The sequence below is a fragment of the Lynx canadensis genome, chromosome E1, assembly GCF_007474595.2.
Source record: "Lynx canadensis isolate LIC74 chromosome E1, mLynCan4.pri.v2, whole genome shotgun sequence".
NCBI lineage: Eukaryota > Metazoa > Chordata > Mammalia > Carnivora > Felidae > Lynx > Lynx canadensis.
Genome location: NC_044316.2, coordinates 29,224,662 through 29,344,257, shown reverse-complemented (window position 1 = coordinate 29,344,257; position 119,596 = coordinate 29,224,662). Strand labels below are relative to the sequence as shown.

Here is a 119,596-nt window from a genome sequence, read left to right as displayed (position 1 = left end):
TTAAAAATAAGTAAATAAAGGCAGCAAAAAGAATTAGCCAACGGTGCAAGCTCCCTGGGATTTTCGGCTCACTGAAAACCACCACAGCAGAGCAAGAGGGGCCAGGTGACTGCAGGGTGAGTCGTGGAGCACACGGTGCTGAAGAGCTGGCTCGAGACCGCGGGGAGGCAGTGTGAAAGTCTGAAACCCACGCCTCACCGGAACCCCGGAGAAATGCGAAACTTTCTCCTGACAGCTTCCCAGGAGAGATAGGAGGCAAACAAAAGATGGCCTTGCACCAGCTCCTTCCGCTCACGTCTGCGAGGATCGCGAGGCGCTCTGCCAAGATTCAGTGAAGGAGTGGTTCGAGCCTTGGCCTAAGTGGATGACATGTGCAAGGACACCGTGATACCGTGGCTGAGCTGTTCCTCCACACAAGGGACAGCTGGTTCCGAGCAACAGAAGATGAGCTTGGTTCTAAATAGCTGCACAGACCGTGAAGTTACACTGGGACCTTCGTGTAGACCTGATCGGGGCCGGCCGCAACTACAGGTGCAGATCTGTGTGTCATTTGCGGAGAAGCAGAGGTGTGACCGAGTGCATTTCAGCTCCAGGGTTCAGGTTCCGACTGTCATTCACTACGTGTGTGTTCTAGTCACCATGGCCGTGTGACCAATTACCTGAAAACTTAGTGGCTTCGAGTAAGAATATTTATTTTGCTCCTGACTCTGCGACTTGGGCGGGACTCTGCATTTCTCACATGAGTCTATGTCTCCACCCGGTGTCTGCTGGGGGCTGAGCTGGCAGAAAGCTCACTCATTCGCACACCCTGTGGGTCGGGACTCCAGCTGGGGCTGGGGCTCCCTCACATGCGATGTCTGAGTTCCCAGAAAAGCGTTCCAAAAAGGAGAGCCAAGCAGAAGCCCTATCTCTTTAAAAAAAATTTTTTTTAGTTTATTTTTTTTGAGAGAGAAACAGAGCATGAGTAGGGGAGGGGCAGAGAGAGAGAGGGAGACACAGTCCGAAGCAAGCTCCAGGCTCCGAGCTGTCAGCACAGAACCTGATGCAGGGCTTGAACTCAAGAAGCATGAGATCATGACCTGAGCTGAAGTCAGCCACTTAACTGACTGAGCGACCCAGGCGCCCTGATGTTTGTTTATCTTTGAGAAAGAGAGAAACAGAGCATGAGTAGGGGAGGGGCAGAGAGAGAGGGAGACCCAGGGACCGAAGCAGGCTCCAGGCTCTGAGCTGTCAGCACAGAGCCCGAGGCAGGGCTCAAAACCACAAACTGCGAGACAATGACCTGAGCTGAAGTCAGACGCTTAACCAACCGAGCCACCCAGGCGCCCCAGGAGCCCTATCTCCTCTTGTGACCTAGCCTCAGAAGTCACACAGTGTCGCTTCTATCACCAAGGTGGTGACAAAACTGCTGAGTTTCAACAAAATGAGAAATAGGCTTGGACTCTTAGCGAGGGTGTGGGAAGGTTCTGGAAGAGCATGAGGAAATGAAAAGAGGGCTGTGGCCATTTTGGGACTCTCTCTCTCTCACGCTGAAGGTAAAATATACGTAACATAAAATTGATCATTTTAACCATTTTTAAGTGTACAATCCGGTGGCATTACGTACATTCACAATGTTGTGCAACCATCACCCCTATCTCCAGAGCTTTTTCATCTTCCCCAACTGAGCCTGGAAACTGGAACACTGACTCCCTATTCCCTGCCCCCTCCAGCCCCTGGGAACCACGGTTCTGCTTTCTATCTTCATGAATGTGTCTAGTCTACGTACCTCAGATAAGTAGCATCATACATGATCTGTCCTTTTGCGTGTGGCTTATTTTACATAGCATAATGCTTTCAGATTCTAACATCTCTTGAGCCTGTTTTCCTCATCTACCAAAAAAAAAAAAAAAAAAAAATGGAGAATAGAACCTGCTTCCCAGGGTTGCTTAGAAGATCTAATAACATAACACGTTATGGTCTACAATGTCATGACCATGTGGAATGCCTACAACCACTGCAGCCATTTTCTGACCATGAGGTAAGCAAGCCTGAAGACAAGGCCAACTGGCCAAGAATGGTAGTATGGAAAGAAGGAAAGACCCATTGAGGGCAATGTTGAGGCACTGAGTCAGTCGACCCTGGAACGGCCCTGCCTCAGGCCTACTTGGTATGTGAGATGAAAATCTTCCCAATCTGTTTAAGTTGGGTTTTCTGTTCATTGCCATCAAAAGCAGCATCCTAACCAATATGTTCGTGTAAAGTCTGATATGTTACCGGGAACCCAGTAAGTGGAAATGAATGTCAGCGATGATGGTGGTGATGATGGTGATGGTAGGTGGGTTCTTGGAGGGCAGAATGTTGAGGTAAGGATAGCAGGGACTCTGGACAATCAATCACCTTTAGGGGAGGGAGTGGACAAGCAGAATCAGCAGAGGATGAAATGACAAATAACCAGGAAAGGAAAGGGGAAGGGAAGTGTGATGCAAGCCAGGGAGGTGAGGGTATCAGTACGCGAGGGATGGCCCCACCACGTAGAATGCGGCAAAGTTCTCTTCCACTCACAGTGGTGGACCTCAATGGGGCCCGAACTTGACACACAAAAGCCCAGATGGATGTATTTGCTGATGCCCCCTGAGGTGTTCTTCTAGACCAGTAAGTGATTCCCAGAGTGAGTCCCCAGCTCAGCAGCATTGGCAACACCTGAGAACCTGCTAGAAATGTAAAGTCTCAAGCACCACCCTAGACCTTCTGAATCCAAAACTCTGGGGATGGAGCCCCGGAATTTGTTGTAATTAGTCTTCCAGGTGACTCAAATGCCTCAGAAGTCTGAGAATCATTCAGACTAAATACCTAGGTGCTAGGGAAAATGCTCCTATAAATTGCCTTGTAGGGAGACATGGAGAGAAGTAAAACCCAGGACAAAATCAATCCCTGTGAAGGGTTGATGAGTTTCCCACTGGGGTAGGGAGGTTTTCGCTGTTCCAGGTTGAGGAAAGGACTCTCTCTCTCTGCCCACTAAAATCAGATGGACCCAAGGGGCGCCTGGGTGGCGCAGTCGGTTAAGCGTCCGACTTCAGCCAGGTCACGATCTCGCGGTCCGTGATTTCGAGCCCCGCGTCAGGCTCTGGGCTGATGGCTCGGAGCCTGGAGCCTGTTTCCGATTCTGTGTCTCCCTCTCTCTCTGACCCTCCCCCGTTCATGCTCTGTCTCTCTCTGTCCCAAAAATAAATAAACGTTGAAAAAAAAAAATTAAAAAAAAAAATAAAATAAAATCAGATGGACCCAGCACAGAAAAGATAGGCTAAGCTCCAGAGAGCCTTAAGGGAACGCCTGCAAAGGATTTAACTTTGGCTTTTTCTTTTTTCTCAGGACTCTGGGAATAGTCATGTCTAGCATCAGATGTTCAATATTCCTTTTTTCCTCTGTTATAAACTCCTCTGGCTGATCCCAAACATAACAGCAGAGTCTTTTAGGCATACTGGAGCTTGTATTTGTGACGCTCATTCACATATTCGACAAACATTTCTTGTGTGTCTACTAAGTCCCGGGCATTTTTCTGCGTGTTTATGAAATAGCAGTGAACAAAAAAGACAGAACTCCTGCCCTCATGGAGCCTACTTTCTGGAGGGAAACGAGAGAGAATTAAAGGGAAGTGTGGCCTTCCTCTCATTACATCACACTTGGAATAAAAGCCAAAACTATGCCACAGTGTTCTCCAGAGACCAGACACATGCCTGCCACAGGGCCTTTGCTCTTCTCCCCGAGCTTCATGTGGTCTGACCCTCTACTTCACTTCATTCTGGATGCTGATCATGTCACCCCATCAGTGGGATCTTCCCTGAACCCCTTATCTAGACCAGCACATCCACACATAAATCTATCATACTATGTCCTTGCCTTACTTTCTTTATAGCACTTTTTCCCTAACATTTATCGGTGTTGTCTGTTCCATTAGAATGTAGACTCCAGGAAGGCAGGGATTTGGATTTGCTTTTTTTCACTGCTGTATCCCCAGCATGAAAACAATACCTGCTCTATAATAAGAATTCCAAAAGTATTCACTGAATGAATAAGTCAGCCCTCTACGAGAGCAACAGTAGCGTTGTATGGAGGGACGCGTCTCAGAGTTCCACTCAAGGAACCACTAATGACCCCAGAGGCATATCTGGGAACATGTAGGACAGGTGTCCTAAACAGAGCAACAGAAGATGACCTATGACCTGGGGAGGCATGCCCTTGGGCTACACCTGATTTGACACATCGGTGGGGTTTTCACTAACTACTGTAGCTTTGTTAAGGAACACAGGACGGGGCAGCACGGGGGGAAAGGACCTGCCCAGTGGAAAGAGAACGATCAAAAGTACCAAAGAGAAGGGAAGCCCGGGGGGCTCAGTCAAGTAAGCGTCTGACTTCGGCTCAGGTCATGATCTCCGCTTCATGGGTTCGAGCCCCGCATCGGGCTCTGTGCTGACCGCTCAAAGCCTACAGCCTGCTTCAGATTCTGCATCTCTGTCTCTCTCTGCCCCTTCCCTGCTCGCAGTCTCTCTCAAAAGTAAATAAACATTAAAATTTTTTTTTAAAAATACAAAAGAGAAGGGGCGCCTGGGTGGTTCAGTCGGTTGAGCATCTGACTCTTGATTCCAGCTCAGGTCATGATCTTGCTGTTCGTGGGTTCGAGCCCCGCGTCAGGCTCTATGCTAACCGCTCAGAGCCTGGAGCCTGCTTCTATGCTGTGTCTCCCTCTCTCTCTGCCCCTCCCTCACCCCTGTTTGCACTCTCTCTGTCCCAAAAAAAAAAAAAAACATTAAAAAAATTAAAAATAAAAAAACAGAATCAGGGCAGTTTTTTCAATGATGACCACAGCATTATTTCCCATTCTGTAAACAGTCTAAACGTATCAATTAAAAACAGAAATTGTCAGATTCCAAAAAGAAGCAAGAATCAAACGTATGCTGCCTATAAGAAAGACAGGTTATATAAGGTTGTATAACACCCTTCTCCCAAGAATTGATACAAGTAGATACAAATCATCAGTAAGGATATAAATTAAAGACTCAAACAATACTGTCAACCAGCTTGACCAACTGGTCAGTTTATAACTCCACTCAACAACAGCAACATACACAATCTTTTCAAGTGCACATGAACATTTTCCAAGCTAGATCATATTCCGAATCATAAATCAAAACTTGATACATTTCAAACAATTCAAACAATGCAAAGTACATTCTCAGACCACAATGGAATGAAGTTAAAAACCAGTAACAGAGGGGCGCCTGGGTGGCTCAGTCGGTTGGGTGTCCGACTTCGGCTCAGGTCATGATCTCGTGATTCGTGGGTTTGAGCCCCGCATTGGGCTCTGTGCTGATAACTTGGAGCCTGGAGCCTGCTTCAAATTCTGTGTCTCCCTCTCTCTCTGCCCCTCCCCCACTCACGCTCTGTCTCTCTCTCCTTCAAAGATAAAGATTAACATTAAAAACAATTTAAATAAAAAAAAAATTTAAGAAACTGAAAAGCAGAGAACAGACTGAAAAAAAAAAAACCAACAAAACCCTAGAACAGAGCATCCAAGGGTATACACACAATAGGAATACCAGAAGAAAAAGGAACAAAACTATTTGAGAGAATAATGACCGAGGATTAACGCCAGATGCTAAACCACAGACCCAGGAGGCTCACAGAACACCAAGCACAATAAATACCCCCAAAACTACAAATGTGGGAGCTGAACCTCCTAGAAGCACCATGGCATGCCGCCTCAGCCTAGCCCCCATGCTTCAGTGTTTCCTCAGCAAACTCCCGAGGGAGGCCGCCCAGCAGGACCCCCTGTGGACATTCAACCAGGAACTTTTCAAAATCCAGCTGGGAGGGGATGTGCCCCCATCTACACGTTTTCAATCGAGAAAATCCAGGAGCACATGGGGAAACGTGAAAAACCTCAAGTGTCTGGACTTCTGAGAGAAAACACCCGGTCAGCACAGAAAATCTTGTCACAAAAGATAGGCTAGGGAAATCATAAGTCATGAGACGTTTTCACTCAAATTACCCCTTTCAACTTGCTTTCCTTCTTATATCAGTGTCTCTTCTCATCCCCTCACTCAGACCTGTTTTTCTAGAGCCTTCCTACAGTTTATGTATTGAGACTCTTGTAAAGCACAGGGAGACCGCCCCTACAGGGTCAGCAAAGGCTGGGGTCCGTCCATCATTCGAGATGCAGGGGTGTTTCGAGACCACCTGGAATGAGGTGAGAAAACAGAGGGAAGACCCAGGACAGAGCCCACAATCAGTGAATGCGGCACTCCCGCAACCACAGAGAGCTCAGAACCAGCCCTCAAACACACACGCGTGCTCACGGCTTTGCTCTACTACTAAGGAGTCAGGAGGTCCTGTCCTGGAACAGAACCGTGTCCCGCGGAAGCCGAAGTGGCATCTCTAAAGGGACGGGCAAGTCTGTAACGGACATATTGAGTATATTTGTGGGTACAGGGACAGGAAGAAAAAGACTGCGAGAGGGGTGGGGTGTGAGAGAACAAAACCAGACTTTAAACCCTGGAGGCTGGACACCGGAGAGAAGCTCCGTGGGAAGCTCCTTTCAAGGACAGGGTGTTTCATTCAGAGACTGGTCGGGAAGGGCTTATTCCAAGCTTGCAAGTCCCACCACCTCTATGCTGACAGCACCTGGTGCACTGAGGCAATTCTGCCACTGACAGGCCGGCATCTGGGCTCTACAGGCTGAAGGACACGGCCTGGACAGGACTGTCTTTGCTTCAGACAGCAACCACAATTCAGGGTCCCCAGGCCACCGACACTTCTGGCTGACTGGCAAATCCAGAAGGTAATGCTAACCTTGAAAATTAAAAGTCATTGGGGCGCCTGGGTGGCACAGTCGGTTAAGCGTCCGACTTCAGCCAGGTCACGATCTCGCGGTCCGTGAGTTCGAGCCCCACATCAGGCTCTGGGCTGATGGCTCGGAGCCTGGAGCCTGTTTCCGATTCTGTGTCTCCCTCTCTCTCTGCCCCTCCCCCGTTCATGCTCTGTCTCTCTCTGTCCCAAAAATAAATAAAAACGTTGAAAAAAAAATTAAAAAAAAAAAAAAGAAAATTAAAAGTCATTTACCAGCAAAAAATAGATTTACTCAGGAATAACAGAGAATTGCAATTCGGGACATGCAATCACAAAACGAACTACAGGCATGGCCTGAGAACAAAAGAGAAGAATATTCTTTTAGAGAGGAAAGTGGGGGAGTTGGAAGGAGCTGTTATAAGCAAAAGGTCCACTGATGTGAACTGGGAGTTCCAAGTGTAGGGCCCTTTCATTGGCTGACTCGGGACGGTCTCATTGGCTGGGCTGTTGCCAGGGATGGAGAAAAATCTCCCTTCCTCCTGCTGGGTAGCATAGGCTTCTTCCTGTGGGCAACGCAGGGTCCGCTCTTCCCATCGGGTCTGGTCTGCAAAAGGCTGCAAGGAGTTGTACAGCCCGAGGGCTCCCCCTTCCGGCCTCCTAACTCCATTTTAAACACGGTTTCCTTTAGTCCGTTTTGCACTCCCGGGGCATCTTAGTCTGGGCTGCTATAACAAAAACACCAGAAACTGGGTGGCTTAAATCAACACATATTTATGTCTCAACAGTTCTGAAGGCTGGAAGATCCAGCCAAGAGCCAGTGCTGATAGGTTCAATTTCTGGGGAGGAACCACTTCCTGGTTCACAGCCAGCCGTCTTCTTGCTGTGTGCCCACATGGCAGAAGGGGCAAGGGTGCTCTATGGGGTGGTCTCTTTTATACAGGTACTGACCCCATTCATGAGAGCTCCGCTTTCATGACCTAATCTCCCCACCCCATACCATCACACTGGAGGTTACGGCTCAACATGTGAGTTTTGAGGCAACGTGAACATCTAGTCCATAGCACATGACCTCCCTCGGGTTCAATAATTCACAAGAACTCACAGAGCTCAGAAAAGTGCTTTACTTTTCAGTGTGTATAGACACCATATGCACGGTCTACACAGACTTGCATGCAAGAAAGACTACCAGACACCGCTTTTTACATTCACAGCTTCTAAGGCATGTCGACCAGCCTTAGCCCTAGTATTTCTCATGGGTTTCAAAAGATCTGTGTCTACAGCCCCAGTGATGTCCTGAAGAATCAACTGTTAAAAAAAATTAGCTCGTGAAATAATAGCACAAATACTCCTACTAATTAACTAAAATCAATAGTGGGGAGAGGCGGAATAAAGGAGATAACATACCAGTATTAGTTACAGATCGCAGATCCATTTCTGAGTAATTAAAACAGGGGAAGCGGCCAGTCTTGAATAATACAAAAACTTGGCCCTGCTCTGATCATGCCAGAGTGACTGAGTCAGTCCCTGACACCTGGAGTCCGGGATAGTATTTTTATGTCTGTTTCTGGGTTTTCTGACTCTTCCCCAGGGTACCAGGGGGCCATCTAGGAGGAATCTCCTCCATGATGGGATGGCCAGAGTCGTGAGTGGAGTCATCCGGTACCTCATCTGACTTATTCGCAAACGAGAAGTCAGATGAATACGATGTTGCCCCAAACCTGAGGACTCTAGGCTGGGCAGCAGCCCGGCAAGGCGAGAGGAGTGTGAGGTCTCCCCACCACAAACAGAATGGCTCGAGACAGCGAGGACACACACACCTCGATCCACATCTCCAGAGCACCTGGCAGAGTCCACCTTGGGCTACCTCCTCGCCTCTTAGAAACAGAGAGAACAGCATTTCCCCATCGGGACCTGTACGGTCGCCAGGGAAGAGCTCCCTCCGTTGCCCTCGGGTCTGCAGGGAGAGCCACAGCAGGACCCCGAGGATTAACCCTCAGCATTCTCCTCTTCTAAGCCTAGCTGTTTCCCAAGTAGGAACTGGCTTCAGACAAGGCTTTTGTTTCAGAAGATCGACGAAGATCTTTTTGACCTCTGCCAAAAGCAGAGAAGAATCACCGAAGAACACTCCTTCCCAGTGTCAAAGGAAGGAAACTTAAAAACTGCATCTGAGCCATTGCAGGGATGTCTCCCCAACAAAGATGATCTCTCTCCCAAGGAAGTGAAGGTCCTTACCGGGAGGGGATGCAGATCAACACACCTGTCAAGGGTTCGCAGAGCTCTGGGCCTGGTTCGAGAGCCCCGGGACTCCAGCACAAGGCCAGAGATGCGTTAAACTCTCAAACATTCACAGAAAAGGTCCGGGGTCCCCACGTCCCCAGTGCTTGGCCTCTTTTTTATACTACAAAGAGCCTGACCTGAGCTCCCCTCTTAGGAAAGCCCAGGATTCGTTTCACCAAAATGAGGTTAAATTTCTCCCACTTTTGGACTGGGACTTTACATCCTGACAACATCAGGATAGAAGGAGCTCGGGAAATTCTGGCAATCCATTCCCTCCTGCCCCTTAGCGGACTGGGGTTATTTTCACTGCACAGAAAACACTGCAGGAAAAGATACCCCTTGTGCTTCAGTCCCGTAGCTTGTTCTCTCACTGGCCCTGAAAGTCTCTGGGCCCCCTAGCCTGGTCAGTCCCCACATCTGGAATTAGCTCAAATGAGGAAAAGAGAAAGGGTTAGTGCAGTGCCAGTGACAGGCATGCGACTCGCAAGAGGGTCACACTGGGCCTGCATCCTGTGGCCAGGGATGAATAGGAATGTTGCTGCTTCCCACGGGACCTGCTAGAAGACTCCCTTGGCCACAGGTGGTCACCCCAGCAAGAGAACTGGCATGGTCCCGGAGGTAGCCCCACATGACTCGTCTGTATGATCATGGACCAGGGATATCAAGCTCAGCAGTCCAGTCGACAGTACTGGCCACAGTGGTGTCTACACCAGCCAGTCAAGTACCTCACAGCCCTTCGGATGAGAGGCTCTCACTGAGCACAGTTGTCAGTAAGAAGCCACGACACTCGTAAGAGCAAAACCACCACAATGTCAACCCAGGTCAGGGTCACCCTTGCCCAGTGGGGTTCCTGGCTCCAAAGCCTAAGCTATGGGAAGAAGGCCTCCCGCAAGGCTCTTGTGGGTGCAGCCAAAGAGTGTCCACCAACAGGGGGAGTGGGAAGGGTTCCCAACATGGGACCTGGGTCACCTTGACCTTGAATCACAAATTCAACACATTCAGATCATGGTTTGAAACCTTAGTCTGAAAAGTTTCCTGCTGGATTAAATATTTTAAAACCGTTGACGGGGTATGAGGTACGAGGAAAGGAAGGGAAGCAGGGTCATTCTCCAGTGGAGGGAGAGAACACATTTCTTTTAGAAACTCTGATCTGGGTGGAGACCTGCGATGGGCAGTTTCCCTTAAGGATAGAAAATAACCAGGAATCTGAGCATACACCCGAACCCCACATACAGGAGGTGAATAATACTGAAATTCAATGATATGGGATTTTTTTTTAAATCAATATATTAAGCTGAAGAGCCCTATCGAGAGTAATCAAAACATTAAGATCCAAAGGCTGCCCCAGATGGCCAGGACCTTACACCCCCCCCCCCCCCCCCCCCGAGAAAGGGCCCACAGTGGCTACAGATTCCCTCCAAGAGGAAAGGGCGCTAATGACTTTACCTCCCAAAACCCCATCCAGCTGCCAGCAGCTGGGGACCTACGGGAACAAGAGGGAGGAGGTCACCCTGCCCTGATGGGCACCAGGAGGCAGAAGTGCTTCCTGGTCCACAGCGCGATCACCTCCCCCTCCCTCCTCCTCCCCCTCCCCCCTCCCATACTCTCAACCCTGAAGAGTCGCAGGAAGCTCTGGGACAGTTCCACCTGCAGGCCTTCCACCACTGTCTTGGGCACCCAGAGGTCAGTGTCCGTGGCCGGCCTACTTGCAGGAGCAGATGGAGAGCGTGGCACCCGCAGAGAACACCCAGAAGGCCGGGTACACAGCTTCGGTAAAGTCCACCTTGAACTTACACATCAGGTGGACGTTGTCGGTGACGGCAAAGAAGATGACGAAGCCATGGTCACAGTTGAGAAGCACGCCGACCCGCGTGGCCTTGGTGGAGGGCAGCGTTTTCTCCACATTGTTGTGCCAGGCAGAGACCTTGGTATTGAACCACTCCACGCACCAGGAGGCGCTGTTGCGGCCGAGCCGGCTGTCGGGGCCCTGCCGGGGCATGCTGCCGTAGCAGATGCCCACCCCGCAGAAGTTGTTCTTCTGCAGCTCCACCTCCCAGTAGTGGATCCCCTTCCTGTAGTAGTGCAGGCCCAGCACCTGAGAGCAGTATGTGAACCTCTTGGGGTGTGGCTGGTAGTTCAGGGGCAAGTCGGCCACAGAAGCTACAGTGTAGTTCTCCAACAGAGCCACCTTGTTGTGGGCGGTGTTGTAGTCCAGGCTGAACTTAGTGGCATCTAAGAAAGCATGACCCAAGGAACCGATTACAGGGAGCCCAAAGCGTTCTCATTTTTAAACCTTGCCCCAACTGGTCGTATTTGCTCATTTCTGTTACCCACCTGTCCATCTATCCTTCCGTCTACCCATCCGCACATCCATCTACCCACATAGCCGAATATCCATCCACTCATCATCCATACACATAGCCATCTATCCACCCATTTTGTCCAGCCAGCCAGCCATTTGTCCATCTGGCTAGCCATCAATCCAGCCATCCGTCCATCTATCAGCCACCCATCTATCTATTCATCCACCCAAAGCCATTTACTGAGCACCCGATTCTGCGCAAGACGCAAGATTCTGAGCAGACTTGGCACCTGACTTCATGGAGTTCACGCCACAGCAAGCGAGGCGAGCCCCTCCACACAACACTGTGAGAACACGCGCCGCTAAGTGGTGGGCACGCCGCTACAGGGCAAACAGCTTACGTGAAGGGTGGGGAGAGCACGAGGGAACATTGCCCACGTAGGCTGGAATCTGAGCCGAGCAACAGGAAGATGAGAATTAAACAGAATCAAGCGGAGCGGGGCAGAGGGCACAGCGAGAGCAGAGCTTGGGGTCACGAGGATGGTGGGCACATGCTGGGACCAACAAAGGCTGGGCAACTGAGAGAGAGAGGCCCTGGCAGGAGAAGGGGGACATATTGGGGCCACATAGCAGAGAGTTAAGGGGTCTAGATTTTATTTGGTGGGCAGCGGGGAGCTGAACAATGTGAGCACGGAAATTACCGGACTATATTCCCCTGGTTGGGACACTCACATGGCCTCCCCGCCCTTCCTGCCACACTTCCAACCAGTTCCAGGGGAGCTGAAGACTGAGCTCAGCCCTGTGTGGTCCCCACCCTCCACCTCCTTCCTAGGACACACCCATCTCTACCCCTTCCCTCCTAGGAGACCCTGGACCCTGGGAGAAAGGTTCCAGGCAGCACTGCACAGGGACAATCCCTAGCTTGGGAACCTGAAAACCAAGAGCCCTGGGGTTTCACCACCTCCTGCCACTCCTGTGCTAGGTGGCTTAGGGCGGGATGCTTTTCAGAGCCCTGAGTCTCCCCATGGGCAAAATGAATGGGCTGGGGAACATGTTCTCTAAGGTCCTGAGCTGCTAGAACTCACTTTCCCTGCCCCCGGAGCATGGAGATCCAGAAACACTTGGCTCAGCACACCAGCAGCAGCTCAGCAGCAGTTAGTTCTGGCCCAGAGCCAGGCCTGGGTCTAGCATGGGGGAGGGGACGGCAGGAAGCTCCAGGGAGGCCGGTCCTGAAAAACCCAGGTACCCACCCATCCCCCCAGGCCTGCTACAGCTCTGGAGAAAGGGAGCCAGGGCCGCAATTTGCAAGACAGATCTTGGCCGCTGCACGGAAGTGGGTACACATGGAAGGTGCTGCTGTGTGAGGCTGCGGGTACAAAAGGGAAACCGAGGGAGCGATGGTGGGAGGAGCCTAGACCTGGCCGTGAGGCAGAAACTCCAATCACTTCCAGTCAGACAAGGGAGGGCAAGCTTGCAAAGGAGCTTAATGAGTGACCAGTGACCAGAGGGGCAGGTGGAGCCCAGGGGAGCCCAGGGACTCAGCAGCCTTAGGAAGAGAGCATTCCTGGAAGGAGGGATACAGTTGAGAGGTCCAGCCAACTGAAGGCTGAAAGGTGCCCTTGACATTTAGCTGCACGGGGGCTGCCGCTACCCTCAGCCAGAGCTGAGCGTGGGGACAGAGGCCAGACTGCCCTGAGAGAATGAGACTCTTGGTTCTGGCCCCCCACAACCCTCCCCGCCGGCCCAGAAACTTTCAGAAACACAGAGACATGCAGGGAGATTGTGTCAAGCTCCCCGGGGCATCTGACACGCAGCCACAGCTGAGGACCAGCACTGGGGGACGACATTGCAGCTTCATTTTTCCATCTTCCCTCAAAAAGATCACCAAGGAAATGAGTTTCACAACAGCTTTCCAGGCTGGTCCCCTGCCGTCCGATCTTGCAGCACTGGCCTGGGGCCCAGGAATTTGTATTTTTAACCAGTATTCAGGTGAAAGGGAGGTGGACACAGCGCAGGAGCCAAGAAAAGCTGGCTACACTGGCCGCTGTTTTCGTTTTCATTTGTTTGTTTTGCTTCGCTTTTGTGATGAGGGAGACTTAAACACGCTGCGGAGGGGCAGGGCCCAGGAGAGCAGGTGAGGACGAAGAGGTGAGTGCCAGAGCAAGAGCGTGAGTCCAGACAGAGCAGGGGCCTGGCTGGCCTTGGGGAGGGGCCAGGGAGGGCAGGAGGGAGCAGGTGTAGATGCAAGAGAAATGGCAATAACAAGAGCACGAGGGGCCCCTCTTCTCTGTGAAGCGGGGTGGGAAGGGCATGCAGAAGACTGAGGCCGTGACAAGTGGGAAGGCTCCAGAATGGCAGAGGAGCCGGCGGGAAACCTAGAGCAGGACTGAGGCACAGCCGTGGGCAGCAGGTGCCAGCCCAGAGAAAGGGACGAGCCGGGCTCACGAGGGCTGGGGGTTCAGGGCACCTCTGCAAGGTCTGTGCTGGCTAGGAAGGGAGGTGAAGAAGGGCAGGTGCTGACGGAGGACGGGCGAGTTGCCAACCGGGGTAGGGGGAGCCAAGCGGGACCTCCCAACAGCGGCGAGGGCAAAGGCCTGTGCAGAGACCTACACAGGAGAGCCCGAGGGCCAGCGGGACCGCTCGTCAGGGCCAATGCTACTCACACTCTAGGAGCTCGGGCCTGGACTTGGCTAAGAAGGTATCCAGCACCTTGGTTGTGAGGGACACCGGGTTCGGCTGCACAGCGGAGGCTTTGGCTACAGCTGGATGAGGACACAGAGAGCCGTTTTCAGAGCCAACTCAGGGTGGACACCCCACTGCCCCTTGCCCGCAATAATTCAGTCTCCAGGCCTGCTTGCTTTAAACCCAGTAACTGTTCTGGGGCTCCAAAGGTGGGCATATTGACGGGTGAGGCAGAGGCAGTGGCTGGGGAGGAGGAGGGGAAACATGAATTGGACACCTGACACAGAGTGACCAGATGGCCAGTCCTCCCTGAGGAAACTGATTTTGAAGAGCTACTTCCACAAACACACACCTGGACAGCCGGGAGGATACAGGTACGTCCAGACAGGGCTACACTCATTATTTGTCTCACTCACGTACACTTGTCCTCACCTTCAACCTCAGGCCCGCCTGCCACTAGAGGACAGAATCCCAGAACTCGGGCCCCATCGCAGAACCTAATGAGAGAGGGGGCAGCCTTCCCTGCATTTAATGCCACACCTGGGCAACCTCAAGAAACAGAAAGATGTACAAATGCGTAACTTACGAGGTTTCTTGTGTTTCTTTTCTTCTTCTGAAAAAGAAAATTTTTAGAATTAAGCTACGTTCAAGCACTGCACAGTGACACTTTCAAAATACTGTAATAACAATCATTTGCTTGAATGTGACCCATGCAAATAAAGCTAGGATGTTTTAGCTGGAAACAAGCAAATGAATCTATGGGGACAGAAACCTGCCACAGTGGTTTGAGGGATTGGGACTAATCATAAGCAGCATGAAGGAATTTTCTGGGGTAATGGAAGTTTTTTAACTTGATTTGAGTAATGGTAACACACATATGCATTTGTCAAAATTAATCTAACTGCACATGTAAGATCTGTACATTTTACTGTAGGTAAATTACATCTCTATAACAGGAAAAATGCAAGAGAAAACATACCAAAAAATAAAGGGAACCAGCAAAGAAATGGCTTGCCGAGTATCACAATAGTCTTTATTTTTTTAATGTTTATTTACTTTTGATAGAGAGACAGACAGAGACAGAGAGAATGCATGTGCATGAGTAGGGGAGGAGCAGAGAGAGGAGACAGAGAATCCGAAGCAGGTTCCACGGTATCAGCATAGAGTCTGATGCGGGGCTCAAACCCATGAACTGTGAGATCATAACCTGAGCTGAAATCAAGAGTCACACTGAGCCACCCGGGCTCCCCTATCACAACAGTCTTTAAAAACTATCTTGGAGTGTGCACCTATGAAGACTAAGTTTAGCTAAAGCAATGACTCTCAGAGCGTGGTCCCCAGAAGCAGCAGCATCACCGGAGAATCTGTAGGAAATGCAAACTCAGATCTCATCCAAACACCCGCTGAATCTGAAAGCCTGGGGGTGGGGCCCAGCAATCTGTGTTTTACAAGCCCCTGGGTGACTGCGATGCATACTCAAGTCTACTTGAGCTAGAAGATTTTGGGTTCCCTCCACCACTTTCCTCGCCACTGGAATGACAAGGGGTGTTTTGGATCTTATCCCTGCCCTCCTGCAGGGTGCTTTACGCTCCAGATAAGCCCCCCTCTCTCCTATTATCCTCTCCCTCCCCCCACACCAGCCCCCACTCAGCTCTCCTTCCTCCCACTTCTGAGTCCTTTTTCCAGGTGTTGTCTTCCCTCTGCCCCCATCTCCTCCTCACCTGCCCACTCCCACTGGACCAGCATCTTGGGAGGACCCCAGGCTGTACCACCGGCCTAGGGCACGGCACTGGCCCCCTCCCCAGTCATCACAGCGGTTCAGAGTGTCATCTACACTGTGACCGATCCACTCCTTCCCTGCCAACTTCCCCATCTCAGCCCCCGGCCGGCACCACAGCTCACTCCTGCTAAGAGCGGTGCTTGTGATCTGGGGCAGGGGCGAGGAAGCTTCTGGGGGAGCGTGACCTGAGAAGGACACAGGTGCACAGCATTTGTCCCCCTATCTTTCCCTTCCCCAGTCACACCAGGTGCCCTTCTACATTTTCCCGGTGAGCTGAGGGCTCCCTGCTCCCTCCACACCAGGCACCCTGGCCCCTGGCTCCACTCCATTTGGAAATGCCAAAGACAAACTAAACTCTAAAAGTAAACAACACAGACCAAGAGCTCCCTCATCCCCCAGGGGCAGCACTCCTCCATTCACGCTCACTTTTCAGGGAAGCAGTAACAGCCACAGTTCAGTAGCATATTTATGGCCTTTAAAAGAGCTTCACAGGGCGCCTGGGCGGTTCAGTCCATTGAGTGACCAACTCTTGATTTCGGCTCAGGTCATGATCCCAGGGTCGAGGGATCGTGCCCCGCATCAGACTCTGGGCTGAGCATAGAGCCTGCTTGAGATTCTCATTCTCTCTCTCTCTCTCCCTCTGTCCCTCTCCCCGACTCCCTCACTCTCTCTAAAATAAAAATAAAATAAGAGCTTCACAACCAACATCTCAAGTGACCCTGAGGTTCACTAATAAGAATCCCATGAGGTTGGTATCATTATGGTCCAAGTTGGACAGATGAGGAAACTGAGGACCTTTCTTCTCCCCAGCCCCCACCTCAACAGCATGTGCCTTCTCAATGCGTGGCTGATATGGCCCCAAAGGGGGCAAAAATTCATTCTTGGTGGAAGAGGGTGAAAGAAGTCTTACTCTTTATACGTATAAAAGCATAACATATAGGGGCGCCTGGGTGGCTCAGTCAGTTAAATGACTCTTGATTTTGGCTCAGGTCATGATCTTGTGGTTTGTGAGATTGAGCCCCTCATCAGGCTCTGCACGGACAGCAAAGAGCTTGCTTGCGATTCTTCCTCTTCCCCTCTGCCTGTTTCTCCACTCACTCCCTTTCAAAATAAATACACATATTTTTTTAAAAAAGCATAATATATAGGGGCACCTGGGTGGCTCAGTCGGTTGAGTATCTGACTTCAGCTCAGGTCATAATCTCACAGTTGGTGGGTTCAAGCCCCGTGTCAGGCTCTGTGCTGACAGCTTGGAGCTTGGAGCCTGCTTCACATTCTGTGTCTCCCTCTCTCTTTCTCTGCCCCTCTCCCTCTCATGCTCTCTCTCTCTCTCAAAAATGAATAAATACATTTAAAAAAATTTTTTTTAAAGCATAACATATAAACAGGCATACTGCGGGGCACCTGGGTGGCCCAGTCGGTTAAGCATCCAACTTCAGCTCAGGTCATGATCTCACGGTTGGTGGGTTCGAGCCCCGTGTCAGGCTCTGTGCTGACAGCTTGGAGCCTGGAGCCTGCTTTGGATTCTGTGTCTCCCTCTCTCTCTCTGCCCTCCCTAGCTCATGCTCTGTCTCTGTTTCTCAAAAATGAATAAATATTAAAAAAAAAAAAAAAAAGTTAAACAGGCATACCACATATGTGTGGTATTAAAATTTCACCAGTGTGGGCCATTAGGAAAAAAATGTCTTCAATGGCTGGGAGCAGGGCGGGTAAGAGAAGGGCAATAATGACAAAAGGTTAGGAAGTGCTATGATGGTACAAGCACATGACAACTCAAGACAGAACAGCGCTGAACTACCGGCGAGGGTTGGCCTCTGCTCCTCCAGGACCATGGCCAGGCCCCTCCAGGGGGCTCTGCCCGAGTGCCAAAACTTGGGTATCGCTAAGTATTTCTCAAGACAAGCCACCTTTGGTAACCTTGCAGGCCCAGGCAGCCCGCACAGCCAGTGCCGATGGGCCAGTCCTGCTAAGCACCCCAGGGGAGCTCCTGAGACAGCCCCTCCAACTTCCACTCGCTGTGGCCGTAGCCATGCCGGTCTCCAGATACACTTGGGCCCCTGGCAACCTGGGACGGGCTGAGCCCACCCAGAAGGAGCGGCAACACCTGTGAGTGTGTCGGCCAGAGCTCCGGCCAGCCACGGCCAGGCCACAGCCACAGGGACAGCAGCAGGGTTACTTACTCAGGACCTTCTTCACAAAGTGTGCGGGTTTGTGCGTGGACGCTGGGCCATGCTCTCCAAGGTTCCCTGGGCCAAAGAAGAAGGGATTAGTTTATGTAGCTCTTCCAAAGCAACCCCAGGAACCAGCTTTGCCACGGGCCGGCAGAGAAAGTGATTTACAAGGCAACTTCCACGGACTTTCCCCATCTAGTCATTTACAGGAGCTAGAAACAAGGGGACAGAAAGACAAGTTTGGTGTGTCCCTCTTTTCTCTGGCTTAAAACGTAGCCGGGATCAAGTCTTTTCTCTGCCAGCGCCCAGCTTCATGACCTCTGAACCCTCTCTACGCTTCCATTTCTCCCGGTGTAGCCGGGGATGAGCACCTTGCTTGTGGTGGGGTGGCCAAGACGCCTGGTGTGCAGTGCTGGTTCCTCTCCCTCCAGTTTTTCCACCACCCTCGTCCCCAGACCAGCGATCACTGCTGTAGCAGGAAAACAAATATGCGTGTCCAATGCATCAACAGCTTTACCCGCTACGGAGTGCACCACACCTGTCCCAGAGGCTCCTCTGCAAGGACACGTGGCTCGACAAGCTGGAATTCAAGCTCCCCCCACCCTGGGTTACACGGTAAAATCTACTATGTGCCAGACTCTGTGCTAAGCACTGGGGAGAGAATGCTGGATGAAAAACAGACCCAGCCCCTGCCCTCACAGAAATGACAATCTACTGGGGGAAGAATAAAATGACAGATGTGCAAAGGTTCCCAAGGGATGGCAAGGATCCTGGGACCTAGTCTGAGCAGTGAGAGTGGCGATAGGGAGGTCTGCTGAGAAACATATTGTTTCAACTGCTCTCTGAAGGGTGACAGGAGTTAACTGGTGAAGATGGTGGAGTCTGAGTCTTATAAGCAGTGAGAAGAGCACGTACAAAGGCCCTGTGGCAGGAAGCTTAGCATATGCAAGCAACTGAATGCAGTGAGATGTATGGGAGGAGGGGACACTTCAGGGCTGGAGAAATAGACAGGACCTGACCAGGCAGGGGCTTGTAGGGCCAGGGTCAAGAGCGTGGTCTGAAACCTACAAGCAAGGGATATTTTCTAAACAGGGTGAGAGGGAGAAATCAGATCTGCATCTTAAAAAGCTCTCTCTGGCTGTAGCAGGAGTGGATGCAGGACTATTTAGAAAGCTGCCACAGGTGATAGCTGGCAGGGGAACCACTGGACTGAGTCAGGAGATATTTAAGAAGTAAAACCTGGTGATGGACTGGATATGGCAGCATGAGGAAAAAAAGGGGGTGCCGGGGGGGAATTCCAGGTTTCTCTGACCCTAAAACCAGCCATTCTTCCACCAAACACACTGATAACCCAGGGTCCATTCAAAAGCCATCTGAGGGCCGCCTGGGTGGCTCAGTTCGTTAAGCACCCAACTGTTGATTTCGGCTCAGGTCATGATCTCATGGTTTGTGAGGTCAAGCCCCACATCGGGCTCTGCGCTGACAGTGCAGAACCTGCTTGGGATTCTCTCTCCCTCTGTTCCTCCCCCGCTTGTGCTCTCTCCCTCAAAATAAATAAACTTAAAAAAAAAAGAAAAGAAAAGAAAGAGCCACCTGAGCCAGCCTCAAGATCACATGCAGAAAGAGCCTGTCCAAAAGTCCCATCATTGACATCAAGGCCCCCAGAAATGTTTCAGAAAGGATGGCTACAATGTCAGGATGTTTCCCCACTACCTCCCAGATGGAGGGCGGATGTTTCAGGATCCCAAAACTGAAGCCCCAGTGCTCTGGGTCAAGACCCTCTCCCCGATTCCAAAATGCTGATTCCATTTCAGGGGTCCCAGAAGGGGAGCATGGGGGCTGCTAATAGTTACCTAAGCCAGTGGGTCCCTCGGGCTTCTTGTCCTGGGGCAGCCTGATATACCGCTTCAGCTCGTTTTTGAGGTCTGAGGTGCCCTGGCAGACACCCTTTATCAGCTCCTGATTCAGCTCCATCTTGGGGACGTAGACCGGCTTTGTCGAGATTCCCTGCAGTTTGATCGCTTTCTGAAACAAGCCAGGGTATTAGTTCAGGCAGCTGCGAGGAAGCCAGGGTCTGAGCTCAGCCCTCATGAACTCCAGGAGGAGATTCCCCGTGTCCACGGGCGCTCAGTCCAATCAGCCTTCTCAAATTACAGGCCAGAGGTTGCTGGGGGCTAATGTGCCACTTTTGGTCACAGCGCTGTGGATCAGGGCCCTCAGAGGCCACTCACCTACCAAGGAGGAAACTGAAGTCAAGAAATAACCAACGTGGGGGCCCCTGGGTGGCTCAGTCAGTTAAGCATCTAACTCTTGCTGGTTTCAAGTCACGATCTCACAGTTCATGAGTTCAAGCCCACGTCAAGCTCTCTGCTGTCAGCACAGAGCCTGCTTCAGATCCTCTGTCCCCTTCTCTCTCTGCCCCCCACCCCCGCTTGCACGCTCTCTCTCAAAATACATAAACTGGAAATAAATAAATAACGTGGAAGGAAAGGAGGAAAAGAAAGAGAGACAGAGAGAGAGAGGAAGAAAGGAATAGGGGGAGACAGAAAGAGAAAAAGTGTCCTGCTAGGAACACTGCCAATTGGTGGCAGGGACAAAGCTGGGACATAAATCTCCTGACCCCCGTGGATAATGCTCTTCCACTCCTCCAGCTGTGGCTGGAAAAGTACAGGAGACTCAGGACCATCTCCAACCCTCAAAAGACCAGCTCCAAACACCCATTCTAAAACTGGACAGGGCTGCCTCAGCGGGCAGAGGGTTCGGCCAGGGCACATCCAGGGAAAAGGGAGGATCTTACAAAAGTCCCCAGACTTGAGCTAAAATCGGGTCACACAACATCAAGAGGTCCCCAGACAGGGACTTAGAATTCTTCTCCGAGAGCTCTAGGCAGCTACTCCAATACACAAGAAGGACCACAGAGATGAAACTCGATGGCACTGAGCCTAGGCCTGGAAATCCGTGCAGGGGGAAGAGAAGACTCCCAGCCACTCCTCTACTCTCCCCAGGACCTGAACAAGGAACCTGGGCCTCTGAGGTGTCGTCACCCCATCGATGGGGCTCACCGGGACACCCGCTGCACGCTGCAGGCCAGGAGAAGGGGGCAGTTAAGAAGGGAAGGGCTGGCCCAAAGGAGCGGACAGCAGACACATCGACAAGCACACCTAAAACAACGCCACCACCGAGTGCTACAGCAGAGGCAGACCGACCCACTCGATCGCCAGGAAGAGCAGAAGAGCAGGATCCAATGAAGACGGGGGTGGGGGAGTCTGGAGCGGCCTTGGGAAAAGGACAGCCACGGCATTCCCATCCAATGCCGGGTCTGTCTGGGCAATGGTGATGCTCTGCTGTGGTTACAGCACGGGGCAAGAGAGGAGTGTGATGCCAAAGACAGGGGTGCTAAGGGACATGAGGTCAGATAGGGCGGGGGGGGGGTCTGTGCTTTAGAAAGACACTTCCAGGGTCCATGGGGAGGGGGGAGGGGGGAAGGGGCGTAGGCAACATTCTAACATGGCCCCCAAAATGCCCATCTGATCCAGGGGTACACACCCTATATAATCCCCTCCCTCTGAGTATAGGCAGGACAGTGACTATGGTAGGACGTCACTCCTGGAATCAGGTTACCTTAGATGGAAAAACTGAAGGAATATTGCAGATGTAATGAAGATCCCAAATCTGTTGGTTCTGAGTTCATCAGAAAGGTGAGTATCCCGGGTGGGCCTGACTTAACCAGGTAGGAGCCACTAAAAGGGACCGAGCTTGTAAGAAAGAATGAAATCTTGCCATTTGCAATAGCATGAATGGAGCTAGAGAGCATTATGCTAACTGAAATTAAGTCCGAGAAAGACAACTACCATATGATTTCACTCATTTGTGGCAATTTAAGAAACAAAACAAACAAGCAAAGAGAAAAGAGAGAGAGAGAGAGACAAAGCCAGGAAACAGACTCTTAACTGTAGAGAACTGACGGTTACCAAGAGGTGAGTGGTGAAATAGGTGAAATAGGTGAAGGGGATTAAGAGCACACACATCATGGGGCACCTGGATGGCTCAGCCAGTTGAGTGTCTGACTCTTGATTTCCACTCAGGTCATGACCCCAAAGTCATGGGATCAAGCCCCACGACTGAGTGTGGAAGTCTGCTTAGAATTCTCTCTCTCTCTCTCTCTCTCTCTCTGCCCCTCTCCCCTGTCTGCACTCTCTCCAAAATAAAAAAAAGAAGAAGAAGAAATAAATAATTTTGGAAAAAAGCACACTCATCACGATGAACACTGAGTAACGTATAGAATTGCTGAATCACTTAAGGAAAAAAAAAGAATTGTTAAATCACTATATTGTACACCTAAAACTAATGTAAAACTGTATGTGTTACACTGGAATATTAAAAAAAAAAAAAACCACAAAAACAAAGAGGGGCGCCTAGGTGGCTCAGTCGGTTAAGCATCCGGCTCTTGATTTCAGCTCAGGTCATGATTTCAGTTCGTAAGACCGAGCCCCACGTCAGTCTCTGCACTGACAACACAGGGCTTGGGACTCTAATTGTCCCTCCCCCACTAGTGCTCTCTCTCTTCTCAAAATAAATAAATAAACTTAAAAAAAAAAGAAGAATATTCTTTCTAAAAAGGAAAAAAGAAAAGATTAATAATCTAAGCAGGAAAAAAGGGAACAGACTTTCCTGGAGGGAGAAATTCTCTGCTGGCTTTGAAGAGGTAACTGCCAAGTGGAGAGAGGACCACGTACGTGGCAAGGAAAGGCAGCAGCCTGTGGGAACGGAGAGCAGACCTCAGCCACCAGCCGGCAAGAAAGCGGGGACCTCAGGCCTGCACCACGGGAAGTGAATTTGCCAGCAAGCTTGGAGATGACCCCAAGCTCAGCAGCCCAGCCGAGCTCAGCCCGTCCCAGCTCCTAAGCCATGGAGAGTGAGATAACACACATATGCTCTCCCCAGCCACTGAGTTTGTGGTAAGTTGTCACACGGCATAGAAAGTAGATACAGTGTGTCTGGGGGATGCTTCAAATGACCTCTTACAGCCCCACCTCGAGGGCCCCACTGCACCTATAATCAACATCGTAACAGCAGGCAGAAAGAGTGTTCATCAAGACCTACCTCCAGAAACTCGAACTCATCCTCCTTGGTCAGGGCAAGTTCAATCTCCTCCTTCAGAGTCTGGATCTCACTCTTGTTCTTGAGGAGGATCTGGTAAATGTTGTCGAACTTGGTACTGACTCTCTTCTGCTCCTCCTTTATCTTTCGTGTGCAGATGGCCTCTGCGGCATCAATGAGTATCTTGATTTCCACATATTCTTGTCTGAGCTGCTCCATCTTCCTGCGGGCAGTCTCCTAGCAGAGTAAGACACAGGGGCGTCCATCAGACAAAAAAGCTAAGCCTGTGTACGGAGCAGTAGTGAAGTGTGGAGCACTGGAGACTCTTCCCTGTACTTCGTGGGAGTACAGACGGGCACAACCGCTTTGGGTGGGAATTCGGCAACATCTAGTAAATCTGAAGGTGCTCAGACCAAATCAAGGAATATACTCAGATGCCCGCCCCAGAAACAGACACAAGAACGCTCACAAGCAGCATTGTTTGAATTGGCAAAACCCCGGAAAGAACCGAATGTCTAACAATACGAGACTCGAGGGGTGCCTGGGTGGCTCAGTCGGTTGAGCGTCCGACTCTTGATTTCGGCTCAGGTCACGATCTCACAGTTCGTGGGATTGAGCCCCACATCAGGCTCTGCAGTAAGTGTGCAGCCTACTTAAGATTCTCTCTCTCTCTCTCTCTCTCTCTCTCTCTCTCTTTCCCTCTCTCTCTAAAATAAATTTGAAAGTTAAAAAAATTAAAAATAAGTAAGAGACTTGATACAAATCTACAAATTATTCACAGGACAGAATATTGGATAGTAATGAAAACTAATGAGCTGGGGCAATGCATGGACAAATGAGGGAAAAACCACCTGTAGAAGAAGACGTCCAGCATGATGCTCTTCATATAAAGCTTAGAAACAGACAGAACGGCTTCCTTTCAGTAAGAGAACACCCCTGGAGTTTCTGAGGGCACGTGGCTGCCCTGCCAGACTACATTTCCGGGGATTCCCTGCAGCTAGAGTTGGCCATGTGACTAAGCTACTCCCAATGCAGTGTGAGCAAAAGTGGTATGTGTGACACTCTTCTTCCCTGTCCCTTTTACTCCCGGCTAGAACAGAGATCTGATGGTGACCCAGCTTCAACCAAAGAAATGAGGAAAACCCCCCCCATGCAGTACTAGAGTAATAAGAAAAGACTCTGGGGGTGCCTGGCTGACTGGGTCAGAAGAGCATGCGACTCTTGACCTCAAGGTCATGAGTTCAAGGCCCTCGCTGGGTATAGAGATTACTTAAAAACTTTCCATATATATATATGTATGTATGTATGTATGTGTATGTGTACATATATGTGTATGTGTATATATACATATGTATTCTTCTATACATGTGTATTCTTCTATATATGTGTATTCTTCTATATACACGTATTCTTCTATATACATTACATATATATAAAATAAATATATTCTACGTATATAAATATAATATATATAATATATAAATACATACATTCTATATATATGTATTCTTTTTATATATAATATTAAAAACTTACAAGATTTGTGAAAACTAGACAAAAAAAATCTCTAATTCTACCACTCCAATACTGGTACTACTATTCTTTTCCTATACTTCCTTCCAGTCTTTTCTCCCATACTTCCTGTAACGGGTTGAATGGTGGCCCCCAAGAGATCTGTCCAGAACCTGCGAAGCTGACGTTACTCAGCAAAAGTCTCTGCAGGTGTAATTAAGGTAGGCATCTTGAGATGACATTATCCTGGATTACCCAGGTGGGCCCTAAATCCAATGACAAGTGTCCTTATTAGAGACAGAAGAAAAGACACAGAGGGAGGAGGAGGCCATGAGAAGACATGAGGTGGGGGCTGAAGTAACACAGCCACAAGCCTAGGAACACCTGAGCCACCAGAAGCTGGAAGAGGCAAAGAAGGATTCTTCTCTAGAATGAGGAAGTGTGGCCCTGTCTTTGATTTCAGGATTCTGACCTCCAGAACTTTATGAGAATACATTTCTCCTTGTGAGCTGTGAGCGGAGGTTGTGGTAATTTGTTATGACAGCCCTAGAACTGATACATTTTATTTTTATAAAAAGATGTAACTCTAGTGAGTATACACTTTTGCTTCCTGTTTTTTTTCCCATTTAAACCATGACCACTTGGGGCTTCCAACTCGTGATTTCCATTCAGGTCATGATCTCGCGGTTGTGGGATCGAGGTCCGAAGCACAGAGCCTGCCTGGGACTCTCTCTCTCTTTCCCTCTCTCTCTGCCCTTCCCCAGCTCGTGCTTGTGCGTGCTCTCTCTCAAAATAAATAAACATTCAAAAAAGAAAAGAAGAAAAGAAAGAAAGAAAGAAAGAAAGAAGAAAGAAAGAAACATAATCACTTTTTATATTAATACTTTTTTCTTCATGATTTTTTTTTAATGTTTATTCATTTTTTACTGACAGAGAGAGACAGAGTGCAAACAGGGTAGGGGTTGAGAAAGGGAGAGAGAAAGAATCCAAAGCAGGCTCCAGGCTCTGAGCTGTCAGCAAAGAGCCCAAAGTGGGGCTCCAACTCCCCAACTGCGAGATCACGACCTGAGGCGAAGTTGGACGCTTAACCAACTGAACCACCTAGGTGCTCCTTCATGACTTTTTTTTAAGTCAGCTCTACGCCAGCACGGGGCTCGAACTCACAATCCCGAGATCGAGAGTCCCATGCTCTACTGACTGAGTCAGCCAGGCACGTCTATATTACTACTTTTTAACCCTAATTTTTAGTGATTGACCCCGTCCTCCTCACACCAAGGTCAGGGCTCGTAGACAGTATTCAGTCTGGGTCTATGAAGGATCTCCCCTGGGGACATGGCTTTCTGGATGTCCTGCATGGGTGATGTCTAATTCCAACGCCATGTGTGACACCATGTGTGTAGCCCTGTGGAAATCAGAGCTGAGCCTGTCCTGCCTGGAGGCTGAGGGAGGGTCTGGGGCCGGGGCTGGCAGTGGACAGCCCTGTCACTCACCCGTATGTCCTGCTGCCTGGCTCTCACGTCCTCCAGCGCCCTCGATGCACCATTGATCTGATCGCATATGATGGTCAGTTTATGCTTCAGCTTGGTCTGCGGAGAAAACAAGCAGGTGAGAAATCACCTCAGCCCAGCCCCCACCAGCCAACACCAGAACGGTCCCACAGGCGTTTCTACTGGCCCAGGTCTTGCCTGCCTGTAGCTGTTTGAAGCATTCTCTTATTTATTGCCTCCCTTCCAACTTTTAGAGGGACAGTACAAGAAAGAAGTTAGGAGCACAGGACTTAGACCGACCCATTCCCAGCTGTCCAAAAGTCTCTCACCTAGGTCCTTGGCCTTGAAATAGATACAAATGTTCCCACCCCGCAGGGCTAGTAGGAGGATTAACTGAAACAATGTAAGGATTTAGCATAGTGCCTGGATCCTAGTACAGCCAAACTAAATGTCAGGTTGCGTTACTAAGAGCTGCTTCGTTGTCACACCCATTTTACAGACAATGAAACTGAGGCAAGAAGCCCAGCAAGGGGGCCAAGTTCACACCATAGCCAGAACAGCTGGGGCTGGGACAGTTGCTTCAGTCATTCAAGCCAGCCCTCCCACTGCAAACAACCAGAAAAGCAGACAAATTACTGGGAAGAAAAATCTGCTTAATGACAAGGGAGAGCTAACTAAGCAGGGAAGGATGACACAGCCAAGATCTGGGAAAAGGAAAACCCAGAGAGAAAAGCCTGGTTTCTGGAGTTGTTCTCCCAGAGTCATCTGCCAATTCCAGAACACAGCTGGAAGAGCCACGGTCAACCTCAGGGAAGCAGGAACAAGAGTCAGAGTCCAAGGCTCATTTGGTATGCCCCACAGGCAGGGACCTCCACGGGCTAACACCCTAAGAATGAGGATCAACAAGCAGGAGGCCAGTCCACCACCAGGTCAACCCCCGAAACTGAATTAAGGTGACTCAGAATTACAAAGTCCTTAACCACCTCCAGGAACCAAGGTCAATTATGCATGAAGGAAAATAGTATCATCTTAGGTCTCTTAGTATTTCTATCAATTTTCAGAATCGATATTGGAGTGTCCTGCCTCCCTGCTCAGGTGAAACGTTATGGTGTAGAAATGGCAAGGAAAATCACCACCACCGTAAGAGTAGCTAGTGTTTCTTATATATTCACTGCAAGCCAGGCATTGTTCTAGTGCTTTTCAGGTATTAACTTAAAGCTAAAAACAACACTGTAAAGTGGGAGTGACCCACCCTTTATAAATAAGGACACTGAGGGGCGCCTGGGTGGCTCAGTCGGTTAAGCGACTGCCTTTGGCTCAGGTCAAGATCTCGAGGTTTGTGAGTTCAAGCCTCGCGTCAGGGTCTGTGCGGACAGCTCAGAGCCTGGAGCCTGCTTTGGATTCTGTGTCTCCTTCTCTCTCTGCCCCTCCCCCTCCCCCTCTCTCCCTCTCTCTCTCTATCTCTCTCTCTCTCTCCCTCCCTCTCTCTCTCTCTCAAGAATAAACATTGAAAAAAAAACCACATAAATAAGGACACTGAAGCAGAGTCATGAAGTGGCTCGCCCTAGGTCACATCTCTGTGAACTGGTGTTCCAAGATCCTGGTGTTACAATCAAAGCACTGAGTACGTTAGAAATGTCTAGACAAAAAACATTTACTTCCCCTAACGAGCTAGCTCAACATCCCCAGCCCTCCCACACCACTAGAGATATTCAGTTCCGAACCTGACCTTGAATCTGGATTTGAACAACACAGTGACAAGTCACATAAGGCGCTAGAAGCGGAGACCAAGGCCACACTAACTTGACCCCGAAAGCCCAAGTTACTGATGGTGTTTCCAATTCAACCTCTGTGACAGTGCCCTCTGACCTGGCCTCTCACAGTAGCCAAGATAAACTGTGGGCCAAAGGCAGGAGGCCAGGCCATGGCAGATCCGGCCTCACAGGGGTCAGAACGGCAAGAGAACTCAGAACACCTGGGGGCTGCCAACAGCCCAACACTGTTCCACCTCCAACAGCCACTCTTAGTGCACCCCAGACCTCTGTGTTCGGGAAAACTTTATCTGTCAGTAATCAAACACATATGACAGTCCCCTGATGGCAGAGAGGGGCCTCCCTGGCTCCAGACACAGGAAAGTGGCCAAGGACTTTGAGAGGTGCAACATTCCCCTCATCCAGGGTAGAGAACTTTTTGAAGTTCTGAGGACCTGTTCACAGATCAGGGACTTGGGTCCGCCATGAGGGGAGGCAGCAGAGTCCCGGGTCTGCCCCACACCAGTGGTCAGGACGAACCAGCCTCCCACAGCTGGGGCACTGCCCAGATGGGGCTGGCTCTGTCCCAGCAGTGAGCGGTGGCAGGGCTAGACGTGGAGGCTGATGGAAGAAGCAGCAAGGCAAGGCCAGTTACAAGGATTACAAAGCCAAGCGAGTATGGCACACAGGTACACTGGGTGCAGACTCCAGTTCCGGGCCCCAGAGGCTGAGAGAGACAGCTGTAGCTCCAGGCCAGGCTGAGAGGAACCCTCCTGCCCCTACTTGCCTTCTGCCTCCCTGGATAAGAACTTCTAGAAGAGCCTTTTGGCAGAAGCCGGCTGCCCAAGTGCTCAGGGACAGGCCCGGGCACCCCAGGGCCACGAAGATCTTGGTCGCCTGACACCACCCCCAGCAAGCTCTCTTCCCAGAAACTACACCGGCAGGGCTTAGGCAGCGCTCACCCGGCTAGGAAGAAGAGGCAGAATTCAAGCTCAGGTCTCAACACCCAGCCCAGGTCAGAGCCTGGGTCAACCAGCCACCTGCCTGACACCAGGACCTGCCCACAAAGCACTTCCCACACAGCTCATCTCCCCAGAGCCTCCTGACCACCCTTGCAGGTCGAGAAGAAATGCTCTTAACCCCATTTTACAGATGAAGAAGCGGGACTGGGAGAACTGCAGCGACTTGCCCTGAACCACAGCTGATATGGAGCAGAGCAGGGCTCCTGGCTGGAAAGGCGAGGCAGGTTCTTTAGTGTGGCAGCTGGAGACCCTGGCGGCCAGGCCCGACATAGCTGTGCCTCAAAGGTCAACCCCTGGCCGTGCTTTGAGGTCTGGCCTCTAAGACTCAGGGAAGAAGTCCTAAGGGACCCAGCTCAGACAGAGAAGCAGACCAGGCCTGGGAAGGCCCATGGCTTCACAGGAGCAGGGCTCGGAGCCTGGTCCCGGCGCCACCGCAAACCTCCGCCGGGTCTCTTATCTCCTTCGACAACAGGACAGTCCTTGACTGTGACAATGAAAGGCAATCAGGCCATGCCTCGGAGCTCAGGCTGCTATAAAAAAAGGTGGTTCAATTACACCTTTCAGCCTCTGCCTTGAGTCCACAAGGGGAAGTTATGATTTCCCCCAAACCACTAAAATCAACACAGATCTGGAAGGCCCCCTACGAAACCACCTGGTCCCGCCTCCTTGCTTTACTGATGAAGACTCAGGCCCCAGGGACCAAAGGCTGTGCTCAAAGTTGCACAGCCAAGGTGGAGGTCACTATGGTGCAAGAGTTTGGCTGTCCCTCTGGGTAGTATCCAGAGATATTTGGGACTCTGCCCACCATCCTGCTCAAAACGATCCTCCCTGGTCACTCTCTGGCTCACCAAAAGTTTTTGCACACATGACCTCAAGCCTGCAAGAATGTCGCATGCTCCATGCACTCAGATATAAGGGTGGTCATGGGGAGAAACGGCAAACCGTAGAGTTAAACCCGTTGGGGTCCCAACAGCTCAGGCTAAATTAACTTCTCTGGACCTCCTTTTCCTCAACTGTAAAATGGAACTAACTATATTCAATTCCAGCTGCCGGGATTTAAATGCGGAAACAGGGGCGCCTGGGTGGCGCAGTCGGTTAAGCGTCCGACTTCAGCCAGGTCACGATCTCGCGGTCCGTGAGTTCGAGCCCCGCGTCGGGCTCTGGGCTGATGGCTCAGAGCCTGGAGCCTGTTTCCGGTTCTGTGTCTCCCTCTCTCTCTGCCCCTCCCCCGTTCGTGCTCTGTCTCTCTCTGTCCCAAAAATAAATAAACGTTGAAAAAAAAAAATTAAAAAAAATAAAAATAAAAATAAATGCGGAAACAGAGGTAACCTTCAGGGCTCATATTTGACGTTGGAAACCCTCTGCTAAACACCATCAGACAAATACTAGGCTTAAGGCAAGCAACCACCTGTCTTCAGCATTCCCCTTTTTAAGACAGAGGGTGGGGGGAAGAGGGTGGGCCAAGGATGACAGAGGAGGGCTGTGTGTTCTCCCCGCCCCTTTCTATTACGACGCTGGGGACGCCCTGCCCCGGTTCCCAGGCCCAGCAAGGCCCATCCCCCTACCCCAGGTGATCCGTGGTGGGCCACTATGCCCACAGTGGCTCCCTCCCCCAACACCCCTTACCTGCAGGTCTGCGCTGGCCTGGCTCAGGGTCTCAGGCGAGCAGGCCTTGTGCTCCACCAGGCAGATGTGGCAGATGCACTCATCATGCTGGGGGCAGAAGAAGTCCCGCAGCCTGTTGTGCTGGGGACACTTGCGGCGCATCAGGTCCTTGACGGGCGGCTGCAGCTGGTGGTCCCGAAAGGCGGGGCTGTCGAGGTGCGGCTGCAGGTGTTCCTGGCAGAAAGAGGCCATGCACACCAGGCACGTCTTGACGGCGGGCGCCTTCAGGCAGTGGTCGCAGGCCACCTGGCAGGGCGGGCTGGGCTCCGCGGCGCGGGCGGGCGGCGTGCAGCCGTCGGGGGGCGACGGCGCCACCCGGGCCACCTCGGCCTGCAGGAACTGCTCCACCACCGCGCACAGCACCGTGTTCTTGTGCAGCTGCGGCCGCTCCTGATAGCTGGCGCGGCACTGCGGGCACAGGTACGGCGGCTCCTGGACGGCCCACGTCTCGTCCAGGCACGAGCTGCAGAAGTTGTGGCCGCACGGGGTGGTGACGGGCACCTTGAAGTGCTCCAGGCAGATGGAGCACGACAGCTCCTCGGCCAGGGGGACCAGCTCCGCCATGGCGCTCCTGGGGACCGGACGAGACGCGCTGGCACTTCGGGCGCGAACGCCGCGTACGCCCCACACAGCCTAGGAAACGAAAGTGAGCGGCGGGAGGGGCGGGCCCCGGGGCCTTTCAGGAAGTCACGTGGGGGCAGGGGCGGGGCGGGCCGCGCTCCGGGGCGGGGGCGCCGGGGGTCGCTGCGCGCGGTGGAAGTCCGCCGCGCGCGGAGCTCCAGAGGCTCCCTCGGGTGCGCGCGGGCGCCGGACTCGGGGTGTCAGGTTGCCCCCCACGGCCCGCCGAGGAGGAAACCTGCGCGTCAGGTGAGAGCCCCGGCCCGGGTCGCGCTGCTGCCCCGGCGCGCCCGCCGCTAGTGCCTTTCTGAGGGGAACTCACCCAGACCCGAGACGTCCGGTCCGCGCCGCCAACCGTGAAGCCGCGCCTCCCCGCCCGCTTTCAAACCCTTCCCCCCCTCCCCCACCCCCGCCCCGTCGGGCCCTGGCACAGGGACCCAGAGCCCCTGAAGGCCAGAGCCCGTGGGCACACACCCAGACTTAAAGCTGGCGATTTCTTTCCATACCACCTGTAGAATATGCTTTTTTTTTTTTTTTAATTTCCAGTTCTACTTTAGTGGGATTTGCAGACATCCCAGTTGTAACAAAGGTTTTCTCTCTCTCTCTCTCTCTCTCATACACACACACACACACAATTTTGAAACAAACGTTTTTCACCAGATTGTGTGTTTAGATTTATTTCCTTTTATTCAGCTCTGTTCCTGGCCCCTGGCCTGGGTGCAGGAAAAGCGGGTGTACAGGAGGAGAGAGAGAATATTCAAGAGAGGGGAGGGGGGGCAAAACAAGGCAGTGCCTTGGGAGGAGTTAGTTGGAGTTTGCACTGGCGACGGGGCAAGCAGCAAAAATAAGGAAAAGGTAAATGTCTTAAACTACTGCTAAAAGTAAAAGCTACTATTTATGGGGCATCTACTCTCTGCGAGACAAGTCACATATGGTATGTCCTTTAATCCTCGTAAACACTAGAAGACAGATCTTATTACATCCATTTTATAGGTGAGGGTCACTTTTTTTTTTAATGTTTTATTTATTTTTGAGAGAGAGAGAAACAGAGCATGAACGGGGGAGGGGCAGAGAGAGAGGGAGACACAGAATCCAAAACAGGCTCCAGGCTCTGAGCTGTCAGCACAGAGCCCGACGTGGGGCTCGAACCCATGGACCGTGAGATCATGACCTGAACCGAAGTCAGACGCTTAACCGACTGAGCCACCCAGGCGCCCTGAGGGTCACTTTTTATTTATTTTATTTTTAAGTAATCTCTCCGCCCAACATGAGGCTCAAACTCAGGACTCTGAGATCAAGAGAGCAGGCTCCAGGGACTGAGCCAGACAGGCGTTCCTACCCTCCTTTTTTTTTTTTTTTTAATAATTTCTCCGCCCAAGTTGGGGCCAGAATAGGGTCACATATTTAATACAAAACAGGACTGGGATTCTAGCTCAGGATTGCTTTGCTTAAAATTCTAATTCCTGGTTTTCCTATTTCTATTCCTCTGAGACTCTTAACCCCATTTATTCTCTCTCCTATTGCATTGTTGTTTGCATGGGGAGGAGGAAGGCAGAAGGCAGGGAGGGGTCAGGAAATCAGATTTATGCATAGTATCTCATTTAATCCTCCCACTAAATATTTAAGGAAGGTATTATTATCTCCTGTTACAGATGAGAAAACTAAGGCTTGGAGAAACTAAATAGCTTCCTTAAGACGACAGATACTGTCATGCAGCCTATCTCATTCTAGAAACCAAACATTTCCTACCAGAAAATGTTGCCTCCCAAGGGGAGGGATGGAGCCGTTTCCAGGAAATAAATTCTATGAAATCCTCCATGACTTAGCTCTTGTGGGTGAGGTGGCCTGGTGACTCAGCCAGAATGTCTGTAGAATTTTCTTTCCAGGCCAAGAAGTTTCGAAGGGCTGGTTAGACAGTGAAGACGACTAGGTGGAACATAGTTTATGTTTACCAAGTTCCACGCACTAGATATTTACTACAACCTCCTGAGACAGGGAAGCAGAAGGGACTCCATTTTAGAAAGGCTCCATTTACGCATGCTCCGTATCCCACCTTGCGTCTGGGTAAACCAGAGAAGCTACCACGTTCCCACTCCAAGGGGGAAGCGAGGAAGTTAATCATTCTTGAGTCTCGCCCCAGGCCCCCAAGACACATGACACCATCTAAGAAGAACCAGCTCTCAGACATGTTCCAGGACATTAGCTTCGAAGAAACCTGGGTGGACACTGGCATCAGTACCCCTGCCCTTCAGTGATTTGTGGAGTAACACCTAGCGTTCGCCTGACACTCCCTTTGAGGGGACCCTCCCCTGGATTCCCGAAGCGATATGTACCCTGAACCCCTTTCCAGTATAAGCCCCTAACCCCAAGCAACAGGGAGACTCACTTTTCCTTTTCCGAGTCTCCTAGACACTCTGTCTGCTATACTCTGTCACACTACTCAGTAAACACAGTTCACTTCCTCCTTGCCTTAGGAGCATGGGGCAAACTGGGGACAAAGTACAGGCTAACAGCACCCCTTCCCCGGGTGGAATATGTGCGGTATTCCTTCGACACTCCTGGCCACCCAAGAACAAAGGAACGGGGTTTAAATGCTTACCATGGTGATGTGGGAAACTAAGACAAATGAAAGGTTAAATTCCCTTAGTGCCTACAGCCCATTGACAAGTCCTTGAAACCAGCAGAGTGACCTCCCTCTAGGAGCTCAGCTGCTTCAATGATGACACTTTGCTAGGGGCAAAAGAGAACCTTAACATTATCCCAGCCTCGAGGATCCTGTAAGTCTACTTTAACATAAAAATTCCTTTGGAAACTGCCTTTATCTCAACTCCCCCAAGATCATACTCCAAGCTATGGCCCCCTGATATGCATCTGAAGGGTCTCATGACTGAGGTTTTACTAAATGGTAATAATTAGTGTTTTCCTAACACAGCTAGCCCCTCAAGGTCCTGGAAAAATACCTTAGAGACTTAATCTATCCCTAACCCCCTCCCAACCTGAATGTATATAATAAGTTACCCATTATGACCCCAGTACAGCTCCCACCCAAAGGTCCTGTCCACATGTTTTAATAAAATCACCTTTTTTGCACCAAAGACATCTTCAAGAATTCTTTCTTGGCCGTCGGCTCCGGACCACGCCACCATCACCCCAAAACTTCATCACTCCTGGTTCACCTTTCATTTCTATCCTGCCTGAAGCCAAGGACCCTCCTGGCTGGTCCGTTGAGGACCCACTGTGGGTCCTCAGACCAGGCCTGCCTACATCACTATTGTGCTAAATTCATCCCATTGTGGTTGGAGAATATGCTTTGTATTATATCAGTGGGGTTCTTTTAATGTTTATTTTTGAGAGAGAGAGAGAGTGTGTGTGTATAAGCAGACAAGGGGTAGAGAGAAAGAGAGACACAGAATCCGAAGCAGGCTCCCGGCTCTGAGCTGTCAGCACGGAGCCTGACGCTGGGCTCGAACTCACAAACTGCAAGATCATGACCTGATCCAAAGTCCGACGCTTAACCGACTGAGCCCCCCAGGCGCCCCTTTCAGTGTTTTAAAATTTATTGAGACTTGTTTTATTTCCTGAATGTGGTCTGTCTTACGGGTTACTGTTTGCGTGGTACCTCTTTCTCCATCTTTGTCCTTTCAACCTATTTGTGTCTTTGAAGCGTGGCTTTTGTAGACAGCATCATTTTGTTTATGCATCCAACCAACCTTCGCCTTTTAATTGGAGCATTTCATTCATTTCCACTAAATTACTGATAAGATTTACGTCTGCCATTTGCTGTTTATTTTAATGTCTTCTATCATCTTGGTTCTTCTATTTCTCCATAACTGCCTTCCTTTATGCTATCTTCTGGTGTACTTTTTTATTCCTTTGCTATTTCTTCAGATATTCTTTCTGCCCTCCTCCTCTCCCCTCTCCTTAGGGAACTCCCATCATGTGTGTGTTGGTCTGCTTGTTGATGTCCTACAAGTCTCTGAGGCTCTGTTCATTTTCCTTTGCTCTTTTCCCTTTCTGCTTCGCAGACTGGATCATCTATCTCAATTGATCTATATATCCAGATTCACAAATTCTTTCTTCTGCCTGCTCAAATCTGCTATTGAACTCCATAGTGAATCTTTCATTTCAGTTTTTGTACTTTTCAACTCCAGAATTTCCATTTGGTTCTTTAAAACAAAAATTTTTTTCCTCCCTCCTTACTGATTTTCTCTATTGAGAGAGACACCATTCTCACACTTTATCTCTTTAGACATGTTTTCCTAATGTTCTTTGAACATATTTAAAATAACTGAAAGTTTTTGTCTAGGGGCACGTGGGTGACAGAGTCGGTTAAGCTTCAGACTTTCAGCTCAGGTCCTGATCCCACAGTTTGTGGGATCAAGCCCTGAGTCGGGCTCTGTGCTGACAGTGCAGAGCCTGCTTGGGATTCTCGCTCTACCTCTCTCCCTGCCCCTCCCTCACTTGTGCTCTCTCTCTCTCTCTCACTCTCTCTCAAAAATAAACTTTAAAACGTTTTTCAAAATTAATATAGACATTCAATTAAAAAAAAAAAAGAACTTAATGGTGAGCAGACAGCCTGAAGATAGAGAAAACTGAGTCGTGAGGGCAGGAAAGTCATTAGCCAGAACGTTCCCAGTCCCAACGATACAGGTGGCAGTGGGGGAAGCGTGTGGCAGGTGCCCCACTGCTTACGGTCAGGCCAGACACAGCAGCTTTAGGGACAGCCACCAAAACATCTTGGGAAAAAATACTGCTCTGAAATTAGGCTCTCTCTCCTCTAGATGGGTGATCTTTGGCAAGTTACTGAATATTACGTTGGGAGAAATTAGATGCATCGCTTCTTCAAATCCATAGGCTAATCCTATAGTATTCATAGCTGGCATCTGAGTACCTATTTCCTCATCTAGAATGGGACCACCAGCCCAGGCAAAGTGAGGCAAGGACTTAGTCCCTGGCGGCTACTTTTGCCCAGAACCTTTTCTCATCTCCCCTCTTGTCTCTCACTCCTGGAATAAACTGTATAGTTTGGAGTTCCCACATCAGACAATTATCTGATTTCAAGTAAGAAGAAATACAGCCACATTTTACGTGGCTATGTGTAGATTATGTTTTATAAAGAAAACTGAAATTTACTGGATGTGGTACAGTACTTTTCTATTGTACTGCATCTTTCGGAAAGGTCATGCCCTCCTAGTTTGACATCATGACCCTTCTAGTAGGCTGCTAGTCACAGTTCAAAAAACACTACTCCAGAGGGAAAGGGGGACTCATAAACTGATAATAAACTGAAGAAAACACTCCCTGAGGTCAACAGTTCTCTTTGGTCTAGTCAATGTTTATTAATTATCTTTTTATTTTATTTTTTTTATTTTTTTTTCAACGTTTATTTATTTTGGGGACAGAGAGAGACAGAGCATGAACGGGGGGAGGATCAGAGAGAGAGGGAGACACAGAATCGGAAACAGGCTCCAGCTCGAGCCATCAGCCCAGAGCCTGACGCGGGGCTCGAACTCGCGGACTGCGAGATCGTGACCTGGCTGAAGTCGGACGCTTAACCGACTGCGCCACCCAGGCGCCCCTTAATTATCTTTTTAAACTGAGGTGTCATTGACATACAACAGGAGTTTCAAGTGTACAACATAATGACGTGGTATGTGTATACACTCCCTGCAAAATGATAACCACAATAAATCCAGTTAACATCTATCACCATGCATAGTTTCAAAAAACTTTATGTGATGAGAACTTTTAAGATCTGCCCTCCTAGAGGGGCGCCTGGGTGGCTCAGTCAGTTGAGCATCTGACTTCAGCTCAGGTTGTGATCTCATGGTCCGAGGGTTCGAGCCCCACATCAGGCTCTGTGCTGACAGCTCAGAACCTGAAGCCTGCTTCGGATTCTGTGTCTCCCTCTCTCTCTGCCCCTGCCCCATCATGCTGTCCTCTGTCTCAAAAATAAATAAACATTAAAAAAGAATTTTTTTTAAATAATAAAAAAAAAGATCTGCCTCTCCTAGAACTTCCAAATATGTAATATAGTATTATTAACTATAGTCACCATGCTGTATATACATCCCCATGACTTGTAATGGAAGCTTATACTTTTTACCTCTGCCTTTGCCCATTTTGCCCACCCCCCCATCACTGGCAACCACCAATCTGTCCTCCATATCTCAGTTCGTTTTGAGTGGGGGGTTGCTTAGATTCCACATATAAATGAGATCACACAGTATCTCTTTCTGACTTATTTCACTTATCATAGTGCCCTCAAGGTCCACCCATGTTGTCTGAAATGGCAAGATTTCATTCCTTTTTATGGCAGAAGAAGTGCATGTACATATACATTTTCTTTATCCATTCATTCATTGATGGACACTTGTTTCCGTATTTTGACTATTGTAAACAATGCTGCAATGAATACAGGGGTGCATACTGTTCCCCATGGTGGCTGTACCAATTTATATTCCCACCAACAGTGGATTCCCTTTTCTCCACATCCTCACCAACATTTGTTATTTCTGGTCTTTTTGAGAATATCCATTCTAACAGGTGTAAGGTGGTGTTTCATTGTAGTTTTGATTTGCATTTCTGTGATGATGAATGATGTTGAGCATTTATTCATACACCTGTTGGTACTTACTAGTTAACTTAATTTGTTTTCCAAACCCTAGAAAGAAAGTGTGCTATGCAAGGGATGCCTGGGTGGTTCAGTCGGTTAAGCACCCGACTTCAGCTCAGATCATGATCTCAGTTAATAACTTTGAGCCCTACTTCGGGCTCTGTGCTGACAGCTCGGAGCCTGAAGCCTGCTTCGGATTCTGTGTCTCCCTCTCTCTCTGCCCCTCTCCTGCTTACTCTCTCAAAAATAAACATTAAAAAAAAAAAAAAAAAAGTGTGCCACACAAGAACTTCCCCAGTGCCAAGATCCACCATCCATGTTGATCTCACTCTTTCTGGAGTAATACTTTTCATTGCAAATCAATAAATCCACATTTGATACACATAAATGTTATCCAGGTTAAAACTGGACAGCATCACTGGCCCAACAGCTCCTAGATCTGATGAATTTTGTTGGTATCTCTCGCCTCATTGTGAAACAAGACAGCAATACTCAACTCATGGAAATTTAGTTCAATATGATTTTATTTAGAAATTTGCAAAGCTGAAGGAGGAACCCGATGTTTTGTTAAAAGAAAGCAATTTTCACAGTATATATTTAGCCATTTTAGCTCTGTTTTGAATAATAACAGAAAAGGAAGTTTCTGTTCAGTCCTCACTTCACACTCAGCCAGGTGCTTGAGATCTTGTAAAAAGATAACACATTCCCTGGGCCGAACTCCTAGGAAATCCTCTCACCCAGATGGACCACCCGTTTGTCCCCAGGCAAATACACGAGATCTTATTTTCACTGTTCTACACAAGGTTCTGAAAATCCTTAATTTTAAAGTTGAGAAAATGTGAAAGGATTCCTTAACTCATTGCCTGCAACAAACCCACCTACTTTTTAATTCTTGACAGTTACAAGTATAAAATACTTGAAATGTATAAGATGCTCCACATTTAATGGAACAACTTGAATACTAAAAAATTCGGTCAAGTAACATGCTTTCATGTCTTAAAATGTTACTTAATACAATGTTACTGAAACAAGATATGCAGCATTTTCTTGTACTTGGTGTTATAAACTCCTATTGACGATGGCTACTTGATGGTCAAAAAATAAATTAAAAAAAAGAGAAGAAACCATATACGCTGATATATAACAATGCCTGGAGGGAATGTCATGTTTTAAATTTTGTTACTGAAATTAAGCCTGGAAGAAGGAAAAAAAAAAGGTCTACAAAAGCAACACCCATGTTATTTTAAATGATGAGGTAGATTTTTTTCCTATGCAGTAAAGTGAACAAAAAACGCATACAACTTTCAAATCTTTAAAAAAAAAAAAAGTTCAGGTTATAGTCCCTTTCACAAACAAGACATTTGTAGACTAGGAGGTGGAGAGGTCATCCTCGAGCAGGCTCTGTACTTGGTATGGTACTCGGAGGTTCAACGATCAGTCTTGGATCAATCAACTCTCTCCAAAAAACAGTGATCTGAGGAAAGACACAAAACATTTGGTTTAGAGGCTTCATTTTGAGGTCATTTAGATTTTAGTCGATTAAAAACTTCAGTCAAGTATATTTCCATTTGTGCAGAATGGTTGAAGACCTGGAATGATGGGAGTCCCAGTAAGCTGAGTTCAATTAGGGCAGAAGAACTTGTTTACCTAGAAGGCAACTACACTTTACGTTAAACACATTTTACCCTTCTTTCATTTGGAGCAGGGGGTGGGGCGGGGCGCAGGGCGGTGGTTACAAAGGGGTCAGGGAGGTTTGCCCAACAAGACCCTGTGGCTAGGCGGCCCACGCACTCTTCCCGGGACTGCTGATGTTCCTCTGCGCAGCTCTACAGTCGCTCTCCTGTGCTGCCTAAAACCAGGAGCTGCTTCGCATCTCACCAAGAGCCAGCCAATGTGAACACTCGGCCCGTGTGGACGAATCACGAGGGCCATCTAGTGTCAAGGAGAGGTAATTACAGGCTCTGCTTCAGGCCTCGGTTTAATAGGCATAGAGAGGGGAAACTTCCAAGGTTTAATTTTCCAATATAGTTTCCAAGAATACATTTCAACAAAAAAGCGCAGAGGCATACGTTGCCAATAAAGAAGTACAGGAGATGTGGCCAAATCTGCTGATCCTACCACAGACCCTAAAAATGTGTTTGGGGAATAAATCCCTAAGAGTGTCATCTATCCTAAAGACAAAGCAAAACACAGTCTGGTTAGGGTTTCTACAAGTTTACATTTCAGGTAAAATGTGAGTCTGCAATACTGAAAGCTACAGAATAATATCCATAACCTTTCAAATATAAACACCTTAAGAGGAAGCATTTTCTTAAATATAAATTCTAGTTAGTTTAATGCTAGCATAGCCTCATGAGCCAGCATTGCCAGCAACTCTGGAAGTCTGGCTGCCTAAAAGCTAAACCATATACTTCTTAAAAGGGCAATTTAAGGATTTAAATGGAAGTCAAAAGACAGAATCATCATTTTCATGTCATTTTTCAAAACATCTAAGCTGGCATCGGTCAGAATCACGGTAATATTTGGGAGGTAGTAATGACTGCAAAGAGACACGATGGAGATTTCCAGGGGAGGCTGTTACTATCCCATTTCTTTTATCTAGGTGCTGGTGACACAGGTATGTTCATCTGTGATAATCGTTCAAGCTGTATACATATGTATAATTTTCTCAATGTATATATCAATAAAGGTTTTTAAATACACTGTTCTTTTCTACTGAAACCCTTATGCAATTAAGATTTTATACAACTCTATAATCTTAAATAAGACTTTGTTATTCATGAATCTTGTCATGTAGGCTCTTTGAGATCCGAGACGGTACCCTAACTTGGCACTTGGCACTGAACTCGCCACCCTGTAGGCAGACCAGAGATCCCAGGGCCTAGATCTTTTAAGACTTTAATACAGGCAGTTCAGGCGGCTGTGATGTCACCTTCCAGACCACCAGAAACCGGAAGCTGCGATGTCATCTTCCAGACTACCAGCAACCAGTCGAGAGAGAATGGACAACCGAGCAATCACAAGAAGAGAAGCGCGCCTACCCTCTTCTCCTGCGTCACAGCGTACTCCACTACCTCAGTTCCATTTTCGTTGTGATAAACCAAATCAAATTTCCCAGGTTCTTTCATGGCTGAAACCAGACGGTAGGAAGGAGAGACAGTAAGTCATTTCCCAGTAGTGAAAATGTTCCTCTACAGGGAATTTATATCATTAGAAAAACAACCACAAACAAATTGTCCATTGATGTGGAGGCTGGGTACGCACATGAAAGCATGGAGTGTTCAGTGACAGGAGACCCTCGGAAACACCCTGTAACAGCAGACGGGAGCCCCTGGGCCATTTGCCAGAGACCATCTTTCCTTCGTCAAAAAGAAATGAGCTCCATACACTGTTATTAGTACTCCCAGAAAAGAACGTGTGACAATTAGGTAACCCAACAGATACAGGACCTGCTTCAGCAGGTTAACGTGATATGAATTCTGCAAAATTTGTGTATTTTGCTCCGTCCTCAGAAATTAAACGTGCTTACTACTTGGTAATACAGCAATCCTCGCGTTGCATGGTAGTGTGGGACCATAAAAATGACCATCCGGGCTGACATCATGCAAAACTATCTGAATAATCAATGGAAAAATTATGATTGTCTCATGGCCTTTAAAAACTATCAGAACATTAAAATTACTGTACAGAGAGATGAAAAATAGTAAAACTAGCATTTATGTAGTACACTGTAATCTGAGACATCAAAAAGACCGAGAACTAGTGTTCTATTTCTTTGTAAGAAACTTATCAGGCGAAAGAAAAGAAAAAGGAAAAGGAAACTTATCAAGGGTGGCTTGAACAGTGCTTGCCTTCCTGTCACATAACAACAACACAGAGAATCTTTACACTTTACGGAACTTGCAGACACCTTTCTAAGCATGGATCAGCTTTCAGTATTTTTTCCTTTGAGATCTTGACATCATCGTGAAATAACTCTTGGAGCTTCTTTGTTTCTGTTTTGCAATTGTGTGATGTTTTTGCTGATGCCACCTCCGGGACCTCTTTATCCCTGTCATCACCACTACCTTCTTCCTTTATGTCAAGCTCACATAAACTGCAGTTCCAACATCCCCACGGTTAGCGGTTTCTTCTAACTCCACAAGTTTAAACTTCACTTGGGTGTCACCTCCAGAACTATCACTTTTTGTTTCTTTGTTGTACTTTCATCTCTGTCGACCAATTCCCTACCTCCATTATCCATTTTTGTAAGATGCCCTGTGGGTCTATCACTGAGATTGTACGAGGAGACAGCACAGCCTCATGCGATGCTGCGTGTATGGGAACTGAGTAACAGCTGCATGGTGACTTATCACCAGGAGACTTGGAAGGACGTGACATGACTGGTCACCGATCATGATGGGCATCTGTTATTTACGTAGCGATCTGTGGACTGAAGAATTAGCAGAACTTTGTGCCACTAGTCAGTTAACAGGTAACATATCTAACGTCTTTGGGAACTGGTGTTAACTAAACCATGGTAACGAAAGTTCCTATATATCAGAACCATGCAAAGCGAGGACTACCTGTATTTCCACCAGTGAGCAGGTAAAAGACACTTCTTGATGCCCCAAAGAAGAAAAGTTCTAATTGGATGTTATCACTGTCAATCACCTGACAAGCAGTGATCAGGCTGTGTCGTGGAATCTGACCATGGACAAATTTCTTTGCCCACCATTCCTAGGAAGAGAGATTTCCTCAAATAAAACCTAATGAGAAGAAAGCTGGAAAACCAATTTAAGTTATATCTAATCATTTACTTAACATTATAAAGGGACTTCATTGGAAAACCATGTTAACTGATTACTGTGTACGGGAGTTTTGAATCTTTTACTCACTACATTATTTAAACACAAAGAGAATATAATTAATTGCCTTCGGGTCTGCTAAAGAAAAAGGGTCTCCCCTGATCTGTGGCCAGGGACCCCTACAACACAACCCAAGTGAAGCCACATACAGTAAAAGCTCTCTTATTCTCAGATTTTAGAACCAATAATGGGTGAGATGAATCAGGGATAAAGCAGGGAGCCATTTAAAACGATGTGTGAGAGTGTGCACGCACATATACTTTAGACATTCTATTTTGACTTAACACACTGAAGTATGCTCATTTGCCAATCTTTGGAGATAGACCTGAGAAGGTCTTAGAAGCCCACTGACTAGAGTTCTCTTTCTTTCATAAACCACATACTTAATGTATATCTGCAATTTCTATAATTTCCAGTTCTGAGTTCTTCTAAAGGGATACAAGAATGCAAACACTAGCAAGGCAGCCTGAGTTCAGAATCTTCCTAGATTTTTACCAGATTCCTCCCAATCTCAAAGCAGATCCACCCACACGATTGAATAGTAAATTTCTTAGTTATACTCCTGGGTTGGCATTCAACTTGGGTTTCACAGAAATAATTCTTTTTGCAATCAATGTTCATTAGTTTATGCAGTTTTTATGAAACTGCATAATTACAGGAATAAGAACAACTTGCCTAACAGCTTTGTAAACAGATCCAACAATCCATAGTGGTGACACACCTCCACTAGGGGGAGCTCGGGTCTCCTGGGCTGCTCTGTGCGGACAGGGATAGTGGACAGTTAGTCCCAGAGGCCAAGCAAGAGAGCAGCTCCTGTGTGTAAAAGCTATTTAGAAACCAATGTAGATATAAAGAGACTAAATTTTCGAATTCTTTTCTACAAGACTCACCAGGTAAGGATGAAAGAATTTCTATATCTACTTGCTGGGTGTCTGGATTGTGGCTTAGTATTTTTCCTTCCTTTCAAAAATAAAAGTCCAAGTCAAAAACCAGCAGGTGAAACACTGGAATATACTAAAACCACTGAATTATACACTTTAAAATGGTTAAAATGGTAAATTTTACATTACATAAATTTTATCTCAATATGAAAACTTTTTTTCTTTAATAAATCAATATGTAGGAGAAATAAAACTCCCACACACCAAGCCAATATTTCCCCTGAATCTAAATCATTCCAGGGTCAGGTACCACACAACTAGGCACGGCCCCTATAGCCCAAAGTCTGCTAATTATTCAAACGAGCCAATCCTAAACTGCTTCCCCCATCCCGCCTGGCCTATCCCAAGGAAACCCCAATAAAGGCCCTGCCCGGGCTTTCTCTTCACTCCTGTCTCTGCCTCTGGATGACACCCTGGTGCTTTCCTCCGGGGTCCTGCATGGCGTGGCATTCCCCCTCCCTCGGGAAACGTAAGTAATAAATTCTTCTTTCATTGCACTGACTTCTGTGGCATCACTCAGCCACCTTCATCAATTAAAATCCCACAGGTAGGTACGTACACGTGAGACAGGGTTGAGCGTGGAGGAGACTACATCCTTTGAAGACAGATTTAACTTTTGAAGACAAGCTTCAGGAATAAAGCTAGTGATCAAGCTAGATAACGGCACTTGAGGTCAAGGCAAAAAAAACTGGTACTGATTTTCACTTTCCAAATGGTTTTGAAAATCATTTCCAGAAAGTCCTAAATACCGGGAAAGTAAGAAAATAGCTTTCCAGGGTAAGAACTGTGATGACCAACATAGATTTAATATGCATTAAAAATAATCAGAATCAGGGTGTCTGGGTGGCTCAGTTGGTTGAGCGTCCAACTCTTGATTTCAGCTCAGGTTGTGATCCCACGGTCATGGGATCAAGCCCTGTGTTGGGCTCTGTGCTGAGCATGGAGCCTGCCTAAGATTCTCCCCCAAGGCCCTTTTTATTCTGTCCCTCTCCCCCACTCATGCACTTTCTGAAATAAAAAACCAATAATGGGGTGCCTGGGTGGCTCAGTCGGTTGAGCGCCGACTTCAGCTCAGGTCATGATCTCACGGTTCATGAGTTCAAGCCCTGCATTGGGCTCTGTGCTGACAGCTCAGAGCCTGGAGCCTGCTTCAGATTCTGTGTCTCCCTCTCTCTTGTCCCTCCCTCGTTCATGCTCTGTCTCTGTCTCTCAAAAATAAAATAAAAAACATTAAAAAAAAGTTTTTTAATAAAAAACCAATAATAAAAATAAAAAATAAAAAAATCAGTATCATCTAGAATCATAGTTTGTAGAGGTTGTAGAACATACCAATTCTATATTTCTATCTTGTAGTACATCACAGAATTAAAGTAATTATCTATGGTAAGGTGATAAAACATCCTGGTTTGCCCAAGACAAGTCCATTTACATTTCCTTCCAGGATAATTATTAATATAATATTAACCCTTTTCATGCACAAGTATCCTGCTTTAGATGACAAATTATATGTCACCTATATAAAGGGGTCAAAGATGAAAAATGTGATAAAATACCAGTTACCCAGAACTGACCTACCTTCCAGACTACTTTTGAGGAAAGGTTCTTACCAAGATTTTAAAAATCTTTCAAGGTTTAAAAAAAGTCTTCCAAGGTATCAACTCATTTTTTAAATGGACTTATATTCCATATATTACATAAAAATTAAAAAATGTGCATTTTAACAAAGTTTTTTTTTTTTTTTAATGTATTCATTTTTGAGAGAGAGACAGAGCACAAGCAGGAGAGGGGCAGAGGGAGAGGAAGACAGAATCCGAAGCAGGCTCCAGGCTCTGAGCTGTCAGCACAGAGCCCGACGCGGGGCTCAAACTCATGAACTGTGAGATCATGACCTGAGCCAAAGTCAGGCGCTCAACCGACTGAGCCACCCAGGCACCCCTTTAACAAAGTTTTCAACAAAATTTTGAATGGATGAAAAAAGGAAGGGAACATGTAATTCTGTAATCCCACTGATGGGGTCAAACTTTTACTGAATTGTGATAAAGCTCATGCCAATGTGAAGTCCCATACACGTGTTAAGTGAATAAATTACAGGGACAGTACTCGTGAATTACCTGTGGTGAAGAGATAATATAAAAGGGGCCATGTTAGACCATAAGAATCTGCAGTAATTCACAATTATATAAAAGAGATTCCTATGATGAAAGTAATCAAATTTTCTGGCTGAAAGCTATTTAGTATTTTCTTTCAAAGTTTAGGATCCTGGGAGAGTGGCATTCAAATAAGCTTGCTAAGCTGGTTGTCTAAGCTGGTTAGAAAAAAAAAAAAAAAATGACTTTAAAAGAATTAAACTTGTCATTATTCTACATTCTTCCTCAGATGTAAGGAAAATAACACTGGGGGCTCCACAGTGATACTGTTAAAAAGTTTACATTTTGATAATGCTCCCATTTTCTACAACATTATTTACTGAAAAAAAATCAAAATTATCCATATTAGCAGTATTAAATACGACTTTAGCTTGTTTAATATACTGACACTTAGTTATTTTTAAATAAAAAGCCTTACCTTGTAGTCAGAGACATCAGGAGAATAATCGGATGTCAGCTCCAAAAGCTAAAAAAGAAGAAAGAGCCCACAAATACACAAGCCCCGCAGTTCCTCTCCCCTGCCCCCAAGAAAACATGCAGTGGCGGGGTGCCCACTCCACCATTCTGGGAGCCCTGCCATGACCTGCGGCGAGACAGAAGTTCCAGTGGGAGAGGTTTCTTCGGTTTGGGGTGGAGAGGGGTTGGTGCTATGCAGAGCCTTTCTTAACTGAGCGCTTGCTAGGTTCCACACACCAAGCTCAGCCATTTTTATTCATTCAGAAAACCATAAGTAGGTACCCACTACATGCTAGGCACAGGACAGATATGATCTGGAAAGGGTCTAGTACATACACATATATAATCCTGACCTGCCAATGAGTAAGTTTATTTGGAGGGAGAAGAATCTTTTTGGTGGTAATTGTTGTTTTAAAATGTACCTTAAATGCAATCTTTTCTCCAACTTGTGGGGCAGCTGCTAACAGCGGTAACAAACTGTAGTCCTTGTGTGTCTCTACCGGATTCTGAAAGACAGCATGAGTCACGTGACTTTGTTACTGGTGACAAAAGTGAAGCCGTGACATCAACTGCAGACACACCCCACGGGCCTAGCGGAAGAAGCGCACTCACGATAAATAATACTTGCCTGGATAATAGTAGAGGAGTTTGTTACCATTTCATTTAGTTGCTGGTGCTTCTGATACTCAGGGTTTCTATTTAACACAAAGGAAACAGCTTGCCCTCGGCCCCGGCCTCTCCCCCGCACACCCCGACCCCTAGCTCCCTTCCAAGAAAGAAGGTCCTCTCCTCTCCCCCAGCCTCTTCCCAAACTGGTGGGGAGAGTCACGTTGGGAGGGGGCCCGGGAGGAGCCTGTCTGGCACCGTTTGCGTCCGAGAGCTTCCACCCGGCAGCGTGTGGGGTCTGCGCGCACGGCCCCGGGCCCGGACAGCCTCTTCCTGCAAAGAGGCCTACAGGCTTTAAGAAGCCCGCAGCGCGCTCCGGGGTGCTCTTCGACACCGTGCACTGGTCGTCCGACTCCGAGCTGGAGTCCGAACTGGAAGATGATGCTCTGGTCGTCTTGCACTTGACGGCCGCACAGGTGAAGCCAGTTTTGGCAGCCACTTTGTTTGCAGTCGTGTTTTTTGTCGAGGGCCCTTCCTTTGATAACTCAGTTGATGTTTTCTCTGAGGAATTTCTGACCTCCAAGAGGACATTGCTGACACCATCACTGGTGGACTCATGAGAAGACTCGGACTCTGAGGAGGAAATGGGGCTGTCTTTTGGACAGACGCCCGCGCCGCCTTTCCTTTTGGCTTTGACAAGGCTGTTCCTAGCAGGTGAGCTTTTCAGAGGACCACAGTTCGAGATGGCCCAGTCCTTCACCGTCTGTGCTTTAGAAGACCTGGAGTTCTTGGTCTGCCTTTTAAGTTCGCATTTCTCCTTCCTCTTTGGTGACTTTCTTTTGGTTTCTTCGTCATCACCATCCACTACACCACACATGGCTTTGTTTTTCCTCTTGCCCTTTTTCCTCATACTCTGATCTGTAGCAGCTTTAGGTTCTAGATCCAAGGTCTTCCCATTGCTACTGTTCTCTTGCCTCTTCCAATGTTTCTTTGAATTTCTGTAATCTAGTTCGGTTTCTTCACCCTCCTCCAACTTAAATGCCCTCTTCTTTGCTTTTCTGGGTAATAAATGACTATCGTCACCATTCTTGACTGTTATAGTATTCTCCGCAGTTTCTCTCTCTTCTAATTTAACTCTAGCAAAACAACAAGAGAGAAAGCTACAGTGAGTCATTCACAGGCATGTCTCTGGGACACAGTTAGATACCAGGATGGCCGCACACTATACCTGTCATCAGTCAATGAAAAAATGTCAAATAACTTCAGGACAAAAGACTCTTTTTGACAAAATGGTCTATATGGCATCCCTTAGAGTCAACTTTGAAGTGACGAGTTTTATTTATTGAATATCTACTGCATCCCAAGCATTTTCTAGACATTTTCTCTAATCAAATGCCACCATGAAGTAGGTATGCTTCATTTTAAGACAGATCACAGAATTACAATTCAGATAAGTAACCCACCCAAAGTCCACAGCTAATAGGCAGCAGAGATGGGATTCAAACCTAGTCTGTCTAACTTCAAAGTTCACAATCTCTCCACTCTATTATGCTGCCTACCCCAAATGGTGATACTGCAGACTACCCACTCTTCTTTTTATTTTCTTTTTAACTTTTATTTTTTTATTTTTTTTTTAATGTTTTATTTTTAAGACAGGGAGAGACAGAGCATGAACAGGGGAGGGTCAGAGAGAGGGAGACACAGAATCCGAAACAGGCTCCAGGTTCTGAGCTGGCAGCACAGAGCCCGACGTGGGGCTCGAACTCACGGACCGTGAGATCATGACCTGAGCCGAAGTCGGCCGCTTAACCGACTGAGCCACCCAGGCGCCCCTTATTTTTTAAATGTTTATTTATTTTGAGAGAGAGAAGCATGCACGTGCGTGGAGTGGGGTAAGGGCACAAACCGTGGGATCATGACCTGAGCCGAAATCAAGAGTCGGACGTTTAACCAACTTAAATTGTATTAAAAATAAAATATTTTATTTTTAAATGTGGGCTGCTGTTTCTTAAAATCAGACTTCATTTTTATTTTGTTGAAACTTAGGAAAACCTTCTAACAATTTATGTTCTTTGGGACAGTGACAGCCATCGCAAAATTCCATGACATTCTGTGATTATTAATTTTATGTGTCACCTTGACTGGGCCATGACAGCCCAGATACTTGGTTAAACATTGTTCTGGGTTTGTCTGTGAGGATATTTCTAGATGAGATTAATATTTGAATGGGTAGACTAATGCCTTGGTGGCTCAGTCAGTTAAGCATCTGCCTTCCGCTCAGGTCGTGATCTCACGGTTCATGGATTCAAGCCCCTCGTTGGGCTCTGTGCTCTGGGCTCAGAGTCTGGAACCTGCTGCGGATTCTTTGTGGCCCTCTCTCTCTGCCCCTCCCCCATTCATGGTCTGTCTCTCTCTGTCTCAAAAATAAAAAAACATTAAAGAAAAAAATTTTTGAATGGGTACACTAAGTCCAGCAGACGGCCCACCCCAATGTGAGTGGGTCTGACTCAATCCATTGAAGGTCTGAACAGAATTCCCTCTCTCTGCCCAACTGTCTGAGCTGGGACCTCAGCCTGCTCCTGCCTTCAGACTCACACTAGAGCTGGAACTTACACCATCGGCTCCCCTGGATCTCAGGCCTTTGGCCTTGGACTGGAACTTTATCATCGGTTCTCTTAGATCTCTGGCTTGCCAATTGTGAATCTTGGGACCGCTCAGCCTCTCTAATCTCATGAGCCAATTCCTTATAACAGGAATATATATCTGTTATAAGGAATGTATAGAGTTACATTCATATCTCTATGTATTTATCATTTCCTATTGCTTCCGGTTCTCTGAAGAACCCTAACACACATTTCATCCAAAATGATTACAGTAAAGGAGCTCTGTTGCTCCATGGCCTGGCAACAGCTACCTCTAATATGTGCAGTCCAATGACAGAGAGCCCAGAGTGTCCCCAGTGTCAAGTTCATAGCGGGTGCTCAAAATCGTCTGCTAAAAACAGGCAATATATGTTTTAATATGGACAACTGCACTATGTTTTAATATGTTTATATCCAGCTATATATTTCATCAATTTTTTTTAGTAACCAGTGAAAGATGTATAATCATATTTGAAAATAAAGTATAATTGGTGAATAAGAATATATAAACATTCTTTAAATTCTTTTAAGGGACTGTAATACCGGTGGATTTATCTCAGTGTGGCAGGTGAAAAAACCCTCAATTATTCTTCAGAATACACAGATACACAGACACATACAAAGCAAAGTCAAAGCTACTGATATCAGGATAAAGAGAGAAAAAAAAAAGTATGAACGATCAGAGATTTAGATTATAAAAACACATCATCTTCTATTCCCAGGATGGACTTTAGCATCCAGCAGCAAGGAAGTGATTCTTTTTTTTTTTTTTTTTTTTTTTTTTTTTTTTTTATTTTTAAAATTTTTTTTTTTTTTTTTTCAAAGTTTATTTATTTTTGGGATAGAGAGAGACAGAGCATGAACGGGGGAGGGGCAGAGAGAGGGAGACACAGAATCGGAAACAGGCTCCAGGCTCTGAGCCATCAGCCCAGAGCCTGACGCGGGGCTCGAACTCACGGACCGCGAGATCGTGACCTGGCTGAAGTCGGACGCTTAACCGACTGCGCCACCCAGGCGCCCCAAGGAAGTGATTCTTAAATGGGCAAAAACTAGCTGGAAATCCTGTGACTCTAAGAACAACTGGGGAACTTGTAAGAATAATGGATTGTCCCTTGACATTCTTGATTAATTTGTTTTACTATGTAGCAATGCTATGATTCAAGTTTCAATTCTAAGGCAACCAATTAGGACTGAATTTTCCATCAAACTTTGAAAATGGTTGCAAGACTCTGTTCAGTCATTGCGGTTTATTAAATCACTGGAACCCAGCACCTGCTGCCTTTCAGAGGAGCCTGCAAGACCCTCAGGCTTACAAAAGCAGCCCTTGGCATCACCTTACCCATTCTGAAGACAGTGAATCTGTGGATTCTGATATGAAGGTATGACCTATGACTGCTGCCGCCTTATTCACTATCTGTGATTCCTGAGGAGAATCATTTCTCTTGGGAACATAATAAGGTTGAGGAACAAAATGCCATCCAGAGAGTAAGAAATGGTTCACCTGGGTCTGCCGAGTTAACAACCAATTCCTTTCAGGGTATACACTTTCCCTGGCAATGTCCTTCATTTCTCTACTTGGATCACAGACAACAAACATAGCTGTCCTTGTACAAAGAGAAGTGAATTACCTATATAATTAGCAGTGAAAGAGATTTAATTCCAAGAAATTTCTAAAACAGACTCTCCAGTATTCATGCAAACTCTGTAGGGCAAGCCAGGTGATATTATCAAAATGCAAGGCGCTCCTTTTTTTTTTTTTAAGATTTATTTATTTCAGTAATCTCTATACCCCCTGTGGGGCTTGAACCCAGACCCTGGGATCAAAAGTCACATGCTCTTTAGACTGAGCCAGCCACATGCCCCAAGGTGCTTCCTTTAAATGTGCAATTTATTTTCTTTCTTTTAATGTTTATTTATGCGGGGGGGGGGGGAATGGGCAGAGAGAGGGAGACAGAGTATCTGAAACTGGCTCTGTGCTGATAGCAGTGAGCCCGATGTGGTGCTCAAACTCACAAACCACAAGATCATGACCTAAGCCGAAGTCGGACGCTCAATCGACTGAGCCACCCAGGCGCCCCTAAATGTGCAACTTCACTTCTAGGATTCGATCACACAGAAATACAGGCACGTCCAACTGCATAGCCTGACCCCCACACCCACTGCGGGCCACCCACTTTTGGCCAAGGCCCAAGCGATTGGATTCAAATCCTTATTCTGCCACTTTAAATTTTTAAAATAGTATCTCAACCTTTCTCATTTGTAAAAATGGGGATAGTAATAATAATTTTAATACTCAGATGAGCTATCATGTATATTTAGGGCAGTGCCAGACTCAGACAGAGCAAGTACTATCCAAATGTTAACTCTAATTTTTGTTAATACAATAAATGTTGTTAGTCCTCCCAGGGCAGGAGTTAGTGGGCTTTAATAAATTTGTCCCATCAAACGGAGATGAAATTCAACAAGGAGAGTAAAAAGGTAGAGCTGCACTCTCTTTGGGTCCCCTCTGTTCCCTGCAGTCTCCCTCCCGTCTGGCTGTGGCATTATCACCTTCAGAGAGGTAAAGTTACTGGACCAAGAGAACACAACTGATGAGTCAAGATGCACACCAAGGGTTCTGACTCCCGACCTTGAATTCTTAATCACATTGCTGTCTTCCTTTTCACACAATACTGAAAAAAAAAGTAACTCCTATATTGTTGGTATAAAGACAGACCTGTGCAACTTTTCTGGAGGCTAATTTGACAGTACTTACCAAATTTTAAAATTTGACCAACAAGTACCTCTTCTGGGAATGCATCCGGCTGAATCACTGCCCAAGCACACACAGACATGCAAGAATGCTCACTACAGCAATGTTTACCAGTGGAAACCAGAAAACAACTACCATGGGGAGTGCCTGGCTGACTCAGTTGGTAGAACATGTGACTCTTGATCTCAGGGTTGTGAATTTGAGCCCCACGTAGAGATTACTTAAAAATAAAATCTTAAGAAACAAAAACAAAACAAAAAAACTGCCATGGTCGAAATGCTGGTGTCCCCACAAAATCCATGTTGAAATCCTAACCACCAACGTGATGGAATTAGGAAGTGGGGACTTTGGAAGCTGCTTAGGCCATGAGCGTGGACCCCTCATGAATCAGATTAGTGCTCATACACAAGAGACCCTACAACACTCCCTAGTCCTGTCCACCACATGAGGACACAGTGAGAAGGTGCCATCTATGAACCAGAAAGGAAACCTCACTGGACACCAAATCTGCTGGCACCTTGATCTTGGACTCCCCAGTCTCTGAACTGTAAGAAATTAATTTCCGTTGCTTTATTTTTCAATTTATTTTTAATTTTTTTTTAACATTCATTATTTAGTTTTGAGACAGAGGGAGACAGAGTATGAACAGAGGAGGGTCCGAGAGAGAGGGAGACACAGAATCTGAAACAGGCTCCAGGCTCTGAGCTGTCAGCACAGAGCCTGATGCGGGGCTCGAACTCACGGACAGCAAGATCATGACCTGAGCCGAAGTCGGACGCTTAACCGACTGAGCCACCCAGGCGCCCCTTTAATTTTTTTTTTAAATTTTTTAATGTTTATTTATTTTTGAGAGAGAGACAGGGACACAGTGTGAGCAGGGAAGGGGCAGAGAGAGAGGGAGACACAGAATCCAAAGCAGGCTTCAGGCTCTGAGGTGCCAGCACAGAGCCCTACTCGGGGCTCAAACTCACAAACCTCAGGATCATGACCTGAGCTGAAGTAGGACACTTAGCTGACTGAGCCACCCGGGTGCCAATTTCTGTTGTTTATAAGCTACCCAAATTATGGTATTTTTATTATAACAGCCCAAATGAACTAAGAGAACAACCTAAAATGTCCATTAGTAAGAAATTGGTTAAATAAATTTATGGCATGTAAAAGAATACTATGTGGCATTTAAGAAACATTGTTTTTACATTTATTTATTTTTGAGAGACACAGAGAGACAGAGCGTGAACAGGGGAGGGGCAGAAAGAGAAGGAAACACAGAATCCGAAGCAGGCTCCAGGCTCTGAGCTGTTAGCACAGAGCCCGACCTGGGGCCCAAACCCATGAACCGTGAGATCATGACCTGATCTGAAGTTGGACGCTCACCTGACTGAGCCACCCAGGCACTCCTACTATGTGGCATTTAAAATGAAGCATGTAGGGGTACCCGAGTGGCTCATAGGGTTCAGCATCCAACTCTTGATTTTGGCTCAGATCATGATCCCAGGGTTGTGGGATTGAGCCCTGCGTCAGGCTCCACACTGAGCATGGAACCTGCTTAAGATACTCTCTCTCTCTCTCTCTCTCTCTCTCTCTTTCTCTCTCTCTCCCCTTCTGCCCCTCTCCCCAGCTCATGCACTCTCTCTTTAAAACAAAAAAATAAAATAAATTTAAAAAAAGAATGATGTACATCACATACTATATACACTAAAATGAAAGATACCCAAGATATGTTAGGTAAAAAAGTGAGGTGCAGGGGTGCCTGGGTGGCTCAGTCAGTTGAGAGTCAGACTCTTAATTTTGGCTCAGGTCATGATCCCAGGGTCATGGGGTCAAGTCCTGCATCAAGATCTGCGCTCAGCACAGAACTTGCTTAAGATTCTCTCTCTCTCAGGGCGCCTGGGTGGCTCAGTCGGTTAAGCATCCAACTCTTGATTTCAGCTCAGGTCATGATCTCACGATTCATGAGTTCGAGCCCCTCAGGCTCCATGCTGGCAATCTGGAGCCTGCTCGGGATTCTCTCTCTCCCACTCTCTCTGCCTTTCCCCAGCTCTCTCTCTCTCTCTCTCTCTCTCTGCCCCTCTCCCCCAATGGCACTCGCTCTGTCTCTCTTAAAAAAAAAAAAAAAAGTCAGGTGCAGGACAATATGTATATTATAATGGCATGTGTATTTAAAAAGTATATGTTTGAGTGTGTATGAGAAAAAAATCTAGGAAGACAGGCCCCAAACTTAACTGAGGATACTTCTAGAGAGTGGGGTAATACCGGAAAGAGTACGTGAGAAGATAAATAAAGGACTCTTTACCTTGAGCCATTTTAAAGTATAAATGTTTTTTCGTCTGTCAAAGCAGAAAAAGTCAGACTGTGGGCACGTAAGAGAATGGGCCGTGGGGAAATGGCCGTGGCACACAAGTGAGGAGAAACCTCTCCAGCCTCATGGGATATCCACCACCTGGCTCACCTTTTCCCATTAGACTTTTCAGTACTCCCGGCAACCCCTCCAGAATCCTTCTGTGGCCAGACGCATCTCTTCACCGAGTCAGGCTAGCTTTTGCCTCCACTAGTAATGGGCTACCCAACATTTCCATTTCCTACATGTCCTTCAAGGTGCTGCAAAATTCCCTGACCCCTTGTGTTTCACGAAGATCTCTCCCTTCTCCACTGTCTCCTGCGCTTAGCAACACAATCTAGTGTAATTATCCAGGCTGCCTGCCTGCATCACACAAGAAGATAACATACAAAAACATGAAACTAGTTATCTTGGTCTACTCCAACAATATTAGGAACCTTTAAAAAAAAGAGACTAGGCTTTCTTCTGCAGCTCTGGAGAAAGGTGAATCTGTTGGGGGAAGACAGAAATGATGGAAAACAGGAAACCACAAAAACATACGAAATTTTTACAAATTGGGGCGCCTGGGTGGCTCAGTCGGTTGGGCGTCCAACTTCGGCTCAGGTCATGATCTCACAGTTCGTGGGTTCGAGCCCTGCGTCGGGCTCTGTGCTGACAGCTCAGAGCCTGGAGCCTGTTTCGGATTCTGTGTCTCCCTCTCTCTCTCTCTGCCCCTCCCCTGTTCACACTCTGTCTCTGTCTCAAGAATAAATAAACATTAAAAAAAAATTTTAAACAAAAATTTTTACAAATTCAATTTTTTTTCCTAAGGTCTGCCCCATTAACCACCGAAGCCAGCTACAGAGATATTTCTTACCATACACAGTTATGCATTTGAAGTGTTCAGGAGGAATTCGGCCTGCCACTGTGCTATGTTTATTTCTTATAAAAGCCATCATCATTTGCTTTTGACATTGTTCACTTCATTATACAGAGTGTAATTCCCAGGTGATTCATTACTTGAGGTATAATGCACTGCAGTTAGTGAGCAGCAAGTTAGTAATTCATTAGGTCAGAAAGTAAACTTCACAGGAGGGGATACAGTCCTTACAACCGTAACATTTAAGCAGTTCCTGAATTGCACAAATAATGGAAAGCTATTTCAGTGAATAAAAAGGAAAAAGAACTCTTTTTGAAATTTTAACTATTTCAAATTGTCTTTAGAAACAACTAAACATTAGTAAATCACAGCATTCCCATTTTTAAGAGAGACACACACACAAAGACGTAGTAATTGTTCCAAACTGAATTCCCTGATGTTCTGAAGAAATCTCATGAATCTGACATGCTCTGAGGAAAGAATATTCAACAAAGAGCAAGCAGAGGAAGCAGCCTGGTTCGAAACTCTAGAACTTTTTCATTGTACCTGAAGTTTTAAAAAGAAGCCCTGAATAAATTAGTCTAAGATAAGAATCCAAACTGAAATGATCCTGTCTTACCATTTTATTGAGACAAATCAACCACACATGGGCAATTCATACCACAATGGCTCCTCGATACCCACCTCTGTGTCATTTTTAAATTTTATTTGTTTGTTTATTTGGAGGGAGGGAGAGAGAGAGAGAGAGAGAGAGAGAGCAGGGAAAGGGCAAAGACAGGGAGAGAGAGAATCCCAAGTAGACTTTGCAACTCTCAGCCCAGAGCCCTACTCAGAGCTGGACCTCACGACTGTGAGATCATGACTTGAGCCAAGATCAAGAGTCTGAGCTCAACTGACTAAGCCGCCCAGGCGCCCCCTCAGTATCATTGTTTTTTTGAGTTCCAAAAGCATATTTAAAACTATTTTATTTTCCAATTCACAACCCAAAAGGTCCCAAACACCTACTTAAATGAACCATAAAATACCCAGGTGAGGCAAGAATGACACCGTAAGTCTCAGGAGATCTGGCAGGAGCTTACTAAGGCTGGACAAACTGCACGCTTGGAAGAGAACATGACTGTTCTATTTGCCTGGGCCCCCTGCACCTGACCTTGCCAGCCGCCAGGGGAAGGCCAGGTCTCATGCACATCCGCATCGGGCGCATGTAACACAGTGTCTGGCTAAGAACGCGCTTGCTAAATCAAGGTTGCAAGAAGCACGCGCCCGGCCCGGGCACCAGATCACTGTCTTCCCAGGTTTGTCCCACTAACCACTTGCCCCCGGAGCACTCCGGGAAGGATGCTCCTCCCAGTGCAGATTCCTGAGCCCCATCCCGGCCTAGACCAATCAGCATCCCTCCGGTGCACGAATGAGCAGCTTGACAGCCCCACCCCACGCCCACCCCCACTCCACACCCCTCACCCACGCGCGGCCTCCAGAGGCCCGAGGCGCCCCGGGCGTGCGCAGGCGCGTCCCCGGCCCGCCGCCCACCCCGCCACCCCCAACCCCGCGCCTCGCCCACCTGAGGCAGTCGTTGTCTCGTACCAGGCGCGCGCTCTCGGCTGGGGGCAAAAGCCCCCCCTCCAAGTAGAGGCCCAGGATGGCCCCAGAACTGAAGCCGAAGCGCTGGCGGATGAGACTAATGAGATCCGTGACCACTCGGCATCTGTTCAAGTCGACGAGAAGCCAAAAGGCCGTGCAGTGAGGGGTAGCTGGAGGCGGATAATCAAATTGAAGCCGTAGCCTAACCGTCTCGGAGGCCGCCATCTTGCCCGTTGCTCAACGGAAGCCGAGAGACACCACAGGGCTACCGAGAGGCGTACTCGGCGGCCCGCCCCCTGGGGCCTTTTAACGTGTGCCCTCTATTGGCTGCCAGTGGCTACTGCAGGCTCCCGTGACCCGCAAGAACGCGGAGCGGGGTTGATTCGATTCAATTTTGCTCATCGCTGGGGCTAGGGAAGGGCATAAGTGAAATAAATGCCTTCATTCCTTTCCCGCTGAGCTCTATGCAGGGTCGAAATTTAGGCAACTCTCTGGATAAACAAGCACTTCTCAGTCGTTGTCTTCTAAGATATTTGCTTATATATGGAAAAGAATTTCAAAAAAGCAGTTACTCCCAATACATTTGACAATTTTTTCGTTGGTAAAGAGTTGGAAAAGATGCATTTCCTGGTATATTGTAAATATACGTTTAAAATAAAACCACTTGTCACTCCTTTACATGTGCCTAGTGGAATTGAAAGACCTTATCGGTGTAATACCTACCACCATCCATATTTTATTTTTATTTTTTTAATGTTTATTTTTGAGAGACACAGAGCACAAGTGGAGGAGGGGCAGAGAGAGAGGGAGACACAGAATCTGAAGCAGGCTTCAGGCTCTGAGCTGTCAGCACAGAGCCCAACCTGGGGCTCGAACTCATGAATCACAAGATCATGACCTGAGCCTAAGTCAGATGCCCAACTGACTAAGCCACCCAGGTGCCCCATCCATATTTTAAAATATAAAAATAAGCCCCCTTATTAACCACTAGGTAAGTAAATCGTAAAGTGTACATCATTCAAATTTCCATTCCATCCGTTCACATAGCATATTAATTCCTTTAGTTTTCATGACAAAGATATGAATTATGAACTATTACTATTCCCATTTTGAAGATTAAAAAAAAAGGGTTTAGATTAAGTAACTAACCCAAGGTTACTGGACTAGTAAATGCTAATTATTTTGTAGTCAGTGGACACATTGAAAGAAATTTTTTTGGTAAATTTTATTTTCTTGTAACCCTAATGCTGTAGATCTTCTGATTGAGTTATTATTACTGTTATGAATGGTACACAACTGATCAAAATAGGATAAAACATCACACATTTTGGTACATAATTATTAAACAGGGAAAATAAAATGGACATGGAAACATCTATTAACGAAATGGAGCTACCTTTTTTTTTATTTATTAGGTCAAGTCTTTCTGGATGAATATTGCTAAATGAGACAGGGCTCCACATTGATTCTAGATCGATTTTTTTGTTTTTATAGATGTAAAATCCTGAGAAAACTTGTTCATTTATATAAGTGGGTAAGACTAGAAGGGCTTGGGGCGCCTGGGTGGCTCAGTTGGCTGAACGTCTGACTTGGGCTCAGGTCATGATCTCACTGTTCTTGAGTTCGAGCCCTGCATAGGGCTCTCTGCTGTCAGCACAGAGCCTGCTTTGGATCCTCTCTCTGCCCCTCCCCGACTCACACATGCATGCACTCTCTTTCCCCCCTCTCAGAAATAATAAATAAACATTACAAAAAAAAAATAGAAGGCCTTACGTCGTTGGCAATGTCAGCCAGTTGTTTAAACTCCTTCCAAGTTACATGCTAAAGTTTCCTAGAGATCTTCCTTTAAAATTTTTTTTCAGGGGTACCTGGGTGGCTCAAGCCATTAAATTAAGCATCCACCTTCGGTCAGGTCATGATTTCACGGTTGTGAGTTTGAGCCCCGCGTCAGGCTCTGTGCTGACAGCTTCTCAGAGCCTGGAGCCTGCTCCAGATTCTGTTGTCTCCCTCTCTCTTTGCCCTTCCCCCACTCAAAATTTCTCTCTCTCTCTCTCTCTCTCCCTCTTTCTCAAAAATGAAGAAAAACACTTAAAAAATTTATTTTCAGTACTCCATCAGCCAACAATTCAATTATGTTGCATAATGTTAAAAACAAAGAATTGGGAATCACCTGACATCCAAAAGGAGCATTTGCCCAGTCACTAGAGTCATTCACTTTCTCAATATTTGGGACAGCTCCATTGAGACTTAAGGGATGACTACACCACTTAATCTTACATTTAAAGGTGCCTGGTTTATGGAGCTAAATGAGATGAAATGGGTAAAAAACGAGAATTGTAATCAAAGACTTGAATATTCACGGGTAGAGAGATGGTGGACGTTTGAACTGTTACAGATTTACTAGCAATTTAATTTGATAGTCGAAATCAATTATGTTTATAAGCACTCACTTGACTGCTTGAAAGAGAGTATCAATATCTAAGAGAAAGGAGTTGATCCCAATAGAAACAAGCCGTTTTCTCAAGGTCAGGGCATTACTAGATTTTATGTATCAATGATTGCTGCCATGTCCATTATTTACTATAGAATGCACTACAGTTTTCCCTAAAGTTAATCTAAATTTAATAAAGCTGGTACAAACAAATAACCAAGTATAGTAGGTGCCAGTAAGGCTACATAAATGGAGGCAGGAGAGAGAAAAAGATACTTTTACTTTGGAGAACAGAAACAGTGTCATCACATTCTCAGGCAATCAGCTTTAGGAAGAAGTTCAAGTGGGGGCGCCTGGGTGGCTCAGTCTGTTGAGTGTCCAACTCTTGATTTCAGCTCGGGTCATGACCTCACAGTTCTTGGGTTTGAGCCCCGTGTCAGGCTCTGTGGTGACAGTGCAGAGCCAACTTGGGATCCTCTCTCTCTGTCCCTCCCTCTCTCTGTCTCCTACAAAATAAATAAATAAGTAAACATTAAAAAAAAAGATTCACAGATGAAAAAGAAAAGATTAGTGAACTTGAAGACACAGTAATAGGAGCTATCTTAAATGAGACACAGAGGGGCACTTGTGGCTCAGTCGGTTAAGCATCAGGTCATGATCTCACAGCTTGTGGGTTCCATCCCCTTGTCAGGCTCTGTGCTGACAGCCCCAAGTTCAGAGCTTGTAACCTGGAGCCTGCTTTGCCTCTCCCCCGCTTTCACTCTGTCTCTCTCTCAAAAATAAATAAGTATCAAAAACCTTTTTTTTAATGCTGAAAGAAAAATACTGTGACCTTGAAACTCTTTACCCCGTGAAATTGTCTTTAAAAAATGAAAGTGAGTGGTGTCTGGGTGGTTCAGTGAGTTAAGTGTCTGACTTCAGCTCAGGTCAGGATCTCATGGTTCAGGAGTTTGAGCCCCACATCAAGCTGTCTGCTAGCACCACAGAGCCCACTTTGGTTGCTTTTTTTTTTCTTTTTTAATGTTTATTTATTTTTGAGAGAGACAGAGAGAGAGAAAGTGCAAGAGGTGGTGGGACGGAGAGAGAGGGAGATACAGAATCCAAAGTAAGCTCCAGGCTCTGAGCTGTCAGCACAGAGCCCGACATGGGGCTCAAACTCACAAACCGTGAGATCATGACCTGAGCCAAAGTCGGACACTTAACCAACTGAGCCACTCAGGTACCCCAGCACAGAGCCCACTTGGGATCCTCTGGCTCCCTCTTTCTCTGCCCCTCTCTGGCTTGCGCTCCCTCTTTCTCTCTCATAAATAAATAAATAAATAAATAAATAAATAAATAAATATTTTAAAAAATGCAGAATCTCGGGGTGCCTGGGTGGCTCAGTTGGTTAATCGTCTGACTCTTGATTTTGGCTCAGGTCATGATCTCACAGGTTACTGGAATCTAGCCCTGCATTAGGCTCTGCACTGACAGCCCAGAGCCTGCTTGGGATTCTCTCTTTCCCTTTCTCTCTGCCCCTCCCCCTGTCTCACTCTCTCTCTCTCTCTCTCAAAAGAAATAAACTTAAAAAGAAAAAAAAAGGAAGAAGTTCAAGTGAAAAAAAGAGATGTATAATCTGATTCTCTTAAAACCACGCAGTCCTGTTTCACCTTAGAAAGTGTTTGGGTAAAAAAAAAAAGAAAAAAGAAAAAAAATCAGATATAAATCCAGAAGCCAGTTTAAAAAAAGAAAAGAAAGTGTTTGGGTACTCTTCAGCACTTACTTGCCCCCAGTCTGAAGACTGCTGCTCCAAAAGTGAAAAGGTACTTAAGCAGCAGGTGGCTTTTAAGTCCTTGCATGACTATTCGTTTCCTTCCTGGAGATAGTCAAATGTAACCATTCCCTCTACTATGGGAACCAGGCGTGATGACAAAGGGTTGACACTACACTGTAATTCTAAGAGTCAGATCTAACCTTAGCTATGATCCAATTGAATCTAATGTAATCTAAGAGTCTGAAACAAAGTATTAAATTATTTTAATAAGGCTGGGTGGTAGGTACCCAATTCTGTGTGCTTATCTGTATTTTGCCATGTTCGTGACTACAAAAATTTATAGAAAGGATCTATTCTTTTTTCAAATTACCCTTTAGAAGTTTCTAAACACTTGTCTAAATTATAAATTCAGATACCCTTTGACCTGGCAATTCCACATCTAGGCATTTATCCTACAGATAGACTAATACTATGTGCAAAGCCTCCTGCGTCATGTTTGCTGAAACGTTGTAAAAACAAACAACGAGAAACAAATAATCATCGACGGGGATTTAATTGAATAAAATTAGTGTACGTCCAATGGTTGTATAGAATTCCGCTGTATCAAAATGTATTCAGTTAAACCCCTATTGAGGTAGTTCCAAATACATTGCCATGGAAATGTGCCTAGGATATAATGAAAGGGCAAGGAGCAGAGAAGTATGTATTTTATGTTTCTATTTGCTTTCCTTTTTCAAATTAAGTTTTTTTAGTATGAGATAATTATAGAGTCACATGCTGTTGTAGAAAATAGTACAGGGAGATCCATGTGACCTTTGCCCCAGTGATAACCAGGACATTGACATTGATATAATCAAAATACAGAGCAATTCCATCATCACAATGATCTTTCCTGTTGCTCTGTTACAGCCACTGCAAGGCTTTCCGTTTCTATGATTTTGTCATTTCAAGAATGCTAGGGGCGCCTGGGTGGCTCAGTCGGTTAAGCATCTGACTTCAGATCTCATGGTTCGTGAGTTCCAGCCCCGAGTCAGGCTCTGTGCTGACACCTTGGAGCCTGGAGCCTGCTTCAGATTCTGTGTCTCCCTCTCTCTGCACCTCCCCTGCTCACATTCTGTCTCTCTCTCTCAACAATAAATAAACATTGAAAAAGAAATTAAAGAATGTTATAGGAGAGGGGCTCCTGGGTGGCTCAGTAGGTTAAGTGTCTGACTTTGGCTCAGGTCACCATCTCAGGGCTTGGCTCCTGAGTCTCCCTCTCTCTCTGCCCTTCCCACAGTAGCACATGGCATGTACTACATGCCCCAGGTGTGGACATGTATGGTTGTCCCCATGTATGGGGTGTCCACAGGTCACCCCAAGATGGGCCACTTTGACATGAAGATTATTTTGAGTCGAAGGCAATTGAGACCCTATGGGCTCAAGAGAAAATTTGCCCCTCCCTTAACTACATAGAAGAATCTAACTTGGGGGTCTTTCCCAGAATAAGGGTTATTAGCAGGGACCAACTTTATCTGAGGGACCCATCTGTATGGTGGGGCGTTGCCCCACCTAATTACCTTCTATCTGCTCTTCTTCTTATGGCTCTTATCCTTTCCTCTGAAGAGCCAGACCCTTACCCCTTTCTCCTCGGTTCAGTATGACATATGTACCTCATTTTGCTTGTCTCTGGAATTTCCATGTCTGTGTGGATTCCCTGTATGTGTGCTGTTACATTTGATTTTCTCCTGTTAATCTGTATATATATCTAGCTGTATATCAGCTCAAAGGACCTTTGAAGGGGCAAGAATTCTCACTCCTCCAAAAAACCTTTGTCAAAAATCAGCTGGGGGGCAGCGCAGAGCCTGATGTGGGGCTTAAACCCACAAACCCATGAGACTGTGACCTAAGCCAAAATCAAAAGTTGGACCTTTAACCAACTGAACCACCCAGGTGCCCCCTAAGGTTTTATTTTTAAGTATTCTCTACACCCTAGGTGGGACTCAAACCCACAACCCTGAGATGGAGGGTCACAAACTCTACTGACAGCCAGCTAGGTACCCCAGGAATGTGATCTTTAATAGCCAAATTAGAATTTCCTGGTAAGCTCTAGTTAAGTAATCTATGTGATAACTCGCTTCCCCCACCCCAAGAAAAGCCTTGCCTGAAACAATCCTTTCTTTTCTTTTGTTCGTAACTTCCGTGTCCAGAGGTTTCTGCCTACAAAAGCCTTCCATTTTGTATAGCTCCTTGGATCCCCTTTCTTTCTATCTGCTAGACGGTATGCTACGAGATTCATGTATCATTGAATACAGCCAACAAGATCTTTAAAATTTCTTTCAGTTGAGGGATGCCTGGATGGCTCAGTTGGAGGAGTGTGGGACCCTTGAACTTGGGGTCGTGAGTTTGAGTTCCGTGTGGGGTGTAGAGATTACTTAAATAAATAAAACTTAAAAAAAAATAAAACTTACTCAGTTGAATCTTACTGGTTCAACACACCTATATACATTACCATTACTTCAGGAAATTACCTTATGTTCCTTCCCTGTCAATGTCTGAGGTTTTATCCCCCGGGGGCAACCATAGTTTCTAGTTGATTTTACACCATTGTTTTATCAGGCAGTTGCCTGGCCCTTACCTGTATCTCCATGCCATATAAGCCCATCCCATGCTTAAAAGTTATATAATAATGTTTGTCGACTTTTATGCAATAATTATCACTTCTATTTTATTTTAGAGAAATAATCCCAAATATGAAAAATACCATATGGAAAAATATATTTACTATAGCTTTATTTTTACAATGAAAACATGAAACCCTGTAATGGTTAAGAGTATTTAAGGCTCTGGTGACAGAGACCAACTTGGAAGCTTTATTATTTTTTTTAATGCTTTAAAATTTTTTTTTTCTTTAGAGAGAGAGAAAGCACCCATGAGCAGGGGAGAGGGGCAGAGAGAGAGAGAGAGAGAGAGAGAGAGAACCTTAAGCAGACCCCATGCTCAGTGAGGAGCCTGACATGGGGTTCAGTCTCATAAACCTTGAGATCATGACCTGAGCCAAAATCAAGAGTTGGATGCTCAACTGACTGAGCCACCCAAGCGTCCCCAATTTGGAAGCTTTAGATAAGGAAAAGCTTAAAATAATGTTTGTAACACAGTTATTTCTGTTTGACTAAGGGTGTAACTTGGATGTGTATCTTTCTAACGTTCCTCTACGGGCTTATCCCCAACACTCTCGTAATGGCACTTTACACATTCCCGGAGCACCCCGGAGAACCCAGTTGCCTAATTCTTTTCTCTGGCCCAAATCTCAGTGGGCTTGCCCTTCACTGGCAGGACTGTCCTTCCACAACGCTGCAGATAAAAACATCTGTCCACTTACGACAGGCAGGGGGAGAGGGATGCAGAGGGGAGCAGGAAAAGGAGTTGTCACCTGGACTTTGTTTTTGTTTTGTTTTCTGTCAAGTGAACGTTTGAAATAGAATATATGGCAGCAGCCTTACTCTCATACTGTCCTTGTATTACCCTGTTTCCTAGCTCTACGAGGTGAGTTATTCAGTATACTCAGAAAAAAAAAACAAAAAAACCTTTACACACACACACACACACACACACACACACACACGAAACAATCCTACCATTCTTTTCCTCCTTTCCCCTTCCCAAACCTGTAATCCCCTCTCTTAAATGACTGTTGTGGGGTGCCCAGGGTTTCAGTCCACGAAGCAACCAACTTTTGATTTCCACTCAGGTCATGATGTCACAGTTTGTGAGTTGGAGCCCCACATCTGGCCCTGCACTGACCGCAGGGAGCCTGCTTGAGATTATCCCTCTCTCTCTGCCCCTCCTCCACTCTCACACTCTCTTTCTCAAAAATAAATAAACATTATAAATAAATAAACTTTAAAAAAGTTGGCTTAAAAATTAGAAAAATAAAATGACTTGTGAAGACAATGTTAACACAGAATGATACTATTGACAAATTAGCAACACAGAAAAAAACAATAATTTTTTTATTATTGTACTTAAAACGATGAAGACTAGAGAAAAATATATCCCAATGCCAACAATGGTTTGTTTCGTAGGATATAAATTTTTTTTAATTTCCAAAACGTTCATAATATATGTAATTTTATAGTCAAAATAACTTTAAAGATAAGTCTATGAAAATGGAATCGCAGTTTTCAACGACCAGCGGGTTCAAGCGTCATGTGTTCGGAGGTAGATGCACTAGCTTTTGAAATGTCAGCCCTGTTGCTGGGGAGGGAAGAGATGAGCGTGTCAGGAAGGACGGTTCTCGCCATTTCTTCGCAGCGTCTCAGTCCTGTCCCACGACCCAAGTCAAACAAATGTATTAAACGCCTCAACCTCTCTGATCCGTCCCCAAAACGGCAAAGGAGGTAGCGATGGGGCAGACAGAGCACCTAGACCGCCGCTGCCTGGCTCGCGGTCGGGAGGCCCAGCGGAGTGCCCGCGGGACACTAGCAGCGGCGAGCCGCTCAGGCCCCGCCCACGCTCCGCCCACGCCTCAGGCCCCGCCCACGCCTCAGGGCCCGCCCAGGCCCCGGTCGGAGCCAGGTCCCACCCACTGCCGTCACGTGGTGGGGCGCAGGGTTCAGCTTCGGGCTGGTGTCGCCGCGCCGTGTTCGCCATGGAGCTGGTGCCGAGGACCTCTCCCGTGGTGCTGCTGCTGCTCTTGCTGCTGGGCCTGAGTACCGGTAGGTTCGGGAAGAAAGTGCACCAGAGGCCGGTGCATCCTTCTCCAGGGATGAGAGTCTGTTAGTGGGTTTGTGCTTTTTAGAGCAAATGCCTTTCCCCGTTTCTACCTTCCGTGATCAAACTGCTTTAGGACCTAGCTCTTTTTTTCTTTTTTTTTCTTTTTTAAGATAAAATACTAAGTGCTTTTAATACCCCTTCCTGGCGCTGAATAGTCTGGTGCTCCTCTCTTCCCTACGCCTAGGTAGGAGCAACTGTGCAAATTACTTGAGTTGGGGAAACTGCTGGTGGGTGAGGTTACCACGATCCTAAATCCACCTCCCTTTTCCTGCCGTGATTGGCTGCTAAGTGGGATTATGGGGACTTTTTCTTTTGAGCTGAAACATGCGGTCCAAAGGACCCTGAAAAGTCCTACCTCGAATGGGACGTTTCATTGAGATAAAGGCTTTTTCTCTCTACTTGATCCGTACAGACAGGATAACATCTCCCTTCACTGCGATTCTTTCTGACAAGAACAAATTCGTGTTTAACAGGATGACTTGGAAATTGATTTTCAGTCTTTCAGCAAAATGTCTTGTGGTCTGAATCCAGATCTGGGAACTGGAACTGGCCGCAAACTTGCCTTGTGACTTGAGGCGGGTTGCTCCACATTCCTCCTCTTCCCTTGTGTAACTGGGGATACTCTGGCCCTTCAGCTTGGGTCTGGAAAATGTTGTCAAATAGGTTGTCCATTCCCTCCCCCCCCCCCCCCCACCAAATTTTAACAGTGCTCACTGCCAAGGAAGGGAGGAGTGCCAGCCATTAAGTCAAAAGGGACCCAGGCCGTATCTGTTACTTTCCAGGAGGTAGTGTGATCTTCTGTCACCCGTACCTCAAATCTTACAGCCACATCTATGATCTAGCCATTCTGTTCTGCCCCTCAAGCCACTTTCTGGTTTTCTTAATCAGTTACAAAACCCCTTTGTCTCCTCATCTACTCCCTTCTTTTCTTTTTGAGACCAGTTTTTGTTGTTTTCCTTGTCACGGGGGCTTGGAATTTAAGAAAAGAGGAAGTGGAAGGCAGGAAACGCCCATCATCGAGGGTCGCCTCTCATCATCTTTGCACATTATTGGCCTTTTTTTTTTTCACCCTCAGAGGGTATTTGAGAAAAACAACTGTAACTTGAGAGTTGTTACTTTAGCAAAGGTGACATAGAAAATGTGCATAACTTACTCTTTTCTGATACCTATTTTGCAGATGCTACAAAGATAACTAAGGAAAATTGGAGCTGCGGGATTGAAGGATGTACATGTATATATATGGCTTTTAATCTATGGAATATCTTTCTTTTGCTATTTGGAAAGCCAGTCTGCCTTCCCGAAAAGTGATGCTGTATGCACTCTGGCCAACAGTGCCGAGGGCCGGTCTCCAGCCTCCTTGTGGACATTGAGCACCCGCCATTATTTTGTTGTCTATCAAATAAGCAAAGATTTTTTTAGTGACCTCATATTGCTTTACTTTTCATATATGAATATTAGTGATGTTAACCCTTTTTAAGTTTATTTATTTTGAGAGAGAGGTGGGTGGGTGCAGGGAAGGGGTAGGGTAGAGAGAGAGGGAGAGAGAGAGAGGATCCCAGGCAAGCTGTAAGCTGTCAGTGTAGAGCCTGACTCCGGGCCCAAACCCGCTAACCATGAGGTGGAGCTGAAATCAAGAGTCAGAGGCTTAACCAGCTGAATTACCCAGGCGCCCCAGGGTCTTCCTGTTTTCAATTTATCTACACAATGGGGTGCCTAGGTGGCTCAGTCAGTTAAGCATTTGTCTGTCTCTGCTTCTCAAAAAATAAAATAAAAACGTTAAAAAAAGTAAAAAAAAAAATTGATCTATACAAGTAAAGAAAATTGCTGTTGTGCATATTTGTCACAGATCTTTCTTTGTTTGCCTTTTAATTTAATTTTATTATTTTTAATATTTATTTTCTTTTTGGGAGACAGAGTGCAAGCAAGGGAGGGGTAGAGAGAGAGACAGATACAGAATCTGAAGCAGGCTCCAGGCTCTGAGCCGTCAGCACACAGCCCCACATGGGGCTCGAACCCACCAAGCACGGGATCGTGACCTGGGCCGAAGTCGGACACCCAACCGACTGAGCCACCCAGGCGCCCCGATTTTATTTTTGATGTACATAAATTTTATTGTACAGAAAATGTAACAAGTTTCTGTCCTCAACTCTGTTGATAGTTTTCTTTATATCTGTGGGGTATGCCTACATCATTTCCCCATCCAGAGATCAGAAAAACATTCAATTATATTTTCATATTATTTTTAATATCGAAATTTTAGAATTGAAATACTTTATCCACTTGAAATTTATTTTGGTTTAGAGTGTTAAGTAAGGACCTACATTTGTGGGGGCACCTGGGTGGCTCATTCAGTTAAACGTCCGACTCTTGGTTTCACTTCGGGTCATGATCTCACAGTTCTTGAATTCCAGTGCCTTGACTGGTTGTCATGGACAGCACTGGGCCTGCTTGGGATTTTCTCTCTCCCTCTCTCTTTCTCTGCCCCTCCCCAGCTTGCTCTTTCTGTCTCTCTCTCTCTCAAAAAGTAAATAAACATAAATTTTTTTTTTAAAAAGGACTTAGATTTTTTTTTTTCCTTCACAAAAGCTAACAGTTTTCCCAATATAATATAGTGACTCTTGGTCTCTCTAATTTGGGATACCTCTTTAATAATACATTAAATGAGATACAAAAGCTAGCATCTTGCATTTTGAGATTTTTTCCTTTTTTCCCCAAAATGTAAATCTCTCTCTCTTTTTAAAACAGAATTGTGGGGGTGCCTGGGTGGCTCAGTTGGTTAAGTAACTTCGGCTCAGGTCATGATCTCGATGTTCATGAGTTCAAGCCCCGCATCGGGCTCTTCGCTATCAGTGCAGAGCCTGCTTGGGATTTTCTCTCTCTCTTCCCCTACCCCACTTGTGTTCTCTCTCTCTCTATCTTAAAATAAATAAAATAAAGTTAAAAAAAAATAAGAAAAAACAGAATTGTAAAAGTGTTCATGCCTACTGTTAAAAATTCAAATATTACAGACGGTGCAGAGGAAAAAGTGAAAGCCCCCAATCTCCTCTGCCACTATTAAGTTTGGTTTGTTTTTTTCACAACTGAAGTGTCTTTTCCTTATCTCCCCACTATATTAGAGTGAGTACCTTGCCAAAAATATAAACCACGTCATCTCTAGCTTAGCATGGCCATCTCTACAGCCTTGGAATTTACCTGGATGGTTGACCTTTAGGAAAATCACATTGTGCTTCTGTTTCAGGAGCAGTCATTGACGGGCCCGCAGAGGAAGGAAAGGAAGTGTGGGATTATGTGACTGTCCGCAAGGATGCCCACATGTTCTGGTGGCTCTATTACGCAACTAACCCCTGCAAGAACTTCTCAGAACTCCCTCTGGTCATGTGGCTTCAGGTAAAAGTGGCCTGGCTGCCTGGCCCGGTTTTCCCCTCTTACCACTTTGCTGGCTCATAAAAGCTCACCGCTCAGGGGGGAAGGACTGATGGGGGAGGTCCTGGCTGGGGGGGGGGGGGGGATTTGGTGCCCTCCTGAGGCAGGCAAAGACAATGGTATGCTAAGAGGCCAAATCAGAGAGTGAGGGGTGCTAGCCTTTGCAGAGGTCTTTTTATATTGAGCCCAGTCAAGGGACGCCTGGGTGGCTCAGTCAGTTAAGTGTCCGACTTCAGTTCAGGTCATGATCTCATGGTCTGTGAGTTTGTGCCCCATGTCGGGCTCTGTGCTGACAGCTCAGAGCCTGGAGCCTGAATTCTGTCTCCCTCTCTCTCTGCCCCTCCCCCACTCATATTCTGTCTCTCCCTCTCTCTCTCAAAAATAAATAAACATTATATTGAGTCCAGTCGGTGGCAGGATGCCTTAGCGGAAGCTCCTGTAGACCCCTGTGACTAAATGCTGACAAGTGTTCAGAAAGGTTCCCGAGCAGCCCTTTCTCTCTGTCTCTTCTCCTAGTCCTTCCTAGACCCTAACTCCTTGCCCCCAGAAAAGCCCCCTTTTGAAAGGACTCAGCCTTTTGTATCTTAGAATTCAGTGTTGGGTCCTATCCTCCCTGAGTGTGTTTGGGTTTTAATCTTGAGCTCTGATTGTAGGATGGAAGGCTGGGAACCGGTTGGAGGCAGCTTTGGGGGGCAGGCAGAGGATCCTCTCTTGCATTCCTAAAATATTTGCCTAGAGGTGGCCCACACCCACCTGGAAGACCAGCCTTTAGGGAGGGGTTGATGAACATAGTTTTGCTTCAGCTTCTGGAAACTGGCGGTATGGCCCAGATTGGGCGCCAGGTTGCGCACCAGTAAATAGGGTGTCGGGGTACTCCTCTCCATGGGATGCACGTGTCACTTCCTCCCAAAATGTCAGTATTCACGAGCACCCTGCTGGTGCCCTGGGCTTGGCCTCCTCAGCTAGCCCTGGCGGACTCTCCTGATGAGACTGAGTGCAGGTGAGCCCTGTGCGGAAAGGGGGCATTATCACAACTGTCTCCTTTGAGTGCTGGAGGTGAGGCCTGGCCCGAGGGTGCAGATGTAAAAGTGTCTGAGAAGAAGATGCCACGGGTGTATCCCAGTGCCCTTCTGTCCACCCAGGGCTGCTGTAGGTAGAGATGCTGCAGGGTTCCGTTTTCTGGGCTTTGGTTTTTGTTTGTTTGTTTATTATTTTTTTTAATTAAAAAAAATTTATTTATTTTTGAGAGAGAGAGGGAGAGTTTATTTATTTTATTTAGTTTATTTAGTTTATTTATTTATTTATTTTTGAGAGAGAGACAGACAGAGTGTGAGCGGGTGAGGGGCAGAGAGAGAGGGAGACTTAGAACCAGAAGCTCCAGACCCCAAGCTGTCAGGACACTGGGCTCGAACCCATGAACTGCGAGATCATGACCTGAGCCTAAGTCAGGTGCCCCACCATTAGAGCCACCCAGGCGCCCCTGGGCTTTGTTTTTTTTTGTTTTTTTTTTTTTATTTTTTTTTCAACGTTTATTTATTTTTGGGACAGAGAGAGACAGAGCATGAACGGGGGAGGGGCAGAGAGAGAGGGAGACACAGAATCGGAAACAGGCTCCAGGCTCTGAGCCATCAGCCCGGAGCCCGACGCGGGGCACGAACCCACGGACCGCGAGATCGTGACCTGGCTGAAGTCGGACGCTTAACCGACTGCGCCACCCAGGCGCCCCTGGGCTTTGTTTTTTAATCTGAGGGATTTTAAGGTTTTTCAACTTTTTCTTCATCAGCAAGACTCTTACCACCGTCAAGTGAAAGCTTCTATACGGAGCCCAAGTGGAAAGCAGAAGGGCTGGAGTGTAGGCCGGGTCCTACCCTGGCCGCCTTCCCTTTGTCACATGCTCGCCCCTCAGGTACCTTCTGGGCTCTCAGGAATTTAAAAACCATTGAATTTCAGAAGTTGCAAAACCTTCCTATTGTTTTATCTGGATTAGTTGCCAACGTTTTATTTTATTTTATTATTTTTTTAATGTTTGTTTGTTTGTTTGTTTATTTATTTATTTTTAAGTGTTTATTTATTTTTGGGAGAGAGAGTGCAAACAGGGAGGGACAGAGAGAGGGGGAGACACAGAATCCGAAGCAGGCTCCAGGCTCTGAGCTGTCAGCACAGAGCCCGATGCAGGGCTCAAACTCACGAACCGTGAGATCATGACCTCAGCTGAAGTCAGCCACTTAACTGACTGAGCCATCCAGGCATCCCGATGTTTATTTATTTTTGAGAGAGCGAGAGAGCATGAGTGGGGAAAGGGCAAAGAGAGAGGGAGACACAGAATCCGAAGCAGGCTCCAGGTTCCAAGCTGTCAACGCAGACCCCAAGGCGGGGCTAGAACTCATAAGCTGTGAGATCATGACCTGAGCTGAGGTCGGATGCTCAACTGACAATGCCCCGGCACTGAGCTCTGCTCACAGTCCTGCCCTGCCATTGGCCCTGGATGCACACAGTATTGAGTCCTTCCTGCCCTGGGACTTCTACATTTACTAAATTATATCCCAGGATCCACATGATCAAACTGCCCTTCAGTCTGCGTCCCTTGTTGGTCTGCAGGGACAGAGGAGAGGTGGTGGGGTGAGGAGTCACAGGGCCCCAGGTCCAGGCCTGGCAAAATGGACCCCTAATTGCCATGTCCCTTCCCTGGGCCTTACTGTTCATCTTGGAGATGAGAGGGGTTGGCCAAGGTGTTTTGAAGGTCAGTGCCCAGCGTGCCCCATGGCGGGTCAGGAGTCAATCTCAGAGGATCAGAGGTAGGAAAATTCCTTTTGGGGCTCGTAAGCCAGGTGTGTTTGTTTATTTATTTATTTATTTATTTATTTATTTATTTATTTATAAGCAATCTTTACACCCAACATGGGGCTTGAACTCACAACCCCAAGGTCAAGAGTCGCATGCTCTACTGACTGAGCCAGACAGGTGTCCCTGAGTCTTTTCCCTTTAGAAAGACTTCAGCAGTTACCAGGGGCTCTGTCGGCACAGACCCCCTGGTTCACCAGGTCAGTTGTGTCTTTCGTAGAATGTTGACCGAGCCAGCACTAAATCATAAATCATTTAGAGTGAATGTGGTCATTGTTATAATGACCAAGATTTGACTAATGTTTTCTCTGGGCTTATTTTGTTGTTTATTTTCTCTTCCACAGGGTGGTCCGGGCGGTTCCAGCACTGGATTTGGAAACTTTGAGGAAATTGGGCCCCTTGACAGTGATCTCAAACCACGAAGAACTACCTGGGTACAGTGAGCACAGCCTGACTGAAACTGCCCTGTGGCCTCTCCAAGGCTGAGCCCCACCTGGCCCTACCCCATTCTGGGTGGGGTCACAGATTAAGCAATCCCCCTCCATCATCTTCCCCAGGGGTCCTGGGCCTTGTGCACTTGTCCCTAGGCTTCCGCTCTAGCCAGCTTCTTCCATTTCTGGGGGCAGCTTGTCCGTCCCCTGGCTCTCTTCCCTTCCCACGTCGGTGACCTTTCCATCCACTTGACGGCCGAAGCCTATTCCAGCAGACACCCTGGACCTTGTCATTTCCTATTTGGCCATCTCTGCAACCTGACCGCAGGATCCCACCCTCTGGCCACGACGTCCAATCCTGTCCCCTCTCCACTCTCCTACCCTGCTTCTTGACTTCATCAAGACTTCAGAGCCTTTGTCCTCTACCTTTTTGGTGTCTCTCTTGTTCTGTCTCCACCCCCTCCCTCGCTCTTGGTTTCACGTCCCACCCTAACCCCTCTCTGCTCAACCCCTGGCTCCTTCATCCTTCTCCCCGAAGAGCCAAGCCACCCCCAACCTTGGATCAGTCGCACTGTGCACCTGCTCGGCCCCTGCTCCTGCTCGGCCCCTGCTCCTGGGTGCCAGACACTGGCGGGCAAAACCACAACCTGGTTGTGGGCTTTGCCTGAGCTCATGGCCGCCCTCTGCTGTGCGCTGCTGCTCTGCTCCCTCCCTGTCTGCCCGGTCTCCCTGCCTCACCGAGAGGACAGAGTCATTGCCTGTGACCGGCTTTCCCCTGTCCTCTCTACCCCTTCCTGCCCCTTACTATCCTCCTGCGCATCTCAAAATAACATGAGGCCCCTCTCTGCTGGGGTCCCTTTCTCAAAGATTCCACTTGGACAGTTAGTACCTTTCTACATCCTTATGCTGTCTGTAGGCTCTCTGTTCCCTGGGCTACAGACATGCACAGGTTTTTCCCAACCTACTACCAAGCGCCTCCAGCTACTACCTTTTCTTGAAAGATTTCTTTATACAGGCATACCTTGGAGGCGTTGCGGGTTTGGTTTCCAGACCTACAGTAAAGTGGGTCAAATGAATTTTTCGATTTCCCAGGGCATAGAAAAGCCACGCTTACACTATACCGTGGTCTGTTACATGTAAAACTATGTACGTTAAATTAAAAATACTTTATTGCTAAAAACAGCTAACCATCATCTGAACTTTCAGTGAGTCCTAATCACTGGTTACAGAGCACTGTAACAAGCACAGTAATAATGAAACAGTTTGAAATATTGCAAGAATTACCAAAATGTGACACAGAGACACGAAGCAAGCAGATGCTGTTGGGAAAATGGTGTCTATAGACTTGCTCAACACAGGGCTGCCTACAAACCTTTAATTTGTTTAAGAAAAAAATGCAGTAAAACAAGGTGTGCCTGTATTTACTGCTGTCTAGTCTTTACCTCCTATTTTTTTTTTTAATTTTAATGTTTATTTATTTTTGAGAGAGAGAGACAGAGAGACAGAGCACAAGCAGGGGAGGGGCAGAGAGCGACAGAGACACAGAATCCAAAGCAAGCTCCAGGCTCTAAGCTGTCAGCACAGAGCCCTGTGCGGGCCTCGAACCCACAGACCACGAGATCATGACCTGAGCTGAAGTCGAACGTTTAACCAACTGAGTCACCCAGGGTCCCCTGGTCTTTACCTCCTATTTATGCCTTAGCCCAGAGCTTTCTCACCTGGGGCTGGGTGCTGGGGGCAGGAGAGAGTACTTACTAGGGAACCCAGTGCACGTTAGCGCTAGGATGCAGTACACTTATCTCTGTGGCCGTGACAAGGTTGGGAAGCACCAGCCTGACCCGCTGTAGTCTCTCCCCAGAGCTCTGCTGGAGCTGTTGTCCCCAAGGGTGTGCTGGCTTCCCAATTCCAAAGTCCCGTTAGATCCTTCATGGGATTCTTTTCATTGGATTTCTTTGCCACACTATTGGCCATTCCCATGTCTTAGATATTGTTTCCTGTACCCTGTCCTAGGTAACATTCTCTTCTATGTGTTCTTTGGGCGGCCTTGTCCTCTCCAACTGATTTAATGACACATAGAAGGTGATGCCCCCCAAGTCAGCATCTCTGGCTCAGAACTTTTTGCCCAAGAACTATTTCTCCATTTGCCTCTGAGATGCCTCCTTGTGGATGTCTCTCGTACGTGCCCGGTTCGACATAGCCCAGGCCATATTCATTATTACACAAGACCCTCTATCCACCCACAAAACCAGCCAACTCTCATGTGTCCCTTGTGGTAAATGGTACCACCATCCAATCAGATACCTGAGCCAGAAACCAGAGAGCCATCTCATCTTCCCCTGCCCCTCCCTCTCCCACCCTCCCCCTCATCCAATCAGTTTTACCTAAAAATGAATTTTTTAAAGTATAGCTTTATTGAAATACAATTCACATACCATATAATTCACCCATTTAAAGTATACAATTCAATGGCTTTTCGTATATTCAGAGTTTTACAACCATTACCACACTCAATTTCAGACCATTTTCACTAGCCTCCCATCCCAGAAAACCTCATACCCCTTAGCTGTTAACCACCAATCTCTCCTTAGGCAACTTGCCACAAATCAACTTTGTCTCTGTTGGGTGCTCTTTCCTGCTTTGTCAAAGATTAGTTGGCCATACGTTTGTGGGTCTAGTTCTGAGGTTTCTATTCTATTCCATTGGTCTATGTGTCTGTTTTTGTGCCATCAACTTTGTCTCTGTAGACTCGCCTGCGTTAGCCGTTTTGTAACAATGGCGTCATACAGAATGTGGCCTTGGGCGTGTGGCTTCTTTCACTTAACATAACATTTACAAGGTTCATCCATGGAGGATATACCACTCCTTCCCTCTTTGAAGGCTGAATACTAGGCCATCGTATGGATATGCCACATTCTGTTTGTTCATCCGGTGACGGACACTTGGGTTGTTTCTACCTGTTAACGCTCGTGAACAGTGCAAGGAACACTGGTGTACAAACATTTGTTTTGCGTTCCTATTTTCAGTTTCCGAGTGGAATTGCTGGGTCACATGGTGACTCTATGTTGAATACCCGAGTGCTGTTAATAGCCTTCATCCCTTTTCCATCCTCTCCAGGGGCTGCTTTCAGAGTGCCTCTCCAATGCAAATCACTCCTTAGTTTAATGTCTTTCAGTTCCCAGAAGACCAGATCCAGATTCCTGGGCATGACCTGGTCTCTGCCCACCTCCTGCCACATTTCCAACATCCGAGCCAGTACACTCTACCTTCAGGCCCCGGCCCGGGCAGTTTCTTGATTTGGACTTCATTCCTTTGGCCGCTCATTCACACCTTGCTTACCATACTCACATCGAGATTCTGTAACTCCGAGCCTCTTTGGAAGAGGTATTAGGATAGATTCCGTACTTGTAGTGCGCCGGGAGGCCAGGCCGGTGTGGAAATTGGATTCACCTTAAAGAAAACTGATATGTGGTATTCAGACCTTGGACATACCCTCACTGCTTCCAGCTGTTGCTTGGACTGCGTGGTTCTACCAGAGCTAACGTATTACATTTAGGACCCCGTATTGTGTGAAAACTGACCGCTTATGTGTTTTGATCCCCGTGTATGTTAACCTTTCCTTCTTGCCTCTCCTTTTCTTCGCCTTAGTAGCCTATGTTTATAATTTTTTGAAATTCCTTTTAGCGGTAGGCTTGTAAGCACACTGTTATCCTTGCGTGTGGGTTTTGTTGAGCTCATAGAAGAGAGTGGAAAGACAGTTGGTGACTGACCGATGGTGCCACTTGACTTTCCCATGTGATGTGTAGCTCCAGTCGGCCAGTCTCCTATTTGTGGATAACCCTGTGGGCACTGGGTTCAGTTATGTGAACAAGAGTGACGCGTATGCCAAAGACCTCGCCATGGTGGTGTCAGACATGATGATTCTCCTAAAGACCTTCTTCGATTGCCACAAAGAATTCCAGGTAAGCTGTAACTCGGGGTCAGCTAAGCAAAGCGCTCACAGTCCCACTGTTACATCCATCCTAATAAACTTAAATTTCCCCAATTTCCCCAAGAGTTCAATGTCCAACTGTTATCAGAGACAACCCTTCTGCACCCAAGATCAGGTTGTGGCCTTCTGTTTCTGTCATCTCTCAAGGTGGTTTTAAGCTTGAAAGAATGACCTTGGAGCCTGGTACTCTAACCAGATAAGGGGGGGAAAGACCAATAAAAGCAGATTTTTGTCTGGCCATTACATGCAATAGAAATATGAAATTAATTTATGTAAAAAAAATGCACTCGGGATATTTAATTCTGTGTAAATTCCTTTTCTTGCTAGACGATTCCATTCTACATTTTCTCAGAGTCCTATGGAGGCAAAATGGCCGCTGGCATTGGTCTAGAACTTTATAAGGTAACAGGAAAGATGTCTTTCTTGTTTTCGTTTCAGATAAACTGATTCTGTTCCTTTTTATATCAGCTGATATTGAATATACTATGAATAGGACCTTGTGGTACCTTGTACATGCAGAGTAAGGTTAAATCTCTAATAATAACCATGAAAAGTTCCAAAGAACACAGTGAAGGTTGCCCTAACGGATATGAAACGAGTTATAAGAAAGCTACAGTGAGTAAAACAGTAAAACAATGTGGTACTAGCTTAGCAGCAGACTTCAATGCAGCAGGGTGAAGAACCCAGAAACAGATTTTACATATACTTCTGTGTGTATGTAAGTAACATGTATGTGTCATGGATATGATCATGTGGCAGAATCATACCAAATGATAACATGGCATTTCAAATCATTGGGCAACAGACAATATTCAATGAATGGCACAGAAACGAATGGCTCTCACTTTGAAAACCAGTAACATTGAATTTCTTCTTCCATAAAACGTCAGTTGTAGATAGATTAAAAAATCAAAACATAAAAAAATCTAGGGGCGCCTGGATGGCTCACTTGGTTAAGCATCTGACACTTAGTGGGCTCAGGTCTGTGATCTTGTGGTTCACAGTATCAAGCCCCACATCAGGCTCTGAGCTAACTGTGGAGCCTACTTGGGATTCTCTCTCTCTCTCTCTCTCTCTCTCTCTCTCTCCCTCTCTCCCTCTCTCCCTCTCTCCCTCTCTCCCTCTCCCTCTCCCTTCCCCTCCCTCCCTCTCTCTCCTTCTTCCCCTCTCCCCTGTGCACACTCTCTTTCTGTCTCCAAAAAAAATCTATCTATATAATAGGAAAGGTATTCTTATTGATACTCCATAAAAAAAGAGAATATCCTAAGAAAGACAGTATTCTTTGCGAATTGGCAAAGAATGCGAACAAACAATTTATAGAAGAAATGCAAACAGCCTGTGAACATATGGAAAATGCTCAACTTTTATTAGTAGCCGAATCTATGGGATTTACAAATATTTAAAAGATTGGTGATACCCAGTTTTGGTTAAGAAGTCAGGGAAATGAATAAAACATTTTAAAATGGTAAATCATTTTATTTATTTATTTATTTTTTATTAAGAAAAAATTTTTTTAATGTTTTTTTATTTTTGAGAGAAAGAGACAGAGTGTGAGCAGGGGAGGGGCAGAGAGAGGGAGACAGAATCCGAAGCAGGCTCGAGGCTCTGAGCTCTAAGCTGTCAGCACAGATCTTGATGCGGGGCTCGAACCCATGAGCCGTGAGATTATGACCTGAACCGAAGTTGGATGCCCAACTGACTGAGGTACCCAGGCTCCCCAATGGAAATCATTGGCAGTATCTGTCAACTTTTAAAGTCTGTATGCCCTTTGACCAGTAATTTCAGTTCCGGGAATCTGTCCTGTGGGAATTCTTAACACATGTTTGTGTGTTGAGAATGTTTAATACGCTATTGCTTACAGTGTCTGTCAACTGAAAACAAAGTCAGTGGCTATCTGTAGAGGATTACTTAAACAAAATAGATGTATCCTTCCATGATGGGGCAACCATCATAAAGAATGCATGCATCTCTATATGTGTGTGTGTGTGTGTCTGTCTCCCTGTGTGTGTGTGTGTCTCCCTGTGTGTGTGTGTGTAAGCTTGTGAAAGCAAAGAAAGGGCTGAGAAGCATATGTAACATCTTAACTGTGGTGAACTGGTGAGTGGAGGGGGTGCATGTGGGACAGAGGGGAAAGTTTTTCCACATTTTCTCCTGTCTCCTGTGGTGTTTAAGTTTGTTTACAGTGAGCTTGTATGAGTTTCACTTTTTTTTTTAACGTTTATTTATTTTTTGAGAAAGAGAGAGAGCATGTGCATGCATGCACAAGTTGGGAAGGAGCAGAGAGACGGGAACATAAGATTTGAAGCAGGCTCTGCACTGACAGCAGAGAGCCCAATGCAGGGCTTGAACTCACGAACCAAGAGATCATGACCTGAGCCAAAGTCGGGCGCTCAACCGACTGAGCCACCCAGGCCCTGCCACCACCTGATTTTATATGACCTGTGAGCTAAGAAGGGCTTTTACATTTTCAAGTGGTGGTGGTGCAACGGCAGGGTTTAAAAGCAAAGTAATATTTCATGATACGTGAAAATTACATGAAACTCAAATTTCAATGCCCACAAATAAAGTTTTATTAGAATTGTTCATTTGTTTACATATTACCTGTAGCTGCTCTAGTGATACAGTGGTAGAACTGAGTAATTGCAACACAGGCTGTTTGGTCTACAAACCCTATAATATTTTAAATGCTGGCCCTTTCTAGAAAAAATTGCCACTCTCTGATATACGTGATGTGTACTTCACTTTTAAAAAATATTTTATTTATTTACTTATTTATTTATTTGAGAGACATAGCGTGAGTGGGTGAAGGACAGAGGAAGAGGGAGAGAGAAGATCTTAAGCAGGCTCCACTCTCAGCACAAGCCCCATGCAGGGCTCAATCCCCTGACCCTGGGATAGTGACCTGAGTCGAAATTAAGAGTCGGATGCTTCTCCCTCTCTCTCTGCCTCTCCCCTGCTCATGTTCTGTCTCTCTTTCTCTGTCAAAAATAAACAAACATTAAAAAAAATTTAAATAAATAAAAAAGGGGGGCACCTGGGTGGCTCAGTCGTTTGAGTGACCAACTTCGGCTCAGGTCATGATCTCACAGTCTGTGAGTTCGAGCCCCGCGTCAGGCTCTGTGGTGACAGCTCAGAGCCTGGAGCCTGTTTTGGATTCTGTGTCTCCCTCTCTGTCTGCCTCTCCCCTGCTCATGTTCTGTCTCTCTCTCTCTGTCAAAAATAAATAAACATTAAAAAAAAATTTTATTTTTAAATAAAAAAAAAAAAGAGTCGGATGCTTAACCAACTGAGCCACCCAAGCGCCCCTGTGCACTTCATTTTGCTTCAAATCAGAAAGGACATAATATCTAAATCTAGTCTGATTTTTCTACTGGACTCTTTCACCTTCCGCCTGCATAGAAAGTTACTTGAGTGGTGTTATCTTCACACTATATGGATGTCTAATTCTTCATCTTTCACCTAATAGTTTTACATCCATTTTTGATTCTCATGTGAGTCAGTAATATCGTTAGGAGTTACAAAATGATGGTTTTCTCCTCCTGTCTTTTTGTTCACATCCATTAGCTGGTATTCTATAAACTGGAACTTTCCCCCATCACCTGGGCTATTTAGGTGACTTATGAAGTAAATTCCTTATGGAAAACCAGATAAATGCATAATTCTTTCTCTGTAATTACTAACATTCAAAGTCAGGATGGTCACTGTGTTATTTTAGATCTCTGAATAGTTTGTGCATGCACTAATTCAAAATTCAAAACATGTAAAAGATACTAGAAAAAATCTCACCCTTGCCTCCCCCTCTCCCCTAAAGCAGCCTCTGTTATTAGTAGCTTCTGTAGCTTTCCAGAGGTATTGTGCCTGCGTAAGCTAATTCACATACAGTTAACCCTGAACAACATGGGGGTCAGGAGCCATCACCTGCTCATTCAAAAATCCACATACAACTTTGTTTGCTTGTTTGTTTTTCACATATACCTTTTTATTTTTTTTAATTAAAAAAATTTTTAATGTTTATTTATTTTTGGGGGGGCAGGCAGAGAGAGAGGGAGACACAGTCTGAAGCAGGCTCCAGGCTCTGAGTTGTCAGCACAGAGCCCGATGTGGGGCTTGAACCCACGAACTGTGAGATCATGACCTGTGTCAAAGTAAGATGCTTAACTGGTTGAGCCACCCAGGCGCCCCCACATACAACTTTTTTTTTTTTTTTTTTTTTAATTTTTTTCAACGTTTATTTATTTTTGGGACAGAGAGAGACAGAGTATGAACGGGGGAGGGGCAGAGAGACAGGGAGACACAGAATCGGAAACAGGCTCCAGGCTCTGAGCCATCAGCCCAGAGCCCGACGCGGGGCTCGAACTCACGGACCGCGAGATCGTGACCTGGCTGAAGTCGGACGCTTAACCGACTGCGCCACCCAGGCGCCCCCACATACAACTTTTTTAAGCAAAAAAAGTTTTTTTGTTTGAGACAATGTTATATTAGTTTCAGATGTGCAACATAGTGATTCAGTTTCTCTATAGAAGTAAGTCATGTGATGGAAAATCCACATATAACTTTTGGCTGTCTCAAAACTTAACTACCCACAGCCTACTATTGACCACAAGCCTGACTGAGAACCTCAGCAGTTGATTCACATCGTTCATATATTACGTGTATTCTATACTATATTCTTACAATAAGCTAAGCTAGGAAAGAAACTGCTACTAAGAAATCGTAAGGAAGAGAAAATACATTTATAGTACTTTATTGTAGTTGTTGGGAAAAACCTGCATATGAGTGGACCGGTGCAGTTCAAACCTATTATCAAGGGTCCTCTGTATATTCTTTTTTCTCATTTTTATACAAATGATAGTATAGTCCTGAGGCATCAATCCCACCCTTTAGGATCTCCTGAGGAGGCCTGCCACCCCCGCAGTGACTGCCCTGTGGTCAGTGATTGTTGTCCCCAAGCCTCCCACCCCTCCACCCCCAGCACCTTGTGAGGAATCACAGACCTTGGGGGAAAGGGTGCTAGTGACCATCTGAAAGAAAAGGGCTGTACCAGACCCCACACACATCCTGCAAACACTCTTTCAACAACAGTAGAGGGAGGCGCCTGGGTGGCTCAGTTGGTGGAACATCCAACTCTAGATTTTGGCTCAGGTCATGATCTCACGGTTCGTGGGTTCGAGCCTCACATCGGGCTCTGCACTGACAGTGTGGGGCCTGCTCGTGCTCTCTCAAAAATAAATAAATACATATTAAGAAAAAAATCTTAAAAAAAAAAACAACACCCGGTAGAGAGATGCCCAAACAGTTCTTCCTCACTTTGCATATGGCAGCAGGAAGGAGTTACCCTCACTCTCTAGTGGGTATCTGAGGTCTTTGGATACCCAAGGGATCTTGGAAAGGATGGGCAAAAGTTTTCTGTGCTTGGCAAAGGTGGTGCATAAAGGCTTGGCCCCCTCCTACTGAGGAAGGGATGGAGGTCATTGGGTTCCCTTGGCAAGGATGTTGACTTCTCTTCTTTCAGGCTGTTCAGCAAGGGACCATCCAGTGCAACTTTGCTGGTGTTGCTTTGGGTGACTCATGGATCTCCCCTATAAGTAAGTACGGAATTTTCATTTCTTCTTTCCCATTCTCTATTCTTCCCTGGGACTTCGGGCTGTGTTGTCCAGATCAGGGAACAAGGCAACAGAATTTTCTGGGTCATTAGAGATGTCAACCCAGAAAGTATTTGCTCCAGGAGTGTCTGAGAAGTTTGAGGATGAGAACTCATTTACGGAGCTCCTACCATGGACCTCTGCCGGCCAGACTGAATTCTCTTATTTGACTCTTACAACAAAAGAATCAAATTTTACAGCTGAAGACCTTCTAAACACTCAGAGAGGAGATGGAATTTGCTTTCTGACACACAGCATGAGTGGCCTGATCGGGATTGCACACCCAGTTCTGTTGGTCATTTGTTCCCCACCACTAGCATGAGGGTTTGGGGTGAAATTCCTGTGTGTTGCTCATATTGGTGGTGAGACAGAGTTTCCATCAGGTCCTGTAGCTCAGGTATGTAGTTTCATAACCTGAGTGTCCTCTTCGGGAGTACAGATAAGAGTTGTTTATGATGCAGACATCTGGGGTGTGGCTTCCGACATCTGAAACAGTCACCTTGGTGGGGTTCACTCTAACACAGGATTTCTAAATCTCAGGCCTACTGACATTTTAAGCCACGTATTTCTTTGTTGTGGGGGCTGTCCTGTGTATTGTTGGATGTTAGCATCTCTACCTGTTAGATGCCAGTCTACCCACCCCAGTGTGATGCACAAAAACACCTCCAGATGTCCCTGGTTGAGAACTACTCTAACCTAACAAAAGGTAACTTCACAGGCAAGACCAAACCACAAAGTTAGAAATTAGAAGAGAAGTTACCCTCTGGAGGAGGGAAGGAAATAAGCTGGAAAGGGACACTAAGGAACTTTCTAGGCTGCCTGTGTTCTATGTCTTCACTGCGGTGGTTGTTACATGGGTGTTTGCATTTACCAAAATTTCCGGGTTTTGTTTTAAGTAGGCTCCACACTCAGCATGGAACTCAGTGTGGAGCTTGAACCCACGATCCTGTTTCTGATTTCTGATGTGTGATTATGCCTCAGTTTTTAAAAATAGTAATTTGTATGGGGACCTGGGTGGCTCAGTCAGTTAAGCGTCCAACTTCGGCTCGGTTCATGGTCTCATGGTTCACGGGCTCCAGACCCATATCAGGCTCTGTGCTGACAGCTCAGAGCCTGGAGCCTGCTTCAGATTCTGTGTCTCCCTCGCTCTCTGTCCATCCTCCGCTCGTGCTCTGTCTCTCCAAATAAATAAATAAACATTAAAAAAAAATAGTAATTTATGAAAAGTAATATTTTTTTCCCTGAAAGGTAAGGATGTGGTTTTTCACAGAGCTGTGTCCCTAATGGATTCGAGATATTCTGATACTACTTGGAATGGTATTTTTTGCCTTTATTCTTGGCATTACCTAGGACTGAAATGGAGCTCTTGGGTTAGCATCAGGAGAAGGGCTGCTATTTGTTTTTCCTTCCTGGGTGGACCTTGTAGGACATCATGACACTGCAGAAGCCTTGATCAGAGACATGAAGCTCACCATCTCACTTAGAATCACACGCTGCTTTCTGCGGTCTCATCATTTTCCTAACAGCGCTCAACACTTGAATGTGTTATGCAAACACGTATGACAGCTCCATGGATGGATGCTGTTATTATCACAGTTTTGGAGATGATGAAACTGAGATTCAGAGAGGTTAAGCAATTTTCGTAAAGTCACACAGCTGAAGTCAGTATTCACCTCTAGGCAGCAGGCTCCAGAATCTATGCACTCACCTATTTACACAAGACCAGGAAGTTTAGTCTCATGGCTTCGCAAGTGCTATTCATCCTATCCAAAATCTACCTTTTTTCACCTTGCTGTGACCAGCTTCCCCTTAGAAATCTTCTTGCCAGGGACTCCTGGGTAGCTTAGTCGGTTAAGTGTCTGACTTAGGCTCAGGTCATGATCTCACAGTTTGTGAGCTCGAGCCTAGCATCGAGCTCTCTGTACTCAGCACAGAGCCCGCTTTGGATCCTCTGTCTCCCTCTCTCTCTACCCCTTCCCCACTGGTTCTTTCTCTCTCTCTCAAAATAAGAAAGAAAGAAAAAAGTAAAGAAAGAAAGAAAGGAGGGAGGGAGGGAAGGAAGGAAGGAAGGAAGAAACCTTCCTGCCCAGATCCCTCCTTTCAGACTTTCAGATCCACTTAAGTTCCACCCTTCCATCCCAGAAGTACTCCTTTTTTTTTTAAACAATGTTTATTTATTTATTTGGAGAGAGAGAGAGGAAAACAGAATCCCAAGCAAGTTCTGCACTGTCAGTGCAGAGCTGGACACAGGGGCTCAATCTCACGAACCCTGAGATTATGACCTGAGCCGAAATTAAGAGTCAGACAGTTAGCTGAGTGAGCCATCCAGGTGCCCCAGACGTTACTCCTTTTTTGAGAGAAAAATACTGTTAATTTGCATGAACAGTTATGAACTCTTTGCTAGGTAGTAGGTGCAAAGTTTTAGGAAAGATGCACAGACGTGTTCTGTGTCTTTCTCAAGATCTACACAGTTCAAGATGGTAGCCATAGCCGTATGCAACTAAATTTAAATTAATTAAAATACAATAAAAATTTTAATCTTTCAGTTGCACCATCTACATTTCAAGTGTTCCAGTCGCCACACGTGGCTATTGACTTGTTTGGGACCACATAGATACGGAATATTTCCATCATTGCAGAAAGTCCTGTTGGACATCAGAGGTTGGCAAACTACAGCCTACAAGTTGAGTCTGTCCTGCCACCCATAAGTTTTTTATTGGGACACGGTCACGCCCATTGATTGACATACTGTCTGTGGCTGCTCGGAGGATGCCACAACAGAGTGGAGTAGTTGCAACAGAGGTCACCTGGCCTGCAGAGCAAAAAAATGTTTACTGGTTGTTCCTTTACAGAAAAATTTTGTCAGTCCCTGGACTAGATCAAGCAGGGAATGGGACACATTGGAGAATTGCAGACAATTCTGTATGTGAGGAAACTTAAGGCACACGCTTGATAGTTAAGCAGGGGAGGTGGATGACGGCTAGGTCCCGGAGGGCCTGGTGTGCCTGCGTTTCCCAGGGTGTGCTCTGAAGGATACGAGTCCTATGAGGTATCACCGTGAGGTGCCACACGGAGGGCTCCAGAGTCAAATAAGTTTTGGAGGTGCTAAATACTGACTCCACCTCTTCAAGGTTTCATAGGCATGTTAGAAACTCTGAGAAGTCCTGCAGGGAAAAAAAAAATTTTTTTTCTGTTTTGCATAGCCTTAAAGATACTTAACTGAAGAACCACTTTTTCTTCTCTAATACCTAGAGTAAAATCCTGCAGAACTGGGGTTACTTGAAGCATACTTTGAGATGCTTAGCCTTAGGAACTATTGAAGGTTCTTAAGCAAAGGAATGACACATTCAAATGTGCAAGTTGTAGTCCTTGGTACTTTGTTGGCACATGTCAGTGGTACAAGCCTTACCTATAGATCTGGGAATTAGGAATCATCCAAACTAAGCCCAACTGTTCTCTTTGAGGGCAGGCGTTGTTTTACTCATTTGTTGTTGTTTTTTAATTATTTTATTTTATTTTATTTATTTACTTTTCTTTTGCGGGGGGCAAATGAGTGAGGGGCAGAGAGAGAAGCGGGGCTCACCTGGGGCCCATGTTTTTACCCAAAGCGGGTCTGGAGCTCTCCCAAAGCGGGGCTCGTGCACATCCGACGTGGGGCTCAAACTCACCAACTGTGAGATCATGACCTGAGCCGAAGTCAGATGCTTAATGACTGAGCCATCCAGGCACCCTTTTATTTTATTTTATTTTATTTTATTATTTTATTTTAAATTTATTGTTTACATCCAAGTTAGTTAGCATATGGTGCAACAATGATTTCAGGAGTAGATTCCTTAAGCCCCTTACCCATTTAGCCCATCCCCCTTCTGCAACCCTTCCAGCAACCCTCTGTTTGTTTTCTATATTTAAGAGTCTCTTATGTTTTGTCCCTCTCCCTGTTTTTGTATTATTTTTGTTTCCCTTCCCTTACGTTCATCTGTTTTGCATCTTAAATTCCTCATATGAGTGAAGTCATATGATATTTCGCTTAGCATAATACCCTCCAGTTCCTTCCATGTAGTTGCAAATGGCAAGATTTCATTCTTTTGGTTTGCCAAGTAATACTTCATTGTATACGTATATATGTATGTATATGTGTGTGTATATTATATGTGTGTCCATATATAGACACACATATAATATACACACACATATACATACACCACATTTTCTTTATCCATTCATCAGTCGATGGACATATGGGCTCTTTCTATATTTTTGCTATTGTCGCTAGTGCTACTATAAGCATTGGGGTGCATGTGCCCCTTCGAAACAGCACACCTGTATCCCTTGGATAAATACCTAGTAGTGCAGTTGCTGGGTCATAGGGTAGTTCTATTTTTAGTTTTTTGAGGAACCTCTATACTGTTTTCCAGAGTGGCTGCGCCAGTTTTCATTCCCACCAGCAGTACAAAAGAGATCCTCTTTCTCCGCATCCTCGCCAACCTCTGTTGTTGCCTGAGTTGTTAATTTTAGCCATTCTGACAGGTGTGGGGTGGTATCTCATTGTGATTTTAATTTGTATTTCTCTGATGATGAGTGATGTGGAGCATTTTTTCATGTGTCAGTTGGCCATCTGGATGTCTTCTTTGGAGAAGTGTCTATTCATGTCTTTTGCCCATTTCTTCACTGGATTAATTATTTTTTGGGTGTTGACTTTAATAAGTTCTCTAGATTTTAGACACTAACCCTTTATCTGATATGTCATTTGCAAATATCTTCTCCCATTCCATTGGTTGCCTTTTAGTTTTGCTGATCGTTTCCTTCACTGTGCAGAAGCTTTTTATTTTGATGAGGTCCCAATAGTTCATTTTTGCTTTTGTTTCCCTTGCCTCTGTAGACGTGTGGAGTAAGGAGATGCTGCAGCTGAGGTCAAAGAGGTTTTTGCCTGCTTTCTCCTCGAGGATTTTGATGGCTTCCTGTCTTATATTGAGGTCTTTCATCCATTTTGAGTTTATTTTTGTGAATGGTGTAAGAAAGTGGTCCAGGTTCATTCTTCTGCATGTTGCTGTCCAGTTTTCCCAGCACCGTTTGCTGAAGAGACTGTCTTTATTCCATTGGATATTCTTTCCTACTTTGTCAAACATTAGTTGGCCATACGTTTGTGGGTCCATTTCTGGGTTCTCTATTCTGTTCCATTGATATGAGTGTCTCTTTTTTGTGCCAGCTTTTTTTATTTTAGAGAGAGAGTGTGTGTGAGCAAGGAAGAGAGAGAGAGAGAGAGGCTCCGTGGTCAGCACAGCGCCTGATGTGGGGCTGGATCCCATGACCCTAGGATGATGACCTGAGCTGAAATCAGGAGTCAGATGCTCAACCGACTGAGCCACCCAGGCTCAGTATCTTTTAAAACTCCTTGCTGGCTTTAGACCCTTAGTAAATTCTCAATATGTTTGTGGAATAGAAAAGAATTGGTTGGCAGTATAGTCATAGACATTGAATTACAAAATCCTTAGTCTTCTTCCTTAACTAGCTTCTTGGCAGAAGCTAGTGTCCCCAAACTGGAGGAGCAAATACAGAGAAGAAATGTGAGGGTGGGGGACATATTTTAAGCTGTCAACATGCCTAGAGGTCTAGCAGAGAGGAACCTGCATACATGCGCGCGCGCGCGCACACACACACACACACACACACACACACACACACAGCCTACCTGTAGGGATGCCATCGCTGGCTATCACTCACTTGCTGGGCCAGTATCAGGTCAAATTAACATGTCATTAGTCCTGAGTCAACAGAAAGGCTTCCACATCATCCCACCTCCCAACTCCTGAGACATCAGCCCTGCACGGAGCCTTGAGACCCAAAGCCACCAGGTTTCTTGCATCTGTCTCTGCTTTGGGAGGGAAGCTAGTACGGTTTTTCTTTGGGAGGACAGAGCCACGACAAACTTACTTTGTACATATGTGGTTTCCTTTAGATTCGGTGCTCTCCTGGGGACCTTACCTGTACAGCGTGGTGAGTAGATGCATCCCCAACCCTGCACCCACCCTGGTCAGCAGCCCAGCTGGCCTCTTCTGGCTCTGTCTCCAGGAAGAACAGGCTAGCTGAGTTTGCCTGTGAGGTTGACACTGCTCCTTGGGGGCAAATTTTAAAGAAACATCAGCATAGTTACCCATTTTTCCAGGTACCAGAAACACAGTTTTTTTAAAAATCCCCCCAACTTTTAATTTTTTTATTATAAAAAATTTTATAGATTTTTAATATATATTTTATTATAATTTGTAATAAATTTGTAATAAAATATATCTTTTTATTACAAACATTTTCAAATATGCAGAAAAGTGGAAAGATCACTGTGAACACCCAAGCACCCACCATCTAGACTCAACATTTTGCTGTATTTTTTTCATCAATGACTACGTGACTTAAAACAATACACTTTTTTTGTTGTTGTTAATGTTTATTTATTTTTTAGAGAGAGAGAGAGAGACAGAGTGTGAGCAGGGGAGGGGCGGAGACAGAGGGAGATGCAGAATCTGAGCCAGGCTCTGAGCTGACAGCAGAGAGCCTGACACGGGTCTCAAACTCACGGACCATGAGATCATGACCTGAGTTGAAGTCGGATGCTTAACCAACTGAGCCACCCAGGCGACCCAACAATTCACTTTCATATGTAGTCCCCTTTCTCCCTCCCAGTCTGTCGGCCATCCCTAGCTGTACGTGATGCCAGGTTTGTGTCTCTGAGCAACATGGGCCTTTTCGTTCTCGGTTTGCGTTCTAGTCTCTTCTTGATGACCAAGGTCTGGCAGAGGTGTCTCAGGTTGCAGAGCAAGTCCTGGATGCCGTGAATAAGGAGCACTATGTAGAGGCCACCCAGCTGTGGGGGAAAGCGGAAATGCTCATTGAACAGGTAACGGGACACCCTTGGAGGCAGCCCACTTGCCTTGTTCCCATGGAGGAAGGGCTCCTGGTTGGTGTCGTTGGGATTCGGGTCTTATCCCGAGACTCCCCACGAATCTGAAAGTGATCGCATGCTAAGAGATAAAGCTGATGAGTCTGAGCAGTGAGGAGGTCAGAAAGCCACCCAGGCCTGCAAGACCTGCTCGTCCTTGGCTGAGCGTATGGACTGTGTAAGAAGCGATGTGTCTTGCCAACGTGAACGTTTGGATCCTTGCCAAGCATCGCAGCATCCCAGAAGGGAAGGATGCCGGGCTGAGGACTTGAGTGTGTAGGGCCCTCCGCAGCTCTGTTCTCCCTATAAGCTAACACACGGGCCCTTGTTTTCTCCAGCAACTGAGCTCCCCTCGGATGAGCCGCTCACTACCCCCAGGAGACTCGGCTGACAGCTGGTCTCAGCCCTCGGAGCCGCTGCTCCGATCCAAGCACATTTACAAAGTTAAAGCTGTCCTTGGATAAGATGGAGAGCCAGTTGTCTTTCTGTTTTGCAGCCTCGATCATGGACAAATGAAACAAACAGCCGCATATAATTCTCTGTTTCAGAACACGGATGGGGTGAACTTCTATAACATCTTAACTAAAAGCGCTCCCATGGCTGCGATGGAGTCGAGCCTGGAGTTCACCCAGAGCCACCTAGGTAAGTGGACCTGGAAGTTGCTAGACCCTGTCTGTCTGTCTCTGTACAAGAGGAAATCAATTTTTTTTTTTTTTAGCTTTTTTGACATAATTTACATACCGTAAATTGCACCCATGTGAAGTGTATGATTCAGTGGTTTTAGTGCGTCCACCGGGCTGCACTGTCATAACCACCATCCGGTTCTACCACCATCCACTAATCTACGTCTCCACATATGCCTTCCTGGGGCACTTCATTTAAAGGGAACCATGCAGTGGGTGGTCTCTTGCACCTGGGTTCTTTCACTTAGCGTAGTGTCTTGGAACCCAACTTCTGCCCATCAGATTACAACATCAGTCCCCCTGAAGGCTGGATCGAGTTGTCTTTCAGCTGACCCAGCTTCACTGGATGCCCATACCTGGCATCCTCCCTCCGGGAGAGGCCTATAAAGGCTGCAGGAACCCCTTGATTCCACTTCTTAGCCGATTTCCATTGGCCGTGCTGGAGAAACTCAATGGCCCCAAAGTACATAAAATGCAGCAAAGTTAATAAAGCATCTCCACTTTCAACGTGTTTCTGGCCTTCTTCCTCCATCTGGGGTGAATTAAGGCGACACTTTTCATTTTCCAGCTGAAAGCCTTCCTCTTAGACACAGTGTCCCAGCAGCTTGGGAAAGACATCGTCTTGGTCTTATTTCCAGTCCTTTGAACTCACCGTGTACCAGTTTGTTTTAGTTCATCTTTACCAACGCCACGTGAGACACCTACAACAGGATACCTTAAGTCAGCTCATGAACGGTCCCATCAGGAAGAAGCTCAAAATTATTCCTGAGGATTGCTCCTGGGGAGGTACTTGCGTGACCTAATTAAGTGCCGTTGGTAGGGTTGGGGGGCAATAGAGGTGAATTCAGACATCTTAATTTGAAGAATGGGTTTTGTTGATGGGTTGACATGTTGAAGCAGAACAGCTTTACTATCCATGTTTTATAGATGAGCAAAAAAATAGAGAGACAGTAAATAATGCGCCAAAATTGGTTGAGAATAAGAGGGAAGTGGGGAGATGGGGGAAGGAATGAAATGATGGGTTAGGTGTTGATAACTGATAAACCAGATTGTGGATTGATAAGCCAGATTGTGCGCACCTGAGAATCTTCCCACTGGTTTTACTTTTGTATCAGTTTGAAGTTTCCCGTAATAAACAAAATTGAGATAAAAAAAAAAAAGCCATGCCCAAAGCCACAGTTGGTTGTGGGTATGACTTCCAGACCAAGGTCTTTGGGGCAGGTTTTGACCACCTCCCTGGCAGGCCTCCCTGGGTCCTGACGCTGGATGTGGTCTGGGGTCTACCACCTTCTGTTCTGGGGGCCATCTCTGGGGGAAATATCTGGGGTTCTCAGAGATCAGGACCAGGTAGGAAACTTGGATAAGTTCCCGCTCGGTCCTATAGGGAGGCCGTGAGCGAGCGGGACTCCCAGATTCCTGGAGGAGAAACACTCAAGCTGAAGAGGGTTTCCTTTATGTCTGAGTTACCCCAGGGCTATGTCTTTCTAGCAGCTCCTTGATGGCTGCTGAGCCGCTAAGACTCGACCCTGGCCCTTGCTTCCTCCGGGGACGTGGGCCACCCTCCCAACCTAAAGTTAGAGGATTCATCGTAGCCCTGGTGTTTTCATTTCTGGCTCACCCCTTAGAGTTTTCTAGAAATGAGGGGGCGAGTACATTATTTTTAACATTTATTCATTTTTGAGAGAGAGAGACAGCACGAGTGGGGTAGGGACATGGGGCAGAGAGACAGGGAGACACAGAATCGGAAGCAGGCTCCAGGCTCTGAGCTGTCAGCACAGAGCCCAAGGCGGGGCTCGAACTCACAAACCGTGAGATCACGACCTGAGCCAAAGTCAGATGTGTACCTGACTGAGCCACCCAGGCACCAAGGGGCGAGTTAATTAGATCAAATAATAAGAATCTGGTGTCAGAGCATGGGGAAGTACAAGCACGGGGAGCCGTTGAGGACTGAGAATAGAGGTGTGAGCCATCACAGGAGGCCAGCTTAAAGGTCGAGCCTGCAAGAGCACCTTTCCAGCTCAGCCCCTTCAGTTTATCTTTGTGATGACAGCGTTTTCCATCCAGCTTCTCTAGCTACAGTGACTCTCACTCCCTGCCCATGCAGCTGGACGGGCAAGGGGACGACATTTTTGCGGACGTTGACTGATAGAAAAAACTCCTTTTTGGCTCCAGCTGATTCTGTGTATGGTCTGGAAAGGACAAACTCTCTGGAAGTACCCACACCCAGGGTCTTGAGCTCTGGTTTGCAGTTAAGCCCACATGCTTTGGAGTCAGCCAGGCCTGAGCCCAGTCTGCCACTGACTAGCTGTTTCCCCCTGAGCATGTCTCTGAGCCTCGTGTTCATGAACTCCTGCGCTAGGTTAAGACTCCTCATCTCCTAGGGCTGATGAAGAGGAAGTGGGTTGTTGTTTGTAAAGTGCTTGCTGAAAGCAGCGACTAGCAAATAAAAATTAGTAGCAGCTGTCTTCATTACTTTTGCATTCGATGTTATGGTGACGACGGTCAGGAATCCGGTCGCACTGTGGCACCGACCACCTGTTCTCTTGCCAGGGGCTGGTCCTCCTTGCAGCCTTACTGAGGGCTCGCTCGGCATTGGTTTAGGTCTGATTTGGCCCCACTTGTTCAGAACTTAGAACTTGGCCCCAGTGTTACTCAGCAACGGAGGAGAACTATCACTTGCCCAAAAGCAGAGTTTGTTCCTTGAGAGGACGGCGTTTTCTGAAGCTCCCTGTTTGCTCGGGCATGAAGCCCTCTCTGGGTTTCAGTTCCTCCTGAAAAATGATGTCAGCTGTCAGCACGTGCACTGGAGTGAACAGAGCACATTTGCCCGACAGGCTTCATTTTAGGTGACTGGCTCACGGCGGGGGTTTCTGGGCCGGCTGGTGAAGCATTTGTGTTTTCAGCCTCTGTTACGTGGAACGCGGTGGTGCCTTGTGGGTGCCGGAGCCCAGGATGCTCCGGACTGAAAGGTGCCTCTTGTTCTGGCAGGTTGCAAGCTGTTCCCTCTTTCTGCTTCCCCACGTGCAGGCCAGTCTGCCAGTGTCTTCCAGAACATGGAGGGGGACTTCATGAAGCCGGTCATCAGCATTGTGGATGAGTTGCTGGAAGCCGGGGTCAATGTGACCGTGTATAACGGACAGCTCGATCTCATCGTGGACACCATGGGTAGGAACACAGTCCGTGGGGCACGTGGAGGCAGTTAGTTCCATGGGTTGAGCTGGAAGGGAGCCAGCCTCGGACGTGTCGGTCTTGAGGCTGGTGATGTAGAAATGCCAGGAGGAAGGCCACTTCCTGTTATGCCCATGTGCCCTGACCTTGACTTCTTTAAAGAGGACAGAGCTGTGGCCCCTTAGAGAAGCCTGGGCCTGGCAGATTTTTGAGGCCCTTACATATGATGAAAGAAAAGGAGATATTCTCCTGGTCATGGGATAAATGCACCGTGGAACCGAGGGAAAACCCCATCTCCGTGCCCCGTCACAGTAGGTGGTACTCCCTGCAAGCCGAATTGAAACTAAACCCTACTGACTGTAAACCTAGGGGAAATGGGTCCTGTGTGTTTCTGGCTGAAGTAAGACCAGGTGAAGTTCTCAGAACCGGCAGGCAAATCGAGGCACGCAGTCTGACAAGCGTGATGCCTTCACAAGGTCGGCAGGATTGAATATTTCTGCCACTTGTACACCAAGGGCACTAAGGACACTTTGAAAAGGTTCTGCGTTTCTTCCATGAGCTGCTCGGGTGAGCCACATTAGTATCTACTGACCCTCAGACTTCTCAGTCCTCCGGAGAGTCCTGCCACCTGCACAGGTCCCCAGTTTCCTTCCTTCAGAGCATACAGTGATGGGAGAGTCAGGGGCGAACGTAGCCGGACCTCAGAGCTTCTAAGTGCCTCCCCGTTGTCTTGGGTATCACTGGGGGTTTGCTAGAAATGCAGTCTCAGGCCTCACCCAGCCCCACTGACTCAGAATCTGCATTGTAACGAATCTCGGGATGAGCCTTATGCACATTACAGTTTGGGAAATGTGAAATTATGGGCCCTGGATTTTTGTTTCTACCCCACCCAACTGTTGATGCCAGACCCTTCTTTGTCCCTCCCACCAGGTCAGGAGGCCTGGATGCGGAAATTGAAGTGGGCCGAACTGCCCAAATTCAATCAGCTGAAGTGGAAGGCCCTGTACAGCGACCCTCAATCTTCTGAAACGTCTGCTTTTGTCAAGTCCTACAAGAACCTGGCTTTCTACTGGATTCTCAGAGCTGGGCACATGGTGAGAGAGAGTCCGGCAGCCTTTGTTGTGGGCTCTCAGCTGTTCTGAGAACAAAGCCACGGGCAGTTGATTATGCGTGGGTGCACTGCCTGTTTCAGCCTTAGAAGAAGTGCTTTGGGCTTGGGAGTATTTTGAAGTCTCTAGTTAATTTTTGCTATTAGTGCTTCATTCCTTTGAGTCTAGAAATTCTCATTTATTTATGTATTATTATTTTTAAGATTTAAAACATTTTTTAAGTAACCTCTACATCCAAGGTGGGGCTCGAACTCCCAACCCTGAGGTCAAGAGTCGTACGCTCTACCAACGAAGCCAGGCAGGCGACCCTGGAAATTCTCATTTAAAAAAGCAAATCCTTCTGAGAGCGTTAAGCTAGGCTCTCTATCCTTTATTCCTTAGTTTAAATGAATTTAGTGTGACTTTCCTTTTCGTTCGTCCTGGGGGAAGAAGGGAGAAGTTGTCTTTCCCTGACATTTTCAGGGAGCAAAACCCAAAGTTCAGTGCTCTGGAAAGCGGAGTCCCAGTGCGTGGTACAAGGTAGGGGGCAGTGTTTTCGAGCAGCGGTAGCTCCAGAATTTCAGTTTGGAAGAGGCTTTCTGTGCAAAGACGAGGCCGCTTCGCTCCTGCATTTCTGAGCGAACACACTATTTCCCCTTAGATTGTATGTTGACTGAGTGGCTTTCCGTGGGCCGGGGGAGATTATGAAGGGATAAATCCACTGTATACACACACGTGTGCATGCCTGTGCACGAACAGATACCTATGTAGGTACCAGAGGAGAAGGCGCCCTGTGGGTTATGCTTTGGTTTGGCTACTTAAATACAGGGTTTCTCTTCTTCCCAGGATGGTGGTTTCCTGGAGAAGATTCGTTGGGAGGGATGGTAAGGTGCCCTCTGGCCTGCCCTGCCCACTTGGCTCACTTGTGCTTAGGACACACTCCATAGAGAATGAGCTGGGGGGCAGTAGTCTGCTTAGAAAGTGGGTCTAGGGGAGCGCCTGGGTGGCTCAGTTGGTTAAGCGTCTGACTCGTGGTTTCGGTTCAGGTCACGATCTCACGGTTCGTGGGATGAGCCTTGCATCAGGCTCTGCGCTAACAGTTCGGAGCCTGCTTGGGATTCTCTCTCTCCTTCTCTCTCTGTCCCTCCCCCACTCTCTCTATCTCTGTCAAAATAAATAAATAAACTTAAAAAAAAAGCAGGCCTGGGAAACTGGTCTTTAAGCTCGGTTTGTACATGAAGCACATAGTTTGTACATTAAACATACACAGTATGTTTATTTGGATGGCTGGGGAGGTGATGAGAGAGATTTTGGCAGGGACCTAAGTGCCCCCTCCACGAACCACTCCTCAGGGCTATCAGCTAGGCAGAGAGGAGGTGTAGGAGCAAGGAGAACAGGATGTGCAGGTCCAGAGGAACCTTCAGACCATCGAGGCCGCAGGCACTGGGGAGAGATACCGAGTTAGGTATCTCCCTGTCCTGAAAGCAACAGTCGGGCTGTTGAGGGCCCTAAAGCAAAGGAGTGAAAGTACCAGATTTGTCTAAGAAATAACATTCTAGCAGCAAACGGCCTGGGACAAGACTGGGGCAAAGAGCCGAGCCAATCAAAGATGCTTTTATAGGGGCGCCTGGGTGGCTGTCGGTTAAGCATCCGACTTGGGCTCAGGTCATGATCTTGTGGTCCGTGAGTTCGCACCCCATGTCGGGCTCTGTGCTGACAGCTCTGAGCCTGGAGCCTGCTTCAGATTCTGTGTCTCCTTCTCTCTGTGTCCCTCCCCCACTCACGGTCTGTCTGTCTCTCACTCTCTCAAAAATCTATAAACATTAAGATGTTTTCATAGTGATCCAGAAGGGAGAGAAGTGAGGAATTTGATACAGGAGAATGGTAACTGCCTGTAGAACAGCCAAGTGGGACGCCCATAAGACAACTGAATATATATGCTGTGTTTCTATGACCTGGAGGCCAATTTTTGTTGTGGGAGAGAGATTTGGGAGTGGAATATGAAAAAGGCCTGGGACAGGGCCCTGGGAGCACCAGGGTGTAAGAGGCAGGAGGCAAAAGAAGGACATACAAATTGAGACTTGAGAAGGGGCAGCCGGGAAAGTAGGAGAGAGGCCGGGGACTCGGGCATCCGCCAAGTAGAGGGGCCAGTGGTGCCGCAAGCCGCCACGAACTCAGGTAAAGGAGTGACGTGTGGGCTCCCTCCCTGGTATCCATAGTCGTCGTGGCAAGCGATCTCAGTGCAACGGAAAGGACGGAGCAGGTGGATGAGCCGTTTTCCTCCAGAAACCGGAAGGAAGTAGAGCCTGCCCTTTGAAGACCCTTGATCTGAAGGGACCATGAACAAGGCCGCAGGACTTGGGGTTAGGATGGCATTTTTGTTAGGGCTTTGAGTATGCTGAGTCCCCTCAATATCAACTAGGAGAAAGCCGGTAGGATGTCTTAGGACACAGAGCTGTGACTGTAGGCCGCATAGGCAGGTGGGAGGGGAAACAGGAAGGGACGGGCTGCGTGCTGTCAGTGGTGTGTTGGAGTTCAGGCCCGTTTCCTCTGGTTTGTCACCTAGGGAACAAGAGATCAGTTGGGGCAGGCTTAAAATAGTTCTTGGAAACTGTTATTAAGTTCTCCCCAACCACTTCCCCTTTAGTTGATGAAATGTCATTCTGCTATACCCCACTGTGCCTGTGCTTCCTGGGGACCGGGCTGGGAGAGAGGGTCGGGGACAGCAGTGTGCCACAGAGAATCAGGGAGCCATGGAGTTACAGAACTCGGTGCCATCAACTCGACCCCGATCATTGTGGAGGAGAAACTGAGGCCTCCGCCCCTCCCCTTTTTTGATGGTGTGTGGGTAGGAGGTTTATAAAGGAATTACTTGAAAAATCTAAGGGAGAACTGAAAGAAAGTTGAATGTAACAATACAAAAATGGGGTGCCACCCCAAAACAAAGCATCTTGTTTGTTTGTTATCTGTTGACAGATTTCCTACTAGCTTCCCTCTTGGCTATTTTGTACTCCATTTCCAGTCTGAGATCCTTCCTGCACAGAGCATCCTTTAAAATGTCTAGCACCTTCCCTCTTCCTTGAATAGGCTAGGTGCTGGTAACATAAGCATGGGTCTTATAAAGAAACCAACCGGGGTGCCTGGGTGGCTCAGTTGGTTAAGCATCCGACTTTGGCTCAGGTCATGATCTCACGGTTCGTGAGTTCGAGCCCCACATCAGGCTCTCTACTGTCAGCGCAGAGTTCACTTTGGATCCTCTGCCTCCCTCTCTCTCCCCCTCCCCCGCTTGTTCTCTCTCCCTCCCTTCCTCTCTCTCTCTCTCTCTCTCTCTCTCTCTCTCAAATAAGTAAAAACATTAAAAAAGGGGGGAAAAAGGAAAAAAAATCAACAGGTCAGCCCCAAATGGAGTGGAAGGTTCTTTCCTAAATGCTGACTTCTTTAGATCCCTGTAATCTGACAAGCTTTTGTCCCGTGCAGGGGTCATTTCGCAGACGGGACCCTCCCTTACAGGACGCACTCAGGTGCAGCTGGCCTCTCAGGCTGCTGTCCCAGAGCTGTACTTCCCGTGGGAGCAGGGTCTCAGGACGTCGCCCCTGACCCCAGAACCAGGGACAGAACCAGGAGGGCTAACTCGGATCCTGTTTGGCTCTAGGTTCCTTCTGACCAAGGAGACATGGCTCTGAAGATGATGAGGATGGTGACTCAGCAGGAATAGGATGGACCCGAGGTGAGTTGCTTGGCCTTGGGGCACAGGGGCTGAAGCGAGCACCCTGCAGCTGTAGGAGGCACTGCTCTCCCTTGAACCCACTCGCCTGTGCGCGTGAAGTTTCCTGCCCGCTTCTCCAGAGAACAGAATCGCTGCCTCCGTGGCAACTTGGAAATCAGTTCTGCTTCCGAACAAACCTAAGTTGTTTTCTTCTCTAATGGATTTGTTTTCATCAAAATGAAAGGTTGAAATAAGTTAACATGTTTGTATTACAAAAGTAAATTATGTGGTTTATGGGGGAAAAAAAGAGAAAGACAGGTAAACAACAAAATAAACACCCTTTTACTCCCTTCCCCGGGATAAGTTCGGCTGTCAGTTTAGTGTCTGTCTTTGGAAGTCTTTTTTTGCTATATATGCATGTATATTTTTTACAAGAATGGAATCATTACCGTATGTTGTTTTACTGCCTTGTTCACATATCCGTTTGTCCTAAACACCTCTTCATGTCAGTAAAGTTTCTTCTGTAACATTTTTTTTAATGCTTATTTATTTTTGAAGGAGAGAGAGAGAGAGACAGAGCGTGAGTGGGGGAGGGGCAGAGAGAGAGGGAGACACAGAATCCGAAGCAGGCTCCAGGCTCTGAGCTGTTAGTACAGAGCCTGATGCGGGGCTCGAACTCATGAGCCACGAGATCATGACCCGAGTCGAAGCCAGATGCTCAACTGACTAAGCCATCCAGGCACCCCTTTCTATAACATTTTTAATAGCTGCTGAAGCATTCCATTTTGTGGATGCACCATCATTTATGTACCAAATGCACAACTGTTTCACGTAAGCAATGTCTCCTTTGTCGCTGCTATAAACAGTGCTCTGGTGATTCATCCTGACAGTTATATTTTTATACACGTCCTCATTATTTTCTTGCAATAAATTCCTAAAAGCATAACTGTGAAGTCAAAGAATTGGAGCTTTTCTTTAAAATCAAAATGAGGGGCACCTGGGTGGCTCAGTTGGTTGAGCATTCAACTCTTAATTTTGGCTCGAGTCATGATCTCACTGTTTGTGAGTTCGAGCCCCGCGTCAGGCTCTGGGCTGACAGCACAGAGTCTGCTTGGGATTCTGTCTCTGCCCTCCCCTATGCATGCTCACTTTTTCCCTCTCTCTCTCTGTCTCTCTCTCTCTCTCATAATAAATAAATAAAACTTAAAAACTTCTAAAATTGTTTTTGAAGTTTATTTATCTTGAGAGAGAGAGAGAGAGAGGAGCAGAGAGAAAATCCCAAGCAGGCTCCACACTGACAGCACAGAGCCTGACGTGGGGCTCAAACTCACCAACCGTGAGATCATGACCTGAGCCAAAATCAAGAGTTGGATGCTTAACCTACTGAGCTACCCAGGTGCCTCAGGGTCTTTAATTTTAAAATCCAGGCTTTTAAGTTTTAGTGTGTGGCTCACGATCTGCAGAAGGGATGTGATAGCCTCTATGCTGATCCTGAAAAGAACACTATTGCCTGTGGTTGCAGGGCTGAGATATTGAAAACCAAACCCAAAGTCTTCCTGCAGCACATAAGGAGAGAGTTACCAGCGGGTTATGCCTGCATGACCAGCCCTTTTGGACCTGAGATTAAAACAGGGACACCCCACACTTACCCACGGTTCGCTGTTGGAGGGCAAGCGCTCCTGCGTGCCATGGACAAGGAAGACAGGCTTGTCTGTCTGTCAGTTTTGATCCCTCTGGACTCCACCAGTGTATGTTCTCCTGCGGCTTCTGCTGCATATCCTTTGCTGGAAAAAAATTTAGCTATGAGTATAACTAGTCACCGAGTCTTGTGAGTCCTGGCATTGAATTACAACACAAATTGAATCCCCAACCCCACAGGGAACCTCTGTTTCATTAGTCATTAGGGGACTAGGGGGCGCCTGGCTGGCTCAGTCAGTAGAGTGCGTGACTCTTGATCTCAAGGTCATGAGTTCAAGCCCCCCGTTGGGCACGGGGCCTGCTTTAAAAAAATGAAATAGAAGCTAGGGTATTAGTTGGGAAGGAATGTGAGTTTGAATATTAGGAAGGGCCATGTAGACATATTCCAGTGAAGCTAGGGACAGCGAACCTTTTTTGCCACTTGAAGCAACCTTCTATCCCTGCCTGAGGAAGTTAACGTTCTCCTGCCCTGAGATCCGGTAACCAATCCCAAGATGCCCAAAGCCCTCTTCTTGCGACATTATATTCTCTCTCAACCCACACCCATGGCTTCATGGAAATTCCCTATGATCAGCTCCCTGGGGAGGAAGTCTCAGTCTTGGTTTATAGATAGCTCCACGTGGTGGGCATGCGTCCCCTGAGAATGGACAGCTGTAGCACGAAAGCCCTTCTCCGGAACAGCCCTGAAACATGGTCAGGGGAAATCCTCCTAGTGGACAGAACTGGGGACACTATACCTGTTTGTTCACTTTGCCTGGAAAGAGAGGTGGTCAGAAGAAAGGGTCTGCACCCAAATCATCATTTGGCTGGGTAGTTGCACTTGGAAGGAACACAACTGAAAAATCAAAAGGTCTGAGGAAGAGGTATGAGCATAGACCTCCGAGTGGCAGAATAGGAGGATAACTTGTGTTCCGTGTGAATGCTCACCAAAGCAGAGAGGAAGATTTTAACAATCAGGTGGTTAGGACGACGCATTCCGTAGACATCAGACAGTCTCCTTCCCCAGCAACCTCTGTGAACTCAATACCAATTGAAGTGGCCACTGTGACAGCGATGGAGATTATACATTTGCTACTGGAACATGGACTTGTGCTCACCAAGACTGATCTGGCTATAGCTGCTGCTGAGTGCCTAATCTGCCAACAGAAGGAACTGCACTGAGTCCCTGATACGGCACCATTGCCTGAAGGCGTCAGCCAGCTACCTGGTGTTAAGTTGATTACATTGGACCACTTTCATTATGAAAAAGGCAGCAAGTTGTTCTTATTGGAATTGACACTTGCTCTGGACGTGGATTTGCCTTCCCTGCCTGCAGTGTTTCTGCCAAAACTACCATCTGTGGCCTTACAGAATGTGTCGTCCGCCATCATGCTATTCACAACAAACGAAGCGCAGAAGTGGTTCATGCTCTTGGAATTCACTGATCTGAACCATGTTCCCCATTATCTTAAAGGGACTGCCTTAACACATGGTTGAATGGCTTTTTGAAGATTCAAGTACAGTACCAGGTAGGTGGTGACACCTTGCGGGGCTGGGGCAATGTCTTTCAGTATGCGGTGTATGCTCTAAATCGGCATCCCACGCTTCTCCCATGCTCTGGATTCAGGAGTCCAGGAATCAAGGGATACAAATGAAAGTAACTCCTCACTATCAGCCCAGTAGTCAAATTTTTGCTTGCCATCCCTGCAACTTTAGCCTCTGCTGGTCTAGAAGTCTTAGTTACAAAGGCAGACACGCTTTCATCAGGAGACACAGCAAAGATTGCATTGAACTGGAGCTTGAAGCTGCCATCTGGTGTCTTTGGGCACTGGATAAACAGGCAAAGTCCAGGCTGGGGTGATTGATCCTGACTATCAAGGGGGAACTGGGTTGCTACTACACAGGATTAAGGAGGGAGAATGCAAGAGATCTTTTGGGGTACCTTGTAGTACACCCATAGCCTCTGATTAAAGTCAGTGGAAAATGATAATAACCCAATTTAGACTGGTAGTGGCCCAGACCTCGCACAAAGGTTTGGGTCATTCTACCAGTCAAGGAATTATGACCAACTAAGGTGCTCGCCGAAGGCAAAAGAAATATGGAATAAATAGTGAATGATGTTAGTTATTAATACTAGCTGTGACCTTGTGACCTGTTGTAGAACAAAACTGTAACAGTTATAAGTATTTCTTCCTTATTTTGATGTGAATATATTATAAATATTAACCAAAATCTTGTAATCTCTTCTCTCAACCCTTTATCATCTAATTTAAGATGTGCTCATAATAGATAACTTTATATGTAAGTATCTAAGTTATAAGATGTCAAAAAGGGAGTATGAATGAATCAGCTAGGAAAAGAATGTACGTTATCCAAAGACAAAAAAGGGACTCTGGTGTTGTTCTGGGGGAGAAAGTCAGCATGGCTTGGGCCGTGTGGGGGATATTGCGTGGTGTTCCACAGAAGCGTGATTTTGTTGCTGTCTTTATTTGGAGATTAAGCATAGTTTAAGGCACTGTGTACGGGTGCCAAGTCGAAAATGGATGGACTGTGGGGTCTTTGTAATGTTTCTACTTGCCCAGGCCAAATTATATTTCCCAGAATTACCTCTCCTGTTTGTTTCTGATTAGAATGGCACACAAGACTGGAGATTCTCGTGGAGATTTAGAGGATAGAAATGAGGCAGCAGCCAACGTTAGCTCAAATGTGCTGTCATTTATCTGCCGGCTTAACTCATGAGCAGCTGGGCTTACAACAGTCTGCCTTCCCTTGGACCCTCCTGGAGCTTCTCTGCCTCTTGGGCCCGATGAGTGTGCTTAGGTCTGTGATGAAGACCGAACTGGCATGAGTTTTGTTCCATGGACTGTCCTTATGGACTCCAGCTCTTGTTCCTCTTATTTTTGAGAGAGAGCGCAAGCAGGGGAGGGGCAGAGAGGAGGAAAGGGGATCCGAAGTGGGCTCTGCACCGACAGCAGAGAGCCTGATGGCGGGGCTCAAACTCATGAACCACGAGCTCGTGACCCGAACTGAAGTCAGACGCTTAACCGACTGAGCCACCCAGGCGCCCCAGGTTGCTTGTTGTTCTTTCTCTAGTTAGAAAAAGAACTTTATGTCCATTGTCCCTTCCTGACTGCTTGCCCTGTGGACTTCAGTCTCCAGCATCACATTTTGAAGGCACCAGCCTCAGGAAGACTGCCTCCCCAGCTCCCAGGCTGCACGAGTCGAATCCCTACACACACACACACACACACACACACACACGCACACACGTACACACGTGCACATGCATGCACACACACGTGCGTGCGCACAGTTCCACTTCTCTGATTGAACCTGACTGATACCATAAATTAGATTCAGTTATTTCTTAATGGATTCAAAGTAGCCCCACAACTGGAACCTGAATATTTGATAAAGTCTCTCTGTTCTGTACAACTTAATCAGCTGCAGAACCCTTGGGTCACATCTTTCCTTCATTGTTGGTATCAGCTGCTGCTGAGAAATTTGAAGCCACCTTGACTTTGTATTTTTTACCTTTATAAACAGTTAATTTTATACCTGGATGCTGGACACTTGTTTAATCTTACAAAATGGTGACTTCAGATGGTACATTGATGTGTATAGTCTTGAATTAATTTTGCCTGATATTTAGTGAGCTTTTTGGTTCATAGGTTTAGATCACCAGTTGAGCAATGTTTTCCACGGCATATTTGAATATTGTTTCAAGCTCTTTTTCCCACTTTTCTGTGCTTCTGTTTTTATTCCAGGGACTTTGTTTTTTCTTTAAAAAAATTTTTTTTATGTTTTATTTTTGAAAGAAAGAGACAGAGTGCAGATGGGGGTGGGGCAGAGAGGGAGGGAGACACAGGATCCAGAGCAGGCTCCAGGCTCTGAGCTGTCCACACAGAGCCACCTGGTCGCCCCATAGGTACTTTTAATCAAGACTGCCATCAGCAGGTGGTAGCCAACGCTATGGCAGTAATCATTTAGCAACTTACAAATGTATTAAATCAATACATTGTACACCTGAAACTCACACGGTCTGTCAGTGATAGCTCAAAAAAAGCTGGGAAAATCAAGGTTGCATCAACATCAGTACTTTGGTTTTCGGTAATATTTGGTCAATTTTTGACGTTTCTGAAGCACTTTTATTTTCTGTAATTATCTTTCTCCTTATTTCCCCCATTATGCCAGCTGCTGTTTCCCCTTCTTACTGATGTCTTTTCGTCTGCTTCTTCATTTCCTGTTTTGTGGATTTGTGTCTGCTCTAATGTCCTTGAGAGGGAGCAATGCGCAAACCTCTTCTAGTACAAACCTTCCAAAGAATGTTCCTGATTGCTTCCCGGCCTTTTGGCTGAGATCAAGTGTAGTATCTGTTCTAATCAGTTTAATATCTTACACGTCCTGTATCCAAAGAAGGTTCCTCATCTGTCTTTTGTATCTCGTGTTAATTTCCTCCATTTTAGTTGATGTTCGGTTTTTCATGTTTGTGTGTTTGCTTTTTGTTTATGTGTACATATCTCTGAATGAGGATAGTTATGGGAATCCTCCAATTCCTGATCCAGTTCATCTGGTTATTTTTTAGATTGTTCACTTAGTTCTTGTTCCAGAATATTTGGTGTTGTGGATGCACATGGTCTATTTAGTCTTCCAGTTGCCTGAGGGAGGTGGAGCTGGGATGTTAGGCAGTAATTATTGGGAACATCTTCCCTGTGGCCAACTAATGGCAGAAAGCACTCGGATTTTGTTGTGTTTCCTGCTTTAGGACAGACCAACCATTTTGCTAAGAAGTTAAGTCAAGAGAGAGCTAGGGACTTATTTGATGGGCATTTTAGTTATCTATTGCTACATAATAAATTACCCAGAAACTGTGACTTAGGACATTTATTATCTGATAGTTTGTGGGGGTCAAGAACCTGGGCATGGCTTACTGAGTCCTCTACGTGAGGGTCCCTCACTAGACTGCCATGAAGGTGTTGGCTAGGGCTGCAATGGGTGGTCTCGGGGCTCCAGTGGGGAAGGACCAGCTTCCAAGCTCACCCATGAGGTTGCCGGTGAGATTCAGTTCCTCACAGGACTGAGGGCATCCCGCAGCTACTTGCCATGTGAACGTCTCCACAGAGCAGCTCACCTTGTGGCAGCCTGCGTCATCAGAGCAAGCAAGAGAAGAGTCAGAGTTCAGGCAAGATCAAGGTCACCGTCTTATAACTAATTTCAGAAGTGCTGTCTTATCTCCTTGACCTATTCTGTTCTTTAGGAGCAAGTCAATAACCCAGCCCACATTCAAGCAGAGGAGATTATGCAAGGGCATGAATGCCAGGAGGTGGACCATCATTGGAACCATTTAGAAGCCAGCTACCATGGTGGTAGCTGTCTTTCCTCACTTCACATCTCTTCTCATCAGGGGCAGGGTCTGTGGAGAAGGCATGGTGACATGTGGCCTTTTGGGCTCTCCTCACTCCCCACACATGGGGGAAGAATAGGCTCACTAGGGTGTTTCACGTCTCTCCCGGCACCTGCCCGACTTGTAGTCCTTCTTACAAGTGCGAGGAGTGTTAGTGCGACCCTGAAGAATTGCATCCACCCACTTTGCACCATGTTTCATTCCTGCCTTGAAAGGGGGAGCTTAGGTGCCTGGGTGGCTCAGTCGGTTAAGCGTCTGACTTCGGCTCAGGTCATGATCTCACAGCTCGTGAGTTCGAGCCCTGCGTTGGGCTCTATGCTGACAGCTCAGGGCCTGGAGCCTGCTCGTCAGATTCTGTGTCTCCCTCTCTCCTGCCCTTCCTCTGATCCCACTCTGTCTCTCTCTCTCTCTCTCTCTCTCTCTCTCTCTCTCTCTTTCTCTCAAAAATAACTAAACATTTAAAAAAATTAAAAAATTAAAAAAAGAAAGAAAAGGCGAGCTTGTCTCAAACCTGCTCATCCTCTGGCAATTTGGTCCAGATTTGCAACATATCACATTCACCACATATCATAGTCGTTGAGCGTTTATTATATACAAGATGCTTTGTATGGATTTGTACATCTTAATCCCCCAGGCTTCTGGAGTACAGTAATTGTTGCCATTTTAAAGAACAGAAGCGGAAGGCTTGGCGAGATCGCATAACTTGGCCACGGCCCCACAGCTATGAGCGGCAAATCCGGGGTGTTAAGGGTGTAACCAGTATATAAAGTTTCAGAGACTGTCAAGCAAACTCATTGTTTGGTGTTTGGTTTCGCAGAGAGGGTGCTTTAAGTTCATCCAAATTCATTTTGCGTACTTGATTCATTAGTGATTACAATGTTGGATTCAGATTCCACCCTTTCCTGCCAAGCACTGTCCTAGGCAGTTTTCCCCTTTCTGTTCTCCTGAGATAAAGATTTAATTATGTCCAGTTTACAGATGAAGAAACTGAGACCCAGAGGTCACACAGCCCACGAGGGGCAGAGTCAGGAAACCAACTCCTTGTACTTCCCGCAATCGTTTTCTCCTTGTTTGGCTCTTTTGTCCATTTAATGCCTTTTCTCACTTTGGGCTCATCACTCAAACATGATCCTCTAATGGCTTTCCCACAGCCTTATGTTCAAATCCACAGGCCTTTTTTAAGTGTATTTATTTTGAAAGAGAGAGAATGTGTGTGACATGTGCACACAAGCAGGGAGGGACAGAGAGAGAGAGAGAGAGAGAGATTCCGAGCAGGCTCCACACTGACAGCACAGAGCCTGACTCGGGGTTCGAGCCCATGAACCGTGAGATTATGACCTGAGCCAAAAATCGAGAGTTGGACACAACCAACGGAGCCACCCAGGTGCCCTTCTTGGGCTTTATTATTTAAGTTTTTCCTTTTCTTTTCTTCATCGAGATGTAATCGAAACCTAACATCGTGTACGTTTCAGGTGCACAGCATGCTGCTTTGCTACATTTATCTATTGCACTATGCCTATCGGCACAATGTTAGCTAACACCCGCATCACATAATTATAATTTGTGTGTGTGTGGTGAAAACAGTTAAGATCTAGTTTCTTAGCAACTTTGAACTTTTTAATACGGTTGATTATCATCAGCGTGTAGTGCATTAGATCCCCCAAACCTGTTTACCCCACTCTTATGTTTTAACTTCACCAATAGAGTGAACCCAGGAAATGCTAGGCCCCCACCCTCAACCCAAAAAAGGCAGGACCCCAGGTCTGCAGAGCTCTGTCTTTATCCCTGACCTCGGTGTGGCTATCAGGCTGCTGTGAACCTTCCAGGGCTTGTGACTAAGAAGCCTTGTTTTGTTAAAGTTCCCTGATGGCTGTTGTGAGGGGAATCTTGCAGTCCCGCAGCAAGGTTGGCCCCAGTGCGGGAGAGGAGGCTCATGGCAGTAGGAGGGGCCCAGGCGAGCGCCCCAAGGCCTTCCTCGCTGGTAGCATCGCAGGCTGAGACCGATGCAAAAACAGATACCCATCAAATGACTCACCCTTCCTCACTGGGGGGATGAAGGGAGGGCAAGAGGCCAAGAGTCTTAAGGGAAGACTGAAAACCAAAAACAGGGAAGAGACATTTCTCCTCTCCACCCCAACATCCAACACTGGGCTGGTCCTGTGCCCTTCTTGCCAGAATAGCTCGCCCCCCCCCCCAACCTGGCTAATTCCTTACTTACCTTTCAGGTCTCAGCATTAAACAGGACACCCTCCCAGAACCTTCTGTGATCCCCCAGACTAAGTTAGGAGCCCCCTCCCTCGCTCTCCTAGCACTCTGCCCGTCCTCTTGTGATTATGTCCTTGTGTCCCTGGCATGGAGCAGGCCTGTAGCACTCTGCATGTCCGGCTGACTGGCCTTCCAGGCGGGGAACGGAGGAAGAGTACAACGGACCCCCTCTGGATTGTGGGGTGTCCTGAGCTGCATTCTTGGCCGACTGGAGCTTGTTCTATTACAGCTTTCTACCTGCCTCATTTGCTTTGGCTGGAATTTCAACATTCAGTGGTGACACCCACTTTTTGCCTCATCTGTTCATGAAAATTTGCCACCTTTCCTCCTTCCACAAAGTCGGTCTCCTTATTTGTGCCGCTGCCTTTCCAACTCTGTGGGCAGATGAGGCTCACTGCGGCAGAGTCCTTGAGAACAGTATCTTCAAGGACAGCAAGAAGGAGGGCATTTCTCACAAGGCACTGTGCTGTCACCTTAGGGCTCACTGTAGCAAGGTTGGACTTCATGGACGTTGTATCTATGCAGTGGTGTAGATAATCAAGCTTGTTGTAGGTTGAGTGTGCCAGAACTAAGAGCCTTTTCTATCTTAAAATGGGTTTGTCTTATATCTTAGAGCACTTAAACTACCTGGATGGGTCCTCTCTGACTTCACATTCACGTCCCATTTTATTTACGAGGAAATCAGTTTAAAAAGAGTAAGTATGAGGGGCGCCTGGGTGGCTCAGTAAGTTAAGCATCTGACTTCAGCTCAGGTCATGATCTCACGGTTCAAGGGTTCAAGGCCTGCATCGGGCTCTGTGCTGACAGCTCAGAGCCTGGAGCCTGCTTCGGATTCTGTATCTCCTTCTCTCTCTGCCCCTCCCCTGTCTCTCAAAAATGAATAAATGTTAAAAAAATTTTTTTTAAAGAAAAATTAAGTATGAGCTCTTCCAATTTTGATCCCTATGGAAATTTAATTTTGATATGTTTTTAAACATGATGTGTTTATATTTTATGCCCTACCCTTTTTTCATTTAATAGTATTGCACAGAAGGCTTTCCAGGTCCTGGGGCTTCCAGATTGGTGAACAGACAAAGGTGCTGGGAGGGTGACAGACTCAGAGAAGACATGAAAGCTCCATGCTCCTCCCCTCACACCCTCCCCTCCCCCCACACCCACTCCTCCCCCCATACCCTTCCATTTGGCTGTGGAGTTATATCCTTTACAATAAACCAGTAATACTAAATAGAACAACCACAACCATTTTCCAGTTTTTGTGTGATTTTTATAGTTCCCATTTTCTTGGCTCCCAGTAATCCACGAAATTGATTTATAATGGTCTGCGTCATTCATCCATTGTTAGCTTCTCCTTACATTTACTGCCACAAGCATTCTTTACGGCAAGCTAATATTTTGAAATATTAATCCCTGTGATTTTCTTCCCTGTCTTACTGAGTGTACGATCCCTTACCGAATCATCCACGGAGATCTAAAGTGCCTGGAGAGGAGCACCTGAGTGGCTCAATCGATTAAGCGTCTGACTCTTGATCTTGGCTCAGGTCATGATGTCAAGGTTTGTGGGATCGAGCCCCACGTTGGGATTCTCTCCCCCTCACTCTCTGCCCCTCCCTCACCTGCTTGCTCTCTCTCTCTCTCTCTCAAAATAAATAAACTTAAAAAAAAAATACAATGCCTGGAGGAGGATCAGAGCCATTAAAACTGAATGCAAATGGGGCACCTGGCTGACTCAATCGGTAGAGCATGCAAGGCTTCATCTCAGGGTCTTGAGTTTGAGCCCCATGTTGGCTAGAGAGGTTACTTTAAAAAAAAGAAAAAGATAAAAAAGAAACATTGAGAAGCAATAGCTTTTGATTTGCAAGAGAAAAGAAAGGGTATTTGAGAATCAAAAAGATCCTGCAAGGAAAGGGCAGAGAACTTAACGCCTTAATAACAGATGGTGTCAACGTTCCAAAAAGCGGAACCCTAATTAGAGGATAGATCGAGGATGGTAATTGAGGATAGTAATGTCATGGCAATAGGGAACTGAATTCAAATTCGGTTTGTGTAGAGGTCTGAAATAGAATTATAAATCTGGGATCGCTGGTGTATAAATGGCTTGTATAAATTTATACAATTTGTCCAATATCGATTCTCTTCTTGTCGTCTAATTGAGACACAATGGATGTAACAGTGTGTAAGTTTAAGTTTATGCAACATGTTGGCTTGCTACATTTATACATTGCAATATGATGACTGTAGTAGCATTAGCTAACACCTCTATCACGTCACAAAGTTCTTTCTTTCTTGTGGTTAGAGCAATTAAGATCTAGTCGCTTAGCAACTTTGAAGCTTGTAATTCAGTATTGCTGATTGTAATCACTATGCTGTGCGTTGAATCTCCAGAACTTACTTATTTACTAGTGGTGCCCCTGGTAACTACCATTCTACTCTCCGTTTTGATGAGTTCAGCTTTTTAAAATTCCACATACAAGCGGTATCATACGGTATTTCTCTTTCTCTGTCTGACTTACCTCACTTACCATGATTGCCCTCAAAGTCCATCCGTGTTGCTGCAAATGGCTGGATTTCCTTCTTTCTCGTGGCTGAATGATATTCCATTGTAGACATATATAAATTCTCTTCATTCTATCAGAGTCTTAAATTGGTTCAGAGTGCAATGGGCCTAGTTAAAGATACCTTCCCTGACTTTCTGGCTGCTAGGATTGGCCAGCCCTGCCCGATGACAGGTAAGCAGAAGTAGGTGGATAGACTTCCGGGAAACTATACAAAGGGATAGATTAGATTCGGGTGCACGTTGGTCTTCCCCCATCTGCGTGTAATGTAAACTTGCCAGAGGCAGAGCATCCGTCTTGTTATAGAGGACAAAGAGAGCATGCACATGCAAGCTACCTGTGAGGATGGTGAAGGACAGAAGAGGGTCCCTGGAGCAACGATGGCACGGGAGAGCTTCCTGCCAGTCCTAGATCACGTACTTTCAGTCTTACTAGAAAAAGAAGCCCCCATTTGGTTAAACTAGCATAGTCCCTTTTTCTGTTACACGGACTCCAGTGCCACCCTGATGTTGATGGCAGCTGAGCCCAAGAGCCTTCATGAGGTTGCCGGGGAGAGTCTAGACTGTGAGGCGAGAGGGGTCCTGGGAAGAATCCCGCGGGAACTTGTAACACTCAACAGCCAGGCAGAGGAGGCCGACTTGCAGGAGAAGTTGGAGAAGTAGAAACCTGAAACCAGCGTTTGGGGAGCAGTGCTCAGAACCTACGTGTCGGCAAGACCAGGAAGCAGAAAGGTTAAAGGAACCGTCTCGTAGCCAGATTACCTGAATTCAGCCTGGGCTCAGGTCACTGCTATCCAGGTGGCCTGTGCCTCAACCTCCTCATTTGTAAAATGGGGATAATAATAAGGTTATTGGGGCACCTGGCCGCCTCAGTCAGTGGAGGATGCGACTCTTGATCTTGGAGTTGTGAGTTTGAGCCCCGTGATTACTTAAAAAAAATAAAATCTTTAAAAATAACAATAATCAGGTTAATCATTCTGCAGAAGCAGGAAGGTGTTTTTGTTTGCTTTTTTTTTTTTTTTTTTTTTTTGTAAAGGCCAAACCCTTGGGAAACCTGCAAATGGTGTTATCCTCCGTGGAATTATCAGACATTAGTCATCAGACAGGCCTAATGAAAGACAGTTTCCTCTAAGGTGTTGCAAAGGGTCCCTCCTCTGAGTCTGGCTGGCTCATCCTGTAGTTAGTGCACTGACAAAAAGTTTTCCATTCAAACAAGCATTTAGAAGCATTTGTTGAACCCCTTCCATGTGCACGGACTGTGTCGGACAATGGTGGGATACAAAGATGAATACAGTATGGAGGGTGCGCATGTGCGTGGGTGGGGAGAGCTCTCTGGGGCACCAACAGCAGCTGCTACCTTTTTCCTGCTGGGCTTGAACCAGGACGGATGTGACCATGAAGAGGCATCTCAGGAAACCTGAAGACGAAGCTAACTTGGCACAAGGCAGAGCCAAGAGATGGAGAGAAATGCAGTCACAACGCAATGACGTATTGGAGCCCTGAATCAAATAACACCCGAAGGGAGAAGTATTCTCCAACTTTTCATTTATGGAATCCAATGAATTGCTTAAACCATTTGAGTTAGCTTTCCCTTCACTTGCAAGTGAAGCAGCTCTAAACACTTAAGTGATGTCTAATTAATATTTGCCTCCTGCCTTAAAATTCACTGCTTTATTCACAGTTGTGAATGCTTAATTAAGCGAACTGTTGACATTGCATAGCTAGCTGGGTTCAGAAACTGGGGCAAATCTTGCATACCATTTTTGTTTTTTTTTTTTTACAAAACTATGTTATGGGAAATTTCAAATAAATACAGAAGCAGAGACAATAGTATAATGAACCACCGTGTCCCCATCGCTCTGTTCGGACAATGATCAACTCATGAGCAAACTTATTTTACCTATTCTACCTTCCACCCCCCAAAATGGATTATTTTTAAAGCATATCCCATGCTTCATTTTATCTGATCAGTGTGCTCGGGTCACAGGACTGCATTATATCTGCCAAGGAGCAGACAGCAGAGACCTAGCCCCTTTGGGGGGCTTTAGCAGTCCTTTAGCAGAGGACTCCCCTTGACGCTGGTGGGTCAAGGTGGTGACTTTCCATCACAAGTGGTCTTAACAGTGATGCAGAAGACAGACGGAGGGACGAGGGAAAGCTTTGGGACAGGAAGGAGTAAATTGAGCCCTAAGAGCTAGATGGCCAGAATGTAGGTACCTAGAGAGACTAGATTTATTTCATTCCTAATAAAACAATAAGTGCAATAGTAAGAAAAATTAGAATATAAGGAAATGTGGGAAAAGTAGTCATTCAAAGTCTCAGCCAAAAAAGGCATTTGGCTTGGTTTCCAGTTTTGGGTGGGTTTTGTTTCTTTTTTCCTTTCTCTCCACAGGTTAGTTGTAACTGTGCTGCAATCTACATCCCTGTATTTTTATTAAACAGGATAAACAGTTTTCTTTGTTACTGTGGACTCTTTGTAAACATAATTTTTAACAGATGCATAAGAGTTCATTAAGAACGTATTCCATAGTTTATATGATCAATCCCCCATACTTTGGCATTCTAATTCCTTTTTTGTGTGTGTATGTAATTATAAATAACCATATGATGAATATTGTTTTGCTTAAAACTTAGAGTTATTTAATTATTACTATGGACTACCCAAAGCAAAATTACTGGTAAAAGTGTATGACTATTGGGGCGCCTGGGTGGCTCAGTCGGTTAAGCACCTGACTCTTGGTTTCAGCTCAGGTGATGATCTCAAGGTTCATGAGTTCCAAAAGCACAGAGCCTGGCTGAGATTCTCTCTCTGCCCCTCCCCTGCTCATGCGCGCGCTCTCTCTCTCTCTCTCAAAATAAATAAACTTAAAAAGAAAAAGGAGTATGACTATTATGAAGAGTGGGGCATTTCTTTATTTTTTAATTTTTTTAAGTTTATTTATTTTGGGGAGAAGGGGGAGGGGCAGAAAAAGAGGGAGAGAGAGAATCCCAAAAAGACTCTGTGCTGTTAGCATGGAACCTGATGCAGAGCTCAAACTCACAAACCCGTGAGCTCGTGACCGGAGCTGAAACCAAGAGTCAGACACTTAACCAGCTGAGCCACCCAGGCACCCCAAGAGTGAGGCATTTCTAATACTGATTTTACATCATCTTGTATTGTTATACAGTAACCTCAAGAGGTGTTTCAGTTTTTTCAAGATAAATTGATAGAAACTGATGAATTTTAAGAATATAAGCCCTAGAGTATATGACAGAAATAGGATTTATAACTGGGCACACGACCTTCTAGAATAAAGGACTACATTTCCCACTGTTCCTTGTAGCTCAGTGTGATCATGTGACTAAGTTTTAGCCAATGGGATATAAGCAGAAGCGTTCCCCACCCCTGGTAGTGGCTGGAAACCTTCCCCATTATGTTTCTTTTGCCCGTGTTTTTCCCTTCCTTTCTTTCATTTACTAGAAAGTGGATGCCACCATTTGGGGTAATAGGCACAAGGACCAAAGCACAGGCATGGTGGGGAGAGAAACTGGAAGAAGCCAGGGTTCCTGAGAACTCTGAATAGAGTCACCATTCCACTTTTCCACACTTCCCTCTCTTCGTGGGAAAGAAAGTTCTATCTTAAGCCCCTGGTGGTTTGGGTTTTCTACCTCGGGTAGCCAAACCTAATTCTAGGACAGTGTAGTTTTAGAAACTAGGAATGGCATTGCCACACTCTTTTTTTGTAAGCCCAGAGAAGTTGAGAATTACTGCCATGGAAAGCATTTCAGATGTATTTTGAGATCGTATCATTAGGCTTAGCTTCTTAAGTATTCCTGATCCTACCACGAAAGAAAATCTAGCGTCAGCAGCAGGTAATTCCAAGTTAAACTGTAAGATTCATGACATCCAACTTCTCATATGTATGGTTGCCTCAAGTGTAAAGGAAAAGAAAGGACTTGGGGCAGGGTAATCTCCCAGTTTATCTTGTTTCCAGAGATTGCCATCCGCACTCCAAGAACTATTAAAAGGCCCCAACCAAAAATAAAGGAGCATTTGGCATCTCTGTGGGAACACATTTAAGTCTGCTCCTAGAAGAATAACCTGTTTTGATTTGCTAAAAACCTCAGGCAAGCCGTGTTTTCATCTGGGCTGGGAAAAGGAAACCACTGAGAAAATAGTTTAAAATAAAAAGACCAATCTAAAAAAGAAGCAAGATGCCAAGTCCAAAGAAGGTTGTGTTAGAATGTACTTTGGTTACAGTAAATCAAGTCTGGTGAAAACACACACACTATGGGACTCCAATCTAAAATACGTTAGGATTGAGGAATCAGGGGTTTTGTTCCTCAAAAAAGGTGATTATTGGGGTGTCTGGCTGGCTCGGTCAGTAGAGCATCTGACTCTTGATCTCGGGGTCATGAATTCGAGCCCCACGTTGAGGGTAGAGAATACTTTTTTAAAAAGTTATCTGTGGGCATGGCGAAGGGAGTGCAATATTTTCTGTGATGTTTAGAGCAATCCTCATGATTACTCTTTTCTGCCAAAGTTAGAATTGGTTCTGCAGTGAAAATCAGGGTCAGACTCAACAGCAAAGAGCTGCACCCAGGTGATTCTCTCCAGGATTAAGTAGTAACATCGGGTTAGCTTAATTTGATGTCCTCTGGCATACAGAATTCTCTTTTCCAGTCTCCCTGCTCACTGTCCCCCCTATACCAAGCCATGTGCGATTGGTCGGGCCAGTTTCTGCAAGGTTCCCTCTTCCCACCCTAACTCGCTATGGACTGAAGCTTCAGGTATGTGCACAGTCATCTCTCGAGCCAAAGAGAGGCCATGCAGTCTGTGATTTGCACATGGCAGCGTGTGAACCTCACCAGCCATCCCCCTGCCCATCTGCACACCTCTGGACTACTCCAATCTGTTGCCGCTCATCTGGGGAGAGCAAAGTTAAGTGTTATTTTAGGCAAAGCCTAACAGAGGCAGCAAATCTCTCTCAAAAGAAATCATGCAGCACATCTCAAAGTCAATATGATTAAAAAGAAACATGCAACCCCAGACCCCTGCCTTCAGCAGGTCAAATTATCCATTTATGTATGGACTTTAGGAGGTTTCCGATATTATAAGTCTTTTCCAGACTAGATATTCACCTCTAGGATAAAGGAGAACCTGGCAATGAAATCTATACTCTCCTGGGGGGAGGGGGAGGAATACCCACATTTAATCAGTGATGGGTTTTAACATTATACTCCAGTGTGTTCCACCAGGGTAACAGCTCATTATTATCTTGTGCTTTTTATTTTATTTTATTTATTATTTATTTTTAGTTATTTATTTATTTTTGCACTCACAGTCATTTTATTATTCACATCTACAAACTTGAAGGGAAAAAAGGTCCAGTTTCACTTAAAAATGTCCTGATGAAGCAGTAAAAATTATTAATTTTTGTTAAGCATCAGCCCTGAATTATACATATTTTTCACATACTGTGTGAAGACATAATATATAAGGAACATCTTCTGCATACTAAATTATAACGGCTCGCTTGACAAAAATCACTTGTGTAATTGTTTTAATTGCAACCTCAACTAGCCACTCTTTTTCTTGAACGTGCTTTATTTTAGTGGAAAAAAAATGATTGACAAATTATGATGATTCAGACTTGGGTACTCGGTAGACATTTTCTTAAAGTGAACCAAAATGAGCCTGCTGCTCAAGAAACACAACTTCCAGTGTTTGTTGCCAGGGATAACATTTTAGATTTCAAGAGAAAATTGGAATTTAAGGAAACTTACAGAGATCACCATAAACTTGAAAAGTTCCTAATACATACAGAAAAGATGAACCGTGTCAGCATTGAGGAAATGTGCATAATGTGCGAACCAACATTTTTCAAATGTTAATGTGAGTTACAAAATCATGCATGGGTAATAGAACCATTCCTAGTGAAATATAAACCAATGGGGCTTTGCAACTGACAATGAAGAAAAATTACTTGTCAAGTTTTGGTGTAATAGCAAAGGAGAATATTATATGAAAAGATGTTTAAATATACCTTCTTTTGCCAACGGCATATCTTTGGAAGGCTGGATTTTTTTTTTTTTTTTCCTGTGTGCCTTGACCGAGACAACATATTGTAATAAATTAAATCCAGAAACAGGTATGAAAATCTAGCTGTCTTTGATTAAGCCAGATATTAATAAAATTTACAATAATGTAAAATCATGCCAATCTTCACACTATTTGTTTTGGCAAATATAGTTGTTTTTCACAAAGCATGTCATCTATTCTAATGTAATAAGTTTGTTGTAGTTATTTTTTAGCTGGACTGAATAAAATTTTTCAATAGTTACTAGTTTTTCCTTTAAAATAATATATATCTATAAATGTAACCCTCCAAGACAAAAGCTCTACAGGTTAATCAGTAACTTTTTTTTTTTTTTTTAATTTTTTTTTTTCAACGTTTATTTATTTTTGGGGCAGAGAGAGACAGAGCATGAACGGGGGAGGGGCAGAGAGAGAGGGAGACACAGAATCGGAAACAGGCTCCAGGCTCTGAGCCACCAGCCCAGAGCCTGACGCGGGGCTCGAACTCACGGACGGCGAGATTGTGACCTGGCTGAAGTCGGACGCTCAACCGACTGCGCCACCCAGGCGCCCCAATCAGTAACTTTTCAGAATGTAAAGGATCCTGAGACCAAAAACTTTGGGCATCACTAATATATGTAAATTTGGGGGTCATTGGCTTGGAGGTTTCATTTGACATTGCAGAAGTGGTATTATGTTTTGAGCGAGATAATATGGAACAAAAACTGGGGCTTCAAAAAGGAAAACTGGCCTAGGATTTCGAGGAATGAGTGAAAGAAGAAAAAAGTCACCCATAGAGGATGTAAGGGAATCAATGCCATCAGTTTTAGGGGCTGAAGTACCCAGGAGAGTGTGAGCCTTGGAAGGAAACCGCTGCATTTGGGTAGGGTCTATAAAGACCTTGAGCCATTTCAGTGGACCAGTACAGCCTTTAACTTGAACCATTCCATTATCTCTCTCTGCCCGCCTGAATCTTCCTCTACTCCCTGATGGAATTTACAGACCATCACCAGCAAAAATCCCTCTATCCTCAACCTTCATCTCTGAGTGGAACTTGACATTCTTGTTCTAACTAAACCTTAGTACATCTTCCCTTACAGTCTCTTCAGATACAGATTGTGGTTTTGGAGAGTTGGAGGTGAAGGGCAAGAGTGTTGTTTTGGTTTTTTTTTTTTTAATTTGTTTTATTTTTAATTTTTTTAAATTTACATCCAAATTAGTTAGCATATAGTGCAACAGTGGTTTCAGGAGTAGATTCCTCAGTGCCCCTTACCCATTTAGCCCATCCCCCCTCCCACCTTGTGCTTTTTAAAGGCCACCTGCCTGTTGCCACAGCACCAGAAAGGTTGCCTTTGTTCCTTGCTCACTTTCCCTTTAAGAGTTGTTAGCATTTCAGCTGGTAAAGTTCCAAGTGCCCTCTGGACTAATTGGCACGATGTGAGAATTTTCCAATTTGAAAGAGAAAGGGCCTGTTCTCCAGGGAAGGCTCTTCAAGGTAATTGCTCTCTGAGAGATTCCTGCCACTACCTTTGGCAGCCTTCACCAGAGACAGATCCCTCTTGCTGTTAGGGGGAGCTGGAAACCCACAGATGGAAAAACAGGCGCTCAGGACAAACTTGCCGAGACCTTTGAAACCAGTGACCTTTCAAAAGGAAGGAAGTGGGGAAGAGGCCAGTGCAGGCAAAGGCGGACGAGCCCCCCCTCCCCCCCTCCCAACACAGGCACAGCAGCTCAGGCTAGACTTCCCTTGTCCTTCTTTTTCTAAAGTGCTTCAGCGAGGGCAGGGGGCTGTAGGGGGACCTCATGGACTAACCAGGATTCCAAGCAGGGAGAGAACAACACTTACTTGGAACAAATACTTTCAAAACCACAGGGGCTGGAGGGAGGACCCAAAGGAGGTACTGTATGAGAAAAGATAGTGGTTGAGGTCCCTGTCAGGCTCGGTCTGGTAGAGCATGTGACTTTTGATCTTGGGGTCCTGGGTTCGAGCCCCGCACTGGGTGCAGAGCTTAATAAATAAAACAAACAAACAAACAAATAATAAATGAAGATAGTGGCCAACCCAAACAAGGCTCCAAGAAGAATGTATGTGTGTGTGTGTGTCCAGGGGGTCAGTGGGGAAAGTGAGAAGAAAAGACAGAGCTACCATCTGCCACCCCAGAGGGCAAGGGGAATGTGTGGGGAAAAGGCCGAGAGGGGGATGACTGTTTTGGGTGGTAAACAACGATGTTGGATACAGAGGTAGGAAAGCCCCCGGCTGGGGCCGCGGCACTTTTGTTTCACTGCGTGTTCACATCACAATCTTGGGAAATGGCAGAAAGGAGATAATAGTCGAGGGTATCGGGGACGGGGGTGGGGGTGGGGGTGGAGAAGTGGAGTCTCGAAGCCGAGCTAAGGGGCAGCCCCAAGGTGAGATCGCCAGCTAGATGTGGATTCAGCACTGCCTGACTCCAAAGCTCCTGTCTTAATTGTCTGGATGGCCGTGTCCCTCCTCCCGGACGGGGCTTTGGAGCTGTTGAAGCTAGTGCCTAAAAGCTGCTGGCCTCTGTTTCTGTAGAAGGAGTGTAGCATGGGTCATATACAGGTGTGTTTTGGAGCCAGATTCTCTGGGTTTGACTTCTAGCACAGGTATTTTCCAGACCTTGGACAAGTTATTCTGATTCTCTGTACTTCAGTCTCCTCATCTGCAAAAGCAAGAAAATAATGGTGCCTTCTTTATCGGGCTATCATGGGGAGGAAATGAGATTATGCACATAAACATTTTAGCACAATGCAATAAATATCAGTTGTTATTTTCATTACTTTCTAACAACACGGGACCATGCCATGAATAGCCCTGAAGCTCAGCAATGCTGATGCTATCCTTTTTTTTTAATATTAAAAAAATTTTTTTATATTAAAAAAAATTTGTTTTAAATTTTAAATCGGGTCCGTGCTCGATGTGGGGCTCAAACTCATGACCCTGAGATCAAGAGTCCCATGCTCTACTGACTGAGCCAGCCAGGCGCCCCCTGAGGCTATCCTTTTATCTATCTTTCAATCCACAGAAAGAATTCAGGTTCTGGAGTCAAACAGATTTGGTTCGAATCCCAGCTCTGCCCCTCCAGCCGGGTCACTCTGGTCACCTGACTTAACCTTCCGGCAAAAGAGGTGAAAAACACCTCCCCTGCCTTGCAGGGTTTTTGGGAGAATGAACTACCGTGGAAAGTGCCTGGCCGCGTCCTGTGCACGTCTGGTCCGATGGTGGAATGGTCCAGCGGTTCCCCAGCCCCACGCTGCTTTACTACACACATATTCTGAACAGCTCCGGGGTCCCCTGGACTTTTCAGACTTTTTCCACGTTTGGTTAAGTTTGGCTGGAGTTACGCTCGCTTGGTGGTAATTGTTCCCTCTGCGTTGTCTGGGCACGCAGTTAGCCTCGGCTTAGCTCTCGCTGGGCAGGCCGGCTGAAACAGGACGGGGTGGGTTCAGCCACACGGGCTGTCTGTCTCGAGAACTGCCGGGAAACCATACGGACACAGATGGAAGACACGAAGGCAAACACGTCTGTTGTGAGCCCTATGTTTCTCTTGTTGCTCCAGCTTCACCTTCGTGCCCATGTTGGCTGCTCCTGCCCTGCTTCTGGGGACCTCCCTGGGGGCTTCTGTCACTGCATGCTGCCGTCTGTAATGTTTACTCCTCACGGGGTGCCCAGCCCCATAACAGCCCCTCTAGAAGGCTTGATCTCCCTCAGGGTGTTCATGGGGACCAAGACGTTCTGCTTGGCTGTTGGGAGAGGGAACCACAGAAAGCTGGAGGGCTTGGGCCCATATGTATCTCTCTAT

The 119,596-nt window shown here is 46.4% G+C and overlaps 3 protein-coding genes and 1 pseudogene across 5 annotated transcripts; 2 read left to right on the top strand and 2 right to left on the bottom strand.

Moving 5' to 3' along the window:
- Window positions 1-10,381: 10,381 nt before the first annotated feature.
- TRIM25 (tripartite motif containing 25) lies at window positions 10,382-31,226 on the bottom strand. 2 transcript variants are annotated; one of them, XM_030295697.2, is made up of 9 exons: window positions 30,536-31,208; window positions 26,140-26,235; window positions 23,141-23,374; window positions 19,891-20,062; window positions 18,047-18,112; window positions 14,673-14,699; window positions 14,248-14,329; window positions 14,068-14,168; window positions 10,382-11,334 (listed from the first exon to the last, which is right to left on the bottom strand). In XM_030295697.2, the coding sequence occupies exons 1-9, from the start codon at window positions 31,136-31,138 to the stop codon at window positions 10,805-10,807; spliced, it is 1,911 nt and encodes a 636-aa protein (XP_030151557.1). In that variant the 5' UTR covers window positions 31,139-31,208; the 3' UTR covers window positions 10,382-10,804. The 2 variants fall into 2 exon arrangements, with proteins under 2 accessions (XP_030151557.1, XP_030151556.1); XM_030295696.2 differs by lacking the exon at window positions 14,248-14,329 and having other exon boundaries at window positions 14,068-14,166; window positions 30,536-31,226.
- Window positions 31,227-38,314: 7,088 nt separating this feature from the next.
- Window positions 38,315-57,226, bottom strand: COIL (coilin). Of its 2 annotated transcripts, XM_030296926.2 has the most exons (7): window positions 56,958-57,226; window positions 46,828-47,941; window positions 46,622-46,705; window positions 46,162-46,209; window positions 43,546-43,615; window positions 40,850-40,938; window positions 38,315-39,282 (listed from the first exon to the last, which is right to left on the bottom strand). In XM_030296926.2, the coding sequence occupies exons 1-7, from the start codon at window positions 57,200-57,202 to the stop codon at window positions 39,193-39,195; spliced, it is 1,740 nt and encodes a 579-aa protein (XP_030152786.1). In that variant the 5' UTR covers window positions 57,203-57,226; the 3' UTR covers window positions 38,315-39,192. The 2 variants fall into 2 exon arrangements, with proteins under 2 accessions (XP_030152786.1, XP_032446982.1); XM_032591091.1 differs by lacking the exon at window positions 38,315-39,282 and having other exon boundaries at window positions 40,851-43,411; window positions 56,958-57,218.
- Window positions 57,227-65,745: 8,519 nt separating this feature from the next.
- Window positions 65,746-98,348, top strand: SCPEP1 (serine carboxypeptidase 1). Its single transcript, XM_030296927.2, has 13 exons — window positions 65,746-65,858; window positions 69,155-69,303; window positions 72,525-72,614; window positions 76,415-76,570; window positions 76,927-77,001; window positions 82,112-82,184; window positions 88,198-88,235; window positions 89,002-89,130; window positions 89,721-89,814; window positions 90,528-90,641; window positions 92,883-93,020; window positions 93,954-94,117; window positions 97,764-98,348. Exons 1-13 carry the CDS (start codon window positions 65,792-65,794, stop codon window positions 97,824-97,826), a joined length of 1,350 nt encoding a protein of 449 aa, XP_030152787.1. The 5' UTR covers window positions 65,746-65,791; the 3' UTR covers window positions 97,827-98,348.
- Window positions 98,349-103,828: 5,480 nt separating this feature from the next.
- Window positions 103,829-103,950, top strand: LOC115501932 (annotated as a pseudogene).
- The last annotated feature ends 15,646 nt before the right edge of the window (window positions 103,951-119,596 follow it).

What these genes read in the sequence shown, in the direction of transcription:
- TRIM25 (XM_030295697.2), bottom strand. Translation starts at nt 31,138, where the DNA reads ATGGCGGAGCTGGTCCCCCTGGCCGAGGAGCTGTCGTGCTCCATCTGC. An exon ending in ATGAGTTCGAGTTTCTGGAG is followed by an intron (nt 20,063 to 23,140) that starts GTAGGTCTTGAT and finishes GGCTTGTTTCAG; the next exon opens with AAAGCGATCAAACTGCAGGG. An exon ending in TTAAAGCAAGCAGGCCTGGA is followed by an intron (nt 14,169 to 14,247) that starts GACTGAATTATT and finishes GTGTCCTCATCC; the next exon opens with AGCTGTAGCCAAAGCCTCCG.
- COIL (XM_030296926.2), bottom strand. Translation starts at nt 57,202, where the DNA reads ATGGCGGCCTCCGAGACGGTTAGGCTACGGCTTCAATTTGATTATCCG. An exon ending in ACTCCTCTACTATTATCCAG is followed by an intron (nt 46,706 to 46,827) that starts GCAAGTATTATT and finishes GCTGTCTTTCAG; the next exon opens with AATCCGGTAGAGACACACAA. An exon ending in GAGAAAAGATTGCATTTAAG is followed by an intron (nt 46,210 to 46,621) that starts GTACATTTTAAA and finishes CTTCTTTTTTAG; the next exon opens with CTTTTGGAGCTGACATCCGA.
- SCPEP1 (XM_030296927.2), top strand. Translation starts at nt 65,792, where the DNA reads ATGGAGCTGGTGCCGAGGACCTCTCCCGTGGTGCTGCTGCTGCTCTTG. An exon ending in TTGGTCTAGAACTTTATAAG is followed by an intron (nt 77,002 to 82,111) that starts GTAACAGGAAAG and finishes CTCTTCTTTCAG; the next exon opens with GCTGTTCAGCAAGGGACCAT. An exon ending in TCTCATCGTGGACACCATGG is followed by an intron (nt 93,021 to 93,953) that starts GTAGGAACACAG and finishes CCCTCCCACCAG; the next exon opens with GTCAGGAGGCCTGGATGCGG.